This window comes from Crassostrea angulata, chromosome 7 (assembly GCF_025612915.1).
Source record: "Crassostrea angulata isolate pt1a10 chromosome 7, ASM2561291v2, whole genome shotgun sequence".
In the NCBI taxonomy this organism is placed as follows: domain Eukaryota; kingdom Metazoa; phylum Mollusca; class Bivalvia; order Ostreida; family Ostreidae; genus Magallana; species Magallana angulata.
The window spans coordinates 59826301-59948586 of record NC_069117.1 but is presented as its reverse complement, the minus strand read 5'-3'; the positions used below and the strand labels follow the sequence as shown (position 1 = coordinate 59948586).

At 36.1% G+C, this 122286-nt stretch overlaps 6 protein-coding genes across 10 annotated transcripts; 2 read left to right on the top strand and 4 right to left on the bottom strand.

The window, feature by feature from the left end:
- Window positions 1-14560: 14560 nt before the first annotated feature.
- Window positions 14561-16426, bottom strand: LOC128191423 (alpha-2 adrenergic receptor-like). The gene has a single exon (XM_052863477.1). The coding sequence runs from the start codon at window positions 16424-16426 to the stop codon at window positions 14561-14563; it is 1866 nt and encodes a 621-aa protein (XP_052719437.1).
- A 292-nt stretch (window positions 16427-16718) lies between these two features.
- Window positions 16719-18154, bottom strand: LOC128157369 (D(2) dopamine receptor-like). The gene has a single exon (XM_052819874.1). It carries the CDS (start codon window positions 18144-18146, stop codon window positions 16734-16736), a length of 1413 nt encoding a protein of 470 aa, XP_052675834.1. The 5' UTR covers window positions 18147-18154; the 3' UTR covers window positions 16719-16733.
- A 397-nt stretch (window positions 18155-18551) lies between these two features.
- LOC128157367 (proprotein convertase subtilisin/kexin type 5-like) lies at window positions 18552-23769 on the bottom strand. 3 transcript variants are annotated; one of them, XM_052819872.1, is made up of 4 exons: window positions 23638-23769; window positions 20862-21684; window positions 20492-20746; window positions 18552-19102 (listed from the first exon to the last, which is right to left on the bottom strand). In XM_052819872.1, the coding sequence occupies exons 2-4, from the start codon at window positions 21607-21609 to the stop codon at window positions 18651-18653; spliced, it is 1455 nt and encodes a 484-aa protein (XP_052675832.1). In that variant the 5' UTR covers window positions 21610-21684; window positions 23638-23769; the 3' UTR covers window positions 18552-18650. The 3 variants fall into 3 exon arrangements, with proteins under 3 accessions (XP_052675832.1, XP_052675833.1, XP_052675831.1); XM_052819873.1 differs by having other exon boundaries at window positions 23628-23754; XM_052819871.1 differs by lacking the exon at window positions 23638-23769 and adding an exon at window positions 22689-22939.
- Window positions 23761-24867, top strand: LOC128191422 (uncharacterized). Its single transcript, XM_052863476.1, has one exon. The coding sequence runs from the start codon at window positions 23761-23763 to the stop codon at window positions 24865-24867; it is 1107 nt and encodes a 368-aa protein (XP_052719436.1).
- A 924-nt stretch (window positions 24868-25791) lies between these two features.
- Window positions 25792-29758, top strand: LOC128157370 (uncharacterized). Its single transcript, XM_052819875.1, has 4 exons — window positions 25792-26468; window positions 26621-26753; window positions 29180-29330; window positions 29462-29758. The coding sequence occupies exons 2-4, from the start codon at window positions 26646-26648 to the stop codon at window positions 29536-29538; spliced, it is 336 nt and encodes a 111-aa protein (XP_052675835.1). The 5' UTR covers window positions 25792-26468; window positions 26621-26645; the 3' UTR covers window positions 29539-29758.
- A 4826-nt stretch (window positions 29759-34584) lies between these two features.
- LOC128191884 (dual specificity calcium/calmodulin-dependent 3',5'-cyclic nucleotide phosphodiesterase 1A-like) lies at window positions 34585-104166 on the bottom strand. Of its 3 annotated transcripts, none has more exons than XM_052864235.1 (16): window positions 103667-104166; window positions 51410-51475; window positions 47324-47498; window positions 46828-46941; window positions 46331-46354; window positions 43376-43417; window positions 40429-40611; window positions 40229-40295; window positions 39828-40085; window positions 38991-39091; window positions 38717-38842; window positions 38412-38513; window positions 38122-38324; window positions 37634-37825; window positions 35297-35374; window positions 34585-35122 (listed from the first exon to the last, which is right to left on the bottom strand). In XM_052864235.1, the coding sequence occupies exons 1-16, from the start codon at window positions 104031-104033 to the stop codon at window positions 34977-34979; spliced, it is 2244 nt and encodes a 747-aa protein (XP_052720195.1). In that variant the 5' UTR covers window positions 104034-104166; the 3' UTR covers window positions 34585-34976. The 3 variants fall into 3 exon arrangements, with proteins under 3 accessions (XP_052720195.1, XP_052720196.1, XP_052720197.1); XM_052864236.1 differs by having other exon boundaries at window positions 37691-37825; XM_052864237.1 differs by lacking the exons at window positions 43376-43417; window positions 46331-46354.
- Window positions 104167-122286: the final 18120 nt, after the last annotated feature.

Genomic DNA, 122286 nt, shown 5'->3' with positions numbered 1-122286 from the left:
ATTATAGTTAACGATTCGTAAACTATAATTTCAATCTGTCTGCAAATAACGCTAACAATAGATTTTGCTGATAAATATAGATTTACATCTGTAAACTATTTGCATTCGTTAACTATAGTTAAGAGTTGTTAATTATAGTTTCACAATCGTGAATCTATATTTATCAGATAACTTATGTTTTGCAATCGCAAATGGTTGTTGTCAGTGTTAATTATAGTTTTTCGTTAACACTAGTATATCGTTAACTATAGTTTATGAACCACAAACTATATAGTTAACGCTTCGTTAACTATAAAGGACGATTTGTTTACAACAGTTTTCATCTGCAAAACCATATTTAACGATTGTAAACTCTAGTTTACGAATAATAATCTAAGTTTATCCGCCTACAAATAGCGTTAACGATAGATTTTGCTGATAAATATAGATTCACATCTGTAAACTATCAACTGCATTCATTACCTATGGTTAAGAGTTGTTAATCATAATTTCACAATCGTAAATTTATCAGATAACCATATTTTGCAATCGCAAATGGCTGTTTTCAGTGTTAATTATAGTTTAACACCTTTGAAACATAGATGATCTCGTTAACTATGGTTTACAGATGTGAAATATAGATTATCATTGTTAACAAAAGTTTTTTGTCCGTAAACTATAATTTACAACCGTAAACCTAGTTTATCGTCTGTGAAACTTTTGTCATTTTGGCGTGCCATAGATTGCTGACTTTGTCATCTTTGACGAATAATCACAGGGGCTTCTTATCTCATTAAAGATCGGCAAAACTCGGAGATCACCTGCTGTGTGTTCTTATCTGAAGCTAGTCAAATGAGAAAATTGTTGTAAACTGATTTATTTGTATCAAAGAAAATGTTTTTAGAAGAAAATTATTTTGTATCACCTGTCCTTTAAGCTTCTGTGGTAGAAGATGGGTCACATGAAGCATATTTATGTTAAGCAGCTAGAACATATTATTATACCTTTACTTATTTTCACTATACTATAGGAGAATTCGATATATATTCGCGTCGAGAAATAGATTTGCACCTAAGGAACTGGAATCTTGCCGATTCTCTCAATGGTATACTTTGACACCGCCACCTCCCGCGACACTTTTTGCATTGTCGCCAGTAATATCAATAATTTTAACAAAATTTAAGAGATTTTCGAAGAATTGATTAGCTTTTAGTTTTATCAAAATACAAACTGATCAAAAAGGAACAAAAGGGAAGTTTTGTCAGGACAATGATACTGGTAAATCCCGTATATATTAAATTCCAACAATACCATGGGAAGGATGGGCAAATAAAACATCCCATTGTAGACGTGCCTACAAGTCTCATTCTATATTATGACCGTGCGGTTTCGAAATAAGGAAACAATCTATAATCATGTGATCCGTTATTCATTCACTAATAAAACTGCATGGGTTTTTTTCCTGATTGATCTGTTGAATTAAAGATAGTAAATTTTACTTTTACAAATATTTTGCTCATATATTTAAATTAAAGACGATTTTTGTTAATGTACATACAGAAAGACCCCCTGTCTGATTTGATTCACTCATAAAGAATGATAACTCTGAAAAGTTTTATTTTTTAGGTAGCTCACTTGAAAACATATTTCAAAACCTTTTATAATATTTACTACACCAACTCCACATTCGTTCATTTCCCAATAATGCAAATTTCAATGCATGGATGTAATAAACATGTAGATATTTTTCAATTTTTTCGATACGTTTGCACACACTATGGAAAAGTCATTTATTTGAAATTGCTGAATAACTTAATTTTGTATTAAAAAGAAAGAAGTTACTTTATCACGTCAGTGCAGGCATGCTTATCAACCGAAATTTCAATAAAAAAAAAAACTGTTAATTTTTTCATTTTTTTTTTTGAAACTTTGGAACCGTTCATTTTCTTTTCTTTATTTTTTTTTTTTTTGATTATTTATACTGTGTGATATCACCTTTTACTCTTTTTTGATTATATATGAAACTATATTAGTTTGATATATATATATATATATATATATATATATATATATATATATATATATATATATATATATATATATATATATATATATATATATATATATAAAACTAATATAGTTTTTTTCCAAAAAAAGCGCAAAAAATAATGAATATAGTTCATTTTCACCCAAAAACTGCAATATAAAAGAATTGGTCACACCCACGTACATTAAATTTCTTTTATGAATACAAATTCTAAGTAATCTCACACTGTATATATCCTGGCTACATGCAGGAGGGTGAATGGTCAACAAAGTACTGCGAACGTTAACGCCCATTTATGAATTTCTGTCAGATATTCAAAAACAAAGTTATCCACTAAACAGAAAAATCAATTATTAATTGATTTTTATTCAAATAAAATTTGTAGTCAAATATTTATTTATCAAACGAAAGTTTTGCTTACGGAAGTTCTAAAACCTTCATTATTGAAACGGGCTCTATGAGTGAGGAAAATATTATTAAGCGGCCGATATGTGCATTAAACTTAATTATCACATGTTTTAAACATGGGATTATTAAGTTTTATGCACATATCTGCCGCTAAATAATATTTTCCTCATTCATAGAGACCGTTTCAATAATGAAGATTTTTAAAAACTAACGTAATACATTAGATATTAAAGTAGATTTTCATTTTAATTCATATCAAAGGGAGATAAATGTAGTCTAAAAATGGCAATGACTATACAGCGATATTTTAGCACGCGAATAAGTCTGAAGAGGGGGGTCTGAAAATTAAATATTATGAATATTATAATATACACTTCAGAAAGAATTCACTCACTGGTTAAATGTTAGATTGCATCACAGGAAACTGATCCTTTGTTAATAACACTGTTCTCAAATATTTTCTTTTCCTTTACCATCCCTTATCATCCTTTGTGAATAAGTGACACATTATGTTTCTGAACCATGATACTAAATATGTACAATTCACATCCACGTTCTGTTTTAAAGTAACGTTATACATTATAAGTGGTAATCCTAAACGAATCTGAACTGTTTGAAGGGCATAACTCGAAAGAAATTTTAATAGCTTACGAAACTTTATTGAGAATATTGTTATGTAGAAAATACAATAATTTTCATATAGATTGTAAATCCAAATTCACTCATGGTTAAAAAGCATCAGCAAAATAAAGGAAAGCAGTCACTCTCCACGGGTGTAGTCAAGCCTCTTAAACTCTATCTCTCTCTCTCTCTCTCATTCTCCCTCTGTCTCTCTCTCTCTCCCTCTGTCTCTCTCTCTCCCCTCTGTCTCTCTCTCTCCCCTCTCTCTCTCTCTCTCTGCCTGTCTCTATCTCTGTCTCTCCCACTCTCTGTCTCTCCCACTCTCTGTCTCTCCTACTCTCTGTCTCTCCTCTCATTCTCTGTCTCTGTCTCTCTCTTTCTCTCTCTCTGTTTCTCTCTTTCCCTGTTTGTCTGTCTGTCTGTCTGTCTCTCTCTCTCTCTGTCTCTCTCTCTCTCTCTCTCTCTCTCTCTCTCTCTCTCTCTCTCTCTCACCGTTTTGAGCAAACATGGGAGGCTTCGGGTGTGTCTATGGAGGGAAGCTTGTCCGTGCCCAGGTCCACGCTTGCGTAGGAGTCGCTTTCTGCGATACTAGACGTTCTACTACTGCTATTGGAGGCTAACTTTAATTTGGAGTTTGATCTTCTCAGAACTGTCAAAGAACCTGCCCCTGAAATCAAAAAGTGATGCCATTAAACTTTCTCACATTTTAATCCAACATTCTTTCCCCAAACCAACAATCCTAAAGGAAGAGAAGGCAATATAATAACATTTAAATTTTTCATCAAAGCACATGTCTTTTAATGTTTACAGAAAAATAATCAAGAATGCTGTCCGTCCTGATTTCCAAATTACATCTGAGCTTCAAATTCATCAATTAATGATTCCGGTTCCATTACAAAATTTATAATTACTAAAAACAATGCTGAGAAACTAAATACATGTAAAAGGACATGGTTCACGATTTTGGTCAAATTCTATATTTTTATTTTTTTTTATTTACAATGATTTAAAGATGCATTTCTAATTATCAAAAGAAATTAGAGAGTCAGTCAGAGAGTTATAGGCAAGTTGAACCATAGCTTGGCGAGTTTTCTATTGTTTAATGTACATACCCCACACTTTTTATCTAAACTCCACCCACTATCTCGAGTAAAAACAACATCAACAAAGTTGTTTTTAGCGCGTCCATAATACTCCACAGTAAGAAGTTCCTCCAGATCAAAATTGCCAAAAACTTAACACGGATAAATGACTCGACTAACTTAGTTCGTCGAATAAATCTCATTTTTAGCTCGAGACAAAAAACAATATCGGCAATGGCTTTGTCAGAAAGACTATTTTAATATTCCTCTCCATGTGTGCGGAAAAGTAGAGAAACGCGTGTTAAATGAAATAGGGGTATCCTGTTTAAAGGTTTTATAGAAAGTCAATCACGTGATAGGAAAGCGTTTGAATAGAAAACTTATTTTGTGGACAGAGTGAATAGCGGTAGCCAATCGAATTTGACATTAACCATTCACGGTTTCGCGACATGCATTTCTCAAATAATATTTTTTTTGCTTATTGATTGATTTTGTTCAATATATATATATATATATATATATATATATATATATATATATATATATATATATATATATATATATATATATATATATATATATATATATATATATGTACATTATTTTTCAGCCACTTTTAAAAAACATACATTAATGATACAGAGTATCAAATAAGATTTTGAAAAACTAATTACCTTCATCAATTTAAATTAAATTTCAATTGTTTAAACAGAAGCATTGTACAATTTAGGGTTCGTACATATGAAATTATATTAACAAGCATTCTGAGAGTATTGCATAAGCAATACACGTCCCCTACCGGTTTGTCTTATTCTATGAAAGCTTCCAAGCACACAACTATTTCAGAGCTATTGTTACCGAGATGTCATGCTTTAATCAGAGATAAAAGAACAGAGGAAAATAAAACTATATAGTTGATATAGAAATTAAATACAAAATAGGTAAAATAATACTCTTTATTTCATCTCCTGTAATTTCGCCAAGTCTATTCTGTATTCGTTGGTAAAAATTTGTGAAAACAATGCACTGTTATGCACAATATCATTTCTTACCGTCTTCTGTACCCCGAATCAAACCAAACAGTTAAACAGCCCAACCCGACAACGAACCCGATTGTATTAATACAAAAAAAAAATCCTGCCGATTAAATTTACAACACAATGCTTGATACTATTTTACAGAATTTATATGTTGGTTAGAAATGATAAAAGGAATGGTACAAGTAACGCACGATATTATTACTGACTACATACTGGCCTCGTTTATTCACACCGAACCCGGTAACGAACCCGAACATTAAAAAATTGGAATATAAAAAATTATTTTTCTCGAAAATATGTCAATCAGACGCTACAAAAGTGTAAACTTGATCTAAAGTTTGACATTTTGAAGCTGTTCAGCAAGTTTCATATTATTCCTCAAATGCATAAAGAAAAAAAGTGTGGAAAACTGAAGTGGGACAGACAGACGGACGGACGGACGGACGGACAGACGGACGGACGGACAGACGGACTGATGGACGCAGAGGAAAGCTATAGTCCCCTCCGGTGAAACCGGTAGGGGACTAATAAATCTAATTCTTTGAAGCAAATATCGATACTATAAGTCGGAAAATGAATGAATATGAAATATAAAAATATAACAATGAGAAGTCGATCTAGTCATTATAACTATGAATTATTATTAGTCCCCTACCGGTTTTCACCGGAGGGGACTATAGCTTTCCTCTGCGTCCGTCAGTCCATCTGTCTGTCCGTCTGTCCGTCCGTTCGTCCGTCTGTCTGTCCCACTTCAGTTTTCCACACTTTTTATTGCTTATGCAATACTCTCAGAATGCTTGTTTAAAATGCCTTATTAAGGTCTATAACACTAAAATCGAAAAAATAACCATACCCCTTAATGCAGAAATAGATTAAGCAATAAGAAATGAAAATTATAAAATTTCGGAAAGGCCCTCGAACCAGCAATATTTTAAAAACATTCATGTTTTATTTTACGGACAACAAACTTTGTCTTTTTTCTTAGTTAATGAATAACAATGACACGGGAAATATGTAATCAGATATTTGGATATATTACTGGAAATTAACATTGATGGTAAACTAACAATTAAACTTTCAGTCGACTATGATAACTTTATGATAAACGCGATGACTTCAATTTTTCTATAGTCAACTTTCCTTCATTCCTGCATAAGGTGTTTTTGTCTCTCAGTTTATTCGATACACACGGCCATGCTCTTCGTATGAAAAGTTTCTAAGGTGAGGCAAGCTACTGACATACAAGTTGATAAAACAGGACTATCAACAGTCTCGTTTGAAGTCATCTTTTCGTAAGTTCTATTGTCGATACAACGACCTTGTCAGCAAATACAATCTTCCACTGGGTCGCATGCTGACTGACGTTTTTCATACTAATTGTTAGACCATAATTAATCACCTAATTGTCTACGGACTTTTCTGTTTTTTCCCGATTACGACAAAGAGCACACGGCGGGTCGACCGGTCAGCAGAGGATGCTCACTCCTCCTAGCCACTTGATCCTACCACTTTCTTTTTAGACTCCCGTGTTGCTCTGCTTTGAATTTGCACTTCGTCTTATGGATTTTTTTTAAATGGTCGACTGTTTGTAATTGTCATTTTTTTCATAGCCATGCTATGACCTTGAGTTGTTGGTATAACAAAAGTGTCACTATGATACTTTTGTATACATAGATACTGCGGTACTGAATTGTGGTACTAAATTGTGTTAATGTTGACTATCAGAATGAACTTTTTTACTCTTGTAGCACTGCACAGTATTTCTGAATGATTCTTTTTGCAACCAGGTGTAGAATGCGGGACAAATATTCAAATTGGGAGTTTATGAATAAATTGTCATATTTGGCGATTCTGTGTCTGCATCGATAGCTCTGTAACTCTTTACTGAGTCATGTATCGCATGTTTTATATAACCTTTTTAACCTTTTAAACCATGAACTCATGTATTTTTTTTATATATTTTACGTAAGCGATGCGTCATACTCAGGCGAAATACCTAAAGCATCTTAGTCCTAAATGACGTTAATTAATCAGGTTCGGAATTCGGGCACAGTGAAATCCAAATTAAAAATATATTAACATGTAAACAACAAATTGTCATATTTGGCGATCCTGTGTCTGCAATGGAGGCTCTAATACTGCAAGTTAGTCATGTTAGCTTGTTCCATCTATTTAATAAAAGCCATGTATGAATGCATGTATTATGCGTAAGCGATGCATCATACCCAGGTGGTGGATTCAGAGACTCAGACTCCGAGACTCAAAACCTGAATCCATACTCTTTGATAGACAGTTCTGACAGTTTTGTTGCTTTACGTAGAAATAAAATAAACCCTGGAATTTGAACACTAAATGTTCACTTATGATCATCGTAGATGGGCCGAACTAGTCAGAACCGTCAATCATAAGTAAAATGTTATATAATCCCATGTAAAATGATATTAGAATTTTATTTTGGGTTTTGAATCAGCTTATAGAGATTCTTATTTTTGGGCTGCTTCTAATTGATGTTGTAATTTTGCCAAAACTATACTTTCACGGTTGTTAAAAATCTGCTTGTGAAAGAACCATTGGATTTAGTGGTTACATAAGCTTGACTCGCACCTCCAGGAGATAAGGAAGACGGAAGGCTTACACAAACTTTCTTGGTTCCGTGACCAGGACAAAAAGGAAAATAGGGTAAGAACCATTTGTAACTACCTCGAAGTAAGCAACTTTGTCTAAGCAACCAATATGGCGACAGGTGACGAGAACAACGATTCGCGGGGTTGGGTCAGAGGAAAGAAAATAAAGGGCAAGAAAAATGTCAAAATTCGTCAGAAAAAGAACAGATGAAACAAAACACTTTTGAAACATATCATGACGCTAGATTGTAAGAAACCCGTGAACCTCGACACCGAGTCCCAAATCAAGATGATGATCAAGATTTTCCATTGGTCAAGTTAAACCAATGACAGTCGCACTCTATCTTTTGTGATAACTACTTTCGAAGGAGATGCTAAACATTTTTAAACAATGGATAAAAGAAGTTGAAAAATATGGTGTTATGTCTTGGAAACAAGGTCATGAGATTCCCATGCTTGCATACATAACGAGCAAGGGTTCAATGGGGGATTATATTAAACAGGTTGGGACCAATCGCCTAAATAGGATATCATAGCTCGTTTGGGATATAATAGCCCAAATGGGATATAAATTTTATAAGTGCAAAAAATAAAAAAAATTTATTTAGAAATTTTTGATATAAATCCGCATTAATGTGTATCAAATGCAACAACTTTTGGTTAAGAAGTTCTTCTATATGTCTACAGTTGTAAGATTGATCCCCAAGAAGTTTTGGATATACTAAGGGGTCAATCTTTATAATAGTACGGTTACAGAAAAAGTTGTTTACCAAAAGTTATTCAATTTCATCTATTCTAATGCGGATTTATATAAAAAAAATTCAAGATCAAAGATTGTTATTTTTTCCTAATTTCCTTTGGTCCTAACCTGTTAAAAGGTATTTAGATGAAACAGATGCGTCTGAAGAAATCCCATCTTGGAACAATCTTAAGGAATCCCTAAAATAGATTTGAAGAAATAACGGATTCCCAACACGCGTTAGTAGTAATGCTTGGGGTAAAATGCTGACGATGGACCCTCCACTTTGGAGGGTCCAGAGTGGAGGGGGTGGAGTTTGCATGATGTGTCAATCTTAATTAAGAGTCCGTTTGATCTGTCATTCCAGTTATGTTATCAGAAACAGAATGGGGCACAACAATGTTTTATTTATATGACTTTTAATATAAAACTCCCCGCCCCTAATTGACGAATGGTGTTCATAAGTTCTACACAAGATCATCTTCCCAAGTCAAGGGTTTCTGATCCGCACCTCTTCTCTGTGGGGAGCAGAGTTGACCGAAAACGCTTGGCTAGCGAAAATGACACAAGATATACTTTGTAAAAAATATTACAGCTTCATTATTGCTGATCATGAAATGGACAACATGTTTAATATTTATAACAGCTTATGAATTTTATTCTAGCTACAAAATGAAAGTCAAGTAAAAATAATTAATTTATTGTTATACATGTATTACAGTTCCTTAAATTGTCCCTATGTCCTGAAGATAATTGTGCTGAAATTTCTGAATGCATTATGGCATGGCAATACATTTCAAACAATGGACATTGTCTCACAACAATCTGCATTCAGATGGTAATAAGTATTTTGCAACAAAGTTTGAACTCTTGGTGACTTGGAATTTGGACTCAGATAATCTCTCAACATTGAGGTGAGTTAACTTCCTGTTCCCAGTCTCAATGGACTTAGAATAATTGTTACACAAACATAGGGTAAATTACGTTTCCTGGTAAAGTTCATTTGAAGTTGCTAAAATCATTAAATTTTAGGACCCACCCTGTCCCCCTTTTTTTTTTTTTTAAATTTCTAATAAACAACCAATATGTTTTAGCTATTAGGTGCATGATGAAATTGGAATGACAGATCAAACAGACTCTTAGTTAAGATTGACACACCAAGTTCCACCCCCTCCACTCTGGACCCTCCAAAGTGGAGGGTCCATCGGCAGCATTTTACCCCAAGCCGCGCAGGCTTTGTAATGCGTAGGACTCGACAAAATTCAAATGAAAGTGTTCAGTTGTTCGCTAATAGACTATTACATCGCGGAAGACGCCTACAATAAAGACAGACTAAATGATCCTTTGGTACAACAATATTTTGTGACGGGTTGACATTCGACTACCTCAAATTGAAAGTTCTGCGAAAAAACCCTAAAGATTTAGAATCCCCAATTCAAATAGCAATGCGAAAACAAAACCTGAGGCAAAGGCCAGCGATAAGAGGGTTAAATATGACAGAAATTGTACAAAGTAATGACAACGGACGGACTCATCCAAATTTTGATATTATTTTTCCATTATTAAAGGGAAGAGCAGATAATCTTACTTCAGTAGAAACAAGGCACATAGAACCAATGAAAATTGACCATGCGCAAAATAGTAGGTGTTTTAAATGCAACAGACTGGTGATAGGGCTCGATTTTGTCCTTAAAAAAAAACAAAAACAAAAGTCAGATCCCTTCCTCAAATGAATAAACGACTCAGTCAAACCAAACCCTTACATAACATAGAGCAGAATCCTCGCTCACTAATTGTGATAAAGTAGGTAATGTACGTGCAGATTGTTGGAGCTTGCATATGTATCAGAGAGCGCAGCAACAATTAATTGTCAAGGCCGAACATATGATTTTAGACACCAAGTAAATGAGGGACCTCTCAAAATTTCAAACCTCCCTCAAAAACAGGAAAACTAAGACGTTCTTTCTTCGTTGAAGCCCAAAGAAAGAACTTTAAACAAAGACCTTCATATATAATTAAGTTTACTAACAACACCAGTATGAAATTTAAGGCTTAGGTAGATACATATGCAGCCGTATCTCTAATTAGTGAGAAAATGTATGATAATCAATTCCCCCGTCGGCATTCCCTCTCTACAAGCAGCAAATGGTAATTCATTAATTCCGATAGGGTATATATATAAACATCTCATCTAAGATTTCAGGATTAACTTTAGACCACAAACTTAATATGACAAACCGAAACACGATTCTCGGTCGTGCATGATTGGCTCAAAAAAACAATGTTCGTTTATACTTTGATCTTGGACTCATGCGTATTGATGGCAAAGTATACGCGGAGGATTTACACATCTCAACTATTGTAAGAACACCTAAGAAACTTATTATGAGACCAAACACGGTGACCGTATTCTCTGGAAAAAAGTGACTTGATTGAAGTGAACCGCATAAACAACAGCTGTATTATGGAAGATCCAAACATTAATATATTAATCGTTATCTGGTGCATAAATATGACATAGTCTGGTATAAATTCAAATATGTATTACATACATGTGACTGTGCAAAAATCGTCTGTTTCTACAAGTATTTACTTAATAAGTACATTTCCATTTTAACATGAAAAATGTATTTTCCCTTGAAAATGTGAACAGAGTCACTTAAATCACGGACATCCGTTGAAAGCGCATTCCATTCATCAACAACAGTAGGAACAAATGAAGATTTATACAATTCATTTATACAATACATTTTGGTAAACAATAATTCTGTGCATTTCTGGTAGTATAGTTTGATGCATTTACACGCTTGTTTAAAAAAGTATCCTTTACATAACTGGTTACGGAGTAAGTTACATATTGCCGTCCAAAAAATCTTTGTTATAAAACAAAAATGTCGTTTCGATCAGAGGTCAGCCATGATGTGTTATTCCACATTAAGCACTAAATTATAATGAAAAATAAAATAGGTAAGAAATTTCTTTTTTTTCTGGAAACTGGCATGATACATGATACATGTACAGAGATGACCTATGCGATGTGTTCCGTCGACTTTTAGCATAAAAGATTTATAACCGTAAAATACACAGACCTCGGTCGAAAATGTGAGGGACAAGTAGTGATGACCAGGTGGAAGATACCAACATGTGTACTGTTGTGGTCTTGTCTGAACAATAAGTGAATACTGAGATCTAAAGATATACGAGGGTTATTAGAAAAGTTCGCGGACAAAGTGATTTACAGCAAAATAACTTAAATCACAAAATGTACTTTGTAGGATGACGTATATTTTATTAAATGACTACCAATTAAAAATAAGTATGCAAATCAAAGTACTGAAGTACTGACGGGAGTTGATTTTATCGATTATCATTTATTTTAAAATCAATTTATCTTGCATAGCAATTAGTTTCTTGTTTGTACTTGAATTACGCGCTTTTTTATAATATGAATTTTTAGACTTTTCCGACAAGAATTTCGGGGAACCCCATATGAATCATGTTGTGCAATATTTAAAGATAGATTTCAACTACTAGTATGTATTAGTTATCGAAACAATTCTAAAAATTGTATGGATCCAAGCACTATTGATATCGAACTCTAGTCTCGTTTAACTAGACGCTCGGCTGTCTCCGTTAATATCCGACAAGCAAGAGAGCCCCCCCCCCCCCTGCTTGTGACAGATTTACGGAGACAGCCGAGCGTCTGGCTGAACGAGACTATATTAACTCTGGCGTAGGAATTCACGGGACTACAGAAATATTTTAATTGTTCATAGTATATAAAATTTGACTATTTTCAAAGTGTTTAAAGATAAGTTTCCATGAAAAACAATGCTTCAGGATACATTACATCGATTTTTTTCTATTATTTTCAAGAACTTAGTCTTGTCAGCGGTGATGATTTGTGCTTAGGTCCAAACACTGTTTCACTTTCGGTTTGCCAGAGTAACTGCTTAGGAGAGTTGATTAAAATCAACTCCCAAAAATCATATGAAGTTGTTTTCAAAAGATACAACAATTTTTATTTTGCATGAATTGGATCTACGGAGCATCATTCCATATTTCCACGACGTCAGGTGACGTCAAACTACTTAAAGGCAATTTAAACCTGTCATTCTTTTTCGAAGTAAACACCTTTTAGTTCAAACACTTTTCATGCCATTAACCCATTTATAAAACGCATGTTCACACAATTATTTGTCAAATTTTTGTATAATGTCTTTTGTGTCATATCGTAGATCATTTAGGTCCAAAAATCTCTGTTCAAGCAGTTTCGACTTCAGATAAGGAAATAAAGCGAAACCCATAGGCGCAAGGGGGTCGGGATGCTGCAAGAGCTCAAGATATCAGTATTTCCATTTTCAAACCTTCAATTCCAATTGTGATTCCAATTGTAAACCTTTATCCTATAAAAATAGTAGCATCTAAGAACCTTTTGGTCTCCATCGGAGATTTTATCTGCGTGCACACAAAATTTAATGACGGCCCGGTGCATCAAGGTGTCCATTTACGTTACTGTTTTAAACTCATTTTTCTAACGTTTTTCTAACGTTGGTCGTCCATATTTGGCGATAAACAGTCAGATATTCTTTGATTTAATTCAAACTTTCACAAAATGACCTTCAAAAGTTATTGTGATCTCATATGAAATATCGTTTATTTTTATGCGCTTAAACTGTTTTTCTTTATAAGGAAAAATGCGTACAAAATATAAAACAATTAAAAACTGACATGCTCCGTGAGGCATATCTTATCAAAATAATTAATCTGTATATTTTTAAGGTGAATTTAAAATAAACAAATTTTTACATATTTCTTAGAAAATACGCCAAGATTAAGTATTAAAAGTTTCGCTGGTATCATGCGAATAGTCCGCTCACAGTCGAACTTGTCCGGTCTGCGAACTTTTCTAACAACCCTCGTACATAGTAGTAGAGAGACACGCGCATGGGGTTTAAAGAAATCAGAAAACCTCACGACTTTAAATGGAAGCATATACTGTACATGTCTACTAGGTTAATATCGCACGACTTATTAGTCTACCGTAATATCAACAAATAAATACCCCACTTAACACCGCCCTGTGACGTGGCGGGGTTAATCTCGCTGGCCACTTGCCCGACATAAACTCTCAGGTCACCTGTTCCCGTCAGTTCAAAGTTTGTTCTGTCCAATGGATACCAAGATACTAGTATATAAATACCGAATGTCCTCTGTAAAGATTGCATTAGATCGACACGATTTTAGCTCAGTTTGCTGGTACTTTTTCATGTTTAATGTCTTGAATGGTCAATATGGATGTTTTTAATGCTTTGTCAAAATTTGAAATTAAAATATCGAGATAGAACCGAGTAAAAGAGGTTAAAATTTGTAAACAAGGCTTGGGTTTTGTTATTATAAACTTATGTGCTGTATTGGAGTAAGTTTTAATTAATCCTTTTAATCTATGCTTTTTGATGATGAAATTATTTATGAACAAATTGAATAAGTTTATCTTGTATGCCAACAGTAAATGGTATTTTTTTTTAACTTTACCTTATTTGTAAACAAATATAAGACTTTAGCTTTTGAATCTCGCTTGTCACTTACTTTTTAACATTGATATTTTGGTAATTCATTCAAAATACATAAGTTTACCATTTAATACATGAAAATTAATTAAAATTGTTCATCCCCAAGTTTTTTAGTTGATGACACTGTATATATAGTGTGATATTGGTTAAAATATGATACGCTTCGGTGTGCAGGGACCTAAAGGATGCAAACTCTCGATGTAATATAAGTTGTGAAACTGTTATTATCTGACTAAAGTACTATAATTGCCAAAAAAAAAACAAGAAACAATTTGGATATTTATTCTACATATAGGACATAGTCAACGTCGAAGGAAAATGTTATGAAATTATTTTTTTTTGAATATGATTCAAATTCCATGCACCGGTGTGAATATATAAAAACAACTGAATGATAAATAAAAATTGATTTTTTAACAAGATTAAAATACACATGCATGTCAGAGTTTAAACAAAATCTAACGCTTGGTCACTATCTTCAATTTCAAACACGTGAGCCATTTTGGAAAGTCGCCGATAATTCATTTGTTTGTTTACGATCGATTTCAGCTTCCCTCTGTTAAAAGAGGTTCCATTTGAATTACCGGAAGGGGCGGGATCATCATCCTCGGGAATTGGCTCAGTGACGACAGTGTTGTTGGTACCGTAATTCTGGGTAGCTAACACTGCGGCCGCCGGGGAGACCCCTTTCTCTGCCAGATCGACGTCCCTAGACGTGACGACAGCAGGGGAGGGGGCGGAGTTTGAGGGGGTGGGTGACCAATCAGCTGACAGTGGGCGGACGGCCGGAGGCACTTTACCCGCGGAAGAAGCATTGACAAACGGCTGGCCTCCTGACTCGGTTTGAGATGGCTTTGGATTTTCAGATGTACCGGAAACGTTAGCTTCTTGTTTGCCATCAGTTTTCGGTGGTTCGGACTTCGGTTTCAATTTTCCAAAGGCCCCCAAAGCTCCACCGCCTGCTCCTTTCTTATTCTTGACTTTCCTCAGCCATTTGTTGGCTGCCATATGTGTATTGAGAGTAGCGTCCAGCTTTTTCTTTCCCGGGGTCTTAAACATGGCTTTGTCGATCTTGGTCATAAAATCTGAGACGGACTTTCTGGCTACATTCGCCTTTTCTATCACATTCTCTGGCATTGTTTCTTTGTACCCTTTTCGGTAATTTCGATTATGCGCGAGGTAGATAACAGGCTTCAAACAATAACTGACCATGAAGAAGATGACAGTTATGCTATAGTACCCACCCCAAATGTCCCCCGAATCAAAGAAGTCGGCAATATTGATGGCGAAGTACGGTGCATGGCATACAAACATCGCCACCCATACAATAATATACGTCACCATCATATGTAGATTCGGGTCACCATTGTCCTCCTTCAAAGAGAACAGCTTGGTGACTTTGGTTTTGTTCACAGCTTTCTTGATTTTCTTACGAGCCGCCATTAGCGCTAGCTTGTTTTTGGGAGGTTTACCCCCTCCCCCGCCGCTGGCTGACGCTCCGATTCCCGTCGTAGACACTTTCCGTTCAGAGGTTGATGAACTGTTGGTCTTAGTCTGGGAGAGAAGAGCGCCGAAGCCCCCGCTACCTCCTGCTGATTTACTCTTGTCGCCCGGCTCCTCCTTTATAGAAGTAATGCTGTTCTTTTTGTCATTGTTTGCTTTTTCCGCTGCTTGTTTTTTAAACCTGAAAATCTTGACAATGCAAACAATGCACACAATTAGAGATGCGACCATCCCCAGCACAATGACGATAGACGTGTAATAGATGTTATCATCCAAATTAACGGCACAGGCTGCGTGATAGAAGTTGTAGGAGATGGTTAGCCAAGGCGAGGCCGACACACCAGTGACAAGCAAAGTGAAGACCCAGACCAGAGCCGACAGGAGCGTCACCACGCGGGAGGAAGTGAACACCTTGGCGTACAGGTTCGTGTTGGTAATCTTCACCATTCTCTCCACAAACATCACAGAGAGAAGACCGAAGGTGACAAGATGAAACCAGAGGATGAGCCCGCCGTGAACGTAGCAAAAGTAGTCGGTGAAGTACCAGGTCTTGGAGAAGGCTGCTACCATGGAGGGCAGCAGGATGAGGGCCACGGCTAATAGGTCCATCACCGACAACTCCAGGACGAAGCGGTTACACGGGTACTTCATCATATCCCTCTTCTTCAGCGTGACGATGAGCAGGATGTTGAGGGAGCAAGAGACGATGACAACAATGAGGATGACGGTCCCCAGTAAGTAGGGTAGCACGCCGTCCTGGAACCACTTGAAGAACGACCCCCCGAACGAGCTGACGACGGACGACGACATCTTCACGAGGGTGGATGACGGCGCGACGAGATGCTGGAAGATTCCGCGCTATTACATAGTCCATATACTGTTCTGTTTAGAAATCTGTTTCACATTCTCGAGTCGTTTTACGTGGCGTAGGAAATCAGACTGATTAACGTTCAAAATTAAATTAGTGAAAATAATTTTGGTTCTAATCAGCTAACATGTTATAAACCGATTAAGGTCAAGTTTTAATACTTTCAGTAATAACTATGTTCTCTTATTATTAGAAAGAGGTCACGATCACAATTGATTTAAAAATTCATTGTACGAGATTAAGGACTCGTTATTTCTCAATAATGGGAGTCCTTGCATCGTCTCCCATTTTAAGGAAGATAACTCCATCCACCTTTCTGGCTGTTTTAGATAGAACTCTCTTGGCTCGGATCGCCCTCGTCCTTAAGCTCTCGGGAACGGCGTCTGAAGTTGCCTTCCTGAATAGATGGTTGTGTGACATAAACACTATGGGCTTTATACAGTAACTGATGTCACTTATGATCAGAACTATAGAGTACCACCCTCCCCAAATGTACGTGGTATCATATACATCCAGGTAACACACTATGACGTACGGAAGCCATAAGATAAACACAATACCCAGGATCAAAACGTAGGTGGCGGCCAGGTGAAAGTCTACCTGCTCCATTGACCTTTTGTACACCGTCGAGGCAACCCGCCTCGTTTTAAGTCTGGTCTCATCCCCACTCACCCCACCCCTGATTAAATCTTTCCTCATCTCTTTCTCGGAGCGAGTCGATTGCGACCCTGGTATCGGAGACACACTGTTCCTGGAGTTCGGTCTCTCGTTTATTGGGGATGTCACCGACATTCTATCAGGAGAAGAAGAATTCGGCTGTTTGACCTCGATTTCGGCGGCCGTCAGCGCCCTGTTCACGTTTTCTACCTCTGGTACCGTCTCATACTCATCACTGACGATTTCCCCGAGTTTTATATTTTCCGTGGCTCCGTTTTCCCGACTCTTTCTTTCAACTTTTACATTGACATTGTTCACGTAAGATTTCAATGACGTCAGACTTTTAAGGATTTCTTTTCTCTGTAGGAAGGTTCCGATACAGAAGAGAAGTGCCACGAAAGTAGGAAGAAACATTCCGAAGAAGAATATCAGGTTCATGTTAATGGTATTTTTACTGTGCTGGAGATTACATCTGTTTTGGTAGGAAATATACTTAAGAGTTCCCCATCCTGCGGTAGGTAACATACTTCCGGTGAACGCCAATGCCCACGTCACAACAGAAATAATGACGCAAATACAGGTATTTCCAAAGAACCCGTCGTAAACGCTCGGATTGTTCATTTTCACCATCCTCTCGGCACACAGGAAAGTAAGAAATATAAACACACATATGAAGCAGGTCGTTCCTATGGCGCCGGAAATTTGACAAAGTGCGTCTGACAAAACCCAGTCTTTAGCGAACGACGTAATGATGACCGGAAGTAGAAGAAACGAGTAGGCGACGAAGTCCAGCGCCACGAGCTGGAGGAACAGGTGTTTACAGAGAGACGTGATGCGCTTCTTTCGAATGGCGTGGATCGTCAGACTGTTCAAAACAAATCCACACAGAAAGACACACAAAAGAACAGTTCCGGTAATTATGGGTAATACATCTTTCTCCAGCCACAGGAGATACGGGCCGCTGAAAGCCGCCACAGTGTCAGCGAGGCTAGACGCGTTAGACATCGTCCAAGGGTGGGTAATATATTGATCATGAACTGTGTTGAAATTGTCTGTATATGAAACATGTGAATCCCAATATGTATCGACTACCTGATACTAAAATTTACTTTTCTATAAAGGGAGATAATCTACTATCAAAACATCTGTTGTTCGTTTAAAGGGAACAAGTAGATCAGCAAATATTTAAAACCAACTTATATTTAAAATGTCCCAGTTAGTTTCCATTAAAGTTAAACAAATTTCGTAATTATTGAAGTCATATTCATAACTTTGGTCACAAATTTTGATATTAATTTTTCAACAACTTTTAAATATAAAGAAAGTTGCCGTACTGATGAAGGATATACATGTATTTATTACTTTGATGTTAACTTTTTAACAACTTTCAAGGATAATAAAACCTTGGCATATATTTATTCAAGCAAATTTATTTCTTTAAATGAGTTTTAAAATGACACACTCATAACTTGGTCCTTGATTTTACAGTTGAGACTGGGCGTTGTTTAATTACCAATCACTCCAAAATTCTAAATCCATCACGTCAACAGTCCCCATGGAGCGGGATTTCGGAACCCTGGCATTTCCGGCAGGATATGCATATTCAGAGACATTCCGAAAGTCCGCTTTATGGAAATCCGGATCACTGTTGTACTTAGGATTCGAAATCTTATAGAGAGCACCAAGATCGAAACAATCTGTGATAGAATTGGTCGAGAAGAGGGTTGGTATGGAGACTGTTTCAGCGTTAATCTCGCTATTGACTTTTCTTTTTAAATTTTTGCTTTTTTTATTGAATTTTGTCACTAGAACCAAAGTTATCCCTATTAATAGAAATGAGATCACCAATGTTACGACTGAGATGACGACAGAGTCGTGAGTAGACTTGTCGGGGAGCTGTGAGTGCTCAGTCTCAGTGTTGAGTTCAGTCTCAAAGTCGAGTTCCAGTGGTTTTTCATCATCTAAGGAGAACATAGAAACACACTGTGATAATAATATAAAACACACTGCACATGTGATAATGATATAAAAAAACCCGAAATGATAAAATATTTATGTATTTAGTCTCAGTGTTATATCTAATACATCTTCATTAAAGCTACTTGGTCCGATATCGTAGAAAATTCTATATACGCAATTAAACGATGGTTTGCATAGCATGTGCATTATGATAGGCATTGCAGTAGTTCTATATTTCAATTGGATAATAATATCTAAAATTTGTTTACAAAACAAACTTTACATACATGTACAAGGGTTTCTCTTTATTTCGCCCCTTTTTAAGACCCCGACCCCCCCCCCCCCCCCCCCCCCCCGAGACTTTGAGGCGGGTAGGATTTTAATTTACGACTTTCGCATTTGTTATTAAGCGTGATTAAGGAAATAATATTTCAATATAGAAAAACCCTGTGAACATTTTTGACTTATTTGTCTAAAATTTGTTTTGTTATCAACCGATGCATAATATGCGGGTTGAAAAACCCAATCAATCGGGGGACGAAACCAAACGTTCTCGGTTTTAAACGCGCCCATGATGCATTTGCTGTGCATGTTTGGGTGTTTTTTTTGTGTTCCACGTTTCTATCTTTGAAAGGAGGTGATTTCTACTGGATAAATAGGTGAAAGTCTATAACATTTATAAGATAATTGTGTTGTATGGAACATTATTGATACTGTAAAACCAAAACAAAAAAACCCCGGACCAAGCAGCTTTAAAAGAACAGCGGATACAAAATTCGTGAAATGTAAATAATGTGAATTGAAACTATCTTTTATGTCAAATGCTAAATAATCTAAAATTGGAACATAATTCGGAAACCAGCGATTATATTGGACCCTTCGTAAAAACATACCGAAAAGTAAAGGGTTGGGGTCAATCGCAACTTCTCGGGCCTTTCCGGCAAGCTCGGAAAAACACCTCGAACGTATTACCTAGGCGTCCATGACAGCCCCCTTTATATAAAACTTGATATAAACACAACACATTTTACGATCTGTTGAGATGTAAGCTAGACTTCATTAAAGTAAATGATATACCCTTAAATATAACACAGAAACGACTTATAAGGCTGTCTAGCCGATACTTATTTTAATGGGAAGCGACTCCATTTTGTATAACATTCTAACATCCGGTAATGTTAATACATTCGAGGTGTTTTTCCGAGCTTGCCGGAAAGGCCCGAGAAGTTGCGATTGGGGTTGGGGTAAAAAATAGATCTTTATGAAAACTGTAACAACAACAAAAATCCGAGTAACAGAATCAGAAAAGCAAGCGAGTATATATGTAACCGGTTATTAAAAACTTAAAGATGATGTGAATAAGATGCTAACATCCGATTATAATCACAAACCCAACTTTGACCCAATCCGAAAATCTGAAGTTGCCGGCGGAAAGGGCGGGGTCGAGTCATCTTTTGATACAGATTTTAATGGCGGGTCTTCGGGTGAAGGTCGTTGATAATGGTGGTCATATAAAGGTGTCAGCGGCATGCAGATCCGGCTAGCATTTGTAGATTGTCGACATTCGTCTACTTCTAGGCCTGTAGAATTCGGGGGACAGGGCGAGCACATAGCACAATTGTGGGATGACGACAGGCGGAAATACCCTAAAGCATAAATTACCAAAACCTTAAACAAGTGAAGACAGTCAGTAATGCATGGTACCTACTGTAATTCAGTCGATTTTTCGAAGTAAAACATTTTATGTATCAGATAACAAACCTGGTATGCATGGTCCACATCTCGTGTCATGTGTTATGTTACACGCTTGAACGATGAGTTCATGTGGACCACATCGCCGACACGTTTTACAGAAAGTTAAAAAGTGCTGATCTTTATCCATAAATCTTCCAGCTTCACATGGAACACATCGACTCATAGAGCGGTTATGAACGGACTTGTAAGTACCGGACGGACACCTGTCACAATCTATACCAGAGGGACAGCGAGCACATTTAGTATCATGACGTATCGTACATTTCTTTCTGACGTAATGACCTGGTTTACACTTGGAGCATTGTCTACACTGTGTGTCTTTGCTTCCTCTGCATTTTTTATAAATATATGTATGGCCTTTACGGCATTTGGTACACGGTCTACATTGAGTATTAGTTTGATTTGAGCACTTCCGGTGGACAAAATGAGACGGCTTGCACCGTTTGCACGGCTTACATACGGTATTATGTGTTGCAGAACAATTAGCCTTCGTGAACTCGTCCTCCCGGCAAACAGAGCAAGGCTTACATCGGTGGTCAGGTGTCGTATGGCGGCAATCCAGTTTACAGTTCAAGTCGACAATGTCGGCACACCTGATATGATGAACACTTTTTAAACACTTCCTACAGCCCCGACATATCTTTTCTTTACGTGTCAGTCTCACAAACGATCCTGGCGGACACTGGATACATTTTGTTTTGACTGACTTTTTACACAGTGACTTGTTTAGACATTCTCGGCACTGGGTGCACATGTCCTCCGAAGTATTTCCCGATCTCTGGAGACGGCCGTCCAGTCTGCATTCTGGTACTTGTATATTGGTAGTTTTCTACATAAAAGGAGATACAATGAATGATAATAAGCAAGTTATAATATACTAAAAATGAGAGATTTGGTTGGCACTAGTGTTACATTAAAAGTCTAACATCAAAAGCTTTTAAACTTATCAATGACTATCTCTAGATAAGTTTAAAATTGTCAAAATCAAAGACGTTGCTGATTTTGATGTCTAGATACATTCGGGATAAACTGGATGCAGCTTGTACATGCAGGAAACAGCGATTACAGATTGTGCTGTTGCGATGGCGGGTTTAAGGCGGCGCTCACCCCCCCCCCCCCCTCCCCCGACTAAGATTGTAAAAGTTTAGAAAGTTTTTAATAATCATATTGAATGACAGTTCGGACACTGTTATTGCTTATATGTGTCAAAGTATTCTTCATTATTAAACATGAATGTCGAAAGATAATCCTCTTAATTACCCTCGTCAATCCTACACAATACCTAACAAAATAGACATGATAATCGTGTATATAAATTAAATTCATAAAACAGATAAATTCATAGCTTCTCACCAGATAAAGGAGTCACTCTAAAAGAGTCAATTTAAAAAAAAGAAGGTTATTTCCGTTATACAGATACATTTATTTCTGCAAGCCAAGAGCTAATGTGGACTTTATTCCAATTCTTTGACTCTACAGATCCTGAAACAATGTCTTCTATAAAGGCTCACAAAATCTCTAGATCTCAAAATCTCAATACCGGGATCTCGCCTCTCACCAAGGCATCGCATTCTGCCTTCTAGTGGCCTTAAGACGTCACATAAATCCCCTCCCCATCCCGCCAAATGCTCATCTATAAAATCAACTGGCTAACTTAAGAGCACATTGTAAACACATACATGTACATGTACTACAATGCTGTATCAATAATGTCTTTCTACTTATAAGTTCTTAACTATTGTATTAAGAGTACAATTTGACACAGCTACAAAATATAAAACGTGTCAATAACATACGTTTTCTGTTACATAGATATGTATCTGCGTTACCTACCATGATTTCAGCTTTCAAGAGGATACATAACGGGAGTAATACTAGAGAACTGGTCAGGTCCATTACAGAGCATGACGAACCGAAATACGACAACAGGGATGTTTTCATGGAATTTCCAAATGAACGCGAGCTATTTTTATCATTTCCGCTATTTTAAAATTCATTTTTGTCCGAGTTATTCTTAGTACGAGGAATGAGTCAGAGTAATTTTGCTTGTGCTATTTAAGCACGAAATCGAGGGAAGGGGGGGGGGGGCGGACTCCACCCCCCCCCCCCCCCCCACGTTTTCTCGCAGCAAACATTTTTCTTATATTTACTATAAAGAATTGAATTATCAGAGAGTTGGTCCCCCACTTTTTGGGAAGCATGTAAAAATGTGAAGTGAAATTAAGGGTTTTAATGACTTGGAAGTTGTCAATGTTATAATTTATTTGATTTCCCCCTTTTTTGTTTGTTTTACTTATCAGTATTTTTTTTTTGTATGAGTAAGTCCCCATCCCATCCACTTTTCAAAAACGAAGCTACGTGCCTGTTTAATAAAGTATCGATTTTTTAGACATTTTGGTTTTTTTAATAAACACATCTTTTGTGTTGCTATTTATATATTATCTACTGTAAATTTACACTGTCATTGAGAATTAAATTTTTACGATTTTTGAAACACAAAATTTATTAAAACTATTAGAACTTAATATTAGGGATTCAAATACGAAATACCTTTTTGAATAAAGCTTGAAAGTATGACAATGCATTTTATCTATAAATCAGAGGATTAAAAAACCATAACAATGAAATAACAATACTACTGATGCAAATTTCCAAGAATTACGCAAAATATTTCCCTGTCGCGTTAAAGCCACGATATCCTGTTTTGTACACGATGTATCAAATTACACAAACAAGTTAAAAATTTAAACCCCATGTAATTTTATCAATCACCTGTAAATACCTATGTGAACGAGCGTGCAGTATATCTAACTTTGGTGAAGTCCCTTATCTTTCCGCTTTCTACCCGAGTTTACGGCTTGTCTGTTATCATTGGGATACGAGAGTGCTAAGTGAAGGCTCTATAATGGCGTCAGAGGACACCGATGACCAGTTCGCGGAGGCCTGCAGTTCCTCGGGACTCCTCTGTATTCATTGTAACGAGGACGAGGTGAAGTGGGCGTGTAACGACTGCTCCCGGGAATTCTGTGACAGGTGTAAACGTATTCACCTGATAGCTGACGAGGAGACCCGGGACCACCATTTATACAGGTACGGAAGTAAGCGTGTGTCCGGCTCGAATGTTCCAGACGTTATCCACCATTCGGAGCTCTCCGTCAATGAAGCCCGTCCACCCAGGGTCAAATTTAAACCCGTTGTCGAGAGTCGTGTTTCGGAATTTAAGCCGAAGACGTCACTAGTCGAAAATAGCACCGTGCAACACATCAGAATAGTACCGAGGGGAAATGGCGACGCATGGCTGAAATGCGGGGCCATCTCAGAGGAGCTTGTATCACATGCTGCCGAAGGAAATTACCTTCAGAGAATACGCGCGGACAGTGTTATTCAAGATTTTGTTGTGACTTCAAAAAGAGAAATTATTTTCTCAAAAATACACAGTAAAGCTTTATGGATACACACAAACAAAGGTCAAATCAAACCAATGTTACAGTTGGAATTCTTTCCTAACTGTTTGCATCTGACGGCGGGGAATGATCTTCTGATATGCGCCCTGTCGACCCAGCAATGTCGGGGTAGCCCTCTAAGTAAACTCTCCCGATCATCACAAAAATCGGTCATCCAAGTGGATCAGGGCCTTAATCTAGGCGACGTTTATGACATGTCTCAATCTGCTAACGATACAATCTGTCTCGTGGAGAAAGGGGGTTGGGGCCCGGGGAGAGTTGTCGGACTTGATCAAGATGGCGGACGGGTGTTTGAATACAGAGGCCCATCGGGTTCCCTGAATCCGTCAGGAATAGCATGTGACGGCTTCGGATTTATTTATGTTAGTGACTGCGGCTGTCATAACGTACACGTGATCACTCAGACCGGAAAATTTCATTCCTTTTTACTTCCGCTGGATTCAGTTCTGCTTCCGGAAGCCATTGATGTTGGAGAAGATGGCGATCTTTGGTTAGGGAATGGAAATGGTGAAATCAAGGTTTATAAACTGGAGACGGAGGCTAGTTGAGAGGAAAAGAGAATATGAAATCAAAATTATGATTTGAAATGTGTTGACTGAGTGATGACGAGATGTGCACGCACTCACACCCCCATCCGATGATGGATCTACCAATTGATGATGCAGTGCACTGTATGGGAATCTTAAAAACTGACCGTTTGACTTTTTTGCTGCGGTGAAGAAAAATGATAATACAAAATGTGTTCAACCGGTGTTTAAAATTAAAAATATTGTAATGAGTATTTTGTTCTGGTTCGATTAGTTATAGTGCCAAATATTTACACTCTGAGATGTATAATATTTATTATTTGTATAAGTTACCTATAATTGTATTGTAAATACACCCGAAAATTGGTCTTTACAGATCATAAAACGACCATTCCGTATATGCAATGAATTTATATTTTACAGCAGAATATTGTGTTACCTTTACACTTAATAATCTCTTTTCCGACGCAGTGCGGACATATTTGATACCGAAATATTCTATAGTGGGTCAATCCAAAGATTGACAGACTTGTAGTTTTCAGTGCTCTCATAAACATTTTGGAGACAAAGTCAAACTACACCTAATGCAAGGTATCGAAGATTACAAGGAGTAAGATTTACAGCGTCTACAAAGCTTTTTTTTTCTTAAATGGAAACGCTGTATTCCGCTTTTATGTCCCACACTTCAACATGTAATGTTTTTTAAAAACTAAATCCTCAGTGGAAAATCATGTTTTAAACTTTCTTTTCACGCAAAATATTATGTCAAAACACATCAGTACAAACTCTAAAATTTAAAGTTCGTAACTATCTCAGTTTAGTAATTAACTACCAGTATGTTATTTTAATAGTCATTACAAAACAGATAATACAAATGTGATTAGAAAAAGGTTTTTTTTATTGCTTTTAAGATTATTCAAATACCTTTGAAAAAGTATGGATAATATGTTTTATTGAATATATCTGGGTCGAAATAATATTCATTTAGTAAAATTGAAAAAAAAAAATCCCAATTTTTCTCGTTAGTTTGCTCCCTCTATATACCGGATACCTTCTCGGGTTAGAGGATGCAGCTTTAGTCTTTAAAAACTTTAATTATCATTACATCTACCATTCTGAGAATGTCAGAGTGGCGGGCGTAACGATAATTAAAAAAACCCCAGAAACACAATCAAACAAAGGCCCTAAAAAGTATTTTAGTATACACAACAATTAAATATGTAAATATGCTTTATAAAAAGTGCTTTATGCGCGTTAGTTTTCGAACAAAACAAGTCTTCTCAGATACCTTTGAAATAATTCTTTCATTCTAAATCATAACCACGGAAATAGGTTTGAATAAGCTTAACTGGTTCACGTTGTTCGTTTCACAACGATTTCTAAGGAACAAAGATTGGTTAACTCTCAAACGTAGCTGCCTCTTTAATGAAATCAGTAAACTCCCGACTCCATCTGTGATGGTTGATTCAGAGGGTGACATAGAATTGGTCATTCAATGACACGAGAGTTGTTCAGACTGACAAGCATTGGTTTGATCCCGTATCAGCTTGACTCAGACCTATAGGTATATATACGGCTCCCCGCTACAGCAGTCCCAGCAACACCCAGTCAGCTGATAGAAGGTGAGTTGGTTTTTCATGCAACAATTTTTTTGTCTTTTATTTATATTCTGAAAAAAAAATAATAATAAAAGTACCGGTAACTATACAAGTCTTGTGTCGTTCCATGTCTGTTTACAATAATGTCAGAAAAGTGGGATTCTGTCTAATTTCAGGTTTATTAAACTTTACCATTTGGCCATGCAGTCCCAGACAGTCCTTGCCGTTTTGTTTTTAGCTAGTTTTACCGTTGCAGTGCCGCCAAGCAAATCAACCAAAGGCTGTAGGGGTTTCCTCTGGACATCCTGTGTATGTACATGTAGGCTGTAGGGGTTTCCTCTGGACATCCTGTGTATGTACATGTAGGCTGTAGGGGTTTCCTCTGGACATCCTGTGTATGTACATGTAGGCTGTAGGGGTTTCCTCTGGACATCCTGTGTATGTACATGTAGGCTGTAGGGGTTTCCTCTGGACATCCTGTGTATGTACATGTAGGCTGTAGGGGTTTCCTCTGGACATCCTGTGTATGTGCATACTGTGGAATCATTAAATTTCGTGGGGGCCAATTTTCGTGGATTGCTTAAATTTTACAGGTTCGTTGGGACGTAATTTCGTGTATCCTCTTAAACCTACAAAGGAAATATGACTTTATTACCCTAATTTATTAATTCGTGGAGGATGTTAATTTGTGGATGAGAGGTACCCACGAATTCCACGAAAATTGAGCCACCACGAAATCTAATGATTCCACAGTATATTATTTTTACTTTATTTACTCACATAGACCTCGGTACATGGACAAGGCAAAAATTCAACTTTTCTATGGAGTTCATTAATTTTTAGTGCTGTTTTATAGTTTTTTAGTCCTGAGATAATTTATCAAATTTGACCGGGTCCAAACCTGTACTGTGGTTAATTATATACATTGTATTAAAATGGTTGATAATTATATTGTTACTTATTTACCACGCGGTCTTTAAAAGACTATTAAAACTATAACTATTTCACATATAATTAAATGTATATAGATTGAATCTGATGGGATATTTGATAAAAGCTAGAACAAATTTTTCAAGAGTTAATTAAAGTCTATGGATACCCGTTGATCAGGCATCAAGGAGTATTATTTGTAAATAAATAACGACCGTAGGTTGTGCGTCTCTGTAGGCTAATTAATCATACTCTGGGCTTCATATGCTCGGTTTCAAACCTAAAATATTCTTAAACGGCAGCTAGCAGCGAACATTTTCGTCACAAGACTATCTCTTATATCTTCTGATAATCATCGGACAAAACAATATTCTGTCACAAAAGTGAAAGTATTTTTTAGCGAATAGGATTTAATCATGTCACTAAATATAGCGAAACCCATTTGAAAAAAATAGCTGGACCTCTAATTATATTATTTTAAGGAGGTTGGATTCTGCAATCAAAAGTCTTTTTTTCCAATTTTTTTTAAAATCTGCACACACAGCTTAATAACCAAAATTAAAAACAAAAATTAGCCTTAATTGGGGGGGGGGGGGGGGTGTTATATACTTTTTTCGGTGCTACGGTGCATTTAACATACCTTTCTGCACTGAAAGGGAATTTTACAGAAAAATTGCTTAGTCCTCAACTATTCTTAATCGGGATGGACCATGGCGTCAAAGAAGATGGGGGAATAAGATGGCGCAAATGCCCGTTCGGTTTAGTAGTGAAATACAATTTTGAATTTATGTTTCCCCAATTAAATCTATTCAAATATATTATCATAAAACTTTGAAAAGCAAAATTTCTAACTATAGTCAGTTTTTAATATATTTAACAAAAAATAAGAAAAAAAATATTGTCGGAAATTATGGTGGTATCGAACCCGTAACATAAAAACCCTAGATATATAAGGTTAGCTTATGCCAGGTGCTCTAACCACCGAGCCATTTCAGACACAACAAAGTGGGCTTTTTAAATATTATGTGTGACTAAGGTCACGAACTACCGTACTTGTATTATTTTTTCAAAACGTTCAATTGTTGGGATACAAAATGATATTTTTAATGTATAGTGAGTCATCTCTCCACGTTTTTGTTGATTGAAATCGGTTTGTTTTCCAATCGACCTTAATTAGACTATGAGAAAAATATGGAGCAAAGACCCACTCTATAAAAGAAAATGCCCTGAAGTTCTAAAAAATGACAGTATTTGCAGGTTTTGATACGTACACGCCTGTTTGAGTCAACATATTCCAAGTATTGAACATACCTATAGGTTAAAAATCAATAATTCGTTAAATATATATTGTTTTCAATGATTTAAAAAAAACCCATCAGATTTATTGATGCTTTAATTTTTCAGTAGCCTGTCCGACCGCGTATGGGCATTTTACACGCCTTATCCACCCATCTTCTTTCTATCTAAACTGTTGGTGGTGGGCCACATGAACAGATATCTATAAGGTCCAGTGTGATCAAATACGGTCGCGATCGGGCGTGATCAAATCTATCAAAAAGCCCGAAGGGCTTTATCAGATCTGGCCCCGCCGTCACCAACTTTCCTCAAGTCAATACTCAGCCTCAAATCTGAGGTTTGACCTCAAATTTATGCACTTTTCTTTAAAGGATTTGAGTTGAGGAATGAGTTGAGGAATTTGAAAATTTTGGTGACGGTGGAACCTGATCACTCTCGACCGTATTTGATCACCTCATAATACTCAAAGAATGATTCTTTCTTCCTTAATAAATGCTTGCTTGTTCCAGGATAAGAAAGTTGCATTTAACAGATTGAGCTGTTCCTTATCGGACTATGACGTCAACGGTGACGGGACCGTGAAAGTCTCCGAGTTCTTGACCACGGTTTCGGCGACCCAGGAGGTAGGGGAGGAGTTGTCCTCCCTGATCGATAAAGATAGTGAGTATCACTATCAAATACATTTGACCAGTGAAGTTTAAAATATTAAGATCGGAATAATCAGTTCTAAAACAATTGTGGCATACATGTACACGGTTGGTTTTACCATAACAGTTTATTATCTTGTGTAGATGATGGGGTGTTCTCAGAGAGAGAATTTACAGCAAGTCTTCCTGAACTCAGAAGCCGAGATATCGTCAACTGTTGAAGAAGTAACGTATCACGTTTATTTTGTATTTAAAATATGGAAGACCAATTAAGCATCAAAGTTTTTTGTGCACAATTTTTATATCTAGTGTTTACAAAATCTATGGGAAAATATTCTTACAGGTGAAATGTTTCATAATTCAGAGGAAATCCAAGAGAAGATTAAAACTTTGTTTTGTCAGTAAAAAGAAATCAAAAGGACTTCAAGGATATGCTGGTTTTTTTTTCATTTTTTAACGCAAAAAAAATTTAAAAAGGGGAAACGAGGCCAAAATATTCATGACGAAAAAGCAAATGAGGAAGTAGCAAATCGGATATTATTGAATATTAATACAATATTACAAAAGAATCACAATTTTATTTACCTATATTCAACCGTTTATCTCCTTAAACGCTCAAAAAGGTTTGAGATATGGTGTCTTTTATCGTTTTTAAGCATTTTTTAATATTTTTGTAGTGTGTGCCGTTCGAATATCTAAACGAAAAAGTGAGATAAAACCAACAGAAAATATGCAAAATTATGTCCACTAACAAATAGAATTATAACTTTGAATATTACAGCACTACCAAAAATATTTCAGTGAAAAACAAAATCTGAAAATTTGAGTCCGAATTTCCTCTGTTTTGCTAAAAGTTCAACTTTGTTTGAGCCTAATTCCATAAAATAGTAAAAAAATATCGAATGGTTTGGCAATAATATTCCATTTCATAAATATGTTTAGTGTTTAGAACAAATTTTACTCATGACATTGAACTTTATCGCAATCCGAATTTGAGAACTCAAACCCTGAGTAAACAAAGTCCTTAAGGTTACCACAGTAAGTTTTTAATGCAGAGTTTCAATCAATTAGTGCGCCAGTCAATCATTCAGTAGCCATTCACTTAGTCAATCAGTCAATTAGTGAGTGTATCCATTAGTCAGTCTAACCGTTACTCAGTGTGTCCTTTACTCAGTGGGTCCATTAGTCGATAAGTCAGTGTGTCCATTAGTCAGTGTGACCATTAGTCAGTGGGTCCATTAGTCGATTAGTCAATGTGTCCATTAGTCAATAAGTCAGTGTGTCCATTAGTCGATTAGTCAGTGTGCCTATTAGTTAATGTGTCCATTACTCAGTGTGTCAATTAGTCAGTGTGTTCATTAGTCAATTTGTCAGTCAGTCAAATAGTCAGTGTGTCCATTAGTCATTGTGTTCATTAGTCAGTGTGTCAGTCAGTCAATTAGTCAGTGTGTCCATTAGTCAATGTGTCAGTCAGTCAATTAGTCAGTGTGTCCATTAGTCAATTTGTCTGTGTCAATTAGTCAGTCTGTCCAATAGTCAACCAGGCAGTCAGTCCATAGAGTATAGAGAGTGAGCTGACGAATAAATCAAACAGATCAATACGGTTACACATTTTGCCCTTGCACAGAATAAAACAAGGAACAAGACACGCCAACAGAAACCAAATTGAAGGTTTTGTTGAGATTTTATTTACATTAAGAATCAAAACATACAAGTATCAACAATTTTTCAAGATATCTCGTCTCGTATTTTCCCAATCAAAATACCAGTATATCTAAGGTGTAGCTACATATGAAGCAGTTAGGGCGTTCCTTATTATGTAGTTTTACAATGACCACGGCCACCAAGCCCTCTTCTATTGTGCGCTATCACCATTCCATATTTCGACTTAAAATTACCCAAGCCTCTGAACTTCTATCAATAAGCCGTTAAATGTATGGGTATATCCCATCTATATGGTATTTATATATAGATAGGGTATACATCTCTCTCTTCCCCTACATTTAACGGCTTATTGATAGAAATTCAGAGGCTTGTGAAATTACGTGCATACTGTGGAATCATTAGATTTCGTGGTGGCTCAATTTTCGTGGAATTCGTGGGTACCTCTCATCCACGAAGTAACACCCTACACGAATGGATAAATAAGGGTAATAAAGTCATATTTCCTTTAGATAAAAAGAATACACGAAATTACGTCTTAACGAACCTGTAAAATTTAAGCATGCATCCACGAAAATCGGCCCCCACGAAATTTAAGATTCCACAGTATTCTTTCATCATACATACCAAGTTACATTTATTGTCAAAATCCTGTGATATAACCATTATGGCTGTATGTATATTCTAATTCTAGTATGATTATAACCGTCACAGATAAATGGCAGAAAGGTTAATAAATAAATAATAGTAAATCACCAATAGATAAGAAGCGTGTCCTATTATTTCCATCCTAAGTACAAAGTTTGTAGGAAAGCATGAATACTAGTATATCATCAGTAGATAGGTATAAATAAATAGTTGTAAATTTAGTAAATATCTTCACCCCTGAAGATAATTACATGTAACATCTTCTAATCCCCATATAACTATGTACAAAAGCACTATTTATCAACAGTAGACAACTAGTTTAACACAGGGTGTGGCCCTCCTTGCCGCTAGCACGTGTCGCCCTCGTCATCACTGGAGCTGGAACTGTTATGTAACTCTCTGATGACCCGCGACAGCACGTGCTCGTCCATCTGTCTGTCCTTGCCCCGCCTGTCGTCCGAGGATTCCAGGATCAGCGTGCCGATTCTGGAAATACTGAAGTTCTGATCGACCCAGCGTACGTTAGAGTCGTTCTTTCCGTCTGTAAAACAGGGAACATGTTAAACATCGACCACAGTGCTGCAACACCTAATCCATCAACAGTTATCTCCCTTCTCTCCACACAAACAACAGTGATTGACGTTGGAACATCTTCGCTAGCCAAGTGTTTTCGGTCCACTCCGCTCCCCACAAAAGGGTTTGTGAGGAGAGGTGCGGATCAGAAACCCTTGACTTGGGAAGATGACGTTGGAATGGAAAGTACTTTAACTTTGGGGAGAGATACAGCACAGTTTCACAAACAGAAGCCATCAAACACCAATTGCTTCAGATAGCGAACAATGTTGGATATGTATATCTCAATGTTTACATTTACATACATCTTTTAATTTCTTTTTAGTTATTTATTTTTAGTAGGTACAAAAAATGTACATCATTTTTTACCACCAGACTACTAAGTAAATATAGAAGGAAGGACTAATCTTCAACTTATGAGAATTAACTACAACTATATACGTGTGTTTGGCGACTGACTTCAGTCCGTGTATTCAAGGTTTTCAATGTTTCCCTAGCAGGACAATTTATTCAAACGCAGTCTAATGATAAATTCTTTGTTTGTCGTCACTCGTGGGTAAAAAAGTCCTTTTTTCAATATTATCTTTTCCAGTTTTATTTTTTGCAACTAACGCTCTAGCTGCAATCGGTAGAATCACATAAAATTATCATTTAATTTATTTGGTTTTGTTGAATTTTTTTTTGCACTCCTTCGTTTAGTATTTTTTCTTTAAAAAGTTGAGGTAAATTAAGAGTGAGCTTTACACAACTTTTACTTAGAATCTCTCTCTCTCTCTCTCTCACCAGTATCGCTTCTGTCACCGGTTTCAGGACTTTGATTCTTTACAGAAACAGCGTTGTTTTAAAACCGGTGACAGTGGCGATTCTTCGTGAATTCTCTCTTGCAACTACTGCAGTTAAAATAGTGGGTGTCCCAATGGATAGTTGCTCATCTGTTAATAAAATAATGGAGCTCCTGAATGTCTTATATAAAAGTACTTGGTCTTACTTCTTTGCAACATATTTATCTGTTTATCCTTTTTAAAATTCATGATTTAAAATTGTAATAAAACGTTAAAATATGCAGACATCTGTTAATTAAATTGTCTGTTAGTACCCTTGCTTGTACTAAACATTCACTGTATTAACACAGATCATGTATGCGTAACAAGCCACTATACTGAACTCGAATAGTCTCCATCAACCTCCATCGGCGGCGGGGACGATTTTCATCAACAGTCAACAAATAGGTTTGTCACCATAACTTAATCCGTGAGACACCAATTCTGGCATCACGTGACAGGGGCTTGAAGTTATAAAATGAAATAAAGCTACAAACGGATTTTATACGTAATGAAAATGCCAGTTTATAGCAGGAACTAGTTTTCATCTCGAGCACCCCTGCACTTTTTGCCACCCTAATTGCGGCATCAGTGAGGTGCTCTATTTTATGAACCATTGTTATCCTGTAAGGACAGGAACAGGTGACGAATCGTAAACAATGGGACTACCTCCTGATAGTAAGTGTTGTCGGTAGTTTGTAAAAGAAATATTATAATTAAAGATCAAGCATTATCGTTACCTAATAACATTCTATCCCGTAAACATGTTCACTCTAACATAACATGTGACAGGGTTAAACGTTAAATAATCGGAATTAACTAATTTGGTAGAAACTTCACAAAAAAGATATTTCTTTGTTAAAGAGGCGGTTCAAATTCTCCAGTAAAACAGTCTTTCGAGCCGCACATCCTCCCGAATTGGTACGATTGGCCTTTAAGTCGGTTGTCCTTTTTCAGCTTGATTTTGATTTAGATCAAACTTCAGGGAATACTCCTATTGCCTGTTCTATTCCTGATGCACCCTGTATTTGTCCAACTGAAGTGGAGTGAGCTCTCTTATTACTATCTCTCTACAAGGGGAGGGGGTAAAGCAATGGAGTGCAGGAAATAGCTGAATGGGTATAACACTGACAAACAATACTGAGTGAGGACCCCAGAGCTCGAGAGGGATTGAGTCAGCTGGCTAGAGAATCACAGATACAGAACAAAAGCAAGGAATGGAATATAAAAATTAACCAATCTCTGGGCTGTTTACAATCAACCAATCCAAAAGCCGTATACATGTACTTGTGTTTAAATACATCAATCTGTGGCTCTCCTCAAGATGGTGTCTTCAACAAAGCACACTTGGTGTTAAGATAAATAAATTCATAAATTCCTAATATCTATACTATTCAAATTTCTAACACATCTATCTATATCATCTCTCTGAGAGAGAGAGAGAGAGAGAGAGAGAGAGAGATTCACACCTCAGACCACAAGGTGATGATACCTTGCACATGCTGAGTACATAATACACACAAGAAGAGGAAAGTCATGACTCAAGTCATAAACAATAACAAATGAAAGTCAAACAAGTTTTATTGTATAAACAAAATGAGGTGATAAAGAATGCAACTACTTCAATCATAGAGTGCCGTCCTGGCACGTTATCACTTATATATAGTCTTCTGAATTTAACAGTCTTTACATATACATAAAATATGAAACATATCACATAACATCTTTGTTAATTTATACATATTTAACAGTATATACAAATAATTTAATTCATAAAAAAAAATCACCAGAGTTCAAAGGTCAGATGGAAGATTGTAGGCTGCCAAAAAGGTTGAAAGATCCAATCAGATAAGAGGCTGTACAACAACAATTTCTGGTTGGTTGCATGATTTGCACACAATACTGAGAGTGAATGCCATTGGTGGAGGAGTGCTGTCCAGTGATTGGTCTGGGGTTTAGTTCCCGCCCTTACCTGTGCTGCAGTTGACCACAGGCGTGGCTTTATCCGCGGGGACTGGTGCTTTGGTTGTATTGTTGTTAGTGTTGCTATTGGGGACCTTTGATTTCTCTTCAGCCTCTTTTCGTTTTCTTTCCTCAGCATCTATAAATAGGTTTTTGCATAATAGCAATGTACAATTCTTTATGAATATCTATGTGTTTCATTGTAATTTAACTTGCAAAGTGTGATGCATCAGACACATCTGAATAATAATATCTTAACCTCACCAACTCCTCAATATGACTTGTCAGTGTACCTTATCTCGTGAACCCTCACCTTTTGCAGCCTGTTCCTTCCACTTATTTTTGTTGATGGCCAAACAGTCCGCCCATGGAGTACTCAGGACATATTTACCTTTAACAAAAACAAAAAAACCAACTGGTCAAAAATCTTTGATATCTTTCATCTTGTTTACAGTCTAGAAAATGAATTTATGAAACAATCACATACATGTACGTCTAGCACATTAGTGAACAAATGTCTTCCATGTGAACTGATATGCTTTTGTTAATTTTTTTTGAGTGAATGAAACCTTTATAAAAGGTCATTGCATAAAAGAGCTTATTGAGACGAGCACATACTTTTTGGACCAAAACAGAGGGTCAAGGTTACAGGGTACGCCATTCATTTAAACACTATACTGTGTACAGAAATTTTTTATATTTTACATGTATTTTTATTTTATTTGCCCTCATTTTTATTAGCAAAGTTTAAACCAGACTTATTGCCCACATTAATGGTAAGCCATATGTTTGTTAAGGAGAAAAACTGTAGGGTGACATCTTTGACACTTTTGATTGGCTGAAATAAGTTCAAATAACTCTGTATACAGTATTGTGTTTACAGTATTGTATTTCAATGACATCCACTGACAATGTTGATTACATTGATACAGATATAACATGTATTTACAGCTGCAGTTTACAGCTTTCACAAGTCAATTAGCATGGTACACAGCCATTATGGTACACAACGATTATGGTATATAGTATGGTATGCAGTAAATAATATATTTTTACTTACAGCGTAACAATTTGATTGTTGGGTGTGCTTGATTTTTGCATGCTAATTATCATATTACTCATCGACTGGCTGCTCAATTTCATTGATGGAATGCTTATTTGAATATCAATCACAGAATTCAGGAAAGCACTGACCAATGACACTGTCACAGTCAAACAATAAAATTGTACTCGGCGAAAATGGTACACATATATTATCAGGACATTAACTTTATCCAAAGGGTTGTATCCCGTCAATTGCGAGCCGTGGATCATCAGATCAAATGGGACACAAAGCATGGAGCTTGATCAGATGATCCACTCCTGTAAACATGACACCTCTACAGATCATGTTATTGCTATGATGATAAATTTAACATATACCCTTTCATCATGAGGTGGAAATGAAAAATTATTTTTGTAAAGTACAAGAATGAAGAATAAATGTTAAATATCATATGGTATTCTTGTATACTACATGTACATCACAAGTTTCAGAGAGAGGTGATAAAGATTCTAAATCCACAGTGCAGTGATTAGAAAATCACATCACTTTCTGTAAAATGAACAAAATAATATCAAGAATTGAAAATGGATGGTATATGTACACAATGAGTATGGTATGTGTACACAGCGAGTATGGTATGTGTACACAGTGAGTATGGTATGTGTACACAGTGAGTATTGTATGTGTACACAGTAAGTATAGTATATATACACAGTGAGTATGGTATGTGTACACAGTGAGCATGGTATATATACACAGTGAGTATGGTATATGTACACAGTGAGTATTGTATGTGTACACAGCAAGCATGGTATATATACACAGTGAGTATGGTATATGTACACATTGAGTACAGTATATATACACAGTGAGTATGGTATGTGTACACAGTGAGTATGGTATATATACACAGTGAGTACAGTATATATACACAGTGAATATGGTATATGTACTTAGTATGGTATATGTACACAGTGAGTATGGTATATATACACAGTGAGTATGGTATATGTACACATTGAGTACAGTATATATACACAGTGAGTATGGTATATGTACACAGCGAGTATGGTATATGTACACAGTGAGCATGGTATACATACACAGAGAGTATGGTATATGTACACAGTGAATATGGTATATATACACAGTGAGTATGGTATGTGTACACAGTGAGTATGGTATATATACACAGTGAGTATGGTATATGTATACAGTGAGTACAGTATATATACACAGTGAGTATGGTATGTGTACACAGTGAGTATGGTATATATACACAGTGAGTATGGTATGTGTACACAGTGAGTATGGTATATATACACAGTGAGTACAGTATATATACACAGTGAATATGGTATATGTACTTAGTATGGTATATGTACACAGTGAGTATGGTAAATATACACAGTGAGTATGGTATATGTACACAGTGAGTACAGTATATATACACAGTGAGTATGGTATGTGTACACAGCGAGCATGGTATATATATACAGTGAGTGTGGTATATGTACACATTGAGTACAGTATATGTACACAGTATGGTACAGAGCGAGCCTGAGCGTGCAGGAGCAGACAACAGAGTGTAGCCCAGCCTGTTACCTGGCTTCTTGTGTGACTCCTTACTATGCTCTCGATGTAATGAATTTGTACTCGTACTTTTGTCTGACTTGTCAAACACCTCCTCGGAGATGGCCTCCTCGCTGCGGGCAGCCTTCTGTAGGGGAGTCAGAATTTTCTCCAACATTTCTGTCATCACAGTAAAACTAGGGTCAACAATGAAGTCAATGAAACCTGAAAGAAGGAGACACACAAGTCAAACCCAACTGATTATGAATGAACAAACAAAGAAATCAAGGCAATGGAAATATTATCATCACTGATTGTTATTGAAAGTGTTTATCTTGATTATATGTATCAGTTTTTATATTTGAATTTGTTATGGTGGTTACATTTCTCCCTGTTTTGCACTTCCTCTATTTAACCTCTCCATTGATCCTTTCCCTGTTTTCAAACTCTCTCTATTTCTACTGACCATTCCTTATTTTTAGACCCAACAGTGTATAAACAGACACTGTGTATTAGCTGACCTATTTGGGACTCGGCAACCAGCGTTTTCTCACGGTCACAGAGTGGGGAGATAGGGAGGCCCAGCTCCTGCTCCCGGTCACCCTGCTTGAAGAACTCCTCTAGCAGCTGGTTGGTCCAGCGGTGGTGGAGGCTCCAGTCCTTGGCGGGGTGACTGATGTCTGCACAGTGCAGCACCAGCGACAGGGCCTTCTGCTTGTCAATGCTGTAAAACAGGGGTAGTGCTTACTGACAGAGAACAACAAAGATATCGTGAGAGGTGAAAGATTAACCAGGCTTCATGGATACTGACTTCTCTGGCATTCCTAAGAGGTTCTTCATGTTCTTTAACTGTTGAAAGTGGAAAGACATATCTGTGGCTAGTACCATTTCAATCACTAAAGCTCGGAATTCTCTACAAAGTCAGACAGTATTTGTTAAATACATGTACCAAAAAAAAGCAGGAAGTTATTTATTAAGGAAAATGTACATTACTGCTCTAAAACTTTTAATGCACTTAATTTTTTATCATAAAAATGTCAGTAAGGTTTCGTGACATTAGAAATGGATAAACTAATAGATTCCCCCACCGACATAATGTTGGTTACAGTAGCATACCTGTACTCCTCGCGGCTGAGGTGGTTTAGGATGTTGGATTCCTCGGATCTCATGATTCGGAATGAGGCACATATATGGTGATTCTCTAGAACAGCTTTATCATTATACAGCAACGCAAATTCGGACCTGGAATCAAATAATAATAATCAAATGACTTGTCAATAGACAAAAAAATAAATCATCTGTGCAATCACAACAAACATTGATTCCCACAAACCCCCCCCCCCCCTTTATAGGGAGACTTTCATACATGACTAGTGTTTTGGAGGCCTACCCTGTCTGGATGTGGAAATTATTGGTTGTTCCTGTGTGTTCAAAGTCATGAATCAGAGCGGCTACAATGGTGGCGAACACTTCCAAGTCCGTCAGCCAGTGCTGAAATCAGACACAACAACAGAGTAGAGTTTAGGTTAGTACTAACTTATGATGTATCTGGGTCATTTCTTACCACTAACTTACTCTATGACAGTATTTAGTACTTATTGTACTTACAGCTAGCTTGCTCTGTGACAGTATTTAGTACTTCTACTTACAGCTAGCTTGCTCTGTGACAGTATTTAGTACTTCTACTTACAGCTAGCTTGCTCTGTGACAGTATTTAGTACTTCTACTTACAGCTAGCTTACTCTGTGACAGTACTTGGTACTTGTACTCACTGCTAGCTTGCTCTGTGACAGTACTTAGTACTTACTGCTAGCTTGCTCTGTGACAGTACTTAGTCCTCACCGCTAGCTTGCTCTGTGACAGTACTTAGTAATCACTGCTAGCTTGCTCTTTGACAGTACTTAGTCCTCACCGCTAGCTTGCTCTGTGACAGTACTTAGTACTTACCGCTAGCTTGCTCTGTGACAGTACTTAGTCCTCACCGCTAGCTTGCTCTGTGACAGTACTTAGTACTTACTGCTAGCTTGCTCTGTGACAGTACTTAGTACATACCGCTAGCTTGCTCTGTGACAGTACTTAGTACTTACTGCTAGCTTACTCTGTGACAGTACTTAGTACTTACAGCTAGCTTGCTCTGTGACAGTACTTAGTACTTACAGCTAGCTTGCTCTGTGACAGTACTTAGTACTTACTGCTAGCTTGCTCTGTGACAGTACTTAGAACTTACCGCTAGCTTGCTTTGTGACAGGATGTTATGTACAGTCTGGGTTACATCGGCTCCGTGCACTAGGTTATGATACGGGTTTTTATATTTGCTATATCCTGCTTCTAACTGTAGAAGGAAGGAGTCCAACATTGAACTATTTATCTTGTATTTTGTCACCAAGTCATATTTTTGTAACAGTTCATATCCCACATATTTCAGCGAATGTCCATCAGCAGCTGAGTTCAGAGCGAATACATCGAAGGACCAGTCATCCATGCCCTACAAACAAAGTCCATGATTTACTTGTTACTCTCAATAAACAGCAACATATCATTATTAAGTATCACTCAAATACCCCAAAAAGTGACCCAATTGATGTGAGTGAGGCCTATAAATGGCTGGGTATGTGGGTACTGACTGACCTTCAGTAACTGCAGCACTGCGGGGGGTATGTGTAGTGTAGAGGAGCTGGACAGACGTCTGTAGATTCTACAACAGAAATCAGCCGCTACAGCATTGTTAGTCATTGGTCCTAGTCTCTTCTGAAGGATACCGTATAATATCATACATCAGTAGGCTCCTGATGGACCTAGTCTTTTTATGCTGCTTAGTCTGGCCTTACCTGTCCACCATGATTCCTGCACGAATGGCGTGAGCCACACTGCGGAACTTTGGCTTTTCTTGTCCTCTTCTCCGGACATTGTTCATTGACCTTGTGAAGGTCAAGGCCAACCAATCTCTGACCTCTGTAGGAACTGCGTCCGGTTCCACTTCACTGAGTTCATCATCTTCGTCTGTAAGTCGCCTACAAAGCCAAGGTAATGATAATTAATGACAATAATGATACAAAAAGTTAGCTAGTTAGTTTAACAACTAGTTAAACAAAAAAACCCACTTTGGATTACTGTACATTGTACATATGTAATCTTCGGAAACGAAGAGCATGGATTAACACAGCTATTGGATACAAAGTTGTTTTAGCCACAAGATCAAATCAAACTGAGCCACTTCATAATATCATCACAATCAAGCATGAAATTTTGAAAGATCTCTGCAGTTGGAACAATGAGGTGTGATTGTGTCTTAGTAGCTCTACTACAGATTAGTGCTATTTCACATACACATGATAAGTTGATTGCTCTAGTGCAATGATTGAGTATGTGACTATGGCTGTCATATATGTATGGACTATAGTAATTATGGGGTATGTTTATACACAGAGGGGAAACAAACCATCATATATTCGATACAACATAACTTGTAAAACACTAAACAACATCCTATGGGCCTGCATTAACCTTAGTCTGTCCCAAGATAGCTATGCTGCACATTTGGACGATTTTTAATAAAAAATACACATACTTATGAAAGAGGTGCAATTGAAATTGACAGAAGAGAAAATTTTCAAGATATCCTCATTGACACATTATTGTTTTTCACTCTGAAAAATTCACAGAAATGAAAAATGATTTTTTACAGAGATTTATAATGGGGAATGTTTACATCTTTTCTCCATTCTGAAGTCACTCCGAATACCTCGAAAAAATTTCCAGCGTTATCATCCGCGAAGGTATTTATAGATATAAAACAATTTACATAAATGTGCCAAATGAATATCTTGGGACTGACTATATCTCAATCTTCCTGTAGTAAACTCCTGTCCACTGTAGCTGTGGAAAATTATTACCCATCGTTTCCTTACACAGTTAAACTGCACTTGTGTGTACGGATACTTCAGACAGTTTTTTGTTACTCGAGTATACATGTGATTTGTATATAATGCACATAATTAAAAACAACACTAGATGTATTACAACCAAATTTTTTTAACTTAACACAAGTACATACTGAGATTGATCAAATTTGAATTTTTATTTACATCCATGTGTTCAATTCAACTTCAAACTTATAATCATCCACCTGTAATCCAAAACTGCGGAAATCTGAATGACAGAGCAAGGTGTTCGACTACACCTTCAAGGGCTAAATGTGAACTATCTACTATTTTCTAAGAAACAAAGATCTACATTAATACCACACTGTAAAAGAAGGATGAGCATTGTGGAAAGGTGTTTGTGAGACAGGGATTCTGTTGATATAATACTCATGACGTCAGGGTCATTAAATTCATCACATCAGAGAATTTCTTCTTCGAGAGTGAAAAATAATATTCCAGAGTCGGTGAGTGTTGAACTCTTTCTATGTAGTACGCTTTCTCTCAGAATAAAATATCTTATTTGATTCAAATTACCCCCCCCCCCCCCCAAAAAAAATTAAATTAAAAAAAGGAGCCAGCTGCGACTTTGTCAGGAAAAAAGTTATACAGTCCTTTCTGGAGATTAAAAAATAATCTAAGCATGGAGTGAATTTCCAATACATCAAACATTCTATATTTTACAATATGCTGATTCCAAACCAAAACATGACTTGATCAGTGCAGAGATTTAGGCTGATGCACTTACTTCTCCATCTCTCCTTCTGCTGCTTTACCACTTACAACCACAGGAAAAAACCTCTGGGTGATGATCAAATGCTGGGCAGCATTATGAAGTACTGAATCAGCTTTTGGTTTGGACACAGCCATTGATTAATTAAAGTCATTTAGCTGCCTAACCTAACTTATGCTTCCATAACAGGAAGTGATATCATAAATCATTTATGACATCATCAGAGGTGGTGATTTCCCGAACTTCTGTCAATTGGGGAAAATGCTAATAATATATATGCAAAATAAAGGTGAAAAAAGAAATAAAGGATGAATTTAAAACATAAAAAATGGCATTAGTCATATATATTTTACAATGCAAATAAAGAAATAATATTTTTATATGAACAAAGGAGGGTTAAATCACTTAAATCTAAACATAATACTGGTACTATGTATATATAGTACAGGAAAGATTCAAACATTTTCAACCAATATTTTTTCTTCTCAATTTTCTATCATTTTGAGTGGTTAGTCTCTGAGAAAAAACTTATCTTTTTTAGGCAAATTAAAGTTATAAATAATAAAAATTTTTAACGGGTGAAACATCATTCAAAAATGACATTTGAGCAAAATTAACCCAATTTACAGATTTGTATATAATTTCATCAAATAATAAACATACAATTTTGTAGTCAGAAAAGTATAATAATATATAGGCTTTCACAAAAGTACCGGTAACCTTAAAAAGGACCTGTCCACAAAAAAGAGAATAGCTCAATCCACAGTTGAGGAGGTGGGGGGATTGGAATGAAGAATATGGAGTATCGACAATGATGTTGATGTGTCCATGCATTCAGCCGCATATTACATACTTATCTACATATCACAGATTATCTAGATTAGGAAGTACAGATTAAGGAGGCATAATCCATTGTTATCAACATATGATTAGTTTTTTATCTACAAGTCTGTACAGGAACTGGTCAGGTGTTATATTAGGCTTCAGATCAAGATCTATGTTAAAAAGAAACACTCTAATGATTCTCTACGATTCAACGCCATATGTCCTCAGACAAATCAATCTGTTAGTGGATTAAAATAAATTCAACACCAAACCGGGCCAAGCTAGTCTGATACTCACTCTTTGGAAGACTTAGGTTGAGGGGTTGGAGGTTCAATGGAACTGAAAAAAGATCCACATTTTTAAAATACTCTGACCTAGCTTTTTCTCTTTTACTCACAAACATTACTTTATTTGAGTTGTCCTTCTTTTCATTGTAAAACAAAGTGACATGCTTGTACTAACTTCATTGCAAGTGCCTGGTGCATGTATCGTCATGTGTTACAGGGTGCTATAGATAATTCATACAAAGGGTGCCGCGGTTCTCAGACATCAAAATGCTTGTAATGGGTAAGCATTCTCAAAAACTTGAAAATTTCCACTCCATATATCAGAAATTATTAATTTGATCAAAGCTAGCAAAGAGATCAGTAGGGCATTCATGGAGCATTGTCGAGCTGCGAAAATGATATGCTAAAGTAAACGACACGCTTCTAGGTGTATATCAACACCCTGAATAAGTTGCAATACTGAAATACTGAATACATCGCTACTCTCCAGGTAAGAAGGGGAACAACAGCCAATCTCTGCCATGCCCAATGGTTACTGTAGGAGCAAGTCATGCTGTTTCAAGATCACTAAATCATTCATTCTAGATTCAATAAATTCAACATTTAGATGCAGGTAGAGGACTGAGGCCAGCCAGATCTTCACCCAACCCTGATATGAGATTTGTGTGACTGCGGTCTATAAAAGCTATGGTTTTTTTTTTGGTAAAATAAAAAAAAAATGGAGAATTAATCAAATTGGAAAATTATTCCATCTGACCTCAGACATCCCTTATAATAGACTCTATATAGACTTAATTACTGTAGATTCCTTATTTCACCCCAGTACTTTTTTTCCTGGATCCCGCCGTTTTGTAATACATCAAAAAAATATAAAATCACAACTGCAGAACTTTTTATCTAAATTTCTTATATTTCTGACTATCCAAAAAAAGATGGTGGGATTTTTAAATCCGTGAAGGGTGGTTCTTGCAATTTTACATGGATATTAATTCCTCGCTATTAATTAGGAATCTACAGTATTGGTTACAATCAATAGATATGAATTACAGTTATTCTGGGATGGCTAACAAGTACAGCAAACATTTCATATAAAGCGAAAAGTATCTCCAGATTTTCAGGGAATCCGTGAGGATATTTCTCCAGGTTGTCCTTGAGGAATTTATCCCGGGAACTTACAAGGTTTCTTTGTGTTCAAGGTCAAGAGATAAACCGTGAACTCTCTGATGTTATTAAGTTTGCTTACAAACGGATTCATTTTTCAATATTGAATTATTCCTCATCATTTGATAGATCAATGATATTGTTAATCCCACGAACTAATCCTGTATGTTTATTTTCAATTAGATTTACGCTTAATAAGCAGTATAGAATTTGAATGGATTCTGAATGATTTTTTTTCGTGTTTTTTAAAAGGGTGTGGGGTGGGCAGGGGGAGAAGGTCAACATTCAATGGCTCGAGTATCATCTTACAAGAAGGTCCATTGCACTGTTCTTATAGGAGTAGGGGATAGGATAGCCAATCACAATGATCAATTATAGCTGATCAATCAGAGCTGATCCTTCATTTCTGGTTAATTATTTGTTTGGTACGTAATACATGCATTATCTTATAACGTCAGCACCCTGCTCTGAACATTGCCATTACAAGGAATGGTTGACTCCATGACAGACGATGCAGCACCGAAACTAATGTTTACAGGGAATTGATACTCTGTTACTAGAATAGTGATTTATATAGATCAGCAATAAATGTACATCAACTATAAATCGGATCGGAAAGAATACTCAACTGAAGTCCATTTATATACCAGCTTCCTGGTTGATAAATAACAAACATTCTGACGGATTCCAGCCATTATAGCACATTAGTAACCCATGCAAATTTGCGATCGTAAAAAAAAGGAGGGAGACCGCTACGTTGTATGTTGTAACCAGTAGATGGGAGATTACCACTATGTTATATGTTGTAACCAGTAGATGGGAGATTACCGCTACGTTAAATGTTGTAACCAGTAGATGGGAGATTACCGCTACGTTATATGTTGTAACCAGTAGATGGGAGATTACCACTACGTTAAATGTTGTGACCAGTAGATGGGAGATTACCACTACGTTATATGTTGTAACCAGTAGATGGGAGATTACCACTACGTTATATGTTGTAACCAGTAGATGGGAGATTACCACTATGTTATATGTTGTAACCAGTAGATGGGAGATTACCACTACGTTATATGTTGTAACCAGTAGATGGGAGATTACCACTACGTTAAATGTTGTAACCAGTAGATGGGAGATTACCACTACGTTAAATGTTGTAACCAGTAGATGGGAGATTACCACTACGTTAAATGTTGTAACCAGTAGATGGGAGATTACCACTACGTTATATGTTGTAACCAGTAGATGGGAGATTACCACTACGTTATATGTTGTAACCAGTAGATGGGAGATTACCACTACGTTATATGTTGTAACCAGTAGATGGGAGATTACCACTACGTTATATGTTGTAACCAGTAGATGGGAGATTACAACTACGTTATATGTTGTAACCAGTAGATGGGAGATTACCACTACGTTATATGTTGTAACCAGTACATGGGAAATTACCACTACGTTATATGTTGTAACCAGTACATGGGATATTACCACTACGTTATATGTTGTAACCAGCAGATGGGAGATTACCACTACGTTATATGTTGTAACCAGTAGATGGGAGATTACCACTATGTTAAATGTTGTAACCAGTAGATGGGAAACGACCATTACGTTATATGCATATAATTCACAAAACATGTTATAAACACATCAAAACAAGAAAAAAACACAAAATCATTAGAAAAACTGTTGTTATATCAATCACTACAAAAAAAAAAGTCAAAACAAAACTCTAAAAGATATCACCCACGCGAAAAGTGCAAAAAACAATCCGTCCATCGAACGTGCAACGTTGACTTACTTTTTGGTTGTGTCTTTAACTGTACTGCAATCATTAAAGATTCACATCAGAATGATTTAGACCGAAACAATTTAATGCATTGGATATCTGTACTTAAAGGATTTTTGGGATTAAAAAATCTAATGCAATTTCACAGGCTGAAAATAACATATTCATGCATAGCTGACACAGTTTTTCGAATGGACTAAAGCAACTTCATTTTAGGCTTACAAATGCTGGTTGATTTTACAAGAGATATTTTCATCCCAACAGCTGGGTCCAAAGATGAAATATATTATCAATATTTTTATATACCAAGACTTAATGAACAGTTTCTATCATCATTAGAATATTAACACATTTCTATATAGCCTGTAATTGGCTGATCTTTGAATATTCATCCTTCCGCCAAACCATATATAAATGTACAGTAGGGGGTAACAACAGTTTGCTGCCTCTCTGACCCACAGAAGCAGGGGTGACACAGGTGAGACACACGTGTGACACTTAGAACTCACCTGGTTTCGTCCACATAGACCGATTCGAGCACTGAGGCTGCGTACTCCAGATTCTTGTATAAATCTTCTTTAGGAACTTCTCCATTCTGAATTCTCCTCAAAATATTTCGTAAGCTAAAAATATAGCAAAGAGAATGAAAGATTAATAAAATAACAACCCCCCTCCACCAAAATTTGTGTCTGGAAAGTCTTCTCTCTGAAAAAACCTCAACCTACATCCCCTTTAATCACTTTTAAACTGCTTTTCCCTCTTCTCATTATATTGCTTGAGATCAAAATGAAAACCTATCTCTAATACCAATCTTTAACAATGCTATCTGAAAAATATCACTTATTCATAAGTTCCTTTTATATTCCTTTGGTTAGTACACATAATAGTGTTACCCTGGATTTATCAGCTCTTCCTCTCTCCACTTCTCTCCCTCTCATTCTCTTTTTTTTTTTTCATTCCTTCTCTTTTTCTCATTCTCTCTCTCACTCTCTCTCTCTCTCTCACCGTATTGAGCAAACATGGGAGGCTTCGGGTGTGTCTATGGGGGGAAGCTTGTCCGTGCCCAGGTCAACACTTGCGTAGGAGTCGCTTTCTGCAATACTAGACGTTCTACTACTGCTACTGGAGGCTAACTTTGATTTGGAGTTTGTTCTTCTCAGAACTGTCAAAGAACCTGCCCCTGAAATCAAAAAGTGATGCCATAAAACTTTTACTCATTTTAACTCAACATTCTGTCCTCAAACCAACAATCCCAAAGGAAGAGTATACAATGTAATAACATTTTAATTTTTCATCAAAGCACATCTCTATTCAATTTTAACAGTAAAATAATCAAGAATGCTGTCCGTCCGGATTTACAAATTACCTCTGAGCTTCAAATTCATCAATTAATGATTCCAGTTCCATTACAAAATTGAATGATTCATATTTCAAAATAACGTGGGCTATCTATACCTACACTCCTAACAAACTATGGCTATCGTTTTTACAAAAAAAAATCAGTCACCTTTTTCTTAATTATTATCTTTCTAATATTAATTGACCTAGCTTGTGATCATTATCAGCCTTAACAATCAGAATATTCATACTACATGGTTATACAAAGTGCCAGGGTCGGGCGATTTTGCTTCGTTATCAGCGTAATTCGTTATATCTGTTAAGTTCACAACATATAATATAGTCACGGGGAATGAAAATGACTTTGCTGTAAGCGTCAAATCATTATAAGCGTGTTCGCTATAATCGTGTTTTACTGTTTAAGCAATACACAATCTCCACAGTTTGTGACTGTAAGGAAAAGTGCAACAACATGTAGGAGTGAGTTTTCCATAAATACCAACGAAAGCGATAGAAAATCTCGGCCAACAGGAAGTGGCTGACGGAGTGTTTCTGTGAGACCTGTCACACACGATAGTCCCCATTAAGACCATGATACCACTCAACATGTCTCAGTGATGGCCATCAACACCAAAAGGGCAAAGATTTACCGACCAATCACACAGCTTGTTATTAACTTTAATTTTTCTTCAGGAATTATCGTCCTCTTTAAGTCAAAGGTTAAGGGATTAGAAATTGCAAATATCAAATCAAAATGAAACATTCCATCAGTTTTGAATTAAAATGTATTAAAAGTAAAAATAAATCCTGAAAATCATCCTGCAATTGCTTTATTTCAATTTCCGTGTACCTTATGCTAGAAAAAAAAATGTCTCCCACTGCTGTAAGGAATAAAATATCCAGATATTAGCTTCCTAATGTATTTATTCAGTCCAACATATTTCTAGCTCTAAAGAATTACATGGACATTTATTGAACAGTTCCAGTATGAGATATAACGGTAGAGTTTATTAATAATTTCCATAATCGTACCAATATAGCATCGTATATCTCAGAAATCATGAGATGTAATAGGGTACTAAATAGACATCAGACAGAGCAATATTCTTTGAAATATGAAAATAACTTCCATAAAGTTTCCCTGTTAAATTGTATTTGGAGATAATATGGCCGACTCCTGCTGTCATGTAGACAAGCCGCTGTTCTTGGACCGAGGCTCGAGGCCCCGAGTTATAACAATAATTCTCAATAGACTTCAGTTGCTTTGTCTTTCAGCTTCATTTGGTTTTTGCATTCTCTGATGTCAATTGTTGTGATTTCAGTAAAACACACATGTAATTGAAAGGAATACAACATCCTGAATACCAATTATCTTCATCTCTAATTATATTTTCATCAGAATTTGTGATTAGTCCTCAATGAGTTGGGATGGTTTCTATGGCAGCAATGAAGCCTGTTGCTGACACTGCCCAATTGAATGCTTTTGGATTTGACATGCTTGGACCTTTTTAATGCACACAAAGAAGCAATAAATTGGCCATCAGCAGTGTGGATAATCTCCCCTCTCATATCCTACATTAATCTGATGTTCTGAGTTGTAGATACCTCATAAATCTAATATTTCCCACTAAATCTATACATAGTGTAGTTTTAGTGTAGGCCCAGTTAGGTACATTAGATTTTGCAAACTAACAATTTTGAAACCTGTCCTTTCTGCTTTACATTATTTTGACATGGTAAATCAGTCAATTTTAGGACATCACAGCACAGTCATTTTTACACTGAACTAGCCATTTTTGAGACATTACAATTTTAAATTTCTATCTTCTCTGCACAATTTTTGTTGCGTTCAAGAACATGTCTTTCTTGAGAAAATAATAACTGTAGCAATTAACCTATATTACTTTTATATTCTTTTGTGATTGTGTTTGCATGATTACAAATTCTGGATAAGGGCAAAGCTTAATTTACTCAAAATCTTGTTTTGACAAAAGCAACAGATCTGTGGTACGTACTCTTGAACCTGTGGGTGCTGTACTAGGGGAACCTTAATTTAATGCACCCCTGGGTCTGTATTTTAACAATTACAGTTTTTATTAGCAGTTGTTTGTAGGAGCATCTAACATTGTCTTCATGCGGTGACACACAAGTTGTGGGAGCTGTGATTTAAACTCGAACTGCCTCAACTTTCATCTTATCCCCTGCAGACGAGGGTTGAATTGATCCAAGCTCTGAATGGCATGCCTTCCATTGTTTCCCCTCTCCTGAGTAACAAAACCAATCTATTTGGACAGAACAAAGTTCTGATTTCACAAACCTCATTTCCTACACCAATTTTTCAATATTTTCAATTGACTGTTTTTTCTTTCAAGACCAGCAGCCTCCGGATAGCAGATATCATTAAACGCAGGATCAGAAACCAGAGAGCGAAGCGAAGACAACAACCGTCCTTGACATTTGTATATCATCAATGAAATACATTTTATGTATAACCTTATTCCAGACAGAGTTCTCTCCCTTAAAAATACTTAAATTTGTAATTTGTGTTAAATATCACTTAGCGCAAAGATGGCTTCACCTACACAGTATCAATGGATACGGTGTACAACATCTGCAGCTCTGGGCTTTTTTTACAAAAGAACTTAAGAAGGTTAATATCAAATAAATTTACCGGTAACATATGAATTTAAAATTTCAATTTGTTGTCATTTTTTTCTACACAACCACTTGCCCAAGAGAGGTGTGCACATATTAAATTCATGAATCTGCAACAGAAAATGTTTTTTTTTTAATATTAGCATTTTAGCTTTTTTAAATTTCTTTGAGAGCTACAGGCCAAATGATAAAGATTCACACCATCAGAAAAAATTGTTAAACAACTGAGACAGAATCAGCAATGTTCACAAATTGGTCAATCAATAATCCTACAAAAAAATCAACTCCTTTCAGTACTTTCACTACTTTGATTCATTATGCAGTCACTGTTTCAACTGAAAAAGAATGAGCATATAGTACAGTTAGAGATAAAATAGTGTGAAAATTAATGGCTTTATTCTAGAATAATTCTGTGAGATTGTAAAACTTAAGTGCTTTCTTAAACCATCTCTACTTTCATTGAGACCATCAACCATGCATCTAAAAGCTTTAACAAAATGTCATGTTGTCCATCATTTCAAATGTTTTAAAAGACATAGAGTATCCAAATGTCCATCAAGAGCACCCTATTGAACAAATAACTCAATTAAAAATATAAAGAGCCACAACATACTCAGTATTTTGTTTTCTGCATTCAGAAAATCAATTTTAATATTATCTGAGATAGATTTGTCCATCTCTGTGCAACTTAATCCTGGGCAGTGATAACTCAATATATGGTGGCCTTGCAGGCTGTTTATTATTTATTTTGTCTACACATTCTATGCATTCTTCATTACTTTCTGTAATATTTGACTGTTTAGCATCAGTTTCTATTTTGTTAGTGTTTGACAGTTGCAATTGTCAGTATTTGACAATTGCTTTTTGTCAGTTTGTGTCAGTATTTGACAGTTGCTTTTTGTCAGTTTGTGTCAGTATTTGACAGTCACCTTTTGTCAGTTTGTGTCAGTATTGAACAGTTGATTTTTGTCAGTTTGTGTCAGAATTTTACAGTCGCTTTTAGTCAGTTTGCGCAGTATTTGACAGTTTTTTTGTCAGTTGCTTTTTGTCAGTATGTGTCAGTATTTGACAGTTGCTTCCTTGATGTACAACACTTACTTGACAGCTGTCCATTCTTTGCTCCCACACTGGAGTCATCTTTTGCTCTGTCTGGTGGATTAGCCACTGGAAAAATGAAATTAAATCATTATATTGTGTCTATACTTTGAATCATGATTTGATCATTATTCACGTGAGAAAAAAGCATTTTTATATAAACAAATTCTTGTTTCTTGCATTTATTTTGTACTTGTCAACAACATAAAAACACAGTTGATTCTCAAATGAGATTTGATTTGGTATTGATTTTATTACTAACATGAGGTAATTCTTTAAATGTGTTTGTATTATTATCCACTCTCTTACTTGAGAGTACTTAAAATAACCATAAAATTCTCTTCTCAATAACATTTTTTTTAGAATGATATCAAGCAATTTTGCAAATCATCTCTCAAGAAGTAATTTTCAACTTTTTGATCTTTTATGCCTAATGATGATGCTTTTACACAAAGAAAAGATTGTCTTCTCGTTAAACTAACAATGCAGATAGAATATTTTAGATTAGGGACCAAATTTGTCTACCAAGTGAAAATTTAACATTGATTTTTCTATTGCTTAGATTTGTAGAACACAGAGAGTTGCATGCCATTGCTCTGTTAAATGACAAGGAAGGTGTTAACTCTCAAAGTCAAAGAAGTCTACAGCAAAACTGCTGAGTATGGTAAAATGGTCCACAGACAAAGGAGATATACCAATAAAATGGAGATTTTCTCCCGGATCAGGAATTAACATGTCTGAATCTACCATACAATCTGTTGGACCAAGAACATCGTCTTTCTTGTTTGTCGTCTGCTAACAACACCCAAAAGGAAATTGAAGCCAAACGAAAGAGGATGGGAATTGAAAAGTAGGAAATAAACAGATTATGTCAACATCAATGTCAACTTAGCTTTGGCATTCCCCCTACCAATGGCCCTCCTGGTTATTGATCTGTCTCTCAAATGGTTTTACCAGCAGCATGTGTACACAAATTGGTGCTTAGATTGCAAACAGTTTGAAGCAACCAAAACAAGACCAACAGGTCTTTGAATAAGCAATGATTAACTTCCATCTGCAGTCAAAGACCATTTACAATTTGCTGCTTGCCTGTACCAAAACATGATATCAAAGAAAAATGGATGGTTGATTTGAACACCATGTAATAAAGGCAACTTGTGTGTGTGTGAAGTCCATGTATCAACAAGTTCTACTACTTAGACTTCATCATAATGTTTTCAATGTTTTACCTTTTTTCCACAAGCAATTCCTACACAGCTCATGGTTAACTCAAAAGGCAAAAGGATTTATTTGTGAAGCTTAAAAACATGGAGGTAATGAGAACCACAAAGCCTGATTGGAGATTGGTTACAATGCAAGACATGTTGAAACAAATAGGCCTGAAGATAACAAATTGATATGTCCCCCAGTGGAATGTAAAATAATTGAATTCTGATAGTGTATTCTAAACTTCATCTAATGTACAGAAATTTTGATGGTTTTAGGAGAAGTAACCAGGTTTCAATCCCAGAAGGTTTGTTTTTATGAGGTTTTACTCTGGAGAGGTTCGTCATAACTAGGTTTGACTGTATACCCCAAAATGTCAACAAAAGAGTAATTGAATATCACCATAGCTATAGCTTGATAAACTAACAGAGTGACTGCAAGGACTGATTGGGATTGGGGATTGGAAGATGGAATCCCCCTAACACTCATACACCCTACAGTTACAGACAGGCATGCATGCAACCAAAGAAATATAGTTTGAAACTGAGTTAGGGACCGTTTGCTTAGTTCTTAGCTGGGAATCACAACCACAGTAAATTTTATCACCACAAACATTTTACCCCATAAAACTGGTACATTATATTCTATCAGACAAATGCAATAAATATTCTACAAAGTATTATTGCAACTCCATTTGTTTTTATTCAAGAAACCCCAGTCTATGATTAAAAGCCATTATATTTTATTACATGAATGCAATAAGAATTCTACTTATTGCAACTTGTCTTCTTCCAGTCCAGCAAACCTCTGTCTCCCCTCCGACTAATGGCTGACCATTTGACACCGACAGAAAAGATAAGCACCTTTATTTTTAATATTTCATCATCATTTATTAATTTCAAGGGCCCTGCTTTTGTCGTCTTGGTGTCAAAAATAGAAAGAAGCATTTGGTTGCTATGGTAACCAGGCCTCTTAACTGTTTTTATATATATATATATATATATATATATATATATATATATATATATATATATATATATATATATATATATATATATATATATATATATATATATAAAAAATAGAGATTTAATAATGTGAAATCTTCCTTCTGCTGCACAAATAGGTATATCTGAGATCATAAGAACACATACAGTACACCTGGAAGCCTCCGTCAGGTGAAACACAAAACCACCGTGCTTTACACCTGAGGTAAGCGTAGGCACTGACCAAGATCTTCATACGAAACAAAGTTTTTTCCTTATTTCAGATTGGTGGAGTTTATGATAACAGTTCTGATTTCAGCATAATAATGAACAACTGCTACAATGTAAATGATAATATTTGCCATATATTTGCTGCCAACTGTTATGCAAAATTCAACTGTGTATCTTGTTTAACAGCAGTTACACATCATGAAGACAACACAGTAAATGTATACATGTAGCATTGAACACGGGTCTCCTTATCAATAAATAATGCACAACATAAAACCAGCAAGCTATTTTCAGAACTATTACAGACACGAGACTAAATAACAAAAACCAACTTTAAAATATTCTCTATGATGCTTATAAAAATCTACCATGTCTCTTTTTTTTGTAGAGAAAGAAATTAATTTACCAAACGAGCAACAAACAGAACGATAACGTTAAAAAATGTACGACAAAAAGACTTTAAGAGTTATATATTTAGTTAAAGAGCCAGAAGATGAAACAACAAAATAGGAAGCATTAAAGAAGCTGAGCAATCACAAGGAACAACAATACAGAAAAATACAGGGAATCAACTATCAAGGGGAAACAACAAATGGATATTAAGAAGAACAACAACAGATAATCAACAACTCCTTGAGGGAAATAAAAAACAAATCATTGAATCAGAAAAAAAACAACAAACCAAGACAGTGCTACAAGACAACAACAACTAGGAGATATCAAAAACAACACAACAGACACAACATAGCATAATATGGAAACCACTAAAAATGAGTCAGGAAAAACCAACAACCAACACTCAGAAAAATCTTTTGAAATCCCTGTAGAAAACAAAAATGTCACCTAACAATACACACCCTACAGTTAAAAAAAGTCTTGAAAAAAAGAAAATATTATAGAACGTAAAAAAACAACAACAATACATTGAAATAAAGCATTGAGCTCAGAATGTATACTCACTGAGAAAGATGCTAACAAATTCCAATCACTGCACAGAATTCCGTGCTATCTCCTTTTTGTAAAATTAGCTTCAAATTTCTATTTTATCTAGTTTCTGAACACTGTCTGTCTGCTATGAGATTTGAACACACCCCTTAATGCATGCACCAAGGATAATTTCTTCAAAGGAGCGGGAAAACAAATCAATCAGTTTAACGCTATACTGCTGTTAAACTATATCAATGTGTTGATAATTTGGGCAAATCACAGGGCATGGATGATCAAAGCCGTTCCAGGCAAGGAGACATTGATCATAAACTGTAGCTGTCCAACTGTTGATGAAAATAGACTGATAAAACAAAACATTGCCATAAACACTTTTGACTCGTTATTCTTCCATAAGCAGGAATGAGCCACCAATTTGAAGATTCTACCAATAGAATTGGTCTCAGGATCTAATTCCTGCCCAGCTTATCCACGCCCCCAATTCATCTGCACATTAGGTAAAGCATGGACAACTGGTGATCAATAATTGATCCTGAACTTAATCCCATCAATCAATCACTGATTGGTGCTGTAACAGGCTGTCAGCAAATCCCATAAACCTCTAACCATTGCTCCAATTAATCGTGTATGCAGGCAATTTGATTTGGGTGTCTTTGTAAACGTAAATATTTTCCAAACCAATTAATTATGGTCTTTTTACAGTTATAGAAAAGCTACAGAATTCATTAGCAACAGTTGGGATTAAATCATAAATTCTTAGAGAATACATGTACCAAGATTAAATCCCATATTTTGAGTTCAAGAGTTGCTTCACTCCTATCCCATCAGACTATTTTCAATTTCATTCTTTGAAACATACTTGTAGCTTTAACTTAAAAGAGAATCACTGTTGCTTTTCTTCATTCCATTATCAATAAATGAGCCACATTTTGATTGGATTGATTAAATATGATAAATGAGACCATAATCCCAGCTTTGTCCACGTTCCATTACGGCGCTGCAGCCCGTAATCTGTGTGTACCTAGCAGCAATTGATCGGCTTAGCAATATTATCATTTTAGAGTTGCCTTTTTAGTGAGTCCCTCAAAGCAACACAATTCAATCATATACAAATTATTATTACAATATTTAAAGGTTTACATGTAATTTAAAGCACATGTAATTCCTTATATGCCTAAGATGCCCCCGAGTTCTAAATGGTTTAATAATTCAACTAGCTTTCTTAAAACTCTTTCATGCAAACTTTTTTTCCCCAGAATTACAATTTTTTTTTTTGAAAATCAGCAAAGATTGAGCTGATGCTTTATATTGTTAGCAGAATAATAGAGCAAGTACCAGGACTGAAACAACAGCACAGCTTCTAGTGAGTACTTAAGAGATGTCCTAGTAGCACAGACCACTTTATTCAATGTACTAGCATGAGCTGTGCAATGCTAAAATGACTACTGCTGTGTTAGCACCATATTCAATGTACTAGCATGAGCTGTGCAATGCTAAAATGACTACTGCTGTGTTAGCACCTTATTCAATGTACTAGCATGAGCTGTGCAATGCTAAAATGACTACTGCTGTGTTAGCACCTTATTCAATGTACTAGCATGAGCTGTGCAATGCTAAAATGACTACTGCTGTGTCAGCACCTTATTCAATATACTAGCATGAGCTGTGCAATGCTAAAATGACTACTGCTGTGTTAGCACCTTATTCAATGTACTAGCATGAGCTGTTCAATGCTAAAATGACTACTGCTGTGTTAGTACCAATCAAACCAAATTGATCATATATTAGTAGCATAAACTCTGATAAACCTGGGCCTCACTGTATACTGTGTTAGCACTTACTGCACAATAACATAGCTGTAGCACATATTGTGCTATTCTTCTGTGCAGATTGGTGTGCTAACAGTGAACACATCAGGTGTAACTAACATCAGCCACAGCTTTACTTATTAATAATAATATTCTTTAGTGAATACATGTACTGCTATATCATCAATGAGCACATCTACAGTAGCATTGCTCTGGTATAGTGCAAACTGGGATGCTGCGCACTAAGAACACATCAAACCAAGCACATAGCAGCAGCAGTCACTCTGCTTTCCTTCAGAGCATACTTCAGCACTGGCACTGAGCACACTATACAAAGTACATAGCAATAGCATGAGCAGCTTAAGTAAATGTTGCTATATTAGCACACACGAATCACATATAGCAGTAGTACTAGCTCTGCTATAATTAGTAAATGTTGCTGTACTAGCACTCACACATCACACATAGCAGTAGTACAAGCTCTGCTATAATTAGTAAATGTTGCTGTACTAGTACTCACACATCACACATAGCAGTAGTACAAGCTCTGCTATAATTAGTAAATGTTGCTGTACTAGCACACACACATCACACATAGCAGTAGTACTAGCTCTGCTATAATTAGTAAATGTTGCTGTATTAGCACACACACATCACACATAGCAGTAGTACAAGCTCTGCTATAATTAGTAAATGTTGCTGTACTAGCACACACACATCACACATAGCAGTAGTACAAGCTCTGCTATAATTAGTAAATGTTGCTGTACTAGTACTCACACATCACACATATCAGTAGTACTAGCTCTGCTATAATTAGTAAATGTTGCTGTACTAGTACTCACACATCACACATAGCAGTAGTACAAGCTCTGCTATAATTAGTAAATGTTGCTGTACTAGCACACACACATCACACATAGCAGTAGTACAAGCTCTGCTATAATTAGTAAATGTTGCTGTACTAGCACACACATATCACACAGATCAGTAGTACTAGCTCTGCTATAATTAGTAAATGTTGCTGTACTAGCATGCAGGCATCACACTTTGCAGTAGTACTAGCTCTGCTATAATTTAGTGGAAACTGCTGGGCAAACATTGAGTACACCATATTAAGCACAACTTAAAATAGCCATATGGGGCATTGTATAGTGCTCCCAGGGGGAAGTGTACCTAAGAATCTAATTATATTAAAATATACTTGTGTCTGATTTATATATACAAGATCAAAGAAACTAACAATCTAATTTAATTCAGATTCAAGCTTATTAATGACTGGAGGGACTTTCCTAATTTTATTGAGAATGGACTGGGTTTTTTTTTTTTTTGAGAAACCTACCGGCACATCATAAATTTGAACTTCCGTCAACTGCCATCACTAACTAGCTAGCTGATAACAATAGTTTCTCTAGGGCTGCTCCATATTTTATAAATGGCATGAATTAAAATCTCTCCTACTTCCCAAAATTATTGTCTAGAGATGTATTAATTGTAAATGTGGAAATCAGAGCTGAATTGATTCCAATCCTTCCATTTCATTAACTATGCATTCAATAGAAACAATCCATGAGGCAGAAATTAATTGACAAGGGAGGTATTCTATCCCGATCCTTTCACATCTCACTCAGTGATGAACCATTGTAACCAAGTCAAGCATGCTACTCTCCTCATCTGATGGAGATGAGCTTGGATGCGGGGTATCTGTTAGAGCTATAAGCAGAAATATGTAACCTGAAAATTGATGTAAATATTGATCAGAAAAAAGAATCAACACCCCCAGACATCCACAGAGTTAGATTTGGCAGCTGACCTGAATTTTTTTAAAATGGTTCCAGTAAACCATGCCTTCAGTTAGCTACCAAGAAGTCCCAAGACAATGTAACAATAAGACATATGATAGCAGTTCATTTAAAGTACTTATTAGTACTTTGTTATCTAAATGTGCTGATATACAATAAAACAGCATGCAAACCTGACTGTAGGCAAGACCTTACGATAACAATTTGGATATATTGTACATTATTGCTCCAGATGATGCATAGATGTATCCATATTATAGTCCAGGTCAACCAGGATGTATATGTATCCATATTATAGTCCAGGTCAACCAGGATGATTATGTATCCATACCATAAGTCAACCAGGATGTATATGTATCCATATCATACTCCAGGTCAACCGGGATGTATATGTTTCCATACCATATTCCAGGTCAACAGGATATGTATATGTATCCATACCATAAGTCAACCAGGATGTATATGTATCTATATTATACTCCAGGTCAACCAGGATGTATAGATGTAACCATACCATACTCCAGGTCAACCAGGATGTATATGTATTCATTTCATACTCCAGGTCAACCAGGATGTATATATATGTTATCCATACATTACTCCAGGTCAACAGGATGTGTATATGTATCCATATCATACTCCAGGTCAACCAGGATGTATATATGTATCCTTACCATACTCCAGGGCAACCAGAATGTAGCTTGGCTGTATATATTATAAATTTTTGTTAGGTATCTTGAAATTTGCTACAACTATGTCTTGTTGTGCCACTTGGTGGACTCACGGATGTACATCCACACAATATGCCAGACCTGCATCAATCCAAAGTGTATGACAAACTAGCAGGATGAACCCAGTAACTTTTAGTATACATTTGAATGAACCCAGTAACACGTTTATGTACAAAGTTGTGTATTTGGGTTTTCCAGCAAAACATTAAGTACAGGATGTTTGCTAATTAAATCAGCAGGTCTGCTTTCAGTGTGGCACCTAATTAAATCATAGAAATTTAGAATATCACACCCCAAAAATAAAATCTCTACTAATCAACCTCGGAGTCTCTCTCTCTCTCTCTCTCTCTCTCTCTCTCTCTCTCTCTCTCTCTCTCTCTCTCCATATACACACATAACACATACATACAATTCTTAAGATTAGGTTACAGAGTTGCCTTACTTTACACTGTATTAATGTTGCTATACTGACTAACACTCAAACAGCTACACTAACTCTGTGTCCTTTACACTGTATTAATGCTGCTATACTGACTAACACTCAAACAGCTACACTTACTCTGTATTAATGCTGCTATACTGACTAACACTCAAACAGCTACACTAACTCTGTGTCCTTTACACTGTATTAATGCTGCTATACTGACTAACACTCAAACAGCTACACTTACTCTGTATTAATGCTGCTATACTGACTAACACTCAAACAGCTACACTAACTCTGTGTCCTTTACACTGTATTAATGCTGCTATACTGACTAACACTCAAACAGCTACACTTACTCTGTGTCCTTTACACTGTATTAATGCTGCTATACTGACTAACACTCAAACAGCTACACTTACTCTGTATTAATGCTGCTATACTGACTAACACTCAAACAGCTACACTAACTCTGTGTCCTTTACACTGTATTAATGCTGCTATACTGACTAACACTCAAACAGCTACACTTACTCTGTATTAATGCTGCTATACTGACTAACACTCAAACAGCTACACTAACTCTGTGTCAAACCACCTCACCTGTGGCATGCATAGTAATAACATCAAAACCAACCCGTCTTCTCCCAATCAAAATACCAATGACTCGGTAAATGACCTGTTCCCTGTCCACTTATATTAAAAAACCCAGAGAGGTTTCTTTTATTTTGCTTCTATCTTCAAATTTACATAAGTTACTGACCAAACAAGCAATTCAGTCAGGTCTATGAGGGATAATGTTGAATATTGACTCTGGATCATAGAAGACTGTCATGGTGCAAGGGAAATATTCCTCTGTACAAGACTTTACACGGGGCCACTCATCATCATCTGTGAGCAGTTTAAACCATCCACATAAAGAAAAAAACATTAGTATTACCATATTTACTAATCACATGGGCGACTTGTTTGCCTGCCAGAAGAGTCTACTCGTAATTCCCAGCCTCTTGGTATAGGCCTGATCGCATAATTTCCCCATTTCTTTTCTACTGAATTCCAATAAATCTTTGAAATTACGTTCATTTCATGTCCCCGCCATGGGGACATAATGACAATATCCTGGAATTTTCTCCAACCGAACATAAAAGCGCACACAGTGGAAAATAAATGTCGGAATTCTGCTGGAGCTGAATGTTAAAATGGCAGGACACTTGATACATATTGACACGTTAATCAAACAGAAGATAAGTCCCCGAAAACTTGTCTCCACAATCTAGATTTCCACTGCATATTGCATTTAACCACTCCATAAGGAGCAGTTTTGAAGCTTTATACATGTTAAGTACCAGTATCTTGGTTTTAGGTCTGATCCTTAATCGGCATTATGACACATGTGATTATAGCCCGTTCATCAGCAATTATAAATGTTAATCTGCTTATTCAGCAGATAATTTCTGCTACATGATGACATTAAAGGCACCATGTCATAGAGAGACGCTCGATAATTGACACAAAACAATACAAACTTTCATTATACAATCTTGTTCATGTACTACAATATACTGTAGACAGGGTTATTTTCGCCCAGTGTAATTTTCGCCAGTCTAAACTTGCAAACAGTTTCGCCCCGTCTTGAATTCGCAGACATAATTGTGTTTTAAGGTGGTATAACACACCTGGAAATAGTCACTCAAATTAAATGTGAATTATTTGATTATGAAAGATGTAATGATAAATAAACAATACTTATGTCAAATAAGCAAAACATTTGTAAATTGGGGATAAAAAATGAATATCTAAAAAAAATTAATTCAGTAAGTAACAACAAAAACCCCTGCAAGATTCGAACTTGGTATGTACAGATCACAAGCCCGACACTTTATCCAATCGGCTATGAAGTAAGTTATATAATGCCGTTGATAAAATCCTTTTAATAGAACAAAATGTTGTTTCGATCAGAGGTCAGCCATTTTATGACGATGTGTTATTCCACCTTAAGAGAGATAATTTGAGAAATTGGAGGTCGCCCAGTCCTAAATTTACCCACCGACAACTAGGACAAAAAGGGGCGAAAATGAAACGAGGGGCGAATATTTCACTGTATACAGTATTTAGAAACTCAAAAAATAATCTAATTGATTCAGTGCCAAGGTCCCTAAACTAATAATAAAAAATATCATGCAAGTTTTAAATGTTTCTAAGATATTACATGTATACAAGGTATTCCCTGACCTAGTGCATGGTTTATTCAACAAGGCTGCCAGTCAAACAACCTCTTAAGAAAATTATGACATCCAGAAACAACTTTACATTGTTAGGTTTAAATATTTATAATATTAAGCTTTTTGAGTGTCTTTGTCTGTGATAACACTACAAATCAATTTTGTAACATATAGTCCAATACATTTCATCAATGACACACTGTTGGGGCACAAACAGGGTTTTGCATAACTAAAGAAAATGAACTGTACTATTGATGAAAATTATATAATTTATCATCATAATTAAATAAATGGTAGAACGGAGAATCCTTTTAAAGCCACACAAGGTCAAGGTTAAAATTATCACCCTAAGAGACCGCCCAGGGTCAATATCACAGTTAGTTACCCCCGGGTGATCCACGCCCACTCTCACCATCATCACTGAGGAAACTTAAACTACGGCATAGTACTATGGGTCAATATTTGAAATCCGCCTCCCCTTGAGACCACAATACCTGAAACCAACACCCAGTCACAATAAACTACAAAAGATCCGGGTCAATATGTGAAATGGGTACCACCTGGATTCAAGGACCACTGTGATGGCTCCAGAGACAAACCACACAAGATATGAGTCAATATGTGAAATGGGTACCACCTGGATTCAGAGACCAAATCCCTGGCTCCAAAGACAACACTGGGACAATACGTGATATCCTTATAAATGTCAGAGTCAACACTTGAAATCCTCATCAGAAGGTACTAGACATTGAGCCAATATTTGAAATCCCCATCACAAGATGTATCAATCATCGGGTGAATACAACAAGCTCCCACCTAAAGATACCAAATCAAGTCAATGTAAAATTGATGTTACCTAACATGCCGACATCATATTTGGTTAGTATATGAAGTCACCACCATATGGAAACCACATGCAGCCAGTACAATGTACATGTAATAAACTCTCCATTATAGTGACTTAAAGTAAAAAATTAAATTGGTGAACCTTAACGAGAACTATGAGCTTTGAGAAATATTTATGGAGGTGCAGTAAACAAAATCATCAAAAAATTACATCAAAAAAATATGTTTAAGGCAAATTTTCATCATACCTGCAAGCATTAAAAAGAATTTCATTTAGAGGATTTTAACCTTGCACCCTTGGCTTCCTGTAAAATGCACATTGCCCCTATTTAGTGGGCCCCCTTCCCACCCTGAAATATTTTTCACTTCATGTAAATAATGGCTCTCCATCTTCCACAGATTCCAGGGCATTCCTCTAGTTCACCTTCACAAGACATGTCACCAAACTACAGCCATGCATTTGTCCTTATAAAAAAATCAATGGCAAGAGTTTAATTACTGGTGCCGGGGTAATGTCCTTGTAATTCCATCAATGATATCTGCTTTGTCTACCTCCACTTCCCCCCGCCCCCCCCCCCCCCCAACCCCGCCCCCGGGGGTCTTACCTTGCTGTAGCTGCCAGCAGTAGTGTCTGTACATTGCCACGGACCGTAAAGATGGGCTACATGCTCCTACAGGTCTTAATCATCCAGCTCTAGAAGTCATAATGAGGGGCGGAATAAAAAACTTGATGGAAAAGAATTGTTAGAATCAAAAGATAATTGATTTCAGAAACTCCCGGGCTTATCTTTCTGGACTGAACCCTCAGTAATAATTTTCCGGTCTATGATACGCCTCTGTGGAGCTATCAAGGGAGACAGATATATTGGAGAAGGGCATTACGGACAATAAAGGTGATTTCTCATTTATATTTACCTGGCTTTATTACCTGTCATTGTTTATATCTCCCAACAGTGACCAGTCACAATGGGGAGTAAGAGTTGTCTCTCTTGACACAGAGACCGTTCAGACAACTTTATTATAATCTCATCACAATTTTTTTCTTCCGTTCAATTCAGGAATTTGATTTGAGAGGTATCTAATAAATGCACTTAAATTTGATGGACTGCTGACTTCACCATTTTGGGGAGTATTTGTGAAATCTTTTATATTAAACATTTTAGCATCATTGGTAGTCGTAAACAATTTAATGACAACCATAAATATTTATAGCCGATCCAATAAATATGGTAATAACAATGGCAGCCTTCTTATGAGGACTGAATATTCCGTCCATGGCCTTCCTTTGTGAATTACACGTGGTTCTTTATGATTCCCGGTTTTAATCAATGTGTTTAAAAACATTGTCATAAGATTGAGACTTCATATTAAAAAAATTGCATAAAATAAATTATAAGCTATTATTTCTTTAACATGCACAATAAAACATTGCTAGAAACATGAAACCAGTTTTAAATTCTCTTTTTATTGCTATTCCTCCTCTTTAATCGAGTAAAATATGACTTAGCTTGTAGAAACTATTAATTTTGATCAATATAATGGTATTATCAGCTTATTAATTCTCATCAGAAGTGTTTCCCTGTCAAATGTCCTCCAAGCTGACTGTTAATGCATTGATTGGGTACCAGTTTAATAAACTGATGCTCAGTAACATGGGAAGCTCCCCCACATTACAGCCCTATATTTACATGGTCTGACTTCAGATGTGATTTCACATTTGACTCTTGTGCTGAATTCACACCGTATAATTTGTCAGACATGTAGTTCATTAATATTTCCCTCCAAATTTTTTGTGGTTCACAATATATTGGTAACATCAGAAGATGACTTTAAACTTGCTACCCATTAATATTTCACAAATATAAAATTTTAGTACAATATTATTGGTACTAAATATACAGATATTACTCGTTGCATATTTCTGTCACCAACGGGAAAGGGCAGTCTATAGGATAAGGGGAACTAACTTGTATAGGCCCTCCCAAGAGACAGGGGGTCAGCCTAGTCAATAGGCTTAAATTGACCTCTAAGTCGAATATGCATAGAGCTATAACTCGAAGGCAGGTTTCACAATTTATTGATCAAGTGATTTAAATTAACTATGAAATATCAACAATAATCAAATAAAATAAAGTCAAATAGAACAGGATAAAAATATTTCTTGAAATGCCAAATGAGTCAGATTTGAATTTAGCTTAATGTTGCTTAGTCTACTGACAGACTGGTGGACAGTCAACTAGATAGTCAGTATGAAGACATAAGCAACATGAGATAGCGTCCAAAAGAGTCTGACTGAATTGAATAAATTTTAAACTGTATTTATATCCTAAAAGATAATTAATGAAAGTGAGGCACAGTACTGAGTACAATGATAATAACTCAGAACAATTACATTGACTAATTGGGGATAATAAGCAGAGCAGACTGACCTCCGTTAATTTAATTGTCATCTGGCATGAGTTAACTCTAAAACACGTTACTTAAAATGACACACCATGACACTTCACATAATTTTTTTTTCTTATTTTTTTTTTATTTTGGACTCAATAATTCAGGATGCACTAGTCAATATGTAGGTTTAAGACTTTGAACTCAAAAATACAGGACTAGATATCAGTAGTGGAGGCTTCCTTATGAGATAACCATGCTTTAGGGGCGCAAGCTTAGAGAAATAATTTGATTGTTAAATTCGTGGGCTACTGTACGTTTGCCGAGTGATCGTGGCGATGTCCCCCGATTAATATTCAGCATGCCTGTTCCTAACCAACGGATTCCAGTCAACAAGATTTCAAGTACAGCAAAAAATTAGAAAATCAATTCTAACTGGAGATGAATTGCATTTGTTTGCTCATTTGTTCAAAATCTGCCATTATATTTTTTCCTAAAATATCATCTCTTGTTTCCATTATCTCATTTCAATTGAGAAGGTTTTTTTTTCTAGTTAACCTGAGCTTAGCTTGAAATAGATATTGAATGCCTGCAATATAATTGTTTGAATTTTAAATTGTGAATTATCTTTATGCAGAGATGAATATCTGAATGATTTTAAAAACAATACTTCTAAAAAAAACATCAAACCCTCAGATAAAATAACATCAATTGTTCACTTAAAATACTTGTATCAACCAGATAAGTAAACATCCATGTTTAAAATCACCCTCTAATCTCAAAGAGTCATATCTCGCTTTCATATCTCGTCAAATTTGGTACGAGTCCTGTATCACTACATATTGGGTTTCAACCTTTCTCTACTCATACTCAATGAACCGGTTTTATAAAATACTTCACTCTCTCCCTTTGATTGCATTTGAGATACAACTTTAAAAATCTTGAGTAGAGATGACATTTGCTTGAGCATGCTCAGGAAACTTAAACTCCCTGAGCAAACCTCCCACTGGGTATAAAACTGGAATTTTGAATACTTTTGTTAATATCTACATCAATGAAAGGATACAATTAATAAATTGATTCATCTTCACAATACTAATTAAATAAACTCAACCTAGTGCACACGCACTTGCTGCTCTCTCTAATGCTGCACAACAAATAAATTCAGCACAGAGGAGCTCACATCATAATGACGTCAAGACAGAAAAATCAGTTGAATTGTAAAATTTAAGGCCGAGTGTTGCGAGTGGAAGAATGTGGATGATTCATTGGGTTATGTAACCGAGATCTCGCCTTGTATTTCTATCATTGTCCGGGTGATACCTCACTGCTGAGATAGTGGCTCGAGATACATGTCTGTGAGACCAGACAAGGTCACACGCAACCTTCATCATTGAGACAATGAGATATCTGAAGGGAGATTGGGTTCCCCTGTAGCATTAAGATCTGTATCAAACTCTACCTCCACCGTCAGGTGTCTAATCATGAAGGACCAACCCCCTCAAAGCCATGGGACAAAAACACAGCCTCAGTCTTTATCCATACCTCTTTTCTCTATCACTTTTTTTTCTCTATTTCTAATTCTATAATTTGATCCTAAGCTTTCAAGTTCTACATATACATTATATATTTACTTTTCTTTCCTTTTTTTATTTCTTTTTTCAAGCTCTTTACTTCTCTCTATCTTTTCTGTATTCATTTTTACTTTCTTCTCTCTTTTACTGGCTTTTTCACTATTTATTTTCACTGGCTTCTCTCTCTCCTTCTCTCTCTCTCTCTCTCTCTCTCTCTCTCTCTCTCTCTCTCAACATTTTGTATTGTTTGCATCAAGCCCACTTCACTTGATGAAGGGAAGCCATCAGAGAAAATGGAGAGCCGCAGACAACATGATCAGTTTCTCCACGTCTCCTGCTCAGAAAACACGGGATCTAACACAAACACTACGACTCTCTCCGTGTTAGCCCCTCCACACTTAACACTGGAGATACCTCACTCTCTTACTTAACAATATTTTTCTTCATTTGATTCATTAGTTGACAAGGAGGCAGACTGCCGATTTACAAAGAATTACTTTTAGTTTGGAATTTGGACAGATCGGCGGAGGAGATGTTTCTCTGCTCTAGCGCTGATATAGATCTTAAATCGGAGCTTTGCTTTAAACATAAACAATTTAGATTAGACATGTTCAAGTTAACCTTGCAAACATTTAGCTTGAAACATGTTAAAAAAGGAGAGAGATGGGTCCAACAAAACAAGATTCCCATCAAGGCCGCACTTCTAATTCGTATTTAATAAATTCACTGTCAGCTGACAGATAGGGGGTGATTTGACTTTTAATCTCTGAACCCTCCTTGTTCTCTGATCGGTGACATTTTTCACCTTTGTGATGAGAAAAACATATTAGAAATACGACAGAAGATAGGACAAATATGTGGGATTAGCCTGGATGGTCCAATCTTCCAGTTCCCATCTTAAACAAGCGGAATCAATAAATCAGGAAACAGGAGAAATTCAATGTGTGCTCCGCTGGGACCGCCGTCACTCCGGAGAGTGAGGGATAACGGCGTCTATCCGTCAGTCCTGATGATGCAGTATTGTACGCAGGGAATCTCCTTTTAATTTGGATGCTAATTTGAAATAATTCAGCTTCAGCGTCGTCTTCGGGAGTCGGAATTGGTCTACAATTGTCGGCGGTTCTGATAACCATGTAGAACATACGTTATTAAGCTTTCTATTTATGGACCATCGTTGGTGTGTACCTCAAGGTTGGGGCTGTGTATGGAGCTTATAGGTACACACGAACTTCTTTGTAAAAAAAATATTATTTTACAACAGAATTCTGCACTTTTCCCATAATCTCTTTGTAACGCCATCTTAACATGTTCACAAGGCACCGTACTGTTATCGTAAGTCAGATATTGCTGAATCCCCCCCCCCCCCCCCTTTTAATTTCTCTCAGAAGTCGTAACAGTTCACAAAAAAACCCCAGGACCTTTGTACTTGGTATATATCTATCATAAGGAAGAGAGAAGACAATAAATGAACAGCTTAAAACTGCGGTGACCTTCCTGCACCTTTATTCAGTTGACACTTAGTCCTTGAAAAATATTAAACAAACATTTATCTAATATGATCTACATGAGGAAGTTGACACTTATTAAACCTGCTATTTACATATACAGTATAGGTTTTGTGTGTTTTTTCATGCAACAATATGCAGAAGAAAAACTATTAGCAGCAAACTTAATGACCATCCTGTTTTTTGTACAACTTTTGCATGTTTCTTGAGGCCATGCAGGGGTATCATCAATATTGATTAATCAGATTTAGTTGCAAGGATTCATATTGGTCATTAATAGGCTCTGACAATGCTATCTAACCATTAATTTCAAAACACCTGATGTCACTTATCAATAAATTATCTGACCAGCTAAATTTCAGCTGCATAAAAATTTGTAGATTTCATATTCCATTTCCTAAATGAATTTTGTAATTTTAAAAACAAATCTACATCCACGCAAAAGGATTATAAAGAAGACTATGCACAGTACATTATTTGGTCAAAATAAAACTGTTAAATAATAAGCTGAAAACATGTTAGTTATAGTTACATGATGACAGCTCGAGCATGTACGGAATATATCGCCTCACTTTTTGGCACGAGGGGGCGGAGCCCCCGAGTGTCAAAAGGTGAGGCGATATATTCCGTACATGCTCGAGCTGTCAATCATGTAACTGATTTGTCCAATGGTTTTGGCACATTTTCCCGCCATCCGGTGATATTTTCACTTTTTCCCGCTCTCTGGTACAAATTAAATGCGCAGTTTCAGAAATTCGGTGGAGGAAGATGGACGTACTCGGCGACTCCGATGACTTGATTTTAAGCCAAGCGCTTGAATCTTTTGAAAACTTTGATGAATTGGACGAAAAAGATGTTGAATTTGGAAACTTTACTTTCGACGTTGATGAATTTTTAAAGGAGTTAGAAAAACAGGATAACATTAAAACTGAACAATATGACGTCAGAACCGACCCTCCGGAACGTTTCGGCAAACCAGTGAATTCTACAGAAATAAAGGAGCTTCACAAAAGTCAGGAAAGTACCAATACACGACGCAATACATCTTGGGGAGTTAAAGTTTTTGACGACTGGCGAAAATCGAGAAACGCTAATTCAGGTTTAGAAATGCAACTTCCTGATTTACTATCGTGCAGCACACAAGATTTAGACCATATTTTGTCCTGCTTTGTGATCGAGTGCCGCAGGGCTGATGGTAGTCCATATCCACCTAAAACCTTGTACCAGTTGTGTGCTGCTATTTTAAGATTTATGCGAGATAATGAAATCGACTTAAATTTTCTTGACAGTAAAGATATGCAGTTTCGGAATTTCCGCAAAACATTAGATGCCCGGATGAAACAACTCGCCACGGAGGGAATAGGTGTGACAATTCGACAGGCGGATCCAATTTCCCCCGAAATGGAGAACGCGTTATGGGAAGGCGGACATCTGGGTATGAAAACTTCAGTTGCACTTACCAACACAATATTCTTCTACAACTGTAAATTATTTGGGCTCAGAGGTCTTGATGAACATCGTTCATTAGTGACGGAGCAGTTCAAGCTCGACAAGATTAGTGACAAAATGTTTATTACATTTTACGGTCGTACTTCCAAGAACTTTGCGGGGGGATTAAATCAGCGAAACCTAACTGCCAAGGAAGTAAAACACGACTGTGGACCCGACGGACCTCGGAATTTATTTCATGTGTACCAAACTTACATTGACATGGTTGGACCGGGAAGCATGTACCGTCGTCCATTAGCAGGTGAGGGACTGAAGTATTCCAAGCAGGTCATGGGAGTAAACAAACTCGGGAAAATCATCAAGGATATGTGTAGTGGGGCTGGCTTCCATGGGAATTTCTCCAACCATTCGGGCAAACGAACATGTGCTACAAATCTATTTCAATCAGGTAATATTTATCTCTCTCTCTCTCTCTCTCTCTCTCTGGCGTAGTTTTTTAATTTTCTTTTGTATTCATAAATTTTTATTTGTCAGGAATAGAGGAACAGCTTGTAATGTCCAGAACAGGACACAGAAGCACGGCAGTTCGGAACTACAAACGACCAAGCCAGGAACAACTTAGTGCAGTAAGCATGGCGCTAAATCCACCGAAATTGGGCTCGGAAGAAAACGAATGCGCGGCAGAATTCGAAGCCAATAATAGCAAACTTCCAAAGTTAATGGTTGATCCAATGCGCACCCCAATGATCAACATTACAAACTGGTATGTCCATATTTTTGATGCAGGAAACAAGTAGGCCTAATGTGTATATTGATCACGTAACATTTTAAAGAACTGTTCAGTTTTTGTTTCAAACTGTTAAAGAAACAGAACATTTCAATTTTAAATTTTCATTTTTTTTTTTCATGTTTACAATTTGTTGAATAAAGTTTGTTGCCAGTATTGTGTGTTTTCTTTAGCCAATCGCCATGAGGGGGCGTATCTAATTAGTAAGCAAAAATATCACATATGTGATATTCAAATAACAAAATTGTATGCGATATATCAGTCGAGAAACATCAAAGAAAAAACACCGCACCATTGGACAAATCCATGTTCAATTTTAAATATACGAGTAAACACCTAAAAAACTGAACAGGATGCTATTATTATAACCGATGGTCTATCCTTGGAATGCAAAATATGATAACAGGTATGATAGAAAGAGGAAATGAGAAAGATGCCTATAAAAACATGTATGATAGAGAGATGAAATGAGTTACTTATGAAAACAGGAATGAGTGAGAGAAAAAAACGACAAAGATGCTTATAGCCAATTCAAGTCTGGGTAAATCTTTCTATCCTCTTAGCAGACTATGAGTGCATTGGTACACTTATTGAGTTCTGGGCTCTGACCACAATCCCTCAGATGACCTACAATTGTATAATCCTCTTGCAGATCAGCCTCCATGACATCCCCACTCAATACCCGATTCATTAGGACAGGCCTCATCTAATGACCCACAAGGACAAGCTACTTATGATATTACCCATAGGACATGTTGAGCTAGAATTCATCACCAATCAAATAATTCAGAAATAACTGGACATTCAAAATCAGCCGTGGATGACTATGAGCTGCCAGTAGTCCCCACTTTTATCTTGTTTGATACCAATCTCAGGGGTGTATTATTAAGTAAAAGAACTTGACATTATTTGTAGTCATCAAACACGGTGTAAACATATTATTTGCAGCTTCAAGTGAGCATGAGAGAGTCGGCTTCAGTTTCAATAGAGGCCAATAGAACTACCGCATGGTCATTGTATCTATACACATTGAATATACCAGTGGTACATTAATGGATAACATTCTTACCTTCCACAATATACCAGTGGTACATTAATGGATAACGTTCTTACCTTCCACAATCTCCCCATTCGGAAACACAATGACAACTTTTCCATTTTTGGACATAAAAATCCGCGGACGCTCGGGGTCCGGCTTAAACTTGGCTAAATCCATTTCTTCTTTGACTTTCTGTACACTAAGTTTACCATGTCTGATATCACAGTAATTTCCGGCCAGATTTGGTGAAAATTGGTTAAATTTAGGATTCACATGAACCGGAAAATCCGAGTCCAGGTGTGCGGTCTGGTTACTGCAGTCCGGAAATTCAGAATCTGTGCTCCTCAAGGAGGTATCTTCCCAAGTCATTAATGAATTCCACAGACTCAATCAGACACTTTACAAAAACCCAGTCATTAAATAGTTAAATTGTTGATTCCCAACTCTATAACATTACTTTTTTTCCTCCCCCTGCTTTTTTTACTCCAGTACGTGAACTTTTTTTTCAGACAAATGCCAAGATGGAGGTGAAGAATCGTTCTCAGCTAAACTCCCACTAAGATTAAAATCAAAGCTCAGTTTAACAATGAGCCTCAGTCGTATTGGCTCTGCTGCTCTATCTAGCTCCGCTAATCTTTGTCTACACAAAAACTGAAAACGCTACTGAAAAAATGGAAAGAATTTCTTTGAGTGAAAGTTAACTGCATATTGACAAGATTAGGTAAGAATTTCACCTCACACAGTTAAGTGGAGCAGGAAGGTTCACTTCTCACAATGATGATAGTACGTACACCACAGTTCAGATTTCTCTCGTTAAGTAGAAGGCCTGAGGTCCCCATGTTTTCAGGGTATCTTAAAACTTTGGGCAGGGCTAATTCCCTATGTAAACTCCCGGCACCTACCACATACAATGTTATGTAGGGGGCTTAGATTATTTTCCAGACTTTGTTGATTGAAATATTTAAAGTAAAAGATTTAACATCTTGCACAATTTATTTATCATTCAATTTCATATCTTTATATTGTACAATTTAATCCATATTTTAGTTCACATATTTAAAACTCTTTGGTAGCCTTTGACACATTTTATGAAGCAGGAACCAGTTCTCAGATGTTAGCACAATAAGGGGAAATAAAATTTGCAATAGGAAATCATTCATGCCCTTTAACTATTTGATAATTAAACAAAAGCTTACATATTATTTCCTTTTACTTTAATAAGGGTTGATATTTTTAAAGAAAACCAGTTGATAAATCTCCCTAAATACAACGCAATCTAAAGCCTTAGTCACACCTCACAGGATACACGTAAGCTATTAGATGTCCACTAGGTAGCTTATTCATTTTATTTTCTGTTTGCATATTTTTCATTCATTTGGTGATCTTATTTTATTGTCTTTGGAGATTCAAAGTCCCAGTTATCATAAAGTTCATTCATTCCACTAACAATTTTAAGCAAGTGTGCGTAAAGTATGGAATATATATCTAGCGATACTCATCAGTTCACAAATTTTGTTGTTGTCCCTATTGGATCTGAGTCACGGACAGGTATCAGTCAACTTTTCTTTGAGCATTTCCGATTATTGTACAGTTGTTTATCATTTATCGCAAAAACCTTCTAAACTGACAAGACCGCGGTCTATCAACAGGTGACCAACATACTGTATTAAAGTTGCAGTAGTTTTTACATCCATTGGATGTCTTTTTCATATTGTTATCAGATCAGGTGTGACTGGGGAATTATAGAAAATAAAAATATCATTAATTTTCCTAATACATGTACTTACTCTGGGTATCTCTATTTATAAAGTTAACATTTAAGAAATATTTTTGACAAGATTACTAGTGTATCTACACAAATAAGGACAAATTGTTTAAATTTGAAAAGTTATTGATAATCAAGAAAGCAGTAGTCTCTAAATTCAGTATTAGCGGTATATCTATATATTAATTACATCCCCACGATCTCAACGTTTCAAAGTAACCAATTTTAGTCAAATATAAATGTAATTTTTGTTACCAACAGTTTGCGTAAGTAACCATCACTTTGAGACAAGCTAAATAAACTTCTAAATTCAAGATTGGAGAACTAATGAGTAAAATTATCCAATTAAAAGTCCGGGGAGTTGTGGCTTGGGAAATGAATCACGGATTATCCCGCCCCGCCAAAAGCTCACCAAGAAAAATTTGCATTTTCCCCAATCTTTATTTCCCATAGGAATCTTTCCAATGGAACCACAACTCAGCCAGATCAAAGTTTGTAGGATGAAATATGGTTCCTTTACAGGCAAGACCTTATGGAAAGTTAACATCCCTAATGCAAGTGCTGAAAACTGGTTCCTTCTCCAACTCTATAGTTGGATAAGCAAGGACAGACTCCATCAAGGAGATTATTTCGTTTTGTATCTAAAAAATCAGTTGAAGAGTTTCCCCCCTTCTAAGTTTCATCTTTAGTTAAAAATGTTTTTTTTCTTAGAGTGCGGTTTGGGGTGGGTGGGGAGCGGTTTAGATGGTTGTATTACACTTCTGAAAAGTTTTAGTGAAAAATAATTAAATTCTGGCGTCAACGCCTTTTTTGATTAGCTAAACAAATTCATCTGTATGTCGAATAATATAACTTGCCTACATCACAATATGATGCACGTGCAAATCATATTAATATAAATTAGGAGTCTTATTTCTTAAACTTAATAATATAACATTAAATTATAAAGAATGAATCTAATTTCTACCTACGTCATACTTACAAAACATAACCTCACGCTTTTTGAAAACTGACCCTGGGCTAAGTTATGTTATACTTGTATATTGACATAGGTAGAAATTAAGATTCATTTCTTAATTAATACATAGCTTTTATTGTACCTAAACACTTCACTTCTGCAATTCATATATCTTTAGGGATGAGTTCAACTGTCCATTATTGTTTTGGAGAACATGTATTGCAGGGTAATAGATTGTAAGTGCATGTATGTTATATTTCTTTTATAAAAAGTGTTCAACTTTCAGTAGTTATGGGACACCTCAATTTTGTGACGTACTGTCTTACAAAATAAACATATAAAAATCAACTGTAAACAAGGTTTTTTTTTCCTGTCACAATATTATTGTCTAACAACTCAGCATCAGCCATTAATCTGCAAGTCACGCATTCGAATTGTCAGGGGACTTTGCCATTTCTGAATTTATCAAAAATTTTAGAATGCCTTTTAGGTCAAAAATTGGACAATGTGAAAATTTAAAAATGTAACTATATTTCGAATATACCATAATGTACTTCTTATTTGCATTGAAATATCAAAGTGTCCAATATCGCCTTTAAGATTTAGATATATATAATAAATAAGATCCAACAACCTATCAAAATTTCCACTTGTACATACCCTCCCTAACAATGATTCTTTAAACTTAACTCTGTAATAAGCATTAAATTAAGGAACAGAATTAAAAGTTTAGATATTAAAACCCTAACTTTGGTGAAAGCTAAGCTTGTAGCAGGTAATTAGGGCTGGGACGAGAGGAAAGCGTGAAGAAGATGAACCTGAGGAGAGTCTGGGTGATGAACCCGTCTCCTTGTACTGGTGCGTAGTGTTTTTCTAACAGATAAAAGCCATCTGAAGATTCCCTCAATAAAGAACTGAGGAATCTCAAGACTGTTTCAAAGATAATACTTGAAAAAGGCCCTACAAGACTTCTTCAGCTTATCCATTTAAAAATATATTGTGTTATTAAGTCAATGAAAAAAGAGAGACTAAGAAAATGTCAGCAATACATTACATTGAAGAGTGGCCGGAACTTCAAACGAAATGGTTCCTCAAAAATAACAGGCAATCCAATTCATTTACGACAATTAGACACTCATCAATGGAGAATTAACATTCCTAAATAAGAGGAGCGATCCGGAGCACGAGTATGGATCAGGGGAGATCTCAGTCGGTAGAATCTACGACTTTCTTGTGTCAAACTTCGTCACAAAGACACAGCTAGCATAATCAATCCACATCTCATTCGAACCCTTTCCTTAAATCTAGCAGATTTCTATTGATTATAACAATTAGACCATTCAAATCTCACAAGTCAAGTTTTTTCTTTAGCCTCTCGTGTACATGTTCTAGCATTTACACGGAATCGTAATGTTACAATACAGACTTTCAACATCAATACACTGCATAATTATGGCCCAGTCCACGAGAAATTCTTAGGTAAATAAGACACTGGAATTCATTAATGGAAGAAGAATGCCTTCATAGAAAATAGAAAACAGCGTACCCCCAAAAACATCAAGTATACCTCTCTGGATTCCAGATAAAGGAAACTGCTTTAATACCGTGAATGTGAATCGTGAATGCTCACTTATAAAAGCAAAAAGTGTTAAATGTGTTCTTTTTACATTTTGCTGGTGTTTGTTATTCTAACAGGTTATAAAAACCATTAGCAAGGAAAACAAACATCATATTTTCATATCCTCATGTTAAAAGGGAAAATACTTAAGCTAATAATATCCAAAAGACATGACCTTGATATCAGGAAAATAAAAATCAGGATTCTTTCAATTCACATATGCTCTCTTTTAATTTCTTTATCTGAAAGACTCTTTAGATTTATGCATTGTCATTCAAACCTTGAGTTTAAATTATGACTCTACATAATCTCTCACCCCATGGGCATTCAGGAAAAAGCCAAATCTGAGGGGGATTAAAACTCAAATATAGAAACAAAACAAAAGCAAAAAACCAAAACAAGACACAAAATTATTCCAGCATAATACTGAAGCAGTGAAAGGGGACATAAAGCTTCAAAAAGTAAATAGCAACCAACTGAAGACACTATTCATCTCAGTAAGTCCATAAGTCTGCTAAAAATTCAGACCACTATCCTTAATTTGAGACAAGTTCTTTAATCTACTTCAAATATAAAACCTCTTAATCCTCAAGGACACACACATCTAATCCACACTAATCCAATATGGTCATGGAGCCCTGAAGTAATCTTCAATGAGATTAATTGTCACACCTCCATTTTGTGACATACTATCCTTCAGAAAAAAAAATACCAAACTAATTCCAACTTCAAATATATTTGTTTTCAACCCTTTTGTTGCGTTAAAAGCATCCGCTGAGGTTGAGAGTTGGAGTCCAGGACTGAGTTTTACAAAAGAACTTATGACAAAGTCGTAAATATTTTCAGTCTCATGGAACGGTCTTTAATGAACAAAATATATATCAAACCGTTTATTTACAACTATTTTGATTTTCATAATTATATTTTAGATATATTACAATAAAACATTGATTAGTTTGTGATTAATAAACATTGTAAAATGCAGCCCTGATGAAATGTCAGGTTTTACATTCATAGAACGTATTTATAAACCATTAAATGGCCAAATAGTGTAAATTTTGAAATATTTTAAAATCTAAGGTTACATCTTCAATCTGATGTAGTTTTATCAATACAAATGTAAAACAAAGACAACACACATCTATCAGACATCAAAAAGTGACAGCCAGTCTATCAACTGTACACCTATATCTCGGTCTTTGATATCCAAGTAAAACTGACCGATAACAAATATTTGTATCATATCCTCATTCCCAGTTGAAACAATGACTGAAGTAATGCATAAGAACTGCAATCTACTTCCTGTAAAGAAAATATGATGTTGGGCCTTTTCTTTTCAAATCAAACAATATGTGTGGAAAATCAGAGTATTGTACTCCAACTCCGATATAGAAGCTTCATGCCAGCACCATTCTGATTTACACACCCCTATATATAGGACTCCCTCAGAATCCAAATGAAGCCAATCTATACTTACCTATAACTGCACAGCTAAATGGACAATTCCCCATTTCTATGCCAAAACCTCCATTCTCATTCACTTGAAACCAAAGAAAAAGAATCTGACCCTCCAAGGTAACCAGAATTTTTGATTAAATAAAGCCATCATTGGCTGAGAGCTTATATACAGAAGTCACCACGAATGCTGCTGCTGAGTTATATAAATCCTTATTTTCTGTCCAATCCATTAGCTCTGGGGGCCAGCACCAACTTGATGGGGATTGCACTAATTGGCTTCAGAATTTTAACTTAGTCTTATGAATTCTAGGAGTAATTATCTTTCCGTCAACAAAAAAGCTGCTCTTTTCCGTATGAGCACTTTACTACGATAGTAAAATATCATTTCTTGGTTTTTAAGGAAATATCAGTGCACTTTAGATTTGAAATGACATCTGGTATTCCCTTTAGCCACATATTTCCATCTCTTTCTTCTAGGAAGAGTCTAATTTTTTCACAAATGGATAACCAAATATGTCTCTGTTTTTTAAAATAAAAATGATCACAATTCAAATACGGAGAATAATTTGTCTTTGATTCTAAAACTGATTGACACATCTATCAAAGTTTTTGGAGATTTTTACATGTTCAAGCAGCCAAGGGTATTAATGAGCTATGCAGACTCTGAGAGCTGGCCATGGGCCTTTGCCTGAGGAAACGGAGAAAGATACAGTAAAACACTGTCATAACGAAGCACCAGGGATGGGCGATTTTTCTTTGTTATAAGTGTAATTTGTTATATCCGTCAAGTTTACAACATGTAATATAGTCACGGGGAATGAAAATCACTTCGCTGTAAGCATCAATTCTTTATATAAGCGTGTTCGCTATAACCGTGTTTTACTGTATCAGTTTTGAAGACCTATTATGCAGATTTGTCATTTAGATATCATTATTTGAATCAGAAGAATGATGCACACATGAAGTTTATTGATATCTTAGTTTTGGTGAAAATCATAATAAAAGAGGTGTACACAGAATCACTTCCTGCACAGATGTCATATCTACAGTAGTCTGTACATAATAGCGATTTAAAAGTAGTGAACTAGAATTCTGTACACAAACAAATCTTTAGGAATCTCTTCAAACATTATGAAATCAAAAGAAGATGGTGCAAGATGTCATTTTTGTAGAATTCTGCGCCAGTAAGTTTAAGAATAGTTTGTAGTAACAGATTCATAAAGTCTTAGAAACAGATAATGTATCTGCTTTTGGAGGACTCTGTATATTTAATCCTTGGCTGTAATGGTCCACCCAGCAGCATGCAGCTCTTCACCACCTGGAGATCCCCGCCAAAATACACATCTGCTGGTGTTCCCAGTTAATAGATCATCCCTAATCCAATCTGCCTGCCCTGTCTCTAATATGTAATGCTAATTACTTAGCTTAATATAATGGCCAATTACAATATAGCACAAGTACTTGATACAGAGAATGTGTGAATGAACCCCTTTTAATTCATCCTAGAAAATCTGTTGCCATCAGTTGATGAACACAGATCCTAACCTATCAAAACCTGTTGAACACTGACCTTGGATCCATCTAACCTTGTGGTAACAACATCTGGCCACCTCTAGAACCATTCATCCTTACACCTTACAAGGTTTATAAATTCATTTTCAATACTGCATTGGAAAGGAACATCAAATTTATATCAACATTAAAGAAACTTATATCTGAGAGTTTGAAAGAATGTTAAATGTAATATTGAATTAAGTTTTTTCCTTCCTTGGAGCTTTTAAATTAGCAGAAAGATGACTATTACATAATCGCCACGCTGGAAATCTGCTCATCCAACAGTTCTCCCACACTAGGTGTGACTACAGCTACAGAAAATCCTGAAGTTGTTTCTAATCAATCAACAATGTCTTTAATTATCTGAATACAAATTCCTGTAATCTTGGTTGTTTTCTGTGCTGTGGTGATCAAATCGATGGTGGACAGGAACCATGCGGGGACCGTCAAGTCTTTACTTGTTTACCACTCATCGCTCCGCTTTCTTTATGGTCCAATCAATCCACAAAATGGCTCTCCCCGGATAAAAACAAACAGTCCTGAAACTGACCTCTCCAGGGGTCCGACTGAGGTCCAGATCCGAGTCAGAACTTTCGTTCTTTTCAAGGAGCGATCCTTCAGTCGATGGCTCTTACTGTTAGAAATGTTTGACTTGTAAAATGACCACTTGACAAGTAATCTAACAAGTGGAAATGATGGAAACAGGTGGTCAAAAGGTACGAAACAGGCACTCCACAAAATATTATTGGGATAAAACTGAATATTTACATGAGTTTTCAGAAGTTTTGCATTTGCATTCACAAAAAAACCCCACAACTGGCATAACAATTATGACCCTGTTTATCATGTACTTAAAAAAACAAACCTCTAGTCAAATACCATATTACAAATTTTGTAGAATGTAGAACCTTGAATTGATTATTTGACTGTTTAAGAAATCAATTGACCATACATTGTATTTAGTTCATCTTACAAATTGCCTCGTACTTTGAGGTTTTGTCATCAAAATTTGTTTAACGTAATCTTCAGCTGAAATCACAATTTCCATTCAATATTGTCTGATGCTGAGTCTGTCAATTACATAACAGGGAGTGATTTCCCTATTCTATGTAATACAGCACAGATTTTCATCAATCTCAAATCAAACTGTGAGAATTTTTCTGTATAAAATACACATTATCGATGAATATTTGACATATAAACAGAAAACAGGTTGAGGAGCCAATCTAGTTAAAGACAGAGGAACTGCTCTCATAGAGGATTTAACCCGGGTATGTTGTTTATGGACCGCCTGGCAGTGACAAGAAGGCTTACATTTTATCTACAGTCGGATGATAACGTTTAACAGTTACGTGCATCACATAACTAGGCACTTTGTAAATTTTATGGTGACTGACTCTCGTATTGATACGGAACCTTTGACGTTCCTTGTGGCCCTTACCACTGATGTCCAGTTGGATTTGGTCTCCAGCGTCAGAATCAATACAGCGACTTATTTTGTTTTTCTCTGCTCTCGTTTCCATGTCAAATAGACCAGGGAAAAGTATTAAAAATGGCAGCCTGGGTTCCATTTGTTAGGCAATGCCGACAAGCCTATCTCCGTAAAGCCCCGGCTACCACGCAGTGTTACGCAGGGCCGTCATTTTTCTGACTCCAGTAATTCCAATATCGTATATCCCACAATCCATTTGTCATGTAGTCACAACTCTGCTGTAGAAATGTTAGTTCCACGTAATGAGAAATGAGAAGGAGACAGCCAGACTTGTTTTGGTGGTATTTGATTCAAGTTATTTTTCATAAAAAGTCGACAAAATAAGATGTAGCCAATAAGACCAGTAAATGTAATTGGAAAGACACCAATATTTAATAGGAATATTTTTCTGTGGTTTGATTTTCCTTTCTCTGAAGAAAGCCTACTTTAAGGAGGTGTCAGTTAAGCTTTCCTATCTATTCAATATCCTTGTTATTACACACTAGCTGGCAGCCCATTTCTTACATAAAGCACTATTACTGGTTGTCAGCAAATGAAGGGCCTGATTTATTAAGTCCGTTAATTCCATTTCATGTGTCACTAACTTATCATCAGTATTTATGTACAAATAGAACAGAATCTATCTTATGGGGCAGCTTGTTCTCCCTCCCCTATGCTACCATAATCCCCTGATATGCCCACAGCAATATTCGTTAAGTAAGTGACCACAATCACCCTGGCCATTAAATCAACTAACCCCTGATCGTACTGTCCCTGTATCAACTTCTGAATGCGATATTGCAGGGCCCAGTCTTTAATTAAGTTCTGGTCCTTATCAATGTGGCTGTTATTGATGATACAGTAGAAAGGGACGTTTAAGTGTGAAATTGTCAGAATAATTGAATGATAGATGCGACCAAGCTGATAGCTGTCTCCCAGCCCAGCTAACCGCTACACAATACTGCTGTGCACTCCTTCCACATTTTACTTGGTCATAGTGGTTTTTTTCAGAGTCTGAATATGGTGAATTCTGTCTCTTTTTTTTTCTTACAGCTATTTGCAGCAGACACAGAATCAGATTATTATTTTACCCACTTGGGATGTCAAAACCAATTTTTTAAGAAAAATCATTGACTCAAAATTTTAAGCTTTATGCCTGCAAAAACATATCACATTAAACCCATAGGGACTGGCAAAGTTAGGTCCAAGCTTTAGTTGATGTTGGGGGTGGGAGGGTCTGACAAAGCTACTTCCATAAAACTATAAGAATCTACAGTATGTCAAATTACAAAGGAATCTGGTTAAAGAGCTTCTACTGTACAAAAACAATATCTACAGAATATCAGGTACAACAGGTATACATGTGTTCGAGAGATTAGACTAATGTAACATCCTGACAAGGAAGCAACAAAGCATTATAACCATATGTAAAAAGCTGCTGCAGAGGAATTAGTTTTTCCATGGAAGATTGGGTGTCGCCTAAGCGTCTCTGTCCATTGGAATTTATTACGGGCTTATTGATCTGGGCTACACTACACTGAATGTTATCCAGCTTAGGGACAGCTTCCATTGTTCCAGTAATTAACAGACTAAATCAGGGGACTCAAGTCCTTCCAGATTTCAAAACAATCATCAGTGCTCGGGGCTTTGGTCTTCTTTTTTTCTCACTTCTTCTAATTGGTGCTTGGATAATATTGCTTAAAAGACAGCACATTTACGTCACGAATATAACCGTATTACCGTGCTAGGTTTTGCGTAATTACGGAAATTAATGACTACAGATGATACAATTGTTCTGGACAACTGACCTTTCATTGCTGATGACCTTTTACAATTGAAGGTCTTAAGATTGACAGAATTTGCCAACCTTAACGTGTGTTGATTATAGATATACGCTTCTTCCACTTTCTTGCCTGCGTCAAAGTGACAATTTCATTTTTCCATTCCAATCAATCATCCGGAAATTCCAAGATCTGACATTCTGCCTTTTGCTGGCTTTCTACGCAAAATGCTGACATCTTCGTCAAGGATAAAATTAAACTGGAATTCCCTAACTTATGAAATACTCCCTTAACAAATTGTATTAATTATTTGGAGGACTCTATCGTCCAAAATCTAATTATTCCCGTCTTTGGTCTCCCTATAATTGATAACAACTTTAAGGCCCTCCTGCGTGACTTCTGGCCCACTCCTCGACTCAAAACTCTCCCTGAAACTCGAGACAAGAACTTATCTCATCCAAGATGGAACTGAGAAAACGTAGCAAATACCTCATTACTTTGATTACAGCAGCTCCTATCAGAATTTACAGAGTTGGTGCATTTAATTCTTGCAGTTATTAATGTCAGAAGATGATACTTCATTCCATTGCTTTAATCGCATAAAAAGTATAAAACGTGAAATAGTGCAATAAACAACATGCATTTACAAACCATTATGTCACGGACTCCCAAAATTTCATTGAAATTTTTTTATCAAATGGAAAAAATTTAATCAAGAACATAAAACATACAAGCTAAAATTTCAGTAAAACCCATTCAAGTCTAAAGTGATATTGACACAAGCAGCAGCAACATGATTCATCAGTGATTTCTTAAACAGCTTAAATTGTCTGTAATTAAGGTTTTTCATGCAGGGTACAGATATTACTGGACTAGCGGTAAGATTGGGGTGGGGTGGGAGGATGATGATTTATGGATCAGGGATGTAATCAGCGGTTTCCCCCCCCCCCACCCCCTCCAGTCTTATCCATCTCTAATTATAACCTTTTGAAAAATTGAAAGAGGTACAGTGGAAAAAAAACTAGGGCCATAAACTGGACAATTTTGTTCATAAAAGTACACTCACATTTGTTGCATTGCTAATATGGTGCAGTACCCAATGTTGATTTGGTAATAACTGATGCATTGATAGTAATCTGATGGCTTTGTATGGAGATTTCAATCATTACCATGCTTAATTGTGTTGTTCAATATCTTGTCTAGGCTATTTTGAAACTCTCCTGACGACTTTGCAGAAATGCCAACTGACAATAAAGACACTGAGCTGCTGAAGAGGCAGACGACAAATTCTCCATCTTGATTAGACATGGGGGGTTACATTCTGGAGATAAACGACAGGGCAGGGTCTATCTACTGGAGAGGCTAGAGACCATTCAGATGGCAGTCAGTCCCTAATTGACCAAATTAGAGTCCCAGCTCTACTCCAGGCTATGTTTACTTTCTGTATCTAATGCTTTGTAATGGACATTGTGCTAGTTTTTATGGTCATTGTTTTATGGGGCCTCATAAGAGTTTGCCATTCTAAACGGATAATGACCAAATCCATTCAGAGGGCTACTGCAAAATCAAATTCTAAGTCCTTTTAAAACATTAAAAACCTATTGTCATTGAATCTATCTTCTAACTTTTTTATTATTTTATTTTCTAATTTTTAAAATTGTTTTTATTGGGGGGGGGGGATACAGTTTTAATTTTAATGAATTAATTATAAACTTGATGATTTAATTTAGTTTGTGTTTAAAAAATTATAAATTGAATTATCTTATGCATTTGACAAATGTCCATAATTTAAAGGAAGTAGGAGAGATAAAATAGAATCTTCTCAAGAAATTTTTTTTTCAAAAAAACTTTTAGTGTAAATATAGATTAGATTTAGAGGATTTTTTTCAAAGCTTCAGTAACCAAAGATAAACACCCCAGAGATGCTGAGGAGTCACTTTCCCCTCAAAAGGTGCCCTCCCTATACCTCGATCTATAGGCGAGGGAAATCTGAACTTTTGTACGTATCTCACATCTTATAAACCAAACAGCATTAACAATCTCTAACATCTGTAACAAATTTCAGCTTTACTTATCTCAAGGATTATAGCTTTTTGAAATTGTTTCTAGAGAAAAACTTTTTTCTACTCACATGCCGAGGTCTACCCCCGTCACAGAACTCCCCTCTCTGAGTGCACACACCTGGGCAGAGAAAGCTATCACCGATTACTGACTCTGACTCGTACCCATGTAGTGAATGGACTCATTAAGTCCGCTCAATCAATTCGGAGCCTCTAACCCAGCTCTGTACTACAGGCTTGTTCTAAAGCTTCCTCCAATCTGTATCACTGGGAACATTCACTGCTCAATATGTTTAAATGCAAATGTGATACACATCCCGTAATATTACCCACGTACCCCCTCACAGGGCATTCAACTTCCTGTACCAAATCTACCCTCAGATCAAGAAAGGAGGATTAGATGTTTGACACAATGCAGTCCATTTAGATTTTCCTGTTTAAAACCAAATATCACCGGAGTAAATTGAAGGCAGTTAAGGGACTAAAACCCAACAAACAAGATTGATTCAGGAACACACACACAAGATACCCCCAGGCTTCATATTCCGTGACTGAGAGAACAGCACATAGAATATCTGCAGAATTGTCTCTGGCTTAAATTGCCATTGTTTATTTTATTTATTTCACCTAGTCTTAGCGTTCAATGATATAATTGCTTGCTTTTTTTTCATTTTTTGGTAACTGAATATCATTTTTATTTTGATGTTTGAAGGAAACAAATTAACTTTTCACAAATGTCGATCCCAGGCTGTCAATCAAGTTATTTTAAATTCAAAATTTTATTTTAAAACTGCATCCACTAAGAACATCTCACAGTATGTGAAAAGCATTTCCCTAAATAATAAAATTAATCCATGTTAAGAAAGTTCAATCCAAAAGTCTATATCACAATAATCATATCATGTACCTCTAATTTATACATACATGTAGACCATTCTATACTTCAAAGACTAGAAAATTAATCAATAAACTCATAGCATACAATTTATGGATGGGAGGAACATTAAAGTTCTTCCGTATCACATATTTCAAGCCGGTTTATGTCAATCAAAATCATTTTTGATCAACTTAATGTATTTTCAATGAAATTTAGCCAGTCGAGTTCTGGGCAATATACACAGAAACCTGGATGATATGTTTTCTCTTCCACAGACTGCCACTGTGTTATAGTACTGTAATCATTGGGTCAATGACAGCTACCTTGGGTACAGCAAATGGTCTTAGATGCAATGATTATGACCAAATTTCCAGTTGCGCTACACCATAACTCTAGCTTTTAGATCAAGTCCAACGAAAAATTTCTAAAACTCACAATACACGTAAAATAAAGCTCAGATAGTATAGTAAAATTGAATCATGTATCAATGAGCTTAAAAAAAAGAGTTCCATGGAAACTTTTTTGGATGAGCATTTATAGTTTGATCCTCTCTATGTGAAGGTGATATTGAGCAGCCATCTAGTGTTATTGTTGATAGGTATCTAACAAGTGGATATTTACACTGCACAGAATTTATTCACTGAAAATACTCAAACTTTGATAAAGCCCCTGCTTTAAATCTCTCTTTCAAGAGAGATCCATCTTTGAGTGTACAAGTGGCCATTTTCAGCTTCGTAAATAGAATGAAATCAAAGAGTTCAAGAAAGCCTTTATTATCTAAGCTAAATTTCAAATAATATTCATATACATAATTTCCTAGGCCAGCTTATAAGATTCCACAATTTTGCCAAAATCGTTTCCTCCACTTTAAATTGAGAGGGGTAGAAGAAGGGCTGACGTCTTTTCAAAGAATGTTCATCCACCATCAACAACTTAACATGCGTCAGAATCAGAAAAACATCGAGTTAAAAAGTTCCCCTGTAAATGTTTGGGAATTGTTCTTTTGTAGGCTGACAATTTGTAAATATGAAGTAACTTGAAATATCTGAAGCCATCTGGAAGGAGAGGAAGGGAAGTTTATTTTTGTGCTAGTTAATTAGTACACAGCATTAGATCCCCTAGTGATTCCTATCCTCCCTCCGACAGAGGGAGCAGGTGACAGAATCATCTAATTGAATCCAACAAACTTTACCCTCTTTGTGGTATCCTGCGAGACACTGGTGAAAGCAGATGGCCCCTAGGCCAATACCAGAACTCTTTTTTTTCTCTGTCTGTAAAATAAAAACCCGGCCAAACATGAGTTTGGTTCTAGCTGTCAAATGATGTACTACAAGAAAGTCTACCAAGAAAGGGGGGGGGGGGGGCGGGGGGCGGACAATCATCACAAAACAGAAGGATTCCTAAATGGTTCTAAATGGTTCTGTGGGGAAGGGGGGGGGGTTTCTCAAGGGCTAAAGCACAAAAAGAAGAATTCATAGAATTAACTTCCATGATTAAATTAGACCCAATATGTAGTATTGTATATCATTGATACCAGTACCCGAGAGAAATACTGTCACACCTCAGCTGGACTTAGTAAAACTCTAACTAGGTGTAGGAATACTATGGGAGAAATTGTAATCAAGCTTGTGGAACACTAGTACTGGTCAAATCCTGCGGTAGGGGCACCTGCTTAATTAACCAACTAATTAAACTCCAGTACAGCTGTACTTGATTCATCAGTCCAAAACCAAGATATCTATAGGACAATCTGGTGATTTTTATTTTCTGTACATTATGATCATATATAAATAAAAAACCAGTCTTCATCCAGTGAGAAAAAGTACCTTTTCTTTAACTGGACATAGTAGATTTAAGTATTATGTCATCCTATGCAAAAAGCCAACACTGTAGTGTTTTGGCTGCTGACACTATTTACATAGGAGACGGTCAGAGACCAGATTGTTCTTCGATTGTACTTATGATGAGAACTGTCAGAAATCAACAATGCCGACAAAAATTAATGTTTGATTTTTCTCTCTTTTGCTTCTCTCCAGTCCAGCAGTACATCAATACAAAAGAACAAAAAAAATTGTGCTGAAGCTATAAACAAACAAATGATCTTTTTGACAAAGACAGTTCAATTCTTGAGATCAATACAGCCGCCAATGGCAAAGTGCTACTCCTCTCACAAGGAATGCGATAAACTAAACAGATCTAGTAATTAATTTTTCCAACCTTCAATGTTCCCCAAAGAACAGCTTTATTTCGAGTTGCCAAAGCATTCCATATAATGTCGTCAGAGCTTAAATGAAAAGAGGATTGTAATGGTTTTTTTTTTTAGAAATAAATCGGTGAAAATAAAATAAAAATTGGCTGTTCCCAAATGTGAAATAAAGATTTCCTTCTGTCTCCTTATGACACAGATTTCCGATCATTTTCATCCGTAAAATATATAGTCATACGTGATATCCTATATAGAATTTTTATTTCAGCATTTTCTTTATCAAATTACTGAATCAGTTATCAAATGTGCATAATTGTTTGTAAAAGAAGAAAAACTGCCAAAATGTACCCAGCTTATTGCAGCAGAATGACTCAAGGAAGCCAATTCCTTTCAAGAGATCAGCTGTTCTATTCCCATTATAGGAATCCTTTATTGGACTGTCTATATTTAGCATTTACTGTGTTTTTTTAACAGCAATACATTGATTTTTGTCTAACAGTGAATAAAACTAACACACAGGATTACGGCTGATGTTTACACAGTGTGCATTCAATCAGGAATACTAATTAATCCCAAGGTTCTTCACCACTCTCCAGACACAACTAAAGAGAGATAACTCCAACTGATTCTACTTTAAAAAGCTATCAGGAAAAAGGGGAATAACTCATACACTGTTCAAATGCAAAAAATTGGCAATGCTACTCTTCATCTTCTGCAATGCTGCAGTTCTTTGGAAATTTTAGCTCCACTATAAATACACACTTCACCAGCCTGTCAAGTTCTGAGTGTTCATACCCATTCAGTATATGACTTCAAGCTTCCTTAGCAGATATCCACTATGACCGGGATAATCCGAACCCGAATCCCAAACCATGCTTGTGGTCATTCCTACTATAGGCTGTCCAAAGTTGTTGTTTCCATCACATTTGGACAATTTTTAATAAAAATACTCATACCTGTGAAAGAAGTACAATTGATGAAAGGGAGAATGTCCAAGATATCTTCATTGACACATTATCATTCCCAAAAATTCACAGAAACAAAAACAGATTTCTTATGGAGATTTATAATGGGAAATGCTTACATCTTTTCTATATTTATAAGTCACTCAGAATATCTCACAAAATTTTTCAACATTATTATCCGGGTACTTTCATGGCTTTTGTAACACAAAATCCTTGTATACTTTTTACTTTTTGTTTTGTTTTAAAAGGTAGTTTGAAGCTGTAGAGAGGGCATTAATTCCAAAACAAACAATCTGGCCTTTTTTCGTTTTATTGGATAAACATATTTTGGGCACAAAGGTATTTATGATTATTGAAATATCAAGCAAAAAGTGGTGGAAGCAGAAACGGGACAGAGGATGCCTGTGGCTAGTGGATTAACAGTGCTGGATTTGTATGTCAGAGGATCTCGGTTCAAACCCAAGCAGAGGCGTTACTTGTCTGAAGGACTACAGGCTGACAAACTTCCTAAACAAGATACTGGGCAAAGATGACAATGACTAGATGACAAAATCCCAAACCAAGATAGAGGGTAATTAAATAATTCACAATCCCAGACAGAGACTGCATTACATAGTAACAAAATCCCAAATCGGGATTATGAAGTAAAGATTCAGCAGTTCCTGATGATGGTTCCACGCATACCTCTCAGAGCTTACAGTGGAGGTTTTTGGCGCCATTGATAAAATACTTTCTCCCAATAAATAGGAATTTTAGGGGAAAAACACATAAAAACCTATTCATAAAGAATTGTTTCCTGCCAGAGCCAATGTGTATGGTTCCTAACACAGATTGTGTGAATTGCGTCACTTAACCCATTTCTGTATATTATGGATACTGTAGTTAATGCATGGACAAATTCCAGATGGCTATGACAAATATTAAACAACTTGCAGATTTTATAAAGCCGGATTTTAACTCCCTATTTATTGGAGAAATGGTGTCTTTTTCAATCTTTCTTAATCACTGTATTTGTTTAATAAAATGCTTTTAGCTAAAGGAAATCCATTATTAAGAGTACATTTCCAATACCATTACAGAGAAAATGAAAAATCTCCTTTACTCTGTAAGGAATACCATCAGTTCTATAACAGCAATCCAAATTTAATTTCTACAATAAAATCCTTTTGACATTTAAAAGACATTGGAAAGCACTCAGAAAATCGCATGCTGTATCTGATATGCCTGTCACGGCGATTTCAGTGGTTGCGTGGATTGTGATTAATTTTGTAACTCTGGGAATCACATCCAGAACTCCATGGGGGTCCGATGCATGAATTCCCATAATTCCAATGTAGTCTGCAGTACTTCCTTCTTTTATTCTATTCTTAGAATAGGAATAAGAAGTTTCTGAGAATAAGAATTTATTTTTACCACTATTTTATGTCAAAATCGTAATTAGGTCCATGGGAGTCCTGCGTAAGAATTCCCATGTACTGCGACATTCCCTACTTTTAATAGTCTATACATAGAAAACTAGTGTAGAAGTTTCCGAGAATAGAATATTTTTCTCGACTAAGTTATGTCAAAGTTGTAATTAGAATAAATGTCAATGCTTGAACGTCATTAATATTCATCCCCCCTGATTCCACAAAGTCGAGTCTTTTTCCGACTCATTTAACATGACATTTTCCCAGTGATGACCAAACAACATCACCTTGTGTTGCCGCTCAAATTGTCATTTAATGTATTCCAAGACGAGAACTTTAGCATCGCACAATTAAACAATTGTGTGTAAAGAACAAATCATCTTAATCCCGTCAACAAAATATCAATATATTAATTTGAATTCGGTTAACGTTGGACCCATGAGACATCTATTTCAGATTTATTCTGATGTTTGCCTATCGTGATAATGAAATCCCAAGAAGATTCAACTGTTTATTTCTTCTACAAGTTGAGATTTTTTGTTGGGATATATACATTTTTTCCCCTCATAAGAGAGTAAAATTACCATAACATAAAATGGATACAGACTGATATCTGCCAAGTTTCTGAGCCAAGACCTAATGCATTTCTCTGATGCACGATGACAAACAACTCGGAGAGGGGGTTTTATAAATCTGTTACAGTATCAACAAAGGTTCCATGCAATCTGGTAATGAATGTAATCAATCTGAAATAGATGTAATCAAACTGTAACTGCTTTGATGTAATGAATTTACTTTTGTCTCGATTAGTTTTACACTTTAAAGTAAAGTGTACATGTACAAAAACAACAGGTGTTAACACAAATAAATAAACAATGCATGACCTTGAAAAGTCTGTGACACCATCGGAAAGTAATACTGTTTTTAAACCGCACTATTTACAGAGTGACCTTGACCCTTTTCACTTAATTTGACCTTGACACTACAGATGAGCCTATCAATAAGATGACTTTGTATGCAAATAAAGACAACCTCACTGAACAGACTACCTGAATTTAATAGAAAAAATAAAATATTTCCTGAACTAGGTGCTTTTTGCCCATCTTTGTTTGAACAGGGAGATCCTAGCTCCAGGTCCTGATACTCTTTACTTGAATTATCATAAAACAATCTTTATGAACATAAATTGGGACTAATGGCCATAGAGGGGCTCTGACAAACATGTCAATATGATCCTACCCCCCAGGCAGATGGTCACAGGGGCCGCATTTATATCATTAGTAGAAATTATCCCTCATTGTCCGGCCCAATAAAAGAGGAATAAAACCGCCATAACCTACAATCAGATAACATCCCCTCCACGATAGAGCCATAACCTACAATCAGATAACATCCCCTCCACGATAGAGCCATAACCTACAATCAGATAACATCCCCTCCACGATAGAGCCATCAAGTTGTACTAACGCCACCGTGAACCTACAATCAGATAACATCCCCTCCACGACAGAGCCATCAAGTTGTACTAACGCCACCGTGAACCTACAATCAGATAACATCCCCTCCACGATAGAGCCATCAAGTTGTACTAACGCCACCGTGAACCTCATCTCTCGCCTTTCATGCTACAAAGCTGCTTCTCCAAGCTATCATTTAACCAGGAAGTCGACAGTGAATAGCGTGTCCGGAGTTCACTTTTACTTCCAAATCATGTTTTATGGGACATTTTTGAGGAAATTCCAAAGCTGTGCATATAATCGGATTCTGAGGTTTCCTGACAAAGTGTCTCTGAAACCTGCGTTTCTGTGTGTAATGGCATTCCAACACAGCCATTAAATCCATTACAACATTAAATCAGATAGAACCTAAAAACACCGGCACGGGAGATGATAGTCATTTTAAAACAAGAAGTGTAGAGTGCTGTGTTTTCATGAGAATATGAAGGCGTTCGGAGATAAAATCTCTAATATTTATTATCATCTCTAAGGTGCACACACAATGAAGTTCTAAGGAACAGGAATCAATTGATTTTTCAAAAGCAAGTTTCAATATGACATATAAGCTAGAACCTCAGTTTGAGTTTGAAAATTTTTACTGCTGTGCTTTCTCTTTATGAAGTCAGAGTTTGGGTGGGGTTGGGTTGGAGGGGGTGTGTGTGTGGGGTAGGAGGATTGACAATCAAGAATAGAAAATCTGCCTAAAACCCAAATTCAGGGATCTCCATCTTTCCCCATTATGAATTACAATCGGCTATATCTTCATTAATCTTATTTGTAGATGTTTCCCCATATACCAACAAGTAGGGATCATGCAGATATGTTTCATCTGAGCTTGAACTAAAGTACCATATCTATTTAACTAAGTTACAATAATTAATATTTTGGCACAGTTTCTGTTGAGTTATTACTTTCACTCCACAGTATTTATTCATCAAACTCTTCTCTGTGTGAAGGTGTAAAAATACTATAAAATGGACACAACCATCAAGTCTCATTAAAAACCAAAAATCATGGATCTTTTTATCATTCGGTCCATAGATCACCATTGTAATTAGTTCATAGATCACCATTGTAATTAGTTCATAGATCACCATTGTAATTAGTTCATAGATCTCCATTGTAATTAGTTCTCAGACCACTGAATGCTACAACAGATAGTTGAAAAAAACCACTGGTCCTCGATCAGAAGTCAAACAAAATGAGGTATCTACTTAATTGTCACACAACCATTATCATTTTCTGAGGGAAATAAAGACTTACTGGTAATTCATGCATGGCTGTTTTCTCGTTACTATATTTACTCACTTACCAGAAAAGCCTCATCTTTTATTTATCTTTTAATGCCTTTTTTGGATTCGGTTAAAGGCTTGTAGTGGAGGCAATTGATAAAAGTAATTAGTTACACAACCAATTTGAGAGTTCACCCGTAATTAATTTCATTTGTGATCAGCATCCTCAATTCAACAGTCGTTGAATTTCGCTTCAAGTGTTCCTCCTCTTCCCGTTATATTTTTTAATTTTTTTGTGTGGGAGAGAGGGGTTGCTTATATTTAGAAACTTTGGAATCTTTTATATAAAATATACATTCTGTAATCAATTTTCCTAAGATTTTGGGTAAGTATCAGGAGTTCCGATCTATTACCAGTATTCCAAGAATTCTTGATATTGATAGTTTGTACATTTTGATAAATGATTTATTCATGGAGCCTGATCTGTTTTCTGTTCATAAATTTAAATAATGGGATAAAAATACAGCACCCTGGATAAAACTGATATATCTTACACTGAATCACATGATATTTCTATCATTCTGTGTCTATATCTGAACATTTTTTATACCAAGTGCAAAATCCCAATAACAAAAAAAAAAAAAAAAAAAATTACAAACTGAAAATATACATCTTGTTCATCTGTAATTTTTGAATGAGAATAAATTGGTTGTATTTATTTTTTACAGTGTTTACGAGACTACCTCAATATAATAACCTGCTCAGGTATCACATCAAACCAAGAAGAAATCAGGGTCAATGTCTGAAAGATTTCAAGATCTGCTAGGAATCAGTAACTCATTTCTTGACTTTTTTTGATTCCATGGCAATATCAAGGGATTCTTCATTGATCTGACAACATCGTAAAGGGAGGCCTCCTTATAGTGGCAACAAGATGATGAAAAAAAATTTCTCTCTGAGATTTATATCAAGAGTGAAAACTATGTCCAGAATAAATATGTCACCAAAGGTGAAGGTCAAAATGTTGACAAGGTTGTTTCCCGGAAACAACATTACCAAGGTTACTTAGAGGTCACCATCCTCAAGTTCAGCTCTTAAATAATTTGCCACCTAATCCACAGAGGAGCTTCTTAAGAAAAAAATAAAAGTGAAAAGTCTTGTCAACAAAGAGTTTTTGGGATTTGGTATTGATTTGAGAGCAGGAAGCCAGTGAAGTAACTTTCTTGGGAACACATAGAATCCTTGATCTCCAGGTGCTACAGAGAAAGGGAGAACGATCTAGGAACAAACACTGGGAAATAAACACTCAGGCTTGTAATGTAAATAGATATATCTGGTCTGCTAGGTGTATACACCCCCAGAAAACAACACCACAGCAGGGGATGGTCTCTTATTCATCCCCCAAACCATCCAACCTCCAAAAGTCTGAGACATCAACACTAAGGAATGGTTTCTCCTCATCACCCTACATCATCCCTCCAATAAAGACTAGGAGAGGGTCTCTCTTCATCAACCTAACCTTCCCCGGCCTCCTCCTCCCCCCCTCCCCCCCAGCACACATTTAACCACCTTATAAGTCTTTAGTCTGACGAAAAAAAACCCACCAGGATGGTTTTTTGCCCTCCACCCTCTTTAGCTCTTTGGCTGGGATAATCATCAATATGGGATGGTCTCCTTCAACATCCCCACCCCATCCACCCCCATTCTCCATAAAACCTGGGGATAATCTTTGTTTAATATCAACCCTCCATACCCTCTTTTCTCCATCTGTCTTAATCTGAGACAATAAGCCGATCCAAGTGCTGTTATCAATTCTCCAACAGAACTTCTTTCCTACAAATTCTGTAGATAGCACATTTACATCATCAACAACAGGATTCTCAAGTTCTTCAAAAAATTTATATAGTGTACACAACATATTCTTTGGTTTTCTGAAGTATTTACATCAAATTACATATACTGAAGTCTTCTGATTTATGACTACGACAATTTCACAAACCACAACATGGTTTTAATTAGTTTGTGGATTAAATTGCATGTTTGAATGAATAAATTCCCTCTGTCCAAGCATGAAATTTTGTACCTCACGAATACAAACAGCTGAAACTCTCAGTACAAACTGAAGTTCATATAGCAACAACTAGTTTTTTCTTTGGAAATACAGTTTTTCACATATCCTCAATGAAAATCAACAATGATGTAACCTTATCTATTTACTTTATAGCATTTGGCTGAGAATGAATTATGAGGCAATACACACACACACACCTGGAAGCTACTAATGATAAATTAATTAGTGGTCAGTATATGATTAAGTACTAGTCATGATGTCAGATTAACGACCTAAACATTTGCCGATTAGGAGTATAATGGAATCATGATATACCGTAACGGTTCCTACCTATAACATACTTGGTCCCCGCTATAGTGGTGGTGAAGGCCCTTCGTTTGTACCGCGGGGAGCAAGGGTGGGACTGTGACCCCCGAATATCAGGCGTGTCCTCTCCCCCAGCCCTCGGGGTCTCCGACTCTGTTACCGTGACGACAGGGATACTATTCAAGGAAACACTCATTCCGCTCTTAAGGAGTTTTCTATTCTCTCTGTTTTGCATATTTTAAAGGTATATTCCATTTGACATAACATTTCTTGCCATCTTCACAAGTCAGGGGATAAGATCTGAGGGGAGTCCATTTAAGTTGAGTGGAGATTTTCACTAGGCACCATCACTGTTATCCAATCCTCTTGGTAAAGGCTTAGACTGTTGATAGTTGTGCACTACCAGCCACTAGATCATCTGTTTGATTGGCACAGTTACACCAAGCCTCCCCTACTCTCGTCTCTCTCAGAGAACAGGCTCACTGGGGGAAAGGTTCTGCAGTGGTCACAGGAGACGAGAGAAACATGACAGGGGGCTTCAGCAAGGCCATGGCTGACACTTCACGGTGTCTGTAGCCATTAGTCGTACAGGTGATCACAGGAGGTGAGTTCAGTCAGCTGTGATCGTCCCTAACACACATAAGTCCCATTCCTATCCATTAATTCTCATTGGTAAACACACTGTTGGATTCTCCTCTCATTGTCTCAGACTGCCAGGCGGAATATTCTATTACAGAAAATGGAAATCTTTTGTCACTTTGTGTAAGAGAAGTACGCAGTAGATAATACATCAGTAGGTACTCCCTAGGACTTGTGTTGACAAAGAGAAGTTTGTTGGTCCTTGGGAATAAGTTCAATAATTGATCACGGAGACCATCTCCAAAGGTGTATCGGTGTATGTATTATACACAGGTATGCATAGGTATGCTAATTTCCAATACAGCAGTGTCCCCCAGGTAAGACAAGCTATGGGGTTCCAGCATCTACTGTTGACATTCTAGAAAACAGTCATAATTTTTTTTTTATCGCGGAATAAATTCACTGATAGTCCTCAATTTACTTTTCACTTTGGAGATCACTGATCTAACTAATAACAAAGGTTTTTGCACAGCAAAATCAACAGCTCTTCTCCAATATGAGGTGGTCATAAATATTTCACATTTTGAAATTATCCACCATATTCGTCAAAATGAGTAATGACTGCTGGTCCTTTTGATGGGTTTATCAAGAAAAGGCCTGACTTTGTTGGTTATTCCTCGACAACCATAGAGAGATCAGTTTAACAAAAAAACAAAAGTCAATTTACAAGTTGGCTGAACATTATTACTACGTTTTATAACAATCTCATCAAAGCTTTCCGACAGTTAGTCGTTCAATTTCGGAATGATGTACGGATAAAATTGACAGCCATTGCTGAAGTTTCCCTAAGGATACATCCACGTCGGTTTGAAATTCAACGACAAACTTCACTGTACAGAGTAATAGACACCACAAATGAAGCTACAGATTTCAATCAATGAAATTTTCTATACTTCATTACACCTTTTTAAGCATCCTAAAACTTATTTTCTTAAAAAGGTGTTCATGAGTACACAATTCCAATCATAAATCATGAATTCATGAAAAATTAATTTTGAAATGTAAAAGTTAAAACAAAATCATAAAATTTTTCAACACATAAAACTTAAACAATTTTTGATCAGGTACAATAATGAACTCACCGTCATCTGAAATAAGGTAAATTTACATTGTTAACCTGATTTAAAACGTGATTTCGCTTGAAAATTATCTCCCCTTCAAATGTAAGCAAGTGGAATGCTATCTCCAATATAGCACTTTTGCGTAAAACGTTTTTAAAAAAATTCAGTTAGGGTGATAAACTTCTATTATCGGTTTAATCTCTAAATCTTAGCAACATATAACGGTTGTGTATTATTCTCATACTGACTTCATTTGAGCACTTAAATATTCCATGCCTTTATGGCTTTTTTTATTTACAAATTCAAAAATTAGTTATTTTTACAACTACAATCTTTTCCATGAGACATGGGAATTAAGCAGCGGAATAGAATTTTTTATAATTAAAACTTCACAAATATTAAATTTCAGAATTTCAGACTTCCTCTGTGTGAATAGATTCTGTGACTCATTCTAATTCCAAACCATTATGTGACGTTTAAATGTTCAAGGGTCCAAAATCCATATCGTCAGTCATTTTAAATAATTTATCTTTTCCTTTCAGTACCAAAAATCAATTTATTTTATAATATATCTTTGAATTCGCCTTCTCGATATGAAAATTTTTTAATCAAGATATAATGCTATAAATCTTGTATTACTCCCAAAGCCAGCTGTTCACACAGAAAAATATCTTATTTGATCAGATGAGCATTCAGGTATTCCATCACTTATCTTGATAAATTGATGAAAGTCAAACGTCAAATATCAAGCTATCACATCTAAGTTGACCTTTCTTCCAGGTCACATTTATGCTTGAAACAATGCTGTGTGTGATGGTAAACAATATATCCAAGGTGAGGAGGCGGACAGTTATAAAACATCTTGCGATTATATATACACAGATGTAGCGTGGGGACAGATAAACATGTGTTCTGCCGTACAAGTTAAAAAAATAAAACCACAAGAATATAATGATATGTTGCGCAGAATTTTAACAACAAATGTTTTTGTTATCCAGAAAGTTTACAAAGATTCACATTACCAGTAATTGCAATTTTCATTTCATAAAAATTTTCCACAAAAGTAAAGAGATCATGAATTGCAGGCAGGAGTCGCTATAATAGATACACGACTTTAGTGCATTCTGGATCATCAACAATTCTCGGTGAGAGAACTAATCGACTGACTGATCTACGTGCATATACATTAAAAAGTATTACAAATTGTACCCGCAGCCCTTCACACACTGGGCTAAAAAAAACAAAACAGCAAAAAGTGCACATTATAAAACAAAATATTTCAAAAGATCAATCATACAAGACCATACATTAAAAAAATAAAAACAAGCGAAATGTATCAGGAATTAAAAAAGAAGGTTTAGCATGCTGTAGATAAGATTTGACTGGTACAAACCCTAGCTGTTCTGTGGCTTACATCTGTGTATTGGGACAGTGATATCAGTACTAACTCTACTCACAGTGTGTACTCAGCGTGTAAAGTACCATTACATTGTCTTGAGTGGGTCTGTCTCATACAAGCACCACTTCACTAACCTTTGTGAAGTGACTGTTTTATACTTAAGACAGTTTTACTAGGTTATCCCATAAAGCCTATCTTCTGAATCATAAATTGTCACCTAGAAAGGTCAGGGAGTTCTGTTAAATCTCAAAATATATCTAACCTAACATTGAGTACATGTACCCAGTCTTAGAAAATATCTTAGAAACATCAATTCCTTTAATTTCAAGTTTAGAAGATGATTAAGATCTGAATATTCTGTGACTATAATCCTCTCAAGGCCGCTCTGGTTAGTGACTGTAATCTTGATATTTTTATTTTTCATAAATTGTACAAAAGGTTCATTATTGTCATATGACATCTTTAATTTCTACTAATTTAAATTATATTACACCTCAAATGTACTAACATGGACACAAAGGGTCACCTCCAAGTTTTGGGGGATTCCTGTGTGTTGGGCAGTGAACTCATTATTTTTCTGATATACCTACATACTGTAGACTACAGGCAATAGTTGATTAGTCATTAGTCTTGTATTCAAAGCAGCATCAACTCGATGTAGAAAGGTTATCCGGAGGCTCAGATAAACTTTCCTCTTGTTGGAGTTATCCCTCTTTGCTCTGAAATTCACACCACTGACTTCGCATGTGCGACAGATTGGGTCAACATAAGATGGATTAACTTTCATTCAATTCACAACTGATAGTGGAAACATTAAAGCCATGACAACTAAGTAAATGAGTATTATGAAGGAGTCTTTGATTTAACTTCATGCATGTCAATTGCTCAAGAAAGATCATTATTTCAAGTAAGTATTTATTAATATTTTATTGAATGAAAATCAATAAATATTTACAGATTTTTGGTAAATAAATGACTTATTGATTTGAAATCAAACACAATCTGATTTTTTTCTGGGATTTCTATTTTCTTATGTTCTGTACTTTGAGGGAAAAATAAGGAGAAAGTGATTAACAGACATGACCTTGACCTGAGGTATGTACCATGACCTTGACCCCAAGTGATATTTAAAATATACCCAGCGTACAGATTCATCAACCTTTTGCAGATAGTGTTTGCAGAAAGAAGAGATTTTCACATAGTCAGCAAAATTCAGTCAAAACAGGATTCTATCATCTGATTCCAAAATGTTCCAGAAGATTGGTTCCCTCGGTCTAGACAACCCACAGTTGGATGAGATCACTGCTTCAAAGTCTGCAGGGCATCATTTGTCTTACTGTTTCGTTTCTAAAACCATTTATTTAAATTCCCATATTTTTTGCGTAATCTGTATTACTGTCTTGATTCAGCCATATCGTAATCTCATCTTTATGCAGACTAGGGAGCATTTTAACTGGTTCCCATCCCAACAGACCACAGGCTCGTGTGACAGTTGGACATTATTCCAAGTCAAAGATAACTGCTAACAATCAGGCAGCACCGTTTCCTCCTCATTGACTGGAGAGGGATCTTAAACATCCCCACCCCCTAATAAAACCTCTCTGACTCTATGAAGATGGCTTGTCACACTCAATAAAGAAACTGAAAAAAAACCCCAGTAGCTTTCTCTTGGATGTACCTGACGCTGGATCAATAAAATGCTAATGGAATGGTTTGCCATTCATTTATGCCTTCTTCAGACTGCATGAAATTCACATCAAAATGCAGCCAATTACAAAATACAGTCCACGGCATTACGGACTGCAGTCTGATATTGACCTGTAACCGATATTGCTTACTGGTGAGCAAATATATCTAAACATCCTGACATATTCAAGATATCTAAACATCCTGACATATTCAAGATATCTAAACATCCTGACATATTCAAGATATCTAAACATCCTGACATATTCAAGAGCCAAACAGCAGCAGGTTTAATTTCACCAGGTAAAAATTGCCTTAAATTTGATATCAACAATAAATAACCTTTTAATATCTGATTCACATATGTAAGATATTTATAATAAAGGAACCTCAGATAAAGCCCATTTAGATATTTGTTCTTAAGGTGGTTTAAGGTGGTATATAGGACACCTCCATATTGTGACGAATTTCCAATCGAAATAAAGAATAAAATCAATTTCATAAATCTTATAACTTTCTTCTTCCAAAAACTGTAACCTAACAGCGTAGCGCAATGGGTAAGAGCATTAAATATTGTCATGAGTTTGAATACCTCAGGAGGATTTTATCTTTTTTACCTTTCCAAAAATATTGTGAAATTTGAAACATATAAACCAATTACCTGGTAAAGTATTTTGCTTATTGTATACTTTTATCCACATCAACATTGATAAGTGTCCCACACCAAATAAAGTGTAACTGAATTATTTAGATAGCAATTATGTCGTTTTATAAAATCTACTTTCCATGCCTAATTTCTACCCGAACACCTGTTGAAGGCCTCTGGAATAACTACTGATAGTCTTATATTGCTATATCTAGTGAAATTCTTTAAATTGGGATATCCATTAAAACCAATTTCATCTGTGTCTGCTGAACATCTTTAAAATAATCATAAAGAGATTGCTGTTGAATTAACATGTACATATATTGCAACAGATATATTTACTTAGGCTTTCCATTTGGATAACTGTTTATAGTTTTCCTATATATCTGGATATCTACTGAAAATATTTGAATTGGTATATTTGCTGCTTCAGCATAATAACGAAACCCTTGTAATTAAATTAAGAATAACAATTTTCAACACGGATATTTAATTGTTAAGAAATCTGGAGTCAAAGCTAATACAATGTATAACAGACCATAAGAGCATGGCTGCTATTCAATCTCCGAAGCCTTGGGGAAGCAAGTATATGGTATCTTTTTTATCTTATTAAGACTAGCTTGTTGGTTTGTGCTGGTCACAAACCATTAAGAGCATGTCGGGAATGAAATGATAATTACATTTACAAACTTGTATTACCCTCAACACCAACTGATATAAACTGTTTTATAAATAATAAAATTTTCTTCTGGGTTTGGAACCTATGTCCATTACATGCAGAATGTCATTAAGATATCAAGTTTGTCTGGAAACTGAAAGTAAAAACTGGGGGCGCCAACACCGACATGCTGATGAACTTTCAATGGGCATGAGTCTAAACTCAACCGGATAGATATTGGTGACCCAATATAACTCACATTCTTATTCCCTATCTCATTGAGATAGATATTGGTGACCCAATATAACTCACATTCTAAATCCCAATCTCATTGATATAGATATGGTGACCCAATATAACTCATGAACAGTAAATACTCGTTACATCAAGATAAATATTGTTGATCAATGATATGTTATATTTCTAAATCCAAGACTAACTGAGATAAAAATTGTTGACCCATGATATCTCACATCTTTAAATCCAAGACTCATTGGGATAGATATTGATGAGCCATGGTATCTCACATCTCTAAATCTAAGACTCACTGAGATAGATATTGGTGTCCCATGATATCTCACATCTTTAAACCAAAGACTCATTGAGATAGATATTGATGAGCCATGATATCTCACATCTCTAAATCCAAGACTCTTTGAGATAGATATTGATGAGCCATGATATCTCACATCTATAAATCCAAGACTTACTGAGATTGGTGACCCATGATATCTCACATCTCTAAATCCAAATTTAACTGAGATAGATATTGGTGATGACTGAGATAAGTATTAATTCAGTTACCAAAATCTCGCTGCAATTTTATTTTCATTTTTAAATAAAACAGATCATAGAGTAATAGATCAACTCGACTAACACATGCACTCCAAAAAATCTATCATCATTCCTCAAACTTCAAAGCTCTCTCTGCTGAATTTCAAACAGACATTTGATTAACTCAGTGAGATAGTTCCACCAAGTTCAAATCTCAATAAGAGTTCAAGGTCAACTTTGAGATTTTTCAAAATTCATAATATTACAGGTAATGAAATCAATTGACATAAATCCAGAAAAACTGAATCAGATTAAACTCATAAAAGATAAAATATTACTAACAACAATCCATCTTGAAATCTCAGTGTTAGAAAAACTTGCAACACTTGTTGGGAGAGAGGAAAATGTTTTAAGGTTACGAAATCAAGATACATTGCAAGTTATACAATGGCATGTAGTCAAGATGTGAAATACTGAAATAGTGATTCAGGCCTGCATAAGTTACTAAAAACTGATCCATAAGTTACTGAATTAAAGATTCATGACTTTGATTACTGAGAAAGAGATACAACTCTGGCAGAAAGATATTACAGAGTTTATTATTGCAAGTTTTTAAGTTAGAGCCATGCAAAAGTCACGTAGATATAGTGATCTAGAACTTCCTTACAAACTCATGCAATTCAGCGGGCCAGTGATGGGTAGGAACAGACCAATTATCAGAGAGAGAGAGAGAGAGAGAGAGAGAGAGAGAGAGAGAGAGAGAGTCATTATCCTCATATTAACCTCCACCACCAGAGAGCTATCAATAATACTTGTAGAAGGTCCTGTGACACCTAGTCTTCTAACAATCATCATAGCCCACTTACAACATTTACGGAAACAATTTTCTCTAATGGTGGCCCTTAATTTGATACTACAGGACAACCTAAACCCATGGAATGCATAAACGGCCAAAAACACTGTTACAAAATCCAACACGGATAGCTCCCTGGGGTTGAGGCTGGGTGCCATGTTAAACCTGAGAGATTGGAAGTTGATGATAATTATCGAGATAATTGGCCTGTGTCATGTGACCTATTAATCCGTAGGTAAGCATTTCATCTCCCGCAGATTCATTCCAACCTGAGGCTGTGTATCCGTTTGACGGATTTCCTGCATACAGGGGATTTTCCCATCCGACAGCACTGTGATTTATTTCTCTTGCCGTTTTAGGAATATTTAGCTTAATGAGCTTTATAGCACAAGACTCTGAGAACTATCACGTTTATAGCCCATTTTATTTCTTTTTCCTTCACAATCCTTGCCTCTAATGGTATTGCTAATTCGGCAAGACTCTAAACGTCTGAAAAACAGATCCAAAACCTGCTTTTCAAAACAAATTGCAAACCGCTTGGTGAAAATAAAATCAGAAATTAATGTCTGAATTCCCTTAGCTTCATTCAACAGCTCTAATTTTGAAGGAAATTGTCCCATTGGAATTTGGTTACGTGTTGTAATGCCTAGTTTTATTGTTACAATTCAAATTTTAATAAGAGCTTTGTCAAGAAACAAGTCCAGTGCACAAACTTTGTGTTGACTTCGAAAACCCCAATTTATGTATACATGTATATTCATGCCTTGTTTGAATGATTTTTGTCTGAACAATTTCTCTCTTTACTGATCATTTATGTAAAACACTGGAACTGATTTCCGAGATGACAGAATGGCTCACCAGTATCCATTATTTACAAGTCAATACATAGTTTACACTCTAAAATCAGCACAACATTACAATACTAAGGTAACTGGTATTTTCAATGCGTTGTTTCCTCCCACAGCATGTGATGACTTCACAACTCGCAATGAAATCTTCTCAAGAGAACTCGTAATTTTTTTAGTTCATCATAACAAAGAATTTTTAAGTCTTTGGAAAAAAAATGTTTCTCTTGTACAGAGTGGCTTAGCCCACTGACTGCCACTGTGTGACCCTATTGGCCAACAAGGCTGTAGGCTTACCTCTACATTTACTTATATTCAATCTTACAAGTTTTCAGACTTATCCATAATTACCTTTAGTATATTAATTTTCAAGGTAAGCTAACAGGATTTCATACTTACCTATCCCATACTATACTCAAGGTAAATAAGAATTTTGTAGAGTTACTTATTGTTTACTTACTCTCAAAGTTAGCTAACAGATTTACCTATTCTTTACTCCAAGTACTTGCTAATGAGTTAGCAGACTTACCTATTGTGTACTTGGCTCCTTCCAGCCGAACAACACACTTAGCTCTACTTCCACCCGGAGAAATAGGTCCCTCTTCATGTTCCATCACCAAGGGCAGTAAATCCGTTTGGTCCCAGGTCACTGTTGCATCATGGGAATGAGAGTACACAAAGTCTCTACTGCTTCCACAATTTTTTGTATTATCCACATAAGGTTTGCTATTATCTAAGCTCAAAGACGCCCGGAATGGCGGTTTTCGACTAGCACTTGATGCAACTGGATTTGTGGAGGATATTTTTTTCTCAAAGGACTCGATTCGACTTTGAACAGTATTCATATATTTCCTGTTATTACTTTCTGCATAGGAATTTGGTTTAGGCTTCTCCATCACATAAGCTTCACATTAATCGCAGTGATAGAAAATGGTTATTCCAATCTAAGTCATGAAAAAGTTTATCTTGATTTCATTGCATTGTTTGAGTACTAGATCAGAAGATCCTTATTGTGTCGAACCTTGATAAAACCAAAAATAAATGCAGTTACTAGGCGTCCACTGAATCGGATGCTCAGAAAATCCCACAAATTTAATTGGACCTCCGATTTTTGATGTGAATTATGGCCAGGGTTGCTAAGCTTAGCAATCTGTTGCTGTTTCAAGTTTTTGAGGAAAAAACTGTCAATTATATGAGCAGCACAAAATTTTGCCTCCCTCTGCTTATCTTGAGTGTCACAATAACTATGCAAATGCTATAATCCTTTAAATAGATTATCAGTAAATCAATAGAAACAATATCAGAGGGGGTCCCAAAATGATGTATTCCTGTGTAAGACAAGCCAGCTTCTATCATCCTCTCGTTCATTCATCTTCTTTACCTGTCATTCCGCAGTGAAGACGGCTTTGGTCCATCAGATTTTAAATTTGTATTTTCTGCAATTATCTAATGATTGACTTTTCCCCTTACTCATAAAGTGGGTAGATCTCCTCGATATGCAAAAAATTTCTATTCAAAGTTTGGCCTCTGTTGCAGTAACAATTAATCCACAGAAATATATTTATCAGATATGGAATTTCAAAGGGCCAAAGTCACCAAGAAGTAATAGCTGACGCTAACAGATGACACAATGTACGGGGACGTGGAATGGTCTTCCCGTCTGATTGTAAATCCGCCGTAATGAGACGAGTGCGTTAACCATCGGATTCATTCCTAACGCAGTCACCGCATTTTATTTCTATTGATCTTGCACGTCCCATGAACGTAAGGTGACAAAATCTGACCAAATGTAACTCTCATCACAGCACAATATTACATGGGCTACAACTTAATCAGTGCAAAGTTTCTCCATACTCTTTTATTCCCCAGCTTCCATTATGAAATGTCAACACACCAAGTCTGTGTCCAGAAATATGCATCAAAAAATCAAATCAGTCGGTAATACCAGAATGGCATGCCTTTATGTTATTGATAGCATTTCATGGGGAAAATTGACAGGCTGATTAAGGAGGATATCAACCTCCAAACGAAGGTTAGATACAGTCAAATCTGGACTAGGGAGTCTCTATAAATGGAAACGTTCTCATCAGGAGTCTAATTGTGAAGAGTCTAGATCAGCATCCAACAATAGCCCCGGGTCCTTGAGAGATAGGGGGGCCCTCCTCCATTGATTCTATGATAATGGCGAGGGGTGATGAAAGCTGCAATGAATTAGCATGTATTGACAGTGATCACTGCAATGCATATGGTCAGATGATGCAACAAGATGTTACTGCTCCACTTTGATCAAACTTTTCATATTGATTCCTGACAAGTTACACGATTAGCCATCATCAGTTGAAACAATGGACTACAACAAGGGGACACAGAGGACAACTAAACATAACAAATCATTTCTTCAATTGTACACCAGGCGCCTAATCAAACAGGTAGAAATCTTATAACTCATGCTCTTTAACTTGTTTGCTAATTTGAATCAATGGTTAAGGAATGGTTCTATTCAGATCTTGTAGCTACTGAATGATATCCAATTACACTGTATCCCATTTACAATGGAACAGCCACAAAAGTGATGAAAAAACGGCTATTCCTTTGAACTCTTATTGTAGAGGTCTTGTCTACAAAACAATTACAACAGTTCGAGGTCTATTCAGATCCACAAAAGGTCCATACCACATCACTCGACAGGTTTCTCTGGTTGTAACCCAAGAGGTGTACATCCTTCTTCCAATGGAATGAGTCGGCTCATTGCTTGTCAATCAAAGCGTACAACATCTATTTCATTAACGATGGCCCCATGCAGTGCTTATCAGTGCAACGGCCCCCATTACTCCAATCCTCGAAGCAGCAGTACCAACAGAAGGAACTCCAGAGCAATTAGTCAGCGCCTAGCGGTCCCTAATCACTGGTCCATGGTTGAACACCACAGATTGTGTTTTAGTTGATATTTTATTCTAACTGTAATAAAGAGACCTTTTGTATGACCTTAAAGTGATGGAGCGACTCCATTTGGTTTACAAAGCGACCCTCGTAAGATTGCCATCACACCCAATAACAATTAGACAGAATCACCCTTCCATCTCCGACAGACCAATTGGCATCAGGAAAAATCACAGCCGTGATAACGTAGGGCATTTGGGAGGGAGACAAAACGGAGTAACTTACTTCAACAATCACGAATGCTTCAGCTTCCAATTAATCAAAAATGTCATTTGTTAATGATTCAATGGCAATCACTTAGTCCCCTATGATAGGTAAATAGCGTTTTAATTAACTGGTTTGATCACCTGTCAACATGTGAATTTTACACTGAAATGTCAGATTAGAATCTATTTATATCACATTATTCTAAAACGGAAATGTAGGTTTTCTGACACCTTCTTCTCACAGTTTTCTGACATTGCTGATGAACAAGAAGAAACATTTTTTTTTTAAATGAAACCCTATGAAAAGAGTGAATATTTTAACCAATTCATTAAAAAATTGAAATGTATTGCAAACAATACAACAAAATGATAAAAACAATTTATCAAACTAATCCAGGTGTGATTTATAAATGTGTATGTAAATATGATGAAATTTCAACTATTATATATAATAATTAAGTGCACAACTTATCTCATTAAAGGTAGTCACAGTTTTTCGTTTGCTTTTTTGTTTGAATTTTAATTTAACTGGAAAAATTTTCCTCATTAACATTTGAGAAGTTTGTTTTACAGAAGTCTAAATTCATGTTTAGACTTTTTGGGACTCTTTAAAAACACTGGTGAGGAAAGGTAAATATTACTTAAGACTGAAAAATGTTACTGAAATAAGAAGTCTAAAAGAGATCTGAGGTTGCAACGTGTTGCATTGTAAATCAGGCCTAATCCTTGGAAAATTGACAAGTTTTTGTTAGCGGAAAGGTCAAACGCACACCAAAAAAAGTTATCACTAAGATGCTTAACCAATCAACATCACACGAATGTTTTATTGATCAATTAAAACTACCATAAAGACTACAGACTATGATGGAACAACATCATCACAAAGTCTTTTTCCAAAACTTGATGGAACAGTTATTCTTGTCTAACTACAAATTTAATAATGGTGGAATTATTTGACGTCCCTAGGACGACGGACGAGTTTGATCTCTCGTAATCTCTCCATACATAGCTTATTGATCTGTTCACTTTTTGGGGTAAACGCAGTAATTAAGTAGACACTTTATATGCAAGACAAATGTCATACAACAATCTGCACGAAATCAGATGAGAAAAACACAAGTGAAAATTTTACGTTGCGTTAATAATGGAAATTTTATCCCAATCCTGGGAACTCCATCTCCGGCCAGATTCCCTAATTTGAGTTTGAACTGGTCACCATCAAAGTCCACTCTGTCTTCATTAGCCATTAAAATTATGGGCAAAATGTCAAATCTGGGAATCAAATTTCACTATATTAAATGCTTAAGGCACTAGTACTGTGAGCAAAGGCCAGTTATTTTTTCCTTTAAGTGGGGGGGTGGGGGAGGGGTAGGGGGAGAGAGGTTGTGCAGCAATAATAAAGTGGACATAAATATGCAGAATTGTCAGTGTGTTTGTTTATTCATCATTTGTTGAATGTTTCAATATTGGTCTGAGAAACAGCTGCCCCTCTTTGTTGTTATTGACTCGGTCGGTGGCCGATGCAGCTCGATTCACCACGGCTGATTTCCCTCTGCTATGTAATGTTTGGCTGATCTCCCTATATAACTTAATGCTGTATTCAATGTCAGTGTTACATACATCATTCTATAACCTTCATCAATTTTTTTACCTGAACCCATGCACATGCAAAATGCTCATTGCATATTGGACTGCTTATGAATATTCCAGTAGCCCAGGGACATATTTCAGATGGTCCAAGCAGATACAAGCTACAAGGACATCAGCTAAGATTTTCAATCAGATTGAAAACACACCTTTTAGTGATAATCTATTACTGTCTGTTTTTAAAAGATATAAAATTGAATTTATAAAATTGCTGCAAAAAAACATGTAATTCTTCCCCTCAAATGATGTTGTTTCACCTAAACCAGTTTAATAAACTGGTTAAACAATGTCACCAGGCCTCCAGATCATGTTAATGTACGGTAGCAATTTCAGATTTTAAGTCACAATCTCAATCAGTCATAAAATCATTCATTATCATAAAATGATGATTTAAATTTGTGGTAATTAACAACATTATATATAGACAATTTTTATAGCATTTCAATTTCATCAGTGTTTTCAACCAATAGACATTAAGACAATGTACAAATTTTGGCTAAAGTCAAACTTTGCTTCATGATCCTGAGGCCTGAACATCTAAGGAGTATCTACATCACTTTATTTTGTTCCTGCTATGGGGCACAATTTTAGTATTAATATTGCGAGTTGGCCCTCTCTATGAGGATTCTAACCTGAAGCCTTCAACCTAATGGTTGATCGGGTGTGTCATGGGTTCAAGGATCAAGTCCCAGGACCATCCTCATCCCTGTCCCATCCTCAATTCTCTCCAGATACCAGCGATTTTTGTGGTAACCTGACAATCTCTTAGTTAGACTCACAGAATCAAAAGCAAACTACAGTTGAACTTTGGTATCTCGAACACCGGTATCTCGAATAAAATGGATATATCAAAGTGATTTTTAAGTCCCAAACACTTAAACTTCAAGTATTTTACCCTTGATATCTCGAATACTCGGATATCTCGAAGTTTTTAACCAACCCGATATAGTTCGAGATATTGAAGTTTGACTGTATTATTTTCTTGCTACAGACCAACTGGGGAAAAAAGGCAGAATTAAATAGACAGAAATTGTAATTCATAAATAATTTTTTTTTTAGAAGTTCTTTATACATCCTGGTAATAGCAGGATCATCCAAATAAGTCTGTAGGAGTTCTCTCCCTTTGTCTGCTTCACCATATTGAAAGAATGTGTTGAGTTACATGAATTGCATGCCACTTCAAGGAAAAAGAAAGCTCTGATTAGCTTTACTGCGCGAAATAACATTCAAGAAAAGATTTATAATATTTGATGTATTTCTCCTTTCATATTGAGAAATTTTAGGAATCATACTGAAATGTTCTTGAACTTAGGGAAAATTCTACCTTAAAATTATGTAATTCCTCAATTTACTCATTCTCTTTTTCCAACAAATCATTGTGTATTTATTGGCTGTAAAAAATGTCAATGAATTGGTTTGCAATTTCTCTTTAGATAAACCTTGTACACTTGGTTGTCTATAACAAAACACACAACAGACAAACAGACGCACAACAGACAACCAGAGTACACTCTTTGTAGCGCGGGGTTTGTGTGACCTGTAGCTGACTCTAGCACCTGTTCCCCACGTAAAACCAGACAGTTTCCGGGATAACTCCTCCATTACCTCTTGTAAACAACAATGAAAATCAAACACACAAATTTTCTCCTCCGAAATATCAAAGGAATTGTCTGTAAATAGGCTGTAAATGTGGGATTCTAACACTGCGTTCTGAAGATCTCTCTCTTTACTCTTTCAAGTTAACAAGCTTTATGTATTAATGTGTAACTCAAAACAAAAGGAAACCAGTTATTCCTGGCAATTGAACCAATACCATTGTAAAAGTTGGACATTCTACAGCATTTTCTGACAAAATTTTTTAAGTCTCAGGTCAAAGAGAGCAATGAGGTGAAAGTTTAAGGTTCCTCAGTTTAAAATTTTCTTTGAGTTTCCATTCTTAGAATTTTATCTAGCTGTTAATCTAACACATAAGCCTGTTATTAAAAACTACAGGCACAACCAGTAAAGATAAGCATTAAATTGGGGAGGTTTCCTATGAATTACATTAAGGAACAGTTTTCAATAAAATATTCATCACATCTGAACTGACACTAATTAAAATGTGTAAAAATTTCCAATATACAGCAATCTGTTCATTTACCTATATATATATATCTGAGTTTGGTTCTACTAGGTAAGCAATATCTCATGCCTCATTTACTCTAATAGTTCAAATGTAATGAAAGTCATATCAATACCCAGTATGCTTCTGTTCTAGTTCAATACTTAATAGTGTATAAAATCTGAACAACCTTGCACATTCAAACTGTCAGTCCACCAATCAGAATTGAATGCCTTTAGCAGCATCAGTAGCATAATTTACTGATTTTATTGCCAGTCAATATCGCATGTAGAAGATGTAAAAAGGCTGTAATGTACTTCTTATTAGACAATCTCATTCATTAAAATCATATCATTTGAATTGAATATTGTACGATAGTTCTTAGGTGCTTTATAAGGTAGTGTATATGTTTCATGCATTGATTATATATTACATTATAATCAACTGCACCTGGGGTCAGACTATTTCTTATGATGCCTACCTTGTTTTGGCTTTGACTGCACTATATGCACACTATTCCTTTTCCGCTGATGATAATATTTCCCATTTTCAGACATTTCAAATTTTTTTCCTGCAAAGGCAGACCCTGTTTCAATTTGAAGCTGAAACTGTGAACTATTGAGTTAATACAGTGATGTATGAGCATTGAGAAATAAGTCAACACCAGTGATTGGCACCTGAGTTATGGGCCCTAGGGGATGTCTCATGGACAAGACCGACTAACGAATAGATAGCGGATTGAAGTAACAATCTTGAGTTTGATTGAAGTTAATTTAAGCTGTATGCGGAAGTCTGGGCCAAATACTAATACATCTATCAAAAAACACTTCAGTCCATGGATGACAAATAGTTCCATGGACCTTATTCATTCAACTTGAATGAGCCCTACAATGTACACATCTTAGTTCATTACAAGGAACTCTGCACACAGTTGGTCATTCCCGAAGCTAAATTCATTGCCAGAAAGTTCTACATACCGTTACATCACAGCCAAGGTATATAAACCCCTGTCAGCAAACTTACAAAATACATAGACCTATTGTGGTAAAATATACCTCAAATATGTGTCCACGTACACAAAATATATTGTACCAATATTGATTTGAATTTGCATAGCTATCATTTATTTACACATACACCTGCTTCATACCTTGTTTTTCAAATTCGACCTCAAATCATTGAGGACCAGTTCATCTAACCCTAGGTGTGGATAAATCTGATAAAATGGATTCTTTAAACCCCTAATTTCAAATTTCAACTCCTTACCAAATCAGCCATTAAATCAACAAAGTCTCTCATCTTTATACTGAGAGAGAGAGAGAGAGAGGCAGTTAAAGACAATCACTGCAGGCATTATATGGAGATGTGACAACTATATCAGATGAACTCGCATCAGATTAATCAACTCCCCATGGGATGTCAACATATTAAATCCATGGATTTAATTAAGGTATTAAGGTAACGTGGGAAGAGGGAGAGATGGGAGCAAAACTGCATCACAGAAGGACTACAAAGTCCAGTTTCTTCATGCATGCATGCATGATAAGAAAGATCACCTTCAGTAAACACTGCATCCTGTCTTTACAACAGTGAGGTAGATAAACCTCAGTTTGCATGTGTGGGGAGGTGGAATATCACTAGTTTTTACTTCATCATGGGACTTTATGACAATAAAAATAAACCCAGGCAGTCATACTTTTTAGAAGAGATAAAACATACAATAGCTTCTGCATCCAGAGAATTTTTCACAGAGAGGTGGATAAACCTAAGTTAGAATGCGTGGATGAGGTGAAATATCATTAGTTATTACCGGCTGCATCCTGGGAGTTTATTACAGTGAAGTGGATAAATTACCTTAGTCAGAATAAAGCAGTAACTACTGCATCATGGGAGTTTATACTGTGGTTTCATCAATATTCGTTGAATACCAATTTTTGTGGATTTCGTCGTTTAGTTGATCCACGAAATTAAATGTTCATCGAAGTGCAATTTCTATTAACATGTTGTATTGATAGGGTCATTGGCCACGAATTTACCTATCCTTGATACTGTGATTTTTACTTCTTCCACGAAAATTGATACCCTTGAATATTAATGAAACCACAGTAACAATGAGGTGGATAGACCTCAGTCACACTAAAGCAGTAACTACTGCATCCTGAGACTTTAATGTAGTGGGGTGGATAGACCTCAATCAGACTAAAGCAGTAACTAATGCATCCTAGGACTTGATCACTGTAAGGTGGATAGACCTTAGTCAGCCTGTGTGGAGGAGGTAGAATTATAAAACACTGATCCGATGGCTGTAAGTGGGATAGCTACTGCCACAAACCACTGCATCTTGGGACTTTGTTAAGTGAGGTGGATAAATGGATAAACCTCATTCAGCCTGTGTAGAGAGGAAGGAACATCAATGAAACTAGAACCAAAAAACATGGCTGCCTGCACAGACCATATGTATACAGATTATATACAGTCGTTGATGAACTCAAGATAAAGAATAAAACAAGCTAAATAAAAGTACTCATTTCTATGATGAATGTTTTGGAGTCCACTCTCCCATTCAATTCTCTATAATCAGTCAGTCAATCAAAACCTCACAATACACTAGTGTATCATCATTAAACTAGACAAGTTCACACTTTCAAATCAAAACTTAATTAAAAGTAGACATTGCCATCATAATTGTAATTAGCATTCATTGTTAACATTTTGTTATAAATTACAGTTTGAATGTAAAATCCCTAAATCAAGCAAACAGATGCTCAACTAAAGAAGTGAATAAAATAATCAAATTACTTTATATAAAATCAATCCCTGTGACTTGATGGCAAAGCACTATTAAACGGCACATTTGTCTTCATTGGCACTAGCAGATAAGCCTTTGACAAGGCCGCACTCTGCAGAAAGAATTCTCCAATGGCCGAGATAACAAAGCTATATCCAGATGAAAATGTTGGTGAAATCCTGAGATTGTATACAATGTTCCCAAAGGAACAGTGTATACAGTTTTTGCGTATGAGGTTTAGAAAATAAAATCATATAAAAAGACGAACGAAATTAAGCCTGACCAAACTGTGTATCAGCTAGTTTCACTCTGAAATAATGTATCAATTTATGATCCTCAGTCAAATTTCGAGACTCGTGTATTTTACTGAAATGATTCAATGAATGCAGACCTTCATTTCTACATATTCAACTTTCGCCTCACTGAGGTTAATGAACATTCTGATGTCAACAACTTGTTTTGATCTTATCATCATTCTGATATCAACCTAAGCCTTACATAATATATTACTGATATCATTTTGATATCAAGTCATTCTAATATCAACAACTTATTCTGATATTAACATCATTCTGATATCAACCTTAGCCTCACATAATATATCACTGATATCATTTTGATATCAAGTCATTCTAATGTCAACAACTTATTCTGATATTAACATCATTCTGATATCAACTTTAGCCTTACTTAATATATTACTGATATCATTTTGATATCAAGTCATTCTAATATCAACAACTTATTCTGATATTAACATCATTCTGATATCAACCTTAGCCTCATAATATATCACTGATATCATTTTGATATCAAGTCATTCTAATATCAACAACTTATTCTGATATTAACATCATTCTGATATCAACCTTGGCCTCACATAATATATCACTGATATCATTTTGATATCAAGTCATTCTAATGTCAACAACTTATTCTGATATTAACATCATTCTGATATCAACTTTAGCCTTACTTAATATATTACTGATATCATTTTGATATCAAGTCATTCTAATATCAACAACTTATTCTGATATTAACATCATTCTGATATCAACCTTAGCCTCATAATATATCACTGATATCATTTTGATATCAAGTCATTCTAATATCAACAACTTATTCTGATATTAACATCATTCTGATATCAACTTTAGCCTTACTTAATATATTACTGATATCATTTTGATATCAAGTCATTCTAATATCAACAACTTATTCTGATATTAACATCATTCTGATATCAACCTTAGCCTCACATAATATATCACTGATATCATTTTGATATCAAGTCATTCTAATATCAACAACTTATTCTGATATTAACATCATTCTGATATCAACCTTAGCCTCACATAATATATTACTGATATCATTTTGATATCAAGTCATTCTAATATCAACAACTTATTCTGATATTAACATCATTCTGATATCAACCTTAGCCTCACATAATATATCACTGATATCATTTGATATCAAGTCATTCTAATATCAACAACTTATTCTAATATTAACATCATTCTGATATCAACCTTAGCCTCACATAATATATTACTGATATCATTTTGATATCAAGTCATTCTAATATCAACACCTTATTCTGATATTAACATCATTCTGATATCAACCTTAGCCTTACTTAATATATACTGTAAATTCCTTATTAAACACGAGGAGTTTATATCCCCATAAAATGGCGGGAGGCACGCTTCGCAGATGCTAAAACCTCTACCAAATAGCGGGATGGTGGAATGAAATACCGGGTAATATAACAAGTTTACAGTAATTGAGCACATTCTGATATCAACAAATCATTTTGATATCAATAACTTGTTCTGATATTGATATTGACATCAATCATTCTGATATCAGCCTTAGCCTCACCTAATATATTATTGAGCATCATTCTAATAACAACGACTTGTTCTGAAATTAGTGGACATTATCTTGATTTTAATAGCTTTCCTTATCACAACGACCATTCTGATACATGTACCAATAAATTTATATTTCAACTAAGCATAACTGACATAAAAATATTTTATTATTTTATATATCTGATATACCTAAGTCTGATATCAAAAACCTCATTCTGATATCAACTAAGCCTCACTGATATCAAGATCCTCATTTTGACATAATGCATCAAACATAAAATAGCAACAAAACAGTGAGCCCTCGAGAACAAAACAACCCCGCATCATTAAAGAAATCTTCTATTAAGCAACATAAGACACATAACTGTTTGTCAGTTCTTCACTGCGTCGAGATTCGAGGATTGACTTTAATACCTCCGACTTGTTTATACGCCTCATCTTATTAATGTGCTTTGTGTATATCTGTTGATCTGTTTGCATCTGCTGCTTCTTTCCCTCATATTGCATGTTTAGCACGGTAACATGAAATGAGCATCAGACTGTGGGGTAAAATTATTACAGTGGGTTTAATTAGTGAAACAACCCACTCATAATCCAGTCCTCTGCTACTCGAGGTATTACGGCCCATGTAGCATGGACAATGAGGCAGCGGTTAGAATTTGATTTTGGTTTGAACTCCCTATCTTTCTCTTCATTCACTACATCATATACAATTGGCTAACTATCAATGCTTTACGGGGAAAACTTAAAGCCCTTCAACTTACAGTAGAAAATAATGTGGCCAACAATGGCATTGTTAGTGGAGACAAATGCGCAATAGTGTTCAGTATCTCGGGGGAAATTCATAAATATATACCAATCTAAAATGCTGAAGCCATAAAGACTTGTTTTATTAAGCAGGACAGTAAACGGTTGATCGGATCTAGCGCTGGTTCACCTTTTGTCAGTTTAATCAGTGTGTACAGACCACAGGGACCAGTCAAATAAAACAGAGCATCAGGAAAAGCACATACAACTGAAAGAAATCAACAAATCACTTCAACTCTAAACCAAGTAGTCAGTTCCAGGGGGCATTTCAATATATGATCTAATAATCCGAATTTACACCCCGTCTTTGTGACGTCAAGGGCTTTATTTGTTGGGAGCCCTAAATTTCTCTAAAGGGTAGTTTATAATGTCACTCATTCATTTTTTTTTTAGTTTTCATTTTTATCAGGGCCAGCGCTTGAAGCAGGGTTCGAGAGATGCATGACACCTGTTAAGATTAGGAACTGTTCTCACATGATAGAGGTTTTCTGCACCCCCAAGTCGATATATAGTCTGTACATACTTGCATTTACAAATATGACAATATTTATTTAGCATTCAGCTTGAGGTGGCATTCAAATCTACCATTGATATTGACCATGTTCCTTTCTCTGTTTGCCTTTACCTGTTTCATCAGCCCCTTTCGACGATCAAATTCCAATTGAAATTTCCGTATTCTTTACCAATTCATCAAAAGTAAAACATATCTCTCGACTAACAATAAACATTTGCAATGTACCTAGCTGTCAACTTTAATTTTCTATTTGATGCAAAAATCATCCCCTTACAACATACAAGTCTAGTAAATAGGTGACATATCCCTAATGTGATAGGTTTTAAAAATTCATCTGTAGAAAGCTACTATTTGTTTAATTTGTGTCCTGATATTTTTTGATTCCCAGTCTTTGCATTCTGGAAGAGAGGGAAGTCTAATTAACCTATCATACACCGTTGGAAAGCTTATTGCTCGGATATGACTTCCATGATACTGGGAGTTTAAGTCATTGTGGTGAGGATTGCATAATTCCATCATAACTGTCCATGGCTCATTACTGAAACACGAGAGCTGAACACTGAGAGGAAAACCTATAATAAGGCTGAAAACCTACTACAGGTGATTATTCCATAAAGTAATATTACCGGTAAGCATCTCTTTCCTCTACACGATATACGGGGAAAATTTTACAAACAAAAACTAATCAGTTCATTACTTTGACAGAATCCAATTTCTAAAGAAGTTTTGAAGTCAAACCTATTCTTTCAAAAGTAATATGAGGGGTTTTCTTTCTAACTAACTTTGATATCACATGCTATTGGGCTTTGTTTTGTAATTTTCACTTTTGTTGTCACAACATTTTTCTAATCCAATGGCTTCTGCCAATTCTAAATTATCAAATTACATTTTGTAACAAGGTTGAAGTTTCAGACAGTTTTGTGCAGGGAGACTTGATTACCTTTATCACTTCAACAGTAGAAACAAAACCCGCTAATATCAGTAGCAAACAGAGTTAATCAAAACAGAAATATGATCACTCTAATTCCGTGTCCAACTCTCCCCAGCGAGTTCACACTTCCTTCCCTGGCTTTTCACACATTTCATTTCATCTCTCTCTCCCATTTGTATTTTTTCAAGCCTTTTTCACCATTTAACCAAAGTAGTTTTCCATGATTGTTAATAGGCTAAGAACCACTCTATTTTAATGATTTGGCCAAAAGATAGGAATTACTAATTTATGGAGGGCTCCAAGGTAATGGTCATATATATTTCAAAGAAATGTATAGGTCTCTAAAATTTTTCAATAATGTTAATTCATAGGAAAATGAAAACCGAACACCTCAATTTAAAGCTGAATAGCAAGGTATTTCTTCATATTGATTACCAAACGATCTGACTTAGATTGTTCATTCAACGGTCACAAATTATCCTTGTAAAACTTCCTGACAGATGGTGATTTACAAAATGAGACTCTTGCTGCTGGTACACGCCTGACCTAGGGATGAGTGACCCAACAAATGGGAATTCCCGTCTCTCTGAACAATCACACCTGTATAGAGACTTACCTATGGTGTAGGAGGTACCGTCCAGGGTAAAGGTGGCACTTTTACACTTTTTGAAGATTTTGGGGGTGATGGGGCGAGGTCTCTTAGAGGGGTCAGGTTTTCCGATGTTCTCCTTTTCTCCCTCCATTTTGATCTCTCTTCCCCCACCGGTATCACAGAATATCTCCAATGAACTCGGTACAATCAGAAACAATATCCAGTCACATTTGACCTGCTGAAAACTTCCCTTTTGTTTACCAATATCACCCGCAGAACTTTAAAGTGTTTGTCATTGAAGATGAACTTGCAGTAATAACAAATACTCAATACAGCAATGAGCTGCCTGCATTAAGTTCTCAGAGGGTTAGCACCAGATAATGTCTACAGAGTTTTCCACTTGAATTGCCGGATAATTCATAATTTCAATATAATTTTTTTGTCACATTGTTTAATGATATTTTATCACCTTTCTCATCGCAGGAATAAATAGATGACTAAAACATGTATCAGTCACATGGTTACAGAGTGAAGGTGTCTGCCGATAAAGGAGTAAGACTGGGTCTCACGTTATACGATGAATTAAATCCATGAGCTGAGGATCCACTCCAAAGTCTCGGCATCAAATGGTTCACGGGCGACGGAGGGCCCTGTGAGGGGATATGTCAGCCTGCCCTCAGAAACACCTCTAGAGGTAGCACGTACTCTGTGAGCCTGGCCTATTATAATCAGAAAAATAAATATAAATGTCAGATGGAGTATTATTTGTTTGTACTCTGCTGAAGTCTCACATGAAACACTAGGGCTCTGAGGATAATGACAGAAAAGGCGGGCTAAACAATTACCAGAAGGCATGCAATGCGCGGCGATTACATTCTTCCTAATCTGCGATGAACTAATCCAGGAATGAGTATATAGGAACAATGAGAAAAAACATGTCTTGTTGTTGGAGCCCCCACTTAACAATGCTTCTTATCTCCTATAGTTAACATTGAGAGCAGATTTGAGAATTTTTGCTTTATTTTTCAATAGGAATCCTATCAAAGACCACTATTCCTTCTCGCAGTATTTGTGTGTGAAGAGTTTTTGTGTTTCTTCCTGAGACAGAAGAAGCAAAGGAAGGAAGCATCAAAAAGAAATTAATTAATTTTAGCATTGATAGCTCTTCTTGGATACCTGGGGATTTGAATTCAATCAATCTTATAAATATCAGTTTATAAACTGTCCCCTCACTCCATGAGGAAATTTCTCCCGTTTTATAGCTTTCGGGCGTTATTTCAAATAATCAAAAACATTGAGCACATTCAAGTTTTAGGAAAAGCAATTGATACTGAAATAGGGAAGAAATCAAATTAAACAAAATAAAGCAGAAATACTACCTGCATGTATAAAATTGACTTCAGGGGCTACAATGTCTGACTGCTGTAGATTTCTAATAAATAAGAGGAATTTATATCCATGAAAAGTCTAGAGAAGCACTCCTTTTAGATTTTAAAACCTCACTTTCATTTTCTGTGAAAATAACTCAAACAAAAGTTTGGTATACACAATTCTATTTTTTTTTTCAAATTAAAGCAATTTGATACAAAATGGTGGAATTGTGGAATTAAGTGCTCATATTTTATATGGAAACTACAGTTTATAAGTTATCTATGGTTGTTAGAGCAGCAAGGACCGGTTGAAGCAAAAGTCGATCAAAGACAGAAACCCTAGAGTTTTTACCTCAATGGTCCTCACCCCAATGGTCTAATTCTACCACTGCCCTATCCTAATCTACCATGGCCTCATCCCAATGGTCTAATTCTACCACTGCCCTATCCTCATTGGTCCTAATCTACCATGGCCTCATCCCAATGGTCTAATTCTACCACTGCCCTATCCTCATTGGTCTTAATCTACCATGGCCTCACCCCAATGGTCTAATTCTACCACTGCCCTATCCTCATTGGTCTTAATCTACCATGGCCTCCTCCCAATGGTCTAATTCTACCACTGCCCTATCCTCATTGGTCTTAATCTACCATGGCCTCCTCCCAATGGTCTAATTCTACCACTGCCCTATCCTCATTGGTCTTAATCTACCATGGCCTCATCCCAATGGTCTAATTCTACCACTGCCCTATCTTCATTGGTCTTAATCTACCATGGCCTCATCCCAATGGTCTAATTCTACCACTGCCCTATCCTCATTGGTCTTAATCTACCATGGCCTCATCCCAATGGTCTAATTCTACCACTGCCCTATCTTGGTTGGTCTTAATCTACCATGGCCCATCCCAATGGTCTAATTCTACCACTGCCCTATCTTCATTGGTCTTAATCTACCATGGCCTCATCCCAATGGTCTAATTCTACCACTGTCCTACCTTCGTTGGTCCTCCTCTACCATGGCCTCATCCCAATGGTCTAATTCTACCACTGCCCTATCCTCATTGGTCTTAATCTACCATGGCCTCATCCCAATGGTCTAATTCTACCTCTACCCTATCTTCATTAGTCCTAATCTACCATAGCCTCATCCCAATGGTCTAATTCTACCACTGCCTTATCCTCATTGGTCTTAATCTACCATGGCCTCATCCCAATGGTCTAATTCTACCACTGCCCTATCCTCATTGGTCTTAATCTACCATGGCCTCATCCCAATGGTCTAATTCTACCACTGCCCTATCCTCATTGGTTTTAATCTACCATGGCCTCATCCCAATGGTCTAATTCTACCTCTACCCTATCCTCATTGGTCCTAATCTACCATGACCTCCTCCCAATGGTCTAATTCTACCACTGCCCTATCCTCAATGGTCCTAATTTACCATGGCCTCATCCCGATTGGTCTAATTCTACCACTGCCCTATCTTCATTGGTTCTAATCTACCGTGGCCTCATCCAAATGGTCTAAATCTACCACTGCCCTATCCTCATTAGTCCTAATCTACCATGACCTTCCTAATGGTCTAATTATATCACTGCTATATCCTTATTGGTCCTTAACTACCATGGCCTCTCTATCATCACATCCACTTACAGGCACCAGAGATATTTGTACTAATATTTGTAATGTACTAGGAGGGGGTCAGAACATTGACAGTCTTCATTCTTCAGAGGCCTGTGATCATTCACGCTTTCATTCTAATTGTAACGCCTCATTTGATTGGCTAAACAAATTAATATACCAGGTAAATCATATAATATAACTTGCTTACGTCACAATATGACCCATGTGTGAAATGTATTAAACCGATTTAAATTTTTATACAAATTAACATATTCAACTAATTAATGGGCCCTATTATCTGATTTAAATAGTAAAAATATCAAATTATAAGGAATAAATTTAAATTTCTACCTATGTTATATGAGTATAACATAACTTGGAACAGTTTACGACTTTTAATTTATAAACTGCTTCGCGGTTTATAAAGCGTTACCTGCCCCAAGTTATGTTATATCATAAAACATGGGTGAAATTAAATTCATTCCTTAAATTTTTTTTGAAAATATTTCTTAAGATAATTGTATAAGAAAATATCATTGATCCTTATTCATGAAATCAGAAAATTATAAATTATATAGTGCAGGCAGTGCCTACACCTACTGTGGAATCATTTAAATTCGTGGGGGCCAATTTTCGTGGATTGTGAATTATTTGCTTATTCGTGGGGATGTAATTTCGTGGATGTGCCAGTTTTCAGTTTCAGTAACAAAGATTACTCTTCCTAAATTTGCTTTCGTTAAGGATGAAAATTCGTGGGGAAGGTGTTCCCACGAATACCACGAAAATTGAGCCACCACGAATTCTAATGATTCTACAGTATTATGTTTTGTTTTTATGCTGCAAACCTATTAAGAAAAGGATCTCTGACAGAGTAGCAATATCATTAAGGACATGCAAGTAAATTAAATTTTATAATTTATAATCATAATCATTATTCGTTGATATAAAATGAAGATGCACTATAATGTCATCATAAGATGTAAGTACTAGATGTGATAATATCAATATGCCCGAGGCGATCATCATATCAGTTTTAACATAATCAAATTCATACTTCACTACATCTTTGCTAGCCAGGGATTTACGATCTATTCCACTCCTCTAATTTTGTTTTATGTAGCTACACAAAATTTTCAGATGAAATTCATGTGGGAAACATTTTTCATGTGAAATTAAGGTGAAGTGAATTTCAGGTAAAATACATCTGAATGCTCTTTTCATATAAAGCTCATGTGTTGAGGTTCAACTGGATCCAATGTGTACTGTTTAATTTGTTTGGGAAATATATGGTGCAAAGCCAATGATGGCACCCCATCTAACACTTTCTTCCCATCAATCTTTGGAATCCAAAGTTTTTGCCATCAGCCACAACCTCCATTCACATTCTTTTCATGTACTTTGCTAAAACATTCATTAATGAGAAAAACTTTACTCACATAAATCAGTTATGACATCATGCTCAATGGTAGGAAAACAAAAAACATAAACTAATGAAAGAAAAAAACCCTAAAACCACAAAGCTGTAGAGCCTCCCCCATCAAACAAGCCAGATCTACAAGAGACAACCCTACCTTCTAAATGAATAGCTCTCTTCACAAATACAAGCTGTTACATCGCTTGGCTATTATCACTCCACTGTTTGCTGTTTTTATGACAAAGAAAGAACTTTCCCTCATCTTTGATTTTCTTTTAATAACACTGCAGCAATAAAATCTTTAGACTGCATCATTTGTACCAGCCTTTTC

What these genes read in the sequence shown, in the direction of transcription:
- LOC128191423 (XM_052863477.1), bottom strand. Translation starts at nt 16,426, where the DNA reads ATGTCGTCGTCCGTCGTCAGCTCGTTCGGGGGGTCGTTCTTCAAGTGG.
- LOC128157369 (XM_052819874.1), bottom strand. Translation starts at nt 18,146, where the DNA reads ATGTCTAACGCGTCTAGCCTCGCTGACACTGTGGCGGCTTTCAGCGGC.
- LOC128157367 (XM_052819871.1), bottom strand. Translation starts at nt 22,796, where the DNA reads ATGAAAACATCCCTGTTGTCGTATTTCGGTTCGTCATGCTCTGTAATG. An exon ending in TCTTGAAAGCTGAAATCATG is followed by an intron (nt 21,685 to 22,688) that starts GTAGGTAACGCA and finishes CCTTTTATGTAG; the next exon opens with AAAACTACCAATATACAAGT. An exon ending in TCGGATTGGGTCAAAGTTGG is followed by an intron (nt 19,103 to 20,491) that starts GTTTGTGATTAT and finishes TGTTCTCCTTAG; the next exon opens with ATGATGAAAAACCACTGGAA.
- LOC128191422 (XM_052863476.1), top strand. Translation starts at nt 23,761, where the DNA reads ATGGCGTCAGAGGACACCGATGACCAGTTCGCGGAGGCCTGCAGTTCC.
- LOC128157370 (XM_052819875.1), top strand. Translation starts at nt 26,646, where the DNA reads ATGCAGTCCCAGACAGTCCTTGCCGTTTTGTTTTTAGCTAGTTTTACC. An exon ending in GTTTCCTCTGGACATCCTGT is followed by an intron (nt 26,754 to 29,179) that starts GTATGTACATGT and finishes TGCTTGTTCCAG; the next exon opens with GATAAGAAAGTTGCATTTAA. An exon ending in CTCCCTGATCGATAAAGATA is followed by an intron (nt 29,331 to 29,461) that starts GTGAGTATCACT and finishes TATCTTGTGTAG; the next exon opens with ATGATGGGGTGTTCTCAGAG.
- LOC128191884 (XM_052864235.1), bottom strand. Translation starts at nt 104,033, where the DNA reads ATGGAGAAGCCTAAACCAAATTCCTATGCAGAAAGTAATAACAGGAAA. An exon ending in GCAGGAATCATGGTGGACAG is followed by an intron (nt 40,296 to 40,428) that starts GTAAGGCCAGAC and finishes TTTCTGTTGTAG; the next exon opens with AATCTACAGACGTCTGTCCA. An exon ending in CAGTGCTGCAGTTACTGAAG is followed by an intron (nt 40,086 to 40,228) that starts GTCAGTCAGTAC and finishes CTTTGTTTGTAG; the next exon opens with GGCATGGATGACTGGTCCTT.